The sequence below is a fragment of the Chiroxiphia lanceolata genome, chromosome 1 (genome assembly GCF_009829145.1).
Source record: "Chiroxiphia lanceolata isolate bChiLan1 chromosome 1, bChiLan1.pri, whole genome shotgun sequence".
NCBI lineage: Eukaryota > Metazoa > Chordata > Aves > Passeriformes > Pipridae > Chiroxiphia > Chiroxiphia lanceolata.
In genome coordinates, this window is record NC_045637.1 from 140,374,246 (window position 1) to 140,518,424 (window position 144,179).

The 144,179-nt window shown below is 44.6% G+C and overlaps 1 protein-coding gene and 1 long non-coding RNA gene across 9 annotated transcripts; both read left to right on the forward strand.

The window, feature by feature from the left end:
- Nucleotides 1-92: 92 nt before the first annotated feature.
- Nucleotides 93-17,465, forward strand: LOC116793036. Its single transcript, XR_004359347.1, has 3 exons — nt 93-665; nt 8,783-8,789; nt 17,456-17,465. It is a non-coding gene; the product is annotated as an uncharacterized LOC116793036 (long non-coding RNA).
- Nucleotides 17,466-33,932: 16,467 nt separating this feature from the next.
- JCAD (junctional cadherin 5 associated) lies at nt 33,933-94,516 on the forward strand. Of its 8 annotated transcripts, none has more exons than XM_032688827.1 (5): nt 33,933-34,152; nt 77,989-78,028; nt 78,126-78,350; nt 84,550-88,205; nt 92,221-94,516. In XM_032688827.1, the coding sequence occupies exons 2-5, from the start codon at nt 77,991-77,993 to the stop codon at nt 92,253-92,255; spliced, it is 3,954 nt and encodes a 1,317-aa protein (XP_032544718.1). In that variant the 5' UTR covers nt 33,933-34,152; nt 77,989-77,990; the 3' UTR covers nt 92,256-94,516. The 8 variants fall into 8 exon arrangements, 7 of the variants coding, with proteins under 7 accessions (XP_032544718.1, XP_032544691.1, XP_032544725.1 ...); XM_032688834.1 differs by lacking the exon at nt 33,933-34,152 and adding an exon at nt 65,347-65,427 and having other exon boundaries at nt 77,989-78,350; nt 84,550-84,993; nt 85,072-88,205; XM_032688818.1 differs by lacking the exon at nt 33,933-34,152 and adding an exon at nt 65,362-65,427.
- Nucleotides 94,517-144,179: the final 49,663 nt, after the last annotated feature.

Consider the following 144,179-nt stretch of genomic DNA (forward strand, 5'->3'; position numbering starts at 1 on the left):
CAAAAACAAAACCACAAAACAAACAAACAAACAAAACCAAACAAAAACCAAAACAAAAAACCAAAAAACCAACAAAAAACCCAAACAAAACAAACAAAAAAACCCAAACAAACAAAACAAACAAACAAACAAAAAAAACAGGGAAATTTTGTCTACCTACCCAAAGGTGAGATTTCTCTTCTAGTAGGGCTAAAGCCCTAAATAGTGTTTGTTTAAGTATCTATAGCTTAATAGCTTTCAACAGTAGTCCCTAGCTGAGGATCTTGATTGTTCTTGAATAATTATGGGAGGGCATTTTGATTTCTGCTACTACACTCTTATGTGAAATGCATGCCAACACAGAGCAGAGCACCATGTTCTGACACAGAGGAGCATCTGTATGGAAACAAACTTGAACTTTCAAAGGGCTCCAGTGTTGAATCTCAAATCTTTTCGGCATCTTGGAAAAGTCACTGAAAAAATCCATTACAGAGCAGCTTATGCTGGGAGGAGGAAACGGAGCATGTCTTCTGCTGAAGCATCATGCTGTGATGAATGGCCAGTAGGTCTGGTGAGCCAGTTGTCCATTCCAGTCCTGTCTTTGTGCCTGTAAATGAGCCAGTGTATATCTGAAAGAATGGGAAGTCGTCTGGAAACTTGATCCAACTGATCCAACAAATAGCTCAGTTGTTGCTGTGATAAAAGCATAGATGACTATTTCAAATGCTAAAATAATGGTGATGTTTTTAATTAAACAAATTATTATACCCTTGTTTAACACTGCCATTACTGTTTGTTGCTGAAATAAATGGAAAAAAAGGAGTGTAAAGCATGGGCTACATTCTAATCTTCCCATTTAAATATCTCTAACACTAGAATAAGAAGCAGCATGATAGGATGAAAAATCATCTTTTGTTAAGCCTTTACCACAGACTGTCAAGCTTAAAGATTGTATTTAGATTTGCGTGGTGTAATAATTGCTGTTATATTGGGCTATTTTTATATGCATCTATTTAATGCAGTAATTTAAATAAAGCTACTTTTTAAAAGTTAGACTTGGTCTGATTCCTATAAAAATTAAGGGAAATGGGATCCCTCTTGAGTTGCTCCATTGGCAGTAACGGTGCAGCTGAGAAGATGCTCAAAATCCCCATAACATTGAAAGCTGGATTTCTCTGTTGCTCTTGAAAGTTTTCTTGTTCCTCTTTCAGAGTTCTAAGGCATTTTATGCACATCTACAGGAAAGATTTTTTTGCCATAGCTAATCAGTGGAGGTAGAGTAGGGGAATTTTCCCATAATCAGTAAAAGTAAAAATATTTGGATTCAATTCTGCTGTAGTCTAATTCCATGCAATTCTAGTGCTACCAGAGAATGCCTATGGCTATACCATTTTATCCTCGAGTGAAAACTGTCAACAGCACAGGCTAAGACAAGAGAACATTGGAGACATTAGATTTCCCCGTACCTCTGGGGAGAAACTTGTGCTGCACCTTCATGAGCGACTTCTGGCTTTGCACACTCTTTTAGCTGAGGTTTACACACTCTTTAGCTGAGTTTTTACACACCCTTTAGCTGAGTTTGGTACCCTTTCAGCTGCGGCTGCCGCCGAGGGAGCTGCCCTCCCCGTGTCCCTGCTCCCGCATTGCCCTCTGGTGCGGGCAGACGCGCCTGCACAGCACAGCCCTGCGGTGATCACCCCTGCAAGAAGGGCCATAAAAGTGTCCCGCACACAACCCACGTTACCCTGCTCCTCTGTCTGCTTAATGAACACAGGAAACTACAAACTTGGTTTTCTTCTGCTTTTTTGAGTTCTTGAAGCCCGTCAGCAGTAAATTTTAGACCAGTTGCTAGTAACTTCTGCTCTCTTTATGTTTTAATCAGCAAAAGACTGACGTGGGCTTTATTCCTAAGGCAACCGCCCCCACCGTGGCTGTACCATGCCTCTTGCCTACACAGCATCCCGTGACGCAGAGAACTTCTTGCAGGTTGGGCTCGGCAAGCTGCACTCCTCCAAGGGAAATCCCCCTGCATAAGCCGGTCCTTCTTCTGCAATAGCACCGACCTTGCAGCTTTTGCTTTTCTGGCTGTAGAAGAGAAAGCTCTGTCCTCATCCAGCATGTCTGTGGAGCTGGTAATAATTCTGCTTCAATGCTTGAACAAGCTGCAGCTCTGACTGGGGGATTTTAAAACTACTTGTGCTCTATCGGGAACTTTTAGGGTACGTGCTGTGTCTTACAGTGACCTTCTCAGCATCTCCCCCACTGCTCCTCCCCGGGGCATCCTCTGGGAAGCTGCATTCCCCAGATCATCTGAAGTCCCTGGGGATGGGAGAGCTGGTTGCTCTGCTTTGTGTTGGCAGGGTAAATCACCCCAGTTTTCCAAAAAGGGAGAGAGGAAATCCTGATTGCTGTGATACTCCTGGGTTTTGCTCCAATTCTGAAACCCTGGGCAAAGTGCTCCATTTCTCCCTGGAATTGGAAATTCCAGCCTAGAGTAGTTAATAAATCTATTAACATGGAAAGGGCCCAATGCTTTCCTTTGCCTATCTCCTCTGAAAAGGCCATGAGTGTTTCTGTAATGCTCAACTCTATCAGGGATATAATACACAGCATGTTTTCCCTGTGTATAACACTGGAAGGAGAAGTAGTCCCTTCCTACATGGACTGTGTAAAAAGTGTGCTCATTCTGTTTTCTCCCTTTTAAGGCATTTACACAGCTTGAAGAAATTCACTTGTATTTCACAACGCGTGAGCAAAGGCAGAGCGATGGTCGCTGTCAGCACATGAGTGGCTCCATACTGCTCCAAGCCTGAGAACTGTATGCCTGAGAACTCTATGCCTGAGAGCAGGCATGGTTGATGGACTTGGGTTGCAAAACAGCTTGCTACAAGCACCTGGTTTCCAAAACAGGTTGCAGTGAGTTAACTTTCTCATCATCTACTTCAGTTCAAAATAGGAAAACTTTTCATCCTGGAAAGTGATTGCTTCTTGAATGCACCATGGGAGAGCCCACAAGAGAAGCCCCCTCTGCCTTTCAGAGAAGTGCTTTTTTGATGTGTGAGATTTGGGGCAGTTTGTGAGACTGTGGTGTGTAAATGTGAAGCTTAAACTTTGTAAGTAATTACCCTTACACTGGATAAACACAGGCCTTTTATCCATCACCATCTGAAATACCAGTATGTTACAAGCTGGAGCCCCACTCCCCCCTGGGTGGAGATCCTTGGCATCCTCAGGGGTTGTCCCTACAACAATCTTTCTCTGTGCCATGGCTGCTCTGCCCCATGTGCATGTACAGGTGTCATGTCCTTGCAAGTATTACTGCATCTGTACCCATCTGTATCGGTGGTGTGTGCCTGTGTGAGTGCCCAGGCTAGTGAGTTGGCTGCGGCCACCTCCCCTGGTCACCCAGCCTCTGCTGGCAGTGCCACTGCAAGCCCCCACCACCCCTGCATACCTGTCACTAGTTTTCTGTGAGCCCAGCAGGGAGGTAAGGATACACCAAACAACTGGGTCCAGCCATAGCTTCCTCTGCAGTCAGGCACAGAGCATCCTGCTCTGAGCACTCTGCAGAATGTGCCCCCCTGGAACTCCAGTGCCAGCAGTAGCTCAGGGCAGACACTGCCCTGTGACCTCTTGTGCTTCTCTGTCTTTTTCTTCACGTCTTTTCATCATGATAAAATTGCACAAGTCAGAGTCTGGGCTGTGTGCCATCCCCCCTTCTTCTGTCCTGCTCACACCTACCTCTGAACCTTACTCTCCTCTCTTCCTTGTGCTGGGAAAAGCCCTGTGTAGGCTCTTTATTGAGAAAAATAATTCCTGCTCTCTGTCTACTTCTCCCTTACCCACCAGTTTATTCAGCGCTGGATGGCTGCACCACTTCCACCTTTCTGGTGTTGAGTTCACATCCTGGACAAATGTTGCCACTCTTCTGCACATTCAGCAACTGGGAGAAGGGCAGATCCTGACAGTCAGAAGGCAGCAAAACACTCTCTCCTGTCTTGATTTTGAGTTTATCCCTAACATTAATAGAAAAAATCTTTTATCTGCATGGAGTTTTTAAACATAACCAGTCCTTGATGATGGCAAATAGCGTGTTGGAAAGCTCTCCATCTCATAGTGTGTAGGGACAACTTGGACTTGGCCTTGCAGTAGCCTGCAATGCGCTGAGAGAGAGTTTGGGTGGTCTGGTCCCAGGAGTAGCAACTCAGTGGGTGGGGAGGTGCTGCAGATCATAATTTTGGAACGACTTCAGCGCAGCACAGAAGACTAAACTTCACACTGCTGTTCCTTGTCAAAAAACATTTACTGCTTAGCTGAACCACAGCCGAGCCTCCTCATCACTTCTCCGTGGAGTTACACGTGGCACCACAGCGTGCAGGGTGTCCTGCTGGCAGGGCACAGGCAGTCCACCAGCGGAGGTGCAAGCGGCTGAGGAAGCTGAGCTCATCTCCCCGCCGGGCATGCACTCCAGCCAAGCAAGGGCTGTGCTGATGGGCTCTACTGGAGGGTGTTTAGAAACGTTTCACCACAAGTGCTTGGAAAAGTTTGAAAAGCAAAAAAGGTGTGTGACTCTGCCAGCAAAAACATCTCCTAAAAGGAGAAGATAAATTACTTTTTCTATGTGGTAGGCCTCACTTTCCAGAAAGACAAATGCCACCAATGGTGGTGGGAGGGATAATGGAGGCAGCTTGTATAAGGAGGTGATTTCTTTCAGCATGAAATTATGCATCTGTTCCGTCTGCCACAGACCTTGCGGCATCAGCCCTCCCTCCCTTGGCTCAGCTTCTTTCTCTCACCATGAGGCTGCAAGCTGCTGTGCTAAAAATACATATTTTTAACATGGAATAGCTGCTTCTGCAGGAGCACACATCAAAGACCCCACAGCACTCCTTGCAAGCTCCGAACCAAACTGAATGGCCTTCTCTCCTGAGGCTGGATTGTGAGGCTATTGATTAGAAAGGGCTTTGCTGACGTCCCAGGCGAGCTAGGAAACCTTTCCCAACCTCTTCAGATTTCTCTAGAACTGAATTTGAAAAAGAGTCTTCCCAGAAGGTTTGTTCACACTCTTGTAAGCATTAGCCAGAGTAATGATACCATTTGTTCTGTGACATTTTCCTAAAATTTCTCATTAGTCCAGGATTATTCTTTCAAGACCTATTGCGTACATTTAATATCTGCATTGTTTAATCCCACTGAAAATCCCTATGCACTTTTCTGTTTGGGCTGAGAGCTGATAAAGTCTGATCAGATGCTTCTTACCAACTAAAAACTGTCATTCATTAAAAAAGTCTATCAATCATTGAATGAAAAGATAAAATCGTAACAAATTGAAGATGGTAACATCGGAATCACAGACTGATAAGGCTGGGTATGACTAGTGGGGGCCTCTGAAGATCATCTGGTCAAACCTCCTGCTCAAAGCAGGTCAGCTGGAGCAGGTTGCCCAGGAACTCAGAACTGGATACAGCGCTCCAGGTGTGGCCTCACCAGTGCTAAGGAGAGGGGAAAGACCACCTCCTCTGACCTGCTGGCAAACTTTGAATCGTGCAGCTCATGACACCAGTGGTCTTCTTTGCCAAAGTTACACAGATCTTATTATTTCCTGAAGGAGGAGAAATATTTTCTTTCTTCCAGTCTTCAGAAATCTCTTTTGATTGCCAAGATTGCAGAGTGGCCTCACAATGACATTGGCCAGCCCCTCAGCACTCCTGGGTGCATTCTATGAGAGGTCCCATGGGCCTGCATATATCCAATTTGTTTAAATGTTCCCTAACATGACCACTTCCACTGAAGGTAATTCTCTTTTACTCCAGATCTCCCCCCAGTCTCAGGGTAGTCCATAGCATCCTAGAGCAAGGATACAATTTTCTGTTAATTCTCTGCAGTGCTCACAGCATGTTGGGGTTTTTTTCCCTATTCAGTTCTACAGCATTCTCCAGGAAAAAATTACCTCAACAGCATGTTTTCATGTAATTATAACCTCTATATCTACCTTCCTTCCCTCCCTTTTCCTCCCACTCACCTCCAGCACCTTATTTCTAAATCATCCTCCTCCCTCAGTGCCTACGGAGGTACATAGGCAGTGCAGGATGTCTGTGGGCTCACATTTCCTGCTATGAGGAGCACAAGAGTTGCATGCTTAAGCTCTTGAGGCGCATGCTTGAAAATTTCAGCTTCATTTTGCAGAGGAAGTGAGCTCTGGTGAAGGTTTTCCATTAACCTCATCCCATCCCCAGCACTGACATCATCAAATCCCCAGCAAAGGGTATCGTTGCTGCATCTTCTCAGCGAAAAGGTGAACAGGCTCTGTTTAAACGTACAAATTTAACTTGCTACCCAGGGTGTGCTTTAGAATACTGCAGAATTTTCCTGAAAGATTCATGATGTTAAAATGTGCTAATGGCAGGCAAGAGCAGCTTTTAGCTGTACGTCTGTCAGAGGTGGCATGGGCTGCGGAATTGCTCCCTGTGCTGCTCCCCACTGGCGCTGGAGACCCTCATCTTGGCTGTCCCATGCTTGGGATAGCACGACATGGCATAGGAGCCCAGCTGCCCCACCCGTGTGAGCCCAGCATGAGCTGGTTGTGCTCGTGACAAGCCTTGGACAGGCTCAGAGAAGTGTTCCCGGTGGTTGCTGTCAAGCATGCCGGTCCTCACACTTCCACAGAGCAGGCGTACCCTGAAATGACAGGTTTTTTTCCAAAGTACTCGTCTGTCTTTTATATTCCCCTCAAGCAGAAGAACACTCTGTGCATTAATACACCACTGCAGCCTTTTCAGAAATATTGGCCTGGCCTTTCCTTGTCCCTCTGCAGAGCCCCTCAGCTGGATAGTGGAAAGGATGAGCCGCCCTCTCCATTTCTTTCTATATGTGCCCACATCACCCCAGCAACCTGCCTCGGTCCGAGCCTTCTCCCCATCTTCCTGTCTGGTCTGGATGCCAAAACCCGCTTCTTTGCCCCACGCTGGCACTTTTTTCCTTCTCAGCTCTTTCAGTCAGACTGGATCCTTCTGTAGCTTCAGACATGGTGTGACAGTTGGATTTTGGACACTGCTAGCTGAAAAAATCTTCTATCCAAGAAAACATTACCCATGCTGCAGGACAAAAAAAAAGGAGAAAAAATTTAGCAACTTACACTCCCACCTTGAGAGACCTGTTGACAGTGAGTGTGGAGAACCAGGCTTCATCTCTAGCCTGTTTCTGCACACCCAGATCGTGTTTGCAAACCCAGAGCAGGTTGCATTTGGCATAAACCAGATGTCTAAAGCCAAGTACACAGTCAACACGATGGGTGCACTAAACCCCTAAACAGACATAAGTGAGGTTCTCTGATTCTAAGCCCATGTCCCTGCCAGTTTGGGGTTCTTCTGAAAAGATTTCAATTAAATTCCATGTTCTGGATCATATAGTTTTAACTTGGAGAGAGGGAAAGTCCTACTTATAGTCTTGGTTAGAAAATGAGATGCATCCCATAAAGTGCTTTCTTTTTTTGTTTGTAACAGAAAATTAATTACCCAGTGTCATTCTCTATTAATCTGCCTATGACCAGTGAGTGACTTTTACAGAACCCAGTGAGTTAATCCCACTGCCAAGGCCCACCCTGCTATACACGTGTCCAATGGGGCATGAGAAACTGTTGTGTAGGTCACTGATGGGGCAGAAACCAAACTAACTATGCAAGGGCCTGCTACTGAAGCCCAACCATGATGAGCCAGGCTGCTCTGTGGCACTGCTTCCAGAGGAACAGACTGGATCCACACACAGCCTCTGTTTTGCCCCTGACATGACAAAGGAGAAGCACTGCAGCAATCGCTTGTGCTCTGAGGCTGATCACATCTGACTTTCTGCAACCACACTCATTGGATAGAGATGATTAGTCTAAATTCTGGTGCTCTTTGGCTCTCTGCAGTGCCGGGATGCTGATAAGCAGTGACAGTTGCATGACTGCTGTCCTTTTCCATGGTGGATGCTGGAGATGGAAGGGTAGAGACATGGTGGTATGCGCCGGTTCTTGCAGTCCTGCTCTGGGAGGCTTTTGCCCCTGATCATTCTGACTGTCATATAGGACAAATAAGAATTACAGTGGAAGATGCCTGAACATGCAGAATCTTTGTGTGGATTCACAGACCCATATATCAGTATATTTATCTGTATTTCTCCAAGGAGATGCGACAGATTCGTCATTTGCTTTGGGAGGGTAGGGAAGGTCAGAGTGGACACCTTATGTGGCTGCACCAGGAACCAGGCAATACTGTGTTTTCTCTGTGATGCACTCTCTGTTCAGAACTATGTCACCCTCCAAATGCCACCAAAGCCAAACTGCCCCCTGGTAACTTGCATTTTCCCAGTTCTGCCCTGCCAGATCTTCTATCTATGCAACCCCTTCACTTATCTAATGATACAGCACAAACCATGATCCGTACACTCATAACCATGCATCATTCTTCTGGAGACCAGTGAGAAATAATCACCCCTCAGCAACGCAAAAAAATTATAGCAGCCTGCTGTAGCATTTGTGAAATTGAAGAGTCTGCATGTGTTAGAACAGTTTGTGAAAGATGCTGTGGGCCGTTGGTGTGCCTGTGTGGTTCCTGCTACCGGAGAGCTGCCTGGAGACCAGCACATGCTGCTGCAAGGTGAACAGAGGCACCCAGCAGTGCTGTCAGCGTGGTGGTGTTTGGGCTGAGGTAACACATCACAGGTGATGTCAATGCTGGCAGCAGAAAGGCAGTTCCCCACCTCCTTGGGTTTTGTTTACAGAGCTTTAGTCTCAGTCAGGGGACAACCATGTTGACATGGCCAGTTGGAAGGTGGCTCTGTTGCAGGCTTCAAATAAAAAAAGATGCCATTTTCCTGTCTTCAAAGCCACTGAGCTGTATAGCCACTGTGTTTTCAGGACACTCCCCTCTTTAGAGGAGAGAGCTATTAGCGCAATAGATCGGTGTCATATGGAACACTAAGCAGCAAAAGGTGGGACACCAAAGTGAAGGACATGACATTTTACTTTGAAGTTTCAGTAACTGGTTGCAGAGAAAAAATAGCTTTAATGTAAAGTCCAGCATGTCCAGATTGGAAACTGTGGACAGTGGAAACTGTCCAGTGGAGTTTTAGCTGTTTTACATATTTAAGAACAGATGTGAAGCCGAGGTTCTGTTATTCCTGGGTATTTCTCAGCAATTCTTTGCCATATGTTTTATACCCCAATGCACTTCCCCTCCCACTGCTATAGTCCTGAAGCATTTACATTATAACTTCATTTTGCAGAAGTGGAAAAAGAAAATACATTATTGCCTCTTACACACAAAGTTATTATCCCAAAGGCTTTTCTGGGCTCTCTCTTGGTCTTTGTCATGCACGAGGTGGAAGCTTGGTGCTGAACTTTTTTGTTCCAGCAGAGATTGTGGTCATTCCCACTGTCCACTTCAGTTGTGCCAATGCAACAATTTTTGAGGGCTGTAGCATAAACTATAGCAATGGTATGATTTGGGTTAAGAAGCAGCAAACTAAAGGGGGAAAGCTGCATCTGTTTAATATGTGTTCAAGCAGAGCAAATAGTTTACTTTTCTTACCCATTTTAAGAAGTGAAGTAACTGCTGGTAAGTGAGGCGAGACACTGGACTAGCTGTGGCCAGCAGTTGTGCAGCCCCTGAGCACAGATGTTCCGTTCTGGAGGCCACTGGGACCCCCAGGCACACCTCGGGACAGGGACAGGTTCTGCTGACGTGGTAATGAACTGGTGTCCCAGTACATGCTGGCACCTACAGCTAACAAGGAATGGGTTGGACATCACCAGCTCCAGGAAACCCTCCAGTAACACAATCTTGGGAAATGTGTCACCCCCAGAGTGGCAAAATACAGAGTAAAGACATGAAAATAAATGCCTCTAAGGAATAGGATCATTATGGAGTGTCATGGTTACTTTTTGCTTCTTCCAATGTGCTCCATTCACAGCCTGGGACCCTGGGCTATATCCTGCCCTCAGCTCCTTTCTTGGGTATCACCAAGGGGTTTTGTGTCTGGCCATGCCATCAGCCAGTGCCACAGCAGTGCCTTTATATTGCCTCTTTCTTTCCCCTCATCTAAGCTTCTCTTCAAATGTTGCCAGCTACATGATCCCACTGTCAACGACAAAACCAACAAAAAATGTATTTTCTAGCAGCCAGGAAGCTGGCATATTTCTTGTTACAAAAAAAAAGTGGCCATAGCCTGTTTTGTACAGATGACTTCCTTTAGTTAGTCCAAAAAATGTGACTATTTCAAAGCTGATTTCTGTTTCTAACTGAAGTCCAGAATCTTAATCTCTCTTACTGTTTTCCCTGTCTGAACTGTGCTTGGCTCTGTGCAAAGCGAGGAATTAGGGTTAGAGGTGGAAGTCAGAAGGAAGAAGGATCAATTGTTCCTATTGCAAAAGTAAACAGCAGTAAGTGCTTAATTGTTTCTGTATTTTCTAATCAAGTGGATTTTTCAGACTGCTCCTAAGAACCCTCAGTGTGTGCAAGGAGCACTGACTGAAACCAAATCAATCCACATCCTCCTCCCCCCTTCAGGCGCTTGTTTTCCTTGTCATCAGTCCAGGATAATGATAAGCTCCTCCAGTTCTCCAGGCCTCTGCACAGGAAAGGACAGCCAGGATCACACTTCTCAGTGGATCAAAGTGGTGATATCCAGCCCCAAACTGGGACAAGTCTGGAGAAATGCCCTGGTCCTGGTGCTAGCCATGGGGATGTCTGGATGGAGGTAAAACCTACAGCTTTGCACTACACAGCAGAGTGCACACTGTCTATGGCAGCTGTGCATCATAGTGTGCCATCACCCATTTTGGAACAAGTTCTCATCCTAAATAAAGCCACAGGCTAGGCTCCTGGCTGCCCACACATTTACTTGTCTTTCTGTCACCCTCAGGCTGCCCAGGAGTTTCCCCTCCAGTGGGACTTTTAACTGTTCCCTCCTTGCCCTCCTGGAAATGTGCTATTTAGCCACAGCATGTGTCCTTCAGGAAAAAATCTTCAAGTAACCAAAGGCCAAACTGGGCTTTGCTTCAATCTGATTTTTAGAAGAATGGCTGCCTTCAGCAGGAATGGGTTGCCCACACCTGCCCTTGTTTCACCCCCTCCTGAAGATGCTGAAGGGTGCAGTTCCACACAGAGATATTTGATGCTCTGGGACTGAAATGGGCTGTCCTGTTAATGAATTATATTCCTCTACTTGAAATGGCTTTGTGGATGGTGAAATGGAGAAGGACTGGATGCGTTTCCAGAGACTGGCTATCGTGTGTGTCCTACAGATGATTTTTTCTCCCTTTTGTACTTTTCCCCCAATGTTTCATGTGTTTTGACAAACAAATGTAACCAGGATGCTGAATGATTAACCAGGATTGGAAAGACTTTCTTGTCGTGGTGATTTGGACTGTTAATTTTTGGTCTGCATTTCTCTGAGTCACTGAAGGCTGCAGTGTTCCTGTGTGGGATGCAATGGGCATCATATAAACCCAGGCTGCTACACTGCAGGTTAACTGTTAGCAGAGCAGAGAAGAAGAAAGGAATTTAGCGTGGGCAAGAGGCACACCCTCTATTTTGGCAAGAAGCAGGTCAAATTCCTACTCTGATTTACGCTAGTTTATAGAAAAGGCTGTACTAAGTTCTTCAAGCATGTGGTAGTGTTTAACTGTATAAAACTTGGAATCAGCTTCAAGTACTGCATGTGGGGAGATCAAAGCTATTAAACTATATATTTTGCATAGGGAATATCTATATGAAGAAATAAATTCATCTCAGCAATAACCAACATAGAGAACTCTCTTTGAAAACAAAGGCTGGCACGGTGACATCCCTCTGTTTACTTGTTTTGCAGGAAGATTGATTATTAGAGCTCCCATTTTAACATAAACCCTGCAAAGACTTATGCACTTTGTATGAAGGCACTCGTGCTCCTGAGGCCAAGGCCAAGGCATGCAGCAGATGATGGAGCTGGGCTCTCCAGACACACGGCTTCTGGGCAGCAGCTCTGCCTCCCTGGCTGGGGAAAGAATGGGGGCTGCACCTTCTTCTCACACAGTTACATTGAAAATACTTTCCTCCTGGTGTACTCATGCTGATATAACTGCCTCTGGCCATGTTCTTCCAAAAGGCGAAGAGGGAGAAAAAAACCTTTGCTTGGCTTTTTTTTTCGGCATGTCTAATGACCAGTTGCCTAGTCCCAGACCAAGAGGAACCAAAGATGAACTGCAGTGTCTATACTGGAGAGCCTGAGAAAGGTCTAGGTCCTTCTGTACCTCTCGGCACTGCTGCTGACCTTCTAGCCATTGCCATGAAGAGTCCTTCACCACTGAGGATGGCAGCAATTCCCTCCATCATCCTCTTCTGAGACCTCCTCTCTCCCCCTCCCTGCTTGCTCTTCCTCACCTTGTGCAGTTCAGCTTTCATGTTCTGGTTATTTATCCGAAGCCTGCTCTCCAGGGCTGCCCCACGTGGCTATTTTAGTCATTTCCTCCAGCAAGTTCCTGCAATTGTTGGGCTGGCATTGTGTGAGTCACCCACCAGGCTTCCTCCCACGCTCCCTCCCTGATGGGAAAAGCCTCCTCCTGTTAGTTTTCCTTTGTTAACCAAAGCATCCTGAAGCAAATTCATCTTTAACAGCATGAAGACCATGCTTGGCTATGGCAACCTGATGTTTTGCAGGTGCCTGCATTGTCGACCAGAGCAGAGGACACCATCAGAGCAAAGGACACCACCTGCCTGTTGAGTGGTGCAGGGAGGGGAACCCAGCTGGGCTGACGTGCCCCTTCCTTTTATTCCTGCAGGTCCATGTGGTCACTTGGTCCCTGGGGCTATTGACTGGGAATGAAGCCATATTTCAACCAGAGAGGGACTCGGACCTGTGGTTTTACTCCTGCTCTTTGAGTGCAGCCCTAAGCCTGCCTGAGAATGAGTGCCCAGGACTGGAGTGACCTTCCTTGTGGCCTTTCCTGCATGGAGGACACTTGCACATTGCACCCAGAGTCTGCTAGCCCCAGCACCAGCAAAAAAAACCCGGGCAAGACTGTTTGTTTTAGTAAACAAGAGTCACAACTATGTGGCTCAAAGCCACAAGTCTCTGTAAGCAGAGCCCTTTTGGTGACAGGGATGCTCAGTGCTGACTGTCACCACTCTGTGATGGAGAGCAGGGATGGCAGGAGGCATCCTATCACATCCTAGCCCACCCTGCGTGTGCACAGGGCAGCAAAAGGCTGTGCTGTGCATCTGGGCACCTCGTGGCCCTGGGAAATTGCAGCTCACACCTGGCCAGGAATGGTGACTTGGCTTCCCCACAAATGAGCTGCTAGCATGTGCACACTGGAAGTATCAAAATATATGTAGGGCAGGTATATAAATACATGAAGGAAACACCCCAGCACATTTCTTTACATTGTGTCATGTTTGGTTTTGCCTGTTTGTTTTGCTTTGGGCTTTTTGATGTTGCCATCCAAAACAATAACACATTTTTCACCGCTAAGCACCAAACTGGTATGGGATTAACATTTCTGTTCCCATAAGACTGGCAAATGTTGGCTAGTTTGAGTCTAGCAATTCCTTCCTTTTATTTGATGGAGACATAATGTTTTTCACCCTTGTGCTATGCTGGACAGACTAATCATCAGGGATGCCACTTGCCCACATTCATAGAAGTCTAGCATTATGTTTGTGGGAATGTTACCTTTGGCCACCGGTCCCCAGTGGAGGTGCCCAAGGACACACTCACCCCAGTGTCGTTGTCTTGCAGGGTGTGTGGGTGAGATGCAGCAACACGGAGTCCTTTGGAGTAAGTCTGTATGTGCCCATGGGTGGGTGCTGAACAGACAAGCCTCACAGCAGCCAAACGGCTACCCAGGCAAATGCTCTTCTGAAACTGTCCCTGAAGGATTAGAGACCATGTCTAGGCTTTATACAGCTCCTCCTTTATATAGGAGGAAATCAGGCATTTCTCCCCCATTAGTAGCTGAGGACATTGGCTCAGCTGATGTTATTTCTGCTGCTTGTTAGGTTTGCTCTTCAGTAACCAATGACACATTTCCCACTGGGAAGATATCAGAATCATCACCCAACTCCATTTCTACTGGAGCAACTCTGATGTTTCTTATTAGCACCAGAGGTATGTGTGCAAACTTTCAGAGGGAGCAGATGGTGAAAAAGTCCCCCAAGAGCACTGAGAGAGGAGAAGGTTGGACTGCCACCACCAGAAGCATCTGCCAGCTCTATGTCTGGACAGCATAGCCCTGGACATTTTCAGTCTGAGGTTTTTCTAGCACACAGAGACCTGTCAGAAGGTGGGAAGAAAAGGAAAGGACTGTAGAAGGAAAGCTCTGAAAAAATGGCCCATGAACAAAATCTTGTGACTTCTCTTCATGGCTTCACTCCAGATGCACTGATCCAGTAGTGATGCAGGAGGAAGGTCCAAGCCAGTGTCATCTGGAGGGATGCCATGAGCCATGGGTTGGGCTTGGCCTATCCTTCAGCAACTCACAGAACAGGGCCATGGAGAACAACTGGTTTAAGTCTGAGGAAAGGTGCATGGGTTCTTTTCAGTGCAAGTGCAAGGGGCCAGATTTCCTCTCCTAAACACTGTGTCCTTACCCCGCAAGGAACACAGAGCTACCCTGCACATATGAAAAGGCAGGCGGCACATCCAAATTACTCTGTTCATATCCGGAGACATTACTCTATTCATTCTCTCTCCACCAGACAGCTGCAAGGAAGCTGTTGGCTCTGAGCCAGGTGCAACAGTGCAGCAACGAAGAGGTAATACACCCAGACCTTTCCTTCCTTTGTCATTTCTCAAAGCATCTGGGATCTTATTTCCTAAAAAAACAAACAAAATCTGAAAATTACCCAAAGCTCATCAAAATCAGGAGATTGGGATGGCTGAAAGTGCCACTTCACAGATGTTTTGCTACACCTGTGTGCTATCTCCCTTTTTCATTTGTTTCTCTAAGGCCTGTTGGGATGGTCATTGTTGAAATAGGCTCCTGTGAGGCCCCAGCACCACTGTCCTGAATTTGGTGCCACACAGGTCCAGCTGATTCCTGCTGAACTTCTATCTGCTCTCTTTCAGTAGGGCTACTGGGCTGTCACAGGAGCAAGAGCATTAATGAGTCTGTTTCCTTCTGAATTTAATAGGCTTGGAAACCCTGAAACCCTGGGGTTTGAGGTGAAGGGGTTGGCAAGCTGGAAAATGTTTGTTTTACTCCCAGTTCTGCTTCCTCTGACTATTGAAACAGCAGAGAGAGACAGTGAAGAATTCATTCCCTTTGTATTCCCTATACCCACAGCCTCGTATCCTTGTCTTCCTCAGGGTTATGGAGAACAGGATCCCTGGAAGTCTTTTTTTTCCCCCAAGACAAGCTTCTCCAGTGCAGCCCACTGAGTGGAGTTACCACGCAAGACCAGAATATCCAAGAATCTGAGAAGTCATATCCCAGGCCTACCTCACACAAAGCTCTAGTTTTGGCCTGATCTGCACCTACTATCCAGGTCAGTAGAGCAGGTGTCTTAACTGCTCAGGTGTGGTCACATTAACTGTAAGACCAGATCACCTCACAATGCTGAAAGTGGTTCTCACATAAGTTCCCTTCTACAGACATGAGTGAAAAAATCATAAAGGTAAGTGACTTGATGAGTTCAAACAAATGTTTGAAACAAATTGGTGTCTCCTGAGCTCATTGTCACCAAAGACACTGCAAGACCTCAGCAGCACTGTACCTGCTAGGACCAGGATGCTCAGGGGTGACTTGGACCCCTTACAACTTCTGTGCATTTTGAAATGTGTGAGCCTGTTCTGCTTTAAAGTCAACCCTTTGAGCTTTAAGATTTTCTGGCACTGGAACAGGGATGCCCAACCTGACCTAATTTTACTGATCTTTCTCATCTATAACCTCCACGGTTCATTGGCTACGGGATTGCTGGGTTTCTCATTAGCAGTTAGAAAGTATTTTTATGCTCTTGTTCACTCAGCACAGAACACAAAGCAAAATCTTCCAGGTTATTTTTCTCCGTTGGTCAGGGCTGCAATCCACGGATAAGCAGAATCCTGCTGCAAAATCACTTCTTTTCCCTAAGAAAGATGCGACAAAGAAAACTTGAACCAGACCACAGTATTCACATGTAAAATTCTCCCCGTGTTGATATCTTATTTTTTATGTAGGCTACTCAAACTTAGGACTTCTTTAGTCAGGCAGATTCTCTAAGCACATAGCCCTGAACATTTCATCTCTTGTTGCATTTTTGGGTGGTGGAGCTGCCTCTCACAGGTTGGCAGTGGAGCTCTTACTGACGTTTGTGATAGCACAGGGGCTCCAGGGTGTTTTTCCACCACACCACCCTCACTATCGATTGTGGTAATCCTTTCCAGGCTCCTTGGCACCGGCACAGGTGAGGCTGTGCACTGCAGAGGAAGCAGGCAGCGTGTCCTTCTCCCCAGCCACCCCAGCCAAGCCATTGCCGCCTTTCCAGGCTTACACTGGGGCAGCGTGGGGATCCTGCTATACCTCTGCAAGGGAGTGAACGCCCAGGCAGCAGTGAGATAAGGAATGGGGCTGAGGTTACCACAGACCTCCCTCTCCAAGCAACCAGCAGCCAGCAAGGTAGCGTCCCATCTCTGGGACAGCGCTATTCCCAGCACATCTACATCTGCGTTCTGCTTTCCAGCCTCGTGCTGAACCCTGTTGCTTCTTGTTAGTCAATTTTCGAGTTTCCTTGCTGCCCCTTCTGATGTCCCATGGCTACTCACAGGCAGGGGCTCTGCTGGGGACTCTCAGTCACCGGGTGCCAGTGTGGTTCCAGGCACCATGTCGCAGATCCCACAAGGGGGTGATGAACAGCAACATCTCACCTACGGTCAAGACGCCCTGTGGGGTATTTCCATTCTTCATACACCACAGTGCTTCCCTTTATTTGCTTCCTCTTACTATCTCTTAAGGGGGAAGAAAAGGAAAAAGAAAAGAAGGAGAAAAAGGGAAAGAAAAGGAAGAAGAAAAAGGGAAAGAAAAAGAAAAAGGAAAAAGAAAAAGAGAAAGAAAAGGAAAAAGAAGAAAAAGAAAAAATAAAGAGAAAAAGAGAAAAGAAGAAAAAGAAAAAATAAAGAGAAAAAGAGAAAAAAAAGAGAAAGAAAAGATAAAGAGAAAGAGAAAAAAAAAGGAAAAGAAAAAGAAAAAGAGGAAAAAAAAGAAAACTAAAAAATAGAGATGACTAGTAATTAAGCCTAGGATTTCACAAATACCTTCTCAGAGGCTTTTGGTGAAGATCAAGTATAATATAACATTAAATATTTAGTGTGTCCTCTCAAAAGGGATTTGATCTTTACATATGAAAAAGGGATGAGACTTAAAGATTAAACAGATCTTTTTAATATCCAGCTTCAGTGACTCAAAATAACAATGCAAGCTGCAGTGACTGAAGAATTTGCATGTGAGGGATTAGGCACAGTGATTAGACATTAGGGACAGAGCACAGGTCTAGGGAAGCTGTGCCATATTGAGGGTGTCACTGGGGGAGACACAGAGATACATGGTAGTAGAAACAGTGACAGCCAAAAGGAGAGGAATAGGAAAAAAAGTGACCATATACATGAGGAAGGGTTGTGTAGCATTCAGGTGTGGTGGCCTCATAGTTTCCGAGTTGGCCATTGAGCGAACAACCCATCCTACTACACTACTGTGGGATGTCTCTGTATACAATGAAGCTCAGGAGTCTTCCCAAAGGACACTGAGGAATCCCTCCTGCTAGACACTGGATTGAAACTACCACTTCTGCCCCAGATAGTATATTCAAACAGAAGGCACAATGCCATAGGTATACATATTTATATATACACCTGCACGCGTATTAAAAAAGAGAATTAGTGAAATGTGTTTCTAAAGTAGACAAAAAGTATTTCAAAAGGCAGAATCATAGAATGGTTTGGTTGACCTTTAAAAGTCATCTAGTGCAACCTCCCTGCAGTGAGCAGGGCCAACCTCAACTAGATCAGGTTGCTCAGAGCCCTGTCCAACCTGGTCTTGAATGTTTCCAGGGTAGGGGCATCTACCAGCCCTCTGGCAACCTGTTCCAGTGTTTCACCACCCTCATCATAAAAAATTTCTTCCTTATATCTAGTCTCAATCTACCCTCATTTAGTTTAAAACCACTGACCCTTGTCCTATCACAACAGGCCCTGCTAAAATGTCTGTCACTATCTTTCTTGTAGACCCCCTTCAAGTACTGAAAGGTTACAACAAGATCTCCTCGGAGCCTTCTCTTCTCTAGGCTGAATAAACCCAGCTCTCTTTCCACACAGGAGAGGTGGAAACATCCCTGTGGAAGAAGAAAGGGAAAATCACAATATGCACAAACTGATGAAAATAAGAGTTAAAAGAGAGGGATGCCCCTGCTGCCACAAACCCTTCTCTTTTTGTGCTTTTAAGCAAGTAAACCGTGAGATGAAGACAGCTCATGTTAGAGCCGGTAGTTTGTTTCTCTGAATGTCTTTAGAAGAGCTTAACTAATGTGATGTGGCAGTGGCACGAGGCACAACATAGAGCCCTGCCTTGGTAGAGACCAGCCAAACACAACCAGAGCTGTGGGGAAGCTGCACTTCACTGCTGCCCTGGCTCAAGCCCCTTTTTCACTTCAATCTTTCCTAAACAATGCATTTATAGTGTTTGGCCTGGAAAAACATGCTTGTCTGTGAATCAACTTCTGTGAAGTTGATTTCAGCCTTTTTCCCAAGTACAGCTCTGTGCCATTTTCATGTCTGAATGAGCAGTAACTACCTACATGGGAAAAAGGTGGGGGTGACTCAGTCAAGAAAATAAGCATTCCCCAATCTTTCCACAACATCCCAGTTTCAATTGTGTTGCTTTTTTGTTCTGTGGAGCAAAACCCTGAATGATTTCAGTCATTTCCCTTTCAAAATAATTGCTTTCCTGATACAGCCTTGGACAGCCCAAGCAAAGAAGTATTTTTCTTTCTAGCAGACCTGGTGAAGGAGTGACAGATACCGCGAATGGAGCCCTGGTGAGCTCAGCATTACTAATGCCCATCAGATCCAGTTCTCATCACTGTAGCACAGTAACTTGTAAATCTTAAAATGTACTAAAACTGGTGAAACCTGTCTTCAGTTTGCCATTTAGATTTGCCAAATACAGAATCAGAAGACACTGTTATACACATTGACTCACCAGGTAGCTCAGGCCAGAGGTTCCCTAAATTAGTTTGCCTTTGAACTAGAATATTTCTGTTTAAAAATGCATTGTAGGAAAATTTCTGGGGTTTGAAAATCCACCCCAGCCTATGTTAAACCTTTCCCATGTTTGGTTAATATCATTCCTAAAACGCCTTCCCTTTGATCTAAAAGCCCCAAGCTCTGACATCCAGCTCCAGATTTTGCTGCGCTTTGTGGTCCACATTGATGAGCTCCCTGATCACATTTTTATTCTCTTTAGCATCACTTACAGCAGGATTTTCATTGCCTTCCTTTGGATAACTGCAGTGAGGATGTCTCCAGTAGAACAAGTCACCACAGGCTTTTTATACTCAGTTGAGGGAAACAGGTACTTTGAGGACACATCTTTGTCACCTGTTTTTGACCTCTCCTTTAGCAGAAGGAGAATTGCACCCCTAAAGTGCTTATTTCTCTTCTTTTTCTTCAAAGTGAGTCTGAAGGATAAGTTTAAACATATCTGTGCTTAGTCAGATGAGAACCAACCAAGCAGGTGATGATCCCAGCCCTCAGAACTCATCTCTGACAAACTCCAAAACCACTCTGAGAGCCTCAAACACTGTTTTACAAAGCACAGTTATCACTCCTTCCAGATACGCCCATCATACTTCCTCAATCCTTTAGAGTTTTCCAAACCCTTCCTGCAGTGTTTGCTACTATTATTCATAAAGATTCCACTACATCCCACTAGCCCAGCATTCCAAGCTGGGGAGTAAGCTCCCTTCCCATGACAAGGGTGTGGAATTGCCACCTTTTGGCATTTATTTTTACTGCCTTGCCTGTGTCTGTGGAGAGCTTCAGGGTCCATTTAGCAGCTCCATGTTGCAATGAGGCTGACACCTAAATAAGGCGTGGCATGTCTCCTCTTCCCTTGCAAGACAGCTCTGCTGTGCCACCCCTACCACCTCATCCAAAACACCAGGATGCACTGAAGACATGGAATAAAAAGGGAGACGTTGTTGACTCAAAGCCAGAATGGAGTTTCCTCATCTCTCAGAGGGAATAGTCTCATTAAATGGAAAGCCTTCTTGGTTTGGCTGGGTGAGCCCTGAGGAAAGACTAACTGCTGTGAAAGGCAGTTTCTGCAGGAAAATGCCGTTTTCCTGCTGGCAGGGAGGGTGTACATTTGGCTTCCTCCGTGCCCCATGGCAGAGGCAGGTGGCTCTGGAGCTACAGTGACACCAGCATTGGCTCTGGCCGCTGCTGTTGCCCCCAGGGACAGGCACTGGAGCTGCTGGGCAGTGGTAGTGTCTCCCTCCCTGGTTTCCCCAGACTGCCATATCCCCATACCCTCTGTTCAAGGTCTTCTTTTTGGAGAGCCTTTTTCCTGGACACCCTTCACCTGCACTATTTATATGCACTTTCACCTCATCCAAAAATGCCTGTTCTCTCCTTGACCTTTCTCAAGGACACTGAGGACAAGAAGCAAGCAAGGAGACTGACAGAGACCAAAACAAGAGGGCCCCATTTTCCTTTCCCTCATCAGCTCTTAGAACTATTTGCTGCTTCTGTAAATTCAGAGAAGTCCTTGCTTGCTGTGGGGCTGTGTCTAGATCTCTACTGGGTCCCCAAAGTGCCTGGCATCCCCCTGGCAGCCAACAGGAGGAAGACAAGTTCTCTTCTTTCCCAAGCAGAAGTACTTGCCTACACCTTACCCAGCCTGCAGGCAAACATCAGCCCCTAAATAAGGGGCTGGAATTGCCACCACTGCAAAGCAGTGGAGAAACGTGCAGAGCAGAAGGGAGCACAAAAAAAGACAATAAATGCTCCATAAGTGGATGGTTTGCATATTTGGAATGATCACCAGGAGAGATGGCTGACACACCATCTATCCAGGCAGCTTCAGGCACTTCAGAGCAAACAGCACAGATCCAGCAGAGATAGCTGCCTTCCCATGCTGGAAAGCCAGCCCTGTCCCTGTCAGTCCTATACCCTCCAGCCCTGCCCTGCACGGCATGCACAGCCCTGCTGTCTTGGCTCCCTATCGCTCGTGTTCACGTGGGCAAGGAGAAACTTCAATCTGTTTGCATATTCATACTGCTTCAAAAGTAGTAGTGAATTATACCAATATTAATATAAGACAATATTACTGTCACAGAAATGATTTTTTTTTTCTTCCTGACTTGGTTTTGACAGAGATCCATGTGTTTGAATTGAACTTTTTCCCTTTAGTTTTACTATCAATTCATCCCATACCAGTTTTTCCTCAGCTGTGTCTTAGCTTTTACTTCTACGCAGTTCATCAATAGCAAAGAATTTCCTTAAGAGGTAAACAAACCCTTCATTGTCTGCAATTATTGGTTGCTATTTTTTTTTCCATGTATTATTCATCACTGATCCATATGAAAGTGGGTTATTTTGTTTTTAAAACATGTCTATTGAGGTAAAGCTAAAAGGAAATCAAACAACCTACTGAATAGAAATCTGAGGCAATGAAGGTTCCCAACCATTGATGCTCCTTTCCTTGCTAAGGAAATCTCCACCAGTGCTACAACTGTTGAACACAAGTCTGGGAAAATGCATTACTCCATCATGTCAAAATATGGATCTAGTAGGTTTGAGCATTTGGTCTTCCAGCCATTTCCTTGTGTGTGTAATTAGCATTGATCCTGAAATATAAATCAGTCCTTAAGAAGGACAATACCTGCTAAGTAAATTGCATAGTTATGCACAATTATGTATGTTTTTTTCAAAGATAAATCTTAAGGATTAATTTATGTTTGTATAAAGACTTCATACCTCCTTGAATAACTGGGGAGAATGTTGATAATGGAGCTGTTACTACAAGACAACTCATTTAAAAAAGTCCATTTTTGTTCTGATGCATGGTGCAGAGCATGAACATGCTCATTGCAGGCACTGAGACATTGAGACAAAGCTTTGAGTGAGGATTGTAAAGTGTGGCACAGACAGAAAAGGATGGGTCAAGTGAATTATGAGCAAACTTCAAATATCAATATGGATAATATTCCTTTACAAGAAGTATGTCTGCCTGTTTCTGAGGCAGAGTCCACAGAGGTGAAGGAAATGCTCTTTCTTTTTTCCATTGAACTGCATATATTGAAGGACCATTCAAATCCATCCCAATTGTCAAAGGCATTTTCTTTTCAGATAACCCAAGCTAATATAATGCAGCAGCCTTAGGCTGAATCCAAGCCGAGAGCACAGTCAGGTCAGTTATGTTACTTCAGCTTGTGATTGTCCTCGTAAGTCCTTCATAAAATATATACCACTGTATCTAAGGTGTCATTGTAGGTGACAATGCATGCTGATTTCTGAGAAAGGATTTTCATGCTAAATGGATTATATAGAAATCCTGTCAGCAGGGATAGTGAGAGAGCACATCATTACTATGTTCCTGCAACCAGTGGGTCAGGTAAAGCTCATTAGATATTGGCCCTTCATTAGGGCTTGAGGCTGTTTCCTATACACCAGCTTTTATCTTACTCTGTCCAGAGTGACCCACAGTGGCACATTCCTCAAGAGACCCCCTGCCTGATGTGACCAGCTTGGGGTGATGGCTCCTGGCTCACAGGCAGTGAGCCCTGTGGCCACACAGACAGGGAGAGCAGTATTTCTGCAGCATTGCATACATACAGCACTGATGCCAGGCAGCTTAGGGCAAGACAATCAGTATCTTTGGTTTAAGGCTCTCAATGATCAATGTGCAGGGCCAGGAGTTGGACTCAATGATCCTTGTGGGTCCCTTTCAACTACGCATATTCTGTGGTTCTGTGATTCTGTGATCTAACTAGAATGGAGAGCTGAGGAACAGCTTTAAAAAGCTGGGAGAAAGTGGAGCATTTCTGTATTAGGTATTTGCAGGTCAAAGGCTTTTCCTGAGAAAACCTGCCCATTTAAACAGAAAGCTGAGAGCACACAGGTTTTTCCTACATCTTCCACTGAGAGTGAAGGGCAATCTAGGCATTAGCGCTAAATTGTTTTCAATTTTTGTAATGGCTTTACGTAAGTAGCTTTTTCTACTCCTTGTCAGTACATTTGACAGCTGTTAAATGCCACTCTTGTCAAAACGGGCTCTTGTCCCTTCAGTCCTTATCCTGGTAAAACTCCCAGTTCCCATCTGAAATCATGAATCTTATGCTGCAGGTGAGCTGTTGCACTGGTCTCTGTGGTCCTGTGAAGCATCTGCGGGGTGTCAGGGATAGCCACGGCCAGCCTGCCCAGCCCAGCCAGAAGCACCCTGAGCCCTCTCTGGAAACCCCATCCTGCTCTTGTGCTCCAGAGAGTTTATTGAAAAAAAAAACAAACAAAACCCTAAGCTGTTTCATACTCTTTGTGTGCCTGAAGACAATAACCAAAGTAACTGTCTGCTCTGTTATAACACCCAGGGCCTCCAACTGTGCAGTGCTACAGGCTGTACGAGAAGCAAACCCTCGACAAGAGCAGCTCCAAACTGATAGGTTCAGAAAGACATATTGAAACTATAAAGGGATTAATCCAGTAGCTTTTATTATCTGACATCTTCTGAACATTTCACAAATAAACCTTCGTGCCTGTCTCTTGCATGTCAGGCCCCTCCCAGGGTCTGAAAGGTCCCCAGAACATGCCAGGGGAGACTCTGTAGACGGAAATCAATGTGAGCAACCTGCGGTCAACCCCCCAAACCTTAGGGTTAGACACTAGGTTCATCTACAGCAAGGATGCAAGCATTGCCCTCATTTGAATGTAGCATTTGTGAGGAAAGGAGTGGAGGCAGGTGAGTGCTTACCTGCTGCAGTGTTGGCAGCACATTTCAGCTGACTGAGCATCTGACTACTGGGCTGCCCTCCACTAAACCCACCTTTGACCCCACCAGGCTTTGACACCATTTGGTGTCCATTCAAACAAGGAGATGCACCGGGGGGAGGTAGCTCTTGGTCCCACAGAACTGGCTTTCTGATGTTGAGATCAAGCACCTCCCCTCTCTCATTGGCAAGGGTTAACTATGGTGACAACCAGCTCTACCAATCTTCTCATGCCCAGGCAAGGGGCACAAACAAGCTATGAGCAACCAGGTTTACCACTGTCAGCTGCTGCTTCTGCTCCCTGCCATTGCTGCCATCAGGACTTAGACGCCAGCAGACCTGTGCCTTCTCTGGAGAGCACTAAGGGCACCTGCTGTCCTTCAGCTATTAAATAACAATGCATAAAACTACATTATACTTACGGGAGTGTCTGCCAACATGCAGACATAGTGTCCTCATAGTGGGAAGGAGTCCTGTAAAGCACACAAGAAAGACCCACTCCAGTGTGTCCTGCATTTCTGGGGTTGCTGCAGTCCCTTTGCAGGAGGAGTAGGTGACCCTGCCTCTCTGGGTTCATCTCACTTCCACGGCACCAGGCCTCCTTACAAAACTTTTCACTTCTCCAGGGGGTGAGATTACCAGCCTGGCTGGATGGAGCTATTCTATCTCCAAAAGCCTTATCAACAGCAATTTGGCTAATTTGCCCATTATACCGACAGCAAAATGAAAATGTTGCTTGCTTTCTGCACCATTGTCTCCTGGTGTTCTTTCCCCATTATTTTCTTCTTTTTCCTCACTGTAGTCATTTAAACAATTTCCAGTCTTCTGCTGAGGTGAAGTCATTTTAAGACTTCAAGTGAAGTCGCTTCCTCCTGTTTAAATTAGGAGAAGAAAGAAGAGGGAAAGAAAATCTTTCTTTGCTTTGCTGTCAGCCCTCCAATATGAGCAAGTAAAAACTGTGTTCATTCGAGGTAAGTCCCTTCACCACTCTGGCAGGAGTACTTTGCCTATAAATGTACTGTCACACTGCAAATCTGAGATACGGACTTGCAAGGCAGTCCCATGAATGTAACTGCCAGGCCAAAAATATCTACTGGCTGTTCTTTCACCAAAGTTGTGGTAGTGGTTATAAGTTTTCAAACTCAATATTTTCATTATATTGACATTTTCCAATCCTATGTTGAAATATATTGGTAGTTAGAAATGCTGATATCAGTAAGAGGAATTATACTTTTCAAAACTATTAATGTTATTCTGAAAGATCAAGAAACAAAATATTGAAGGAAACACATTAGTTTATCAATGCAGGACAATAACCATCAAAACAGAAACAGCCACCCCAAAGTACAGCTGCAGCAGCAGATACCAGCCAGGACACACTCCAAAAAGGGCTGGGACCCACAGGAGGGGATGCCCCTGCAGTGCCCAACACCCTTTTGTTCGTCAGCTACAGAAGTGACCAGTGGGACCACTTGTCCTTTTGGCCCTCTTCCTCTGGCTCATCAGCCCAGCCAGGTCTGCTTCTAAATGGGTAAAACTTCTTGGGTCAAATTTCTGGAGCTTTTTTTTTTAATATCACTGCTAATTGACTTCTCTAAGAGATGGGACAGTGAAAAGATTTAAATTGATAATGCTCCAAGTAAGCAAGAGAGAGCAAGGACAGTTTTGGAAGGTGCAGCATCCCAGTGCTCCTCCATAGCTTCAAGTACTACCACAGCATCTAATTAGTGTTGTTTATTAGTGCTGCATTCCCCTAGCTGGGTGTGCTGCATATTGCCTCTGTTATGGCCCTCCTTACTGCCCCAGGAAAAGCTCTGGAAGCAAATGTGCCTTGCAGCATGCCTTGCAGGTCAGCTAATCTTGTGCCTGTGGCTTCAGACAAGGAAATTGCATGCAAAAATGCATCTGTGCAAGGATCTGATTAAGGCTTTTCATCTTCTCTGCAGTGAGATATTTATCGCTGTCTGATGACACCAGCCTTGCTGGAGATGTTGAAGACATAGAAGCTCAGAGTGATGCAGCAAAGTCTCCTTGCTGGCGTAGCCTGAGTGGGAGCTGTGGTGTGAGCCCATCCTGAGCCCATCCTTGCCTGCAGCAGACTCCCCAGCATGGCCAGCAGCTCATAGGGCAGTCTTGCCTTCACACCATGTGGCTGGGAGGCAGGCACTGCTCAACAGAGATACCCAGGAGTGAGCCTGATGAGAAACACCACATGCCACCAGTGCACCATGAGCATCACACTGCTCCAAAGATGAACAGCATATCAATGGCAACATCTGCTTACACCACATCTAGTGCCAGCTCTTTTCTACAGTGACCACTGGCTGAGCATGTAGAATCAAATTCTCCGGGGGGAAAATTAAAGAGCAATTTGGTTTTGTCTGGCTGAAATGGGATAAAAGAGGATCCAGCAGACATGCTCCTGTGTCAGAGACTCCTCTCACAGGTGGGAGGATGGGACTTTGGCTGTGTCTAAGGCTGGACTGACATTCTGGAGACACCTCCATGGGGTAGTTGGGAGAGTATAACCTCGCTGTCTCTCCTGGGTAGCTTGTGCTTCAGCACACTCCTGTGCCATGTCCACCGCCCTCACCAAGTGGACTCCTGCTGCAGTCACTGCAGTGCTCCTGCAGCACACCTTACTCCTTGTGCTTCTCTCCTGGTGCAGCACCTCCCCTCAGCTCAGCCTGTGTGTGCCCCTTCCAGCACAGTTGGTCCTGCAGCGGGGTGCCAGTCTGGCCTGATGCTGACTTGTGAATTACACATTGTGTTAATTGTAGTTCTCAGAAGAAGTGCACATGGCCTGTGGTTCAGAGAGCTTCCTAACAGGCAGATGAAGCACTCACAAGTGAGAGACCACCTCATGTGCAAGAGCACCCTGAGGGGGAAGCTGAAAGACATCACCCAACAGCTCTTTAATTTACCTCCTGGATTTTGATCTCCTTTGCTTCATATTTTTGAGCTTTTCTCCTCAAACAAGAGAGCTGCTAATATTTTCCTTAAATAAACTTTCACATATGGCATTTTCACATAATCAGATTATTCCAGGAGCTGGACTACTAAAGAAAAGCCAGAGCCTGTTACAAGAGGTGTGAACACAGAATCCCCCAAGCATCACAGTGCTGTCACTTGGATAGATGGGAGGCACATTTTTGCAGGGGGGGTGGTTATCCCCCATTTTCAAGATTCACATTTTGATCCAGTTAGCCTCTCGAATATTTCTCAGCCCTTCCCAAATTTTCTCAGAGCCTCAAGGGACTGGTGGTGGGAGAGCAGTGCAGGAGGAGGAGAACACACCACGACAGCACAAGATTGCAGCAGATGGAGAGGAGAAGCTGTAAAAAGAGCAGGGTCACTGAAAGGACAGTGTTCAGATCCTGGCTGTGGCAGGGATTCTCTTTAGTTTGATGCTAAATTCTGTGAACTTGGTTTTTGTCCGTGGTTTTGAGCAGGTATGGATAAGACCACCAGCACCAAACATATCACCTCCATTATTCTGCTGTGAACTTCTGAGGTAGCAAAGTCAGATGAATCAGACATAGGTCAAGGGTTGCTCTTTGAGTCATCAGTCTGATAATGACCCTAGTGTGTCTTAAAGCCAGCATAAATTGCATAAAACCTCTCATGTTTCTGATCCTCTAAGTGTAAAATGGAGCAAACAAAGTATTTCACTCAAAAAGCCTGAAACTCATGTTTGGGTGACATTTTGTAAAGCAATGTTTTGATTAATCTCATATCTGTGGATGCTTAGGAAATGAAAACAAAAAAAAACTCTGGTCTTTGGTTTCCTAAGTTCAAAATGATTTTATCTTCAGACTGATGCAAGCAGCACTACCTTTCCTTTCTTTAAGAGGCATGAAGGGGCAGTAAAAAGTAGATTGGGACTGTGAATGTCTAATTCATGCAATTTTTTCTCTGCCATTTTGCTCAGCAGTTGAGTCTAAATGGGAGGAGAAGGAACAGGTTTGCTTTCAGGCAGCTTCGTTTCCATGGGACTTTGAGTTATCGATCAGTTGACATCAGCACCATAACAGCTGATGTGGACTTGCTGCAGTCATATTCATGGCACCGCCCGGGTTTGCTAATGCACAAGAGTTTTCTGCCTTAATATTCCAACACTGGCTGTGGTTCATTGTTAAGGCTCCTCTTGGATTAATTTACTTGGGAAAGCTATGCCAGCCTCCAGTGCGCAAACAGTGTCAGTGCAGAGCATTGTGAGGACTAGATCCGGTTGGATATTTTCCAGCTGAATATTTTTTTCCATTTGAAGGTGCCAGTTGGTCAAAATGGGAATGTTCTGTGGGAATGTGTCAATTTTGATAGATGGCAACCGCCAGGGGAGTTAAAACCCTTTAGTTCTGTCATGGGCGTTCTTGACACAAAGTTCCTCTGCACCAAAGAGCCCCAGAACTCTACAGCAGCTCACACAGTTGCAGGGCTGAAAACAGAAGCTGGTTTTGCCTAAGGACCCCCTCCCCGTTTTCCTCCAAGCAGCCTTCCCAGGGAAGCCAGGCTTGTGCAGGTAAACCAGGCAGGCATCTCTGTTTCCTCACAGCAGAGCTTTTCTAAGCTTTTTAAATCTCCTGAGTTTTCCCAGAGTGTAAGTTTGTTTTGCTGCTCTGCCTCAAATAAGAATCCCTTATAATAACTACTGTTAACTGTTGTCCTTCCTTTGTGCAGTTTACTTCTTTAAGTTCAACTTCTGTTATTGATGGCGTGTATTTGTCTAAGAGGGGTAGGCAGATGTGTGCCAGAGGTTTGTGCCCTGCCATGAAAGACAGGTCAGGACACCTCACATAACAGAAGCCTGACCACCAGGAATTCCTGGTTGGAACTGAAAAACCAGACAAAGGGCTCCAAGGAAAGACGGTTTCTTTCAACATGCCTATAGGAATAGAAACAGAGGTGTGGGGATAAAATTTCTTAGGAACTTGAGGCTGCCAAGTACAGGCAGGTTTTCAGAAGAGCTGAGCTCCCATTAGCAAGTGAAATAGTGGGCTAATTCATCCAAAGAACTCTGGACAAGGGGAAATGAGCTCTTCTGGGGATCTTGTCTCATACAGTTATTATAACGACCCAGCCTTAGTGCCAAGTGTATGAAAATCCATCACGAGGTGATTTGCCAAAGTGATGCAGGGAGTCTGTGATACATATGGGGATCAAATTCCCATCTCTGACACAAAGTACATTATTCAGGCCTCTTACTTGTTTGGAAAGCACAAGATTTAGCCTTGGCTTAGCTGATTTGCTTTAGACCAAAAAAAAAAAATAGAACTCAAAGCAAATCTTGCAGACTCTTAAGGCCCTTTTACATGTTTCCCCAGGTGAGCTCTGGGGCCAGCTTAGATGGGGCATTGAGCAACCTGGTCTACTGAAAGGTGTCACATAGCAGGGGGGTTGGACTAAGTGATCTTTAAGGTCTCTTCCAGCCCAAACCATTCTATGGTTCTATGATTCTCCATAAGAGGAAATATCCTCAGGGCTGATATGACTGTAACGATGTAGAGACAGCCCCACATCATACTATCCACCTGGACAGTGCAAAGGGCTTTGAGCCTCAGTAAAATTTTAGGTCTTCCATGCACACTTCATAATTTTTGGACAAATTCCTCTGGGGCTCCTAGGTGAGATGAAGGCTTGGAGAATGCCTGTGAGCAGGTTGGTGAAGCATCTTACCTCAGTTCTTTTGATATTATGTCCAGGGATTCTTCATGAGCTGCAGGTGGATATTTGCTCCACTGCAGAGTTGCAGGGGCTTGTAATAGAGCTGCACACCCTTCATTTAGGGGGGAGTTCTTTGGTGGAATTCCTTAGATTAACCTGCTTTTATCTGTAAACTCATTCAGTTTTAGCTTGTCACATCATGTGGTGGTTTATATTCACTGATGGTAGCGACTGATGTAATCTTACAAATGGAACAGAAACAAGCACTGCAATCTAGAGAGAAAATAATTCAGATGCATGAGATTAAATTTGCCCTTTTTTTAGTTTTTTTTGGTTGTTGTTGTTGTTGGTTGGTTGTTTTTTTTTTTAGTTTTTAACAACTATCACAATTTTGTGTCTTATAGACCTTGATATTGGGAGGGGCTGGTTCAGGGCCTCAGTTTCCTGGTGTACTTTGACTAAAGAAAACATTTGAGTTTTTTTACAACAGAAGTAACTACAAGATGTCAAAACTGAAGAGCAGAAGTATGAAAATATGGTCTGCTACCATTTCCAATGGGCTTTTTTTCCCAAAAGCTTGTGTTTTCTAGATCAATCATGAGGTTTTGTGTGAATCCTAATGGAAGATTTTTAATGGTGTGGATTGTAGCATCACTTCAAGAAGCAGCTCCCTAATTCAAAAGAAAGAGAAACTTTTTATTTCTAGTTTTCAGTTCACTTTATTAAAAAAGGGAGAAAACATACAAAATAGAAACTATTCAAGTTTCTTTAACATGTAATTTACCATCTACAGTGTCTATTATGAATTCTTCACCCCATTATCTCAAAATGAGTGGCCAGTGTAGGAGTTCTGGATGCTGCAAAATTGTACTTCATTGTACAATTCATTGCGCTTCACATTTCCCTTGCATTTGTTGCCCAATTCATATGAATGCTGACTGAAGAGCAAAATTGAATCCCTAAATAGTTCTAGCACAGGCTGTATTTTATTCTGCAGGCTTTAATGAGAGGCAGGTGAGCACCACAGTTTACAGACCTCAGCCAGTGTGATTACAGTGCAGAAATATCCAGCATTGCACAGAGGGTGCTGAAAGGGGACGCTCCTCTACAGATCAGGAATAATTTGTTGCTGTTTACACTTGGAAAACAGCCATTTCAGCTAAGAACCATTATGTTAGGGTTGGATGAAGAGGGAAGGAGCTCTTAGGAAACTATGTGAAGCTGACTTTGTTTTGGAGGCAGTGGGCATATCTGTGGTCTGTACTGCAGCAGGACACATAAGGCAGGCAGCAGGTCTGAGCTGCCTCAAAGCACGAGAGAACAATAACAAACTTCATCAAATAGGCAGGTGTTCAACTTCCAAATGCTGGGTGCTGTCTCAGACCCTAACTCTGGCAAAGATTTCAGACCGAATGTTTTTTGTTTTTATTTCCTAAATCATACAAACTTGAGGGAACTGGTGGTAAATTTGGGTCCAATTTTTTGACATGTCTAGGAGGAGAAAGGAAATGAACATTAAACCCATCCCTCTGTTATTACTTTTCTACACATCCCAAAAAACAGGAGCAATGTGGAACCCTGAAATGTCTTGCCTTGACATTTTAGAAACAAAACTCTAAATTTCCTTTATGTTTGTTTTTAAAGTGCTGTTTCTTTGTAAATTGAGTACAATCTAACCTAAGAGATATTCTAGAAAAACCAAACCATGCATTAGGATCAAAAGCTTTCACTTAATGCAAAATTATTTTTGCTTTCCCCACTCCCACTTTTTTGTTTTTAGTTTCTCTGGAAAAATGGACATTTTTCAGGTCAACCTGCAGAGCAACATCTGCTGGCCTCTCTTCCTCCTGCTGTTTCCTATTGAACCAGCTAAGCAAAAATGAAAAATATACCCATCTGCTGCACAGAAACTTCCTTTGTGCATGCAAAGACCCCCATCCAGGTGCAGCAGGGAGCACCACAGAAGCCCTTTCTGGCAGTGTTGGTGCACAGGTCTGGTGCAGATACCAGTATTTGCAAACTGGGAGACCTGGGCTCTTCCAGGTGAGGCTTCCCCCAGAAGGGCTGTAGCAACACCTGTTCCTGCCCTGGGAGCATTTCTCATGCCTGCTTTCCTCATGGGGTCCCATGCAAGGGTGAGGTAGAACCTGTAGCTGGAAAATTCCAGTGGAATTGACATTACGACAATTACAGTAATGCCAAGGAAAGCCCACTTGAGTGGAGCAAGCTGCTTGACTGGGGGAAGGAGAGGCTTTTTGATGAGAAAAGGGTATATTGATGGGATGTTTGGGGACATTTTCCTCCTAGCTCAGGTGCAAATCCCTGCCTGTGGCAGAGATGCTTGGGATCTGTCCTGGTTTCAGCTGGGATAGAGTCAATTTTCCTCCTAGTAACAGTGCTGTGTTTTGGATTTTGTATGAGAATAATGTCGATAACATTGATGTTATAGTTGTTGCTGAGCAGTGTCAAGGACTTTTCAGTTTCTTATGCACAAGAAGCTGGGAGGACCCATAGGTAAGACAGCTGGCCTGAACTGGCCAAAGGGATGTTCCATACCCTAGAATGTTATGCTCCATATATAAATTGTGGAGAGTCAGCTGGGAGGAGCCAGGCTGCTCAGGACCAGGCTAGGCACTGGTCACTGGGTGGTGAGCAATTGTATTGTGCATTTTTCCTATCATCATAATCATCATCGTCACTGCTGTTGTTGTAAACTTTATTTAAATTATTAAACTAGTCTTACCTCAATCCACAGATTTTGCCTTTTTTCAGTTCTCCTCCCCCTCCCACTGGGGAGGCTGGGGAGAGGGAGTGAGCAACTGCTTGGTACTTGCTCATGGGCTGGGGCTAAACCACAGTAGGTTACCTATGGCCTACCCAACAAAAACCCATACACCCAAGTTTAGGTGAGCTAGGCTGAGCCAGGCATTGTGGGGAGCTTAGAGAGCTCAGTCTGAGCGCTGGGAAGCAGGTTAACATCTCTGGAGATGCCCCAGTCAACTTAAGGAACCTGCAGGCTGAACTGGGTGACAGGCTCTGAACCACTGCCGGTTGTTAAAGACACCAGACCTGTACACCAAAGTGAGCTCTCTCAGCCATCCCTGGGTGACCCAACAAGCTGCCTCCCCGTGCTCCTGGCCAGCACCCCAGGAGCAGAACAATGGCTGTGATGCCCCAACCAGCTGTCAGCTCCTGCCGAGGGACAGGAGCTGGCCAAACTGCCACGGGATACTCTGCTGACTTCCTCCTGCCCAGCACGGCCCCCGATCCGCCCCGATCCTCCCCTCCAGGGCGGGAGCTCTGCCCGCGTTTTTCAGAAAGGATGATTACATCTGCAAAGCACTCGGGAGAGCTTTGGGATGAAGAGTGTTATGTAAGTGCAAGATAATGTTATTTATAGATCCAGGTTTTATCCAAAATGGAATTAAACTTGTGTTCCTGAAGCCTCTACTATCAAAGACAAATTGGAATTTGTCCCCTAGCCTCCAGTACTTTGCATTCAATTTTTTTTTCTTAGTTTAGCCCAAAGTTTAAGAATGAGTTTTATTTACAAATCAGATCTCTCAGAAAGTAAAGGGATCTCTTTCCCATCAGCTGTGAGGTGGCTGTGGAAGCCTGGGCTATAGCTGTGCTTTGCAACCACATCAGCTGTGGCACCGAATGTCATAAACGAGGAAAGGAAGGCAGAGTTTGAGTTGGATTAAACAACAAAACCACAAACGAATTTGCTAGGCACAATATTTTGCCTGCATTTAACACTGTCCGTGTCAATCCATGAGCTGCAGGGAGGGTATCCAGCTTACATCACTGTTGGAGGTGGCACTTGTTCAGTGGACTGAAGTCTGTGCTCCCACAGAACTACAGACCCGGTGACCTTTTAAAGTCTTGCATTATTAACTTAGAGAGCTTTATTTGCTCTTTTGAAATATTAGATTCAAATCCTTCATATCTGTACTTTTTACAAGCCATGGAAACCCATATTGTTGGGATGCCTGATGAAATCCAGGCTAACAGGTGTTAGGAATACTGTTTTATGAGGTATAGCACCTTGCATAGGTTAGTTTGTGGAGTTCATCTGCTGCCCCTCAGTTGTCACAGTATCTAGCATGAAATTCCACACATGCCTTTTATTTAGGAAAGAACACAAAAGTATGTTATCTTATTCCTCTGGAATTTTCCACAGTTATTTAGCATGTTAGTTTAAGCATAATTGGTTAGTGGGCTCTTGAAATTTATATCTTAGCAGTACTTATTTACATCAGGCTAAAAGTAGTTCATTTCTGTTGAGGTAAATGTGAAGCATTAGATTGCAAACGTACCTAATCCATCTCTCCTCCCCCATGACTAGAAATCCTGTGGTTAAAATAACACAGCCTCTATTCAGAGCACAAACTTAGAGCTGCTAGCAGGAGCAGGCTTGGGATTTAAACAACTCTCAGCAGATGAGTCTGTTCAAGGGTCTTTTTCGGGTTTGTTTTTCACCCTACTTCTGATCCATGAAAGGAAACCAGGCTCTCTCCTCTGGGCAAGCAAGGTAAAGATTTTCTTCATTCTGTATATGGTTGCATGTGCTTGTAAAGGAGCTTATAAATGTGATTGCAAAAATGCTGTTGCAAATGCAATTGTAAAAATGTTGCTGTTATAAAGCAAGAAGTGTTTGGCAAATGGCTTCACAACCTTTAACTGTTCTTTTGGTCTGGCTATTTCCACATAACACAGAAGTGATGAAATGATAAATCTTGCACAGCGAAGCAAAGAGCAGTGATTTTTCCTCACACATTAGAGAGGCTGAGCATGTAGGCAACATAGGAAATAGCAAATCCAGGTGCTATTGCAATCAAGCCAGACTAAGGAAAAACTGGCATTTTGTTACCTGCCAGGTATAGTCCCTCCTCGGTTTGTCCAGCTGCTCTAATCCCTTTTGGGAGGCTGAGGCTGTGCTGGAGGATGGCACTGAGTCTGTTTACAGAGTGTATGCTAATGCTGCTCCAGCGTGACTCGTACAGTAACAGCAGAACCGTGCTTTCAGAAATGTTTGGATGTGGTGTGCCAGATAATTAACTGCCTTTATTTGCTCTTATTGCTTTCCAAGTCATAGGGGATGTAGAAAAGCATCATCTTTTCCTTGAATCCTTATTTTATTTGAAATCCAGGAAACAAGCGTGATGTCTGTGCTAATGCCTGTGGAACTGTACTCCCAGTGCCAGAGTCTGTTAACTCTCCCAGCCCTGTGCTGTGATTCACAGGGAATCCCAAGTACCAAATCAGTCCTCCTGCACCGTGGTGTTCAAACACAGCAGGTCGAGCTGCTGGGTAATATGGAAACACCATTACTCAGATTTTTTCTTGATTTAAAAAAATGCTGCCCCTCCTTGCCCCAAGGCATGGGGCAGTGTGGGCACAGTGGCAGGGGGAGAACTGAGGCACTGAACAAACACTGCTCCAGGTGCTACCTTTCCAGGGCTAGAGAAAGCCTTGTTTCCCACCCAGAGATGCTCCCTTTCCTCTTCCCCTACTTTCAGGTCCCTTTACCCTTCCTTGAGTGAGACAGGATGGTTTCACATTGTCCTGTCTGCAATCACTCTCCTCCCACCTAGTCCCTGCTGTCCCACAGCCATGTCACCCTGACAGCAGGCACTCCACTCCTCTGCTCAGCCAGAGAAAAGAGGAAGACTCTGCTTAGCGAACCAGGTCCCTCACAGCACAGAGCTGCCACACTGAGGGGAAGCCTTCCGGCTGGCAAAGGTGCCCTCGTCCCTTGAGTCAACAGTGCTGCTTTGTCCTGAAGGGAGAAATGCAGCTTTGTCACTTGGGTGCCCGGCACAGGGAGGGACAAGCAGGGCTGTAAGGAATACACTCTGCTTTTTCCAACACTCATGTAAGAGCACACTGTGGTAGAGAGGCAGCTCGGAGGAGAGAGAATATGTGCAGAACAAAGAAATGCGGTCAGGCAGGAACTATAAAATTCCAACATAGAAAGTGGAGCTGATGTCATTTTAACGTCCCAAGCAGTGCCAAGAATTCTAAGCTCCATATCAAGATTCAGTGCAAAACCCCTACAAACTCACAACTTGTTCTTGTGGAAAAACTAACTTTTATGGAAAATATGCATGGGAACATGCCAGAGGAGTGTGTTGCTTTATTTCTTTTATTAATTTTGAATACATTAGTTCAGAGAGCAATCTCATTTTAGCATCAGCTGCCTCTATCCAAGAAGCTGAAGCTGACATATCCTGCTCGCAAATACTGGAGGCGAGGGAACTGTGGTTTTTCGAAGGATCAGTTGTTAGTTGGGAAGAGCTGCTTGAGTAGGAAGGGGTGTGGGAAGACTCAGTGGGATGACTGAGTTAACAGTTTTTTACTGGTGACATATCTGAATCGTGATCAGATGCACCTGAATGGAACAGCATCATCAGCTATTATAACTCCGAATGCGTCAGCAGTGGGATTGCACGCGGCTCCTGTGATAAAGGTTACTCATATCTGTCCTGCTATAAGACCGCCTTTGCTGCTGCTTATAACTTTGTCAGACTTGAACAGTTTAGACTGAGTTCTTCCAACTTGATTGTCTGCCTTGGGCTAAGTTCTTTTCTGGAAAATTTCAGCCAAAACTGTCCAGCCAATTTTGTCCATTCCAAGAATGAGCACAGGAAAAAAGGAATTGTTGTCCAACTTGAAAAAAATGAAAGGAAGAAAGGGGAGGGGGGAACCTGGTGATTCTTTCCTTGGATAGTTCTTATCCCTCTGCGCTTTGGAGCTAAGATCTGAAATTTGGCAGCTCTGTCTTAGGAATGTGATTTTTTTTTTAACTTTGCAAATCTCCTCCAATTTGGCTTAGTGATAGCCTTTGAAGAGAAAAAATAGCAACTTATTAGGGACGTGCTAGGGCTGAGTAGTCAAAATCCACTGAGATTCCTTCTCACATGAGCAAGCTCAGCCCAGTGCTGACCCCAGTGCTCCTGTGCAAGCAGTCAGTGCTACCAAGTTTCTGCTGATCCTGCTGCTTCCCCACAGATCTGCAGGGATCGGGCTACCTGTGTCCCCTCTCTGCAGCCCGAGAACTATCCCCAGCTCTAGAAGCAGGATGAAGATGGGCTGTCCATGTAATGCTGCTCAGGGCAGAGGTGTTGGTCAATGCAAAGGCAGACAGGGAACAATACACTCTGATTCTTTCCTAGCACAGCCAGTAGGCAGACAGGGACCCTGTGGACACTGAGCTAAGCAAACATCTGGTACTGGGTTGCTAAACCTGAAGGATTGCATGGGACTGGGATGGGGTCACACGGGACTGGGATGGTACTTTACATAGTACAAGTGAGGAGTCAGGGGACTTGGGAGCAGGGCAGGAAGGTGTGTTGTCAAGATGTGAGCCATAGGGACAGAGTCTGGACACTGCCAGAGCTCAACATGAAACCTGAGCTGCTCTATCCATGGTCCCTTTTTCAGACTACGAGTGTTACCTCTCAGAATTGGCTTCAGTCCTGCTCTCCCTGCAGGGTCTTCTGTGCCAGGTCTTGCTGAGGCTTTACCCAGTCTGCAGTCAGTAGCTACATGGTGTGCCCACACATCTGCAAGTGCCATAAGACCCTGCTACCGAATGTCCACTTCCATGATTGGAGCTGATGGAAGCTCTGCCTCGAGCAAGTTCAGTGTGCCTGATGCTGAACACTTTTGCACAGCCCCAGCCCCAGCTATGTCTGTTGGTCACCCCTCGGTCTCAGCTCATGACCTTGAAGCACTGGCCTGTAGGACCCATGAAGCCTGCAAGGGTGGATGTGGGCATGGGTCTTGCTGCAGGGAAGGCCCAGCACTGCGGTGGGGGACAGCTGGGATGAGTGACCAAGGCAGAGCCCTGATAAACTGATGCTTGGTGCAACCAAGATATTTGCTTACATACCTGTCTCTGTTTCCATTTTGTTCAAGTGGCTAAAGAACCACCACACCCTTAATGGAGGTACCAGAGCGTCCAGATACTATAGGGAGATGTGTCATTGTAATTCCCAATCTTGGGAAAATCAGTAATTCTTACTAAGAGGAGGACTTGGGAAGAAAATAAAGCCTAGGACCACACTGAACTCCAAGAAAAAAAAATAATTCTAAATAACATTGCCAGTGAAGACAGTCCATGCTGTACCATGGGATAAAGTTGAGACCTCTGACAAAACACTGTGTGATCATGTAATAAGCGTATCATAACAGATAGCACAAAGGAGATCTAATTCTGGCATCTCTTCCCTCATGGATTTTTCAGTCATAACTGTACTCTTATAGCCTATTTTTATATGCAATGCATATGCAACATCTGGGGACAGATGGTGAAATATCAGTGTTCATTGTGCCTCTTGACGTGATTTCCACATCGGAAGGTAGGGATCTGCAGTCTGCTTGTTTCCGCTGCTGCTGAAGTGTCACAGAAAGGTGATTTCCTTCACTTCTTGTATGACTATAGACTGTGGAGCATCCTGAACAGCCTCTCCTTCCACAGAGACAGGCAGTTAAGTTTCATTATCCTGGAGCCCCACGCACACACCAGGACTCAGCTCTGCAAGACTGTGTAAAAACAAAGACCAGAAGAACAGGAGCTGACAATGCGAGAAGACCAGAGCTGCCTACAGACAGGTACTGGGAGAGGAAGAAGTTCTAAAAAGCTGTGAGACAGCGCTGACCAGCGTGTTAGGCAGTACTTGCTTCACACCAGCAGCCTTGCCTTTGTCAAGGATGTCACAGACAGGAGTTTTAAGCAGGGATTTGCAGGAGAACTGAAACAGAAAATGAAAAGGAGTGGTGGATACTCATGGGCTTGTGCTCCAAGTGTCATGGAAGAAAATGGATACACATAACCTTTGATGCTGGAGGAATGCGGATGGGTGGAGTGGAGACTGACAGTCAAAGGACCAGAGATGCTTATGGGGGATGTCATTGTGGAAGTCATCACAAAACTAATAAATCCAGGAGGATGTTGCTGTTACAACTTTGATGAGATGAATGAAGCAAACAGGTCTGTGCATAAAGTTTCTCACACAGATCTGAAAGAGCTACATCCTCCTCATCTGCACCCTGGATGGTCCTACTTCACACAGGGGATCTGCCATATCTTCAGATGCATCCACAAAATACACATCACCTGGGTTGCATGACCTTTACAGAATCCTTCAATTTCAGGGACACTTTGGAAAATGTGATTTTTTTAGTGCTCTGTTGTTTTTCAACTCAAATGCAGAAGGGGATTGAATATGCAATCATATCAGGGAAGAAAAACTCACTTCTGATAAGGCAAAGGCCTTACCTTTTTCACAAAAGAAAAAAGGCTAGCACAGGGTGAGGAGGATGAACATTTCAGCCTTTTACACTGCTGAAAACTATTTGGGAAACCCTTATCCAAACATAATTCAGGTTTGCCACACTGAGACAAGTCTTGTGAATTGCCCTAAGTCCCTTTTAATCAATTCATTTATAACACTGTTGTGAATCCCATCATCCAAGTCTATGTAGGAGACTTATGACATACAGAGATTCCTAAGAACCTCAAGCTCACTGAGGGTTTTTAGCTGCTTGTGGCCTTTGAGTATGCTTTCACTTTATTTAGATGTCTTGCCCCTCAGCAGTGAATTTCTTTTGTTTTCTCTTCTGCTACTACCAGATGGCTGTTCATGCCCTTGGCATTGTCTACCTGAAGGGCAAGAAGCACCTCCTTGTATCCCACCTCTGACAGTGCATGGCGCTAAGCTTTGGCTGTACCAAACTCATGGCACAAGGTGACTCCAAGTCTGTAGCCCCCACAACAAACTCATCTGAGTTGCCATCCGCGAGCCTCAACCAAACCAAGCAGGATTTTAAAGTGAACCTCTGTTGTAACGAGCAGCCCTCTAGCACCAAGGCTGTGACTGTATGTCCATCAAAGACTGTCCAACACATGTGATGGGTCATGCGTGACCAGCCACACCCACCTTTTTCCCCTTCTCCTTAGGCACACAGTCCTGCTGCTGCCTGTTGGGTTGCAGCAACCTGTGGAGCTAAACCTGCACTTCCATCCCCAGACATCTCATCAGACAAAATGCAGAATGGCTTACTTACACAGCACATCCAGTGCTGGGACTGCCAGGGTTTGCATCCCTGCTGCACCTGGGCACTAGGCAGAAATGGTGTTGTCAAGAACGTGTCTCAGAGAAAGAGAATCAAAGGAAATTGTATTCTCTTCCTCTGACACCTTCACTTGTAATGGATTGTTTTGGCCTCTTGCATATGTGTAATCAAACGCTGCTGCTTTTCACATGCTACAGCTCACTGTGTTTAAACTGAGAGGAATCTCCCTTAAATATTTATTTAAACAATAACATCCCTTGAGCTCTTTAGAAATTGCTCTGCAAGATTGACCCCAAATGCTTTTCTAAAAATTTATTTGTGCTGCTTTTCCGCCTGCTCACAGTGCTGTGGGCCAGCACCTCCTTCTGTCAGGGCTACAGATCAGAAAGCCATTGCCTGCTCCACAGGACTTAGGAACCCAGCCCTCAAATCATGCCAGCAGCTCCCAGAGTTGTAGGGCAGAGCTTCAGCAGTCATATTGTTTCTGTCCCATGAATTCAACAACCCTTTAATGTTCAGGAATAGGCTTCTTTCAGACACAGATACTCCTTCTTCAGGTGCTCTGAGAGCCATCTCTTCCTACTGGTACCCACACACAACAGCTGAGGCTGGAAACACAGTGATGCCAACCCTCTGTGGCTTGCAAGAGCTGGGGAAGTGAGGGAAAGCTGAGGCTGCTGATACCTTTCAATATCATTTAAATTATAACTTCATAGCCTGCAGTTCTGGGAATTTTCTGAGCAAAAGACCCTAAAGACACATAAAACACACAACACGCTCTATCCTATTCAATTGGAGTCTGCAAATCTAAGAAGGACTCACCACCCAAAATAAATATATTTTTATATTGTACATAAAAGAGGGGATTCAAACTCTTCACTAAGCAGACCATTTTTTTTGTATTTAGTTTTAGCTAAAGGTGGACTTTCTCCAAAGTGTTGGTTGTATTAATGCTATCTGTTAGAAAGTTTGCCCTAGATTATCAATGTTTAAGAGCAAATGGTGGAGAGCTACGGTCCTTCTTCTGCATTTCTAATTCCACATTCTTCCAGCATCTTGATTAATCAGTTATTGGCAAAATCTTCATAGCCAACATGGGTTTGGGTAGAAACTGGATTACTCACTAGCAAAAGTAAGTGTAAAGAAGATAATTCATTATGCTGCTACTTAGCTATAATAGGCTCATCTCCTCATTCTAGGCTCTGTGTGGGTTTAGTCACAGGAGCTAAACTGGGGAGAAGTACCAAAGCTTCTCTGAATCATTTTTATTCTTGCCCCCATTTTTTATTATTAATTACATCAAGGCATATCTCCAAGGAGACCAAGGGCAATGCCATCAGTCCCTTAGGTCCCCCCTAAATCTGCACTTGCTTTGCTAAGTGCATCACTCTTCAGCTGGTCCCTTGTGAGGAAGAGGCAAGCTGCATTTTGCTTCACATCTTTCTTGTTCTGAGTGCAGATTTCAAAAGACTAAATGAAAAGATACAGCCTTTTGAGAGTGAATGGTACTGGTGAAACTGGGAGATAATCAGCCTTTTCTGGTGGCTGAAGGTGATTGCAGAAACCGTTTTGAACATCAGGAGGACATTGAGTATTACTTTCCTCCCACAGTGAATGCAATATGTGGAATGTTTGCCTGAGACACAATTTTCCTTTTTCCAGTCTGAACTGGAAAGACCTCCTTGTACTTTTCTCTCCATTAGACAAGGCCACCATCAGCAACATGGATGAAGTATCACAGTTCAATAATTTCAAATCAATACTTCATTACTTTGCTCTGTTCAGAGGAAGCACATTTTTCTCTGCATGGGTATATAAAGCCTTTATCCAGCTCGCATCCAACCAACCATCTTGTGTCAGTGTTAGGGTCAATTCCCTCCTTTTAATTTCCTCCCATTCTTTATTCGCAGCATCTGGAGTGAATGTATCTGAAAGAGGATTTCCAGAATAAAGTGAGGGGTTTTTTTTAATTTCTTGTCTGTACCAGTCAATCTGAACAGCTACTTAGTAGCAAGAAAGGGGTCTTTCGTCCTCTCCTTCCAAACTTCTGCCATGCATAGCCACTGGTCCTGGCATTTCCGTTTCATGGGAACTTCTGGAAGTCATACCTTTGTTCACAATCAGGTCAGAAAGTCAGATTGCAGAAAATTTGAGGGAACTACATAGTCCTGCAACTGCTGTTTCAGACATGTCCAGTTCACTTAATTCCAGAAGCAAAACATTTTGATGGTTCAGAACTGAAACAACTTGTTTACAACTTGGTCTGAATGAAAAACTCTGACTTCCTCTCAGTTGACACTAGTCTATACCCTCTCTTTTCTGCTTTGGCATCTCATGCAGGCTTATGCTTGTCTACAGCTATTTTTCATCAGCTGAGATGCAGGCACCTATAAGCCATGGCAATCATACTCCTGTGTCGTTCCACTGGAGATGGGAATACTTCTTTCGCCATGGATTAGGCTTCTCCCATGATCATACACAACTGTAATGGAAAGTGTTCACCCAGAAGAGGGACTTCGGTGGTGCGACTCAAAGCACTGCAGCAGAAGTCCCATCTCCTTATGGAAGCCCCTGGAGACCTGCAGTAAGGCACTGAAAAATGCAAGACTGAGGAAACCACTCGTGTACCATGACCTGAAGCTGTGCCAGAAGAAGCAAGCCCACTCCTTTCACTGTACTGTTGTAAGGACTTGGAGCTGCCTCCTCGACATGGTGATACTCACTTCCCAACCTCCATCCTCCTAGATTTGGAGAGGGAGCTTGAAGTGTGATGCTCCACATTTGTGCTGGCTGTCCTACCCACAAAACCAGCTGTTTCCTTCTGCCCAGTAGGTGCTGGAGAGTTGTGGACAGCCTGGGCATGGGTCAAAAGCAGAATCAGGAACTGTGACCACTGTACCAGGCACCTCTGCAGGGGTCTCAGATGTTTGCATGGCCAAGGTCTGCTCAAAGAAGCATTGCTTTAATTCAGCCATGTTTATGTGGCTTTGTGAGCACTGAAACAGCACTGTTGTTATTTATTAGGTAGAATACTGCCCAGTCCTGGGCCTGAACTCTCCAAACCAAAGCCTAGTATATACAATCAGTCTTGCCTCTCTCCAAACAGCATTCAGCATCAATCACAGCACTGTAAATTGTTTACACAAAACTGGAGACATCATAACTTATGAAATAGCTCTCTTGTCAGTCAGATAAGTAAATATTTCGAAAGACTGTGAACATCATGGTAAGCTCAAACTGCCCAGACCAGCTCCAAACGGATCCAAGTTAACAGGCGACCAGATTTGCCTTGCCTTTGATGTCCCTGCTCCAAATCAGGTTGAGAAGGGATCTGAAAACAAGCCTCCCTAAGGGAGGTTAATGCAGTTTTAAAGATGCTCAACCTTCTGTAGAGATAACAGGAGGAAGAAAACAATGGAAAGTGTTTGCAAACGAACTGCCTGCTTGAAGCTGTAAATGTGAACTTGAGGGAGTCAGACCCTCCCCCTCCTTCTCCATGTCCTTCTCTCTTAACCCAAACAAAGTGAATGCCAGCAAGTTTCTTCTTCAGAAATGGTCCAGCATTCATTCCGTGGGCCATAGCTAGAGGCTGCTGGGGTGGGTCCCAGTCTGTTGGTGAAATGGATCCTGGCAGCACCTTCACACAACATCTTGTTTCAGGCAGCCATCCCACAGGCTTTGGGCATGAGAAAGGGAATAGTGTTTGCATTGACTCCCATACTTCCATTACCTGCCTGTGGTAAGTCTCCATGCTTTTGAAAATAGACCATTGCACAGCTAACTGCTTCGGAAACATTTGGAAATATGTTGTTTTATGAGATATTTGTTTCCAATCATTTCCAACAATTATTTAGGATCTTTCTCTTTTCAAGTTCACTGAGTTGTACCAGTTCATCTCCTTTTCAAAGGGATCGTGTTACAGGCAGGAATGCAGAGTTGAAAGGACCTGAGTCTTTGCAATAGGAATTTGTTTTGGAAGCAAGCGAGTTGGAAGGAGAGGAAACGGGCAGCCCACCAAGGGCTTCAGCAGGATTATCCTACCCTTTCAGCAAGCCACAAGCAGGGCAACTCATGAACTGAGGCTGAGCCTGCTTCCAGTTGGGGGTAGGAACAGACAGACTGCTCTTACCAGCAGTTTAGTACAGCAGAGGATCTAGTCATGTTGTTTGATACCTCATCTGAAAAATCCCTCAGGCACAGACCTCAGTAGTGCGAATCATAGAATCATAGAATCATAGAATATCCTGAGTTGGAAGGGCCCCCCAAAGATCATTGAGTCCAACTGTGGCAGCCATTACAAGTATTGGAAACATTCACATAGGTGAAGGTAGTTGTAGGCTACTGCTGTTGAGCTGCTGAGGTGCTGAGGAGGGCACTCCTCTGCACAGAGCCCCACTGAAGGCCAGGCACAAAATTCACCATCAGCTGAAGACTCACAGACTTGAAGTTAACGTGGTGCTGAGTCATTGGCTCAACTGCATGCTTGGCGTTTATTCCCTTGGTACCTGACTGGCACCTCCTGTCCTGCATTTTCTTTAATAAGATTTTAGTTCTTAGTCTTTCAAGCTACTTCAACACCTCCTGTTGCTGGTGTATCTGGGTAGTTGTCTTAAAATATATGTTTCCTTGCAGTGTTTGTATCACTTATTTAATGTCAGAGGCATGTGTGAGGTTGTCCATGTTTGCAAAAAGACAGGGTTTTCATCCCAGGACTAAATGAAATGCTGCCAAGACAGCACAGTACAGACATAAATAAAACATAGGTTGTAGAGACCAACTGTCAGTGGTTCTCAGCTCCTTAAATATCTGTTCCTGTTTGTGCACAACCATATTTACTGGCATGCCTCAACGTATTCAGTATAAACTGACGACTGATTGAGAAAACAAGTTTAAAATCCCCCCAAAACCAAAAAAGAGTAATTTTTTACTGTGGTAGCACAAGTGTGTAGATGCAGAGGGGAGATGGGAAAAGGCTGTAGAAGTAACACTGACCTGGTGGCACAGAGGCCAGTGCAATATGTTCATGTCCCATAGGTACAGAGAGGGTTCATACGTTGGAGTAAATGTTTCCCAATTCCTAGATACACATGATAGAAAAGGACTGTATGCAGAAGGAAACATTCTGGGAATCTGCCAGAAAGAAAGGTGCTATTCTTCAAAAAAGAGCTGGAAAAACTCCAGCTCTGGGTCCATATCCAGCTCTAGCCTCCAGCCACAAATACTAACCTGCACTAATGCAGATACCGCATCACCATAAGTGCCACAGCTCTTATGGGATACATACCTGAACGGCATCGCTTACGTGGCTGTCACTGAACAGGGTGTCCCAGTATGCTGGGAGTACCTGTGGGCATTCCAGGAGGAATAGCCTCCCACCACCTGGAGCCTCAAAGCCTCAGGACTCCCGTGCTGTGCAGGACCCCACAGCTCACACAGCCCATCACAGTTGTGTCCCTTCCCCCATACTGGGACAAGGAGTGAACCATCTTTTCCATCAATCACTGGATACATACTCTGCTGTCTTCTTTCTGAGTAGGTGATGTGTTGGTAACTCTGAGGGAGGGTTGGGGAAAGGAGTCAGAAGGTTTCTGTTTTCAAACTGTAGCTAGGCTAAGTCAAGACTGACACCTTTCCTGGGGGCTGTTTAGAAACCAGGGTGATTAGGCTTTAGGCTTTGTTATAAGATGAAGGTACTATGGGGCTGTCTCTGTGCTACTGTTCCTATTGACCAGCACCTACAACAGGAAGTTTGCAGTGAGGGTAGATTTGCCCTTAACTAAGTGCATTTCTTTTCCCATCTTCATTGCAACGTGTCACTGTTTTTTCAAGCATTAGTGATTTTTCTCCCCCCTCTTAACATTGTCTCTGATTTCTGTGTCATGAGGGGGAGTATTGTCAGATCACATTCTCATGATGGGAGAGGCAGAAAATCCGTTCTGTATATCATGTGACCTTGGCTTCCAACACCACAAAGGATTTCTTCAAGCCCTGCTCATTATCTCGTTTTATACTTTAAAAGAAAAATGAAAATGCTGGTGACAAATGGCCTCGTTTATCACATTTAATTGACTGACTGTTCTTTTAAGCCTCTGAAACACACATTTTGGGCCAAAGCACTGGAAAAAGAACATGCCATTTACACTGGTCTCCTGCCAGGTCACATTAAAAAATGTTCAGGAGTTTTTTTCCAGACCAGTACATGGAGCGGGAGTGAGTGGGTGCACTCTCACCCCAGAATCCTTTCCTCCTGGTTTCCACCAACTCTGGCAGTGTCAGCCCTTTCCAAAACAAGCAGCAGAAGTGGGGTTGCAGTGAAACTGTTATGGGAAGGGTAAAGCCATTTCAAAGTCGTATGTGAAAGGTATCAGTACTTCCCACTTAAGGGAGTGCCTAGAATGGACCCTGGCGGTCTCCCTTCATCCCAGAACTAACAACAGAACTAACTAACATCTTCAGTGACAGCTCAGGCAAGGGGAAAATGAAACAATGAGCTTGTTTCAACTATGGTAGGTCTTATGCTGGCTGTAGGTTGCAGGAATGACAAAATGGAGATAAGGACTGAAAATCCCAAAGATGCAGTTTGGGAGGGATGAATTCACACCTCTCCCCCGTGTCTCTGAGCCAGGCTGGGGCTGACTGCCCTGGGCTGCTGGTCAGCTCCAAGGGCCTGCAGATTGTGATGGGTCATGGGCTACCTGAGTACCTATAACATCATACTGTTGCAAACAAAAAAACCCAAACACCATTTTGGAGTACATAAATAGAAATGCAGTATGTAAAACATCTCCCTTCCCGCAGTTCAGCTCCTCTTTCTAGTGTGACACTGCACCTAAAGATTTTTTTATGGGTGGAGATGTTATTCCTCAAGAAAGGTTTATACAGGTATGAGTGGGAAGGTAGGCTAAAGAAAATGGGTTTCATTAAAAGAGAGATGTCTGAAGGGAGAAAAAATTGCTTTCAAGCACATAAGCTCACAAGCTGAGCAACAAGAAAATGAATAAACTGTTCTCTGTCTCTGCCGTAGATATCAGCCACATGCTAAATTTTCAGTAAGAGTCTGTACTGAGCCTGGCTGGGAGGGAGTTTAGAAAAATTTAAGACAGATTTAAGAAATGTTCCTAATAGTAAGTGTAGCAAAACACTGACATACTTTGTCTCAGGAGACTGTGGAGGTTCTGTTATTAAGGATTTTTAAGAACAGGTTATCCAGACATCTGTAAGGACTGACCTAGGCATGTGGTGGAAGGATGGACTGGAGCCAGCCAGAGTCCCTGGGGTCTGTTTGCATGACATTTTCATCATAGTAACGTGAACACAAGACTCTTCTTATAAAGTACTAAAAGCACCACCCTGGTTTCTAAACAGCCCCCAGGAAAGGTGTCAGTCTCGCCTTAGCCTAGCTACAGTTTGAAGATGGAAACCTTCTGACTCCTTTCCCCAACCCACCCTCAGACAAACCTGTTCAAAAGGGCCAATGAACCTGCAATTCACAGAAATCTCTCCCTTCCTGTTCTTTGCTGGCCTGGGATCCCTGAGCTGGAAAGTACAGTAACAGGACCTTTGTCCCAAGATGCACCTGTGTCCCATGCCCTGGGAGAGTCATTCCCACATTCCTTCTCCTTCCCATGGCAACACACACAGGGCACCCCAAAGCCCAGTGCCACCCTCCAAGGCTGCTCACCCTCGAGGAGACCTGTTTCCTCTGCAGCCCCAGCCACCCCACACTGACCACCAGGGGACTCGGCTTTGCATCCAAAGTAAAAGATTGACACAAATCCTGCTGTCTCCATTAGCCACTCATCTAATCCCCATGATGTCAGCTGGGTTTCTGTGGCAGGATTTAGCCCTGCCTCTGGCCAATGGTGGCAGTAGGAGGCTGCAGGTGTGAGACTGCAGTAGGAGCCTGCTCTGGTATTTTAGACACCCAACAAAATTCACTGCCAAGTTTTGTTCACCTAGGTGGGAAAATGCAACAGAAGGGTGTTTCCTGAAGAATGCAGAAGAATCCCACCATGCAGTTCCTCTTCAACTACACAGCACATACATATATATGTGTATGCCTTTGATTATACCTATGTGTATAAATATATATATATATTGCGATTATACTGTTGATATGTTTTCTACAAGCACAGTTTCTGTAGCTAAGACATGTTACACATGTGGCAAGGGGAGGAAAGGAAGAGAAGGAAGGAGAGGAAACTGCTGCTGCACACAGCGGCTCTCCTCTAACCCCCATTTTTTACGCTGATGGAATGCACCCTGCGACTGTTTCTACTATTTAAGGAAAAAGGTTCCTATACAAAATCCTGTGGTTTTGAAGTGATCCTTTTATAGGCATAAAGAGATTTTTCCACATCCCTCTATTTGATTTCTTTTTTTTACTCAGACCTGGCTACTCCAATAGATATTTGCAGAATATCATGCACTGGAATCAGACACTTCATTCCTATTCTTGGTACTAGAGATCAAATATCCCACCAATTTACCACATAAAGCCATGGGGATGCAAACTGAAGTCAGTTTAGCTGTAGGGCAGTGCAACAGAGTTGAATTTGGTCCAACACCCATCCCAAGGGATTTTGAGCTGGCAGTGACCCATCACAGAACCGAACATGTTCTATGTCCTGCAGAGGATTTACTTACTCCTGGGCTTATCAGTGGTGGTGAATATTAATGGAATTTGTAATCTTATTGATTTGGAATAACTATATGTTAACCTTGAGTTAATAATGCAGGGTTTTAGGGGGCTTATCCTAAACAGAAGTTGGATGCAATGCACAGCCTGCACCTGGAACAGGACCTGAACACTCATCTCTCCTGTCCCAGAAGTGGGAGATGTAGCATTCACATCTGTTCAGGCCCAGAAAGCAGTGGGCACATCCAGCATCCTGGACAGTGGGTTGCTGGCAGCGATGTGGGACGGGGTGGTGATGTCTGGGGTGTGGTTGTGGGCTCTCCTGCAGGAAGACTTGTGCAGGCAGCACACATCACGTGCAGGGTCTTGGGTGGGAAACATACAGCACAAGGGCAGATGCTGAGCTTCTTGGTCCAGCTAAAATATTGGGATATGACAAAGCAAAGCAAAGCAAATCTTAGGGATTTTGAAGCAAGTCCATAGACACCTGAGAGTTCCCTGTCTCCCTCTTCAGGCAACAGCATCCTTGAGGGTATCTGGGCACAAGTGCTAAGCTGGGGATCTAAAAGCAGTGTTACACAGCTCAGTGCTTTGTAAGGACCAACAAAATCTTCAGTTTATTCTTCCAGACTATACAGTCATATACTGTGCTGGAGATAGCTTTCTGCACATAACTACAAGCCAAGGGATTTACAGAGCTCCAGTAGCCACCCAGTGCCAGATGTCTATTATCTCATCACACACACATGCTGCACAACGATGCTGGTGCTAATACTTTCCTTCACCACTGCAGGGACATGCCTGGTACCACCAGTTTGTGCTGACATAAATAACAACCTGTCCAAGCATCTCCTCTACAAGCGCTGGGGGAAGGGGGAAGAACGTATGTTCCAGATGGAAATGCAACCAGGGGTTGTGCCTTTGGTGGCTTTGAGTTATGTAATTTTATCTCAAGGCAACCTGAGAGGGAGTGATTCCTCCACAAACTGCATTGTATTTGGCTGCTTACACTTACTTTTTTATGACTGTAGTGGGACTGGTAATAGGGACGATGAAAAAACTACTGCAAAGCAGCTGAGACCCCAGTACATTGTAAAAAATTAACCTGTTCCCCCTTGACAGATGAGGTATGTTCACTTATTCCTGCTTGAAAGTTATGTAAATCTCTGACTTCAGAGGAATAAATTTTGATTTACTCCCACACTGAATGAGTGGGCAATGCTGAAGCTGAATTTTGGATCAGTGGTACAGATCTCAACTCTACAGGTTTTCAGGATTTTCAATTTGAAATCATCTTTTAACTGTATGTGCGGCCACCACAGAAAATTATGTGATCCACTTCTGATTCCAACTCATCTAGGAGGAATGAGTAATCCCAGGCTGAAGATATACTGACAGAATGGGGATGAAAAACTAAATGGTGCCTGCTCATAGAGGGACAAACTTGTTGCACCCTCCCAAATTGTGGGTGGTCTATTGTGCATTGCACTAGTCAATGAGAACATTATACTCATACACGCAAACGTAATTTGAAAAACCATTATATAAACAAACAAAGATTGTATTGTAACCTCATCATTTGCACACACTGAGCCTTGGCCCTCCCTTCCTCTTGAGTACATAGTAGCCTCTTCAAAATCCTGAAATTTGATTTTAAAAAAAGAATGCAGTGGGCGTTAACTTAGCGTAGAAGTACACAAGACCATTGATGACTCTGTTTTCATCTACACAGAGCATAAGGCAACCAGATGATTTATTTTTATTGGCACTGCCAGCAGATAAGTTTCCACTATAATGAAGGAGAGAAGTGTGGGTTGGCCCAGTCTGTCAGTCAGAGCGTGCCCAGCAGAAAACCCAATTCAGTAATTACATTCTCCTTAAGGACATGCTGTGGAGGAAGGCTAGGATCCCTGCTTCTCCCATGGCACTCAGAAATAACCAGAAGTGCTCCAAGTCAACAAAGGACTCGGGTTATTGTTGATTTTTGCAAATGCTGCGGCATGTCATGGGACATCACAGATATGCTACAATTGAATAAAAAATGTTCAAATTAAAATAACAACTAAACTCTGAGACTGAATAATAGAAATTCTCTATAAATGTGCCACCAACCCCTTCCCAGACTTCAGCAGAGTGAAGGAAAGAGCAAGGTGGTGCATCTTCTCTTGGAGAGCTACAGCCTGCAGAGGCTCACCAGCTCCCAGGGAAGCCCACTGGCTTCTCCCCCTCTCCCAGGCAGACATAGCTCCCTGCGCCCCCTCCCCCAGTGGCTATCAAACCTGTTTGCAAATATCACAATCTGCCCCACCCTTCCCCTCAACCACCTCACTGCATCACTTCACCTCCTGCCTGCTTCAGCAAGGGTTTCTGGTGCACAGAGCTCACAGCAACAAATTTCCCTTTGACTATACCTCTCCTGGCTTCTACATAACTAACACTTTGGGTTCACCTGGACTCTGGAAGTAAGAGGACAAACTTTTGATGGATATTCCCACTCTTGCCAAGTTATGGCTAACTTATCCAGATCCTACCCTTTCTTTGAAGGAGACCTTGACTATCATGCAAATTACATTTTTACCCTGTTCATCTGAGATCTCAAGTGGGAAAGGAGTTTTTTTTTTATTGAAGACTGCTAAAGAATTCTATCAAGTAAAAAGACCATGAATACAAATGAATGATCAGGAAAGAATATTAAATGATATTAACAGCCCTGCAGAATTCCTCCATAGCTTTAAATTTCTGTGCTGTGAGTCTGTGTGCCTCCACAGTAGTTGAGTAGTACTCACACTTCCGGGACAATAGCGGCATACTTTGAATTCACTTCTGCTTGGAAACAAGGCAACTCTTCTGCAGCTTCAAGGCCAACAACAAAGACATCTCAAAGAAGAGCAAATCACAGTTCCATATACACATGTACATGCTTTCGGCAAGTCTGAAAGCATCTGCAGTGGGGAGCAGAGCTACTCAGACTTTTGAGACTTAAAAATGTTCTTCCCAAAACTAAAATTTTGTCACTGTTTTTTTAAAGTCGATTGTTGCAGGAAAATGTTGCTTTTGAACAAGTGTTCTGCAGTGTATTTAAAAAAGTTGTAATTTAAGTCTGCAATCTTTGAAAAACAAAATACCTTAAGAAATTTGAATGTCTCTTGTCCAGCTCTGGTACCAGGTACATAATAATTCAAAAGATATCAAATGGTGTTCTTTGCATTTGGGGGTTTTTCATCTCGTTTGTCCATCTCTTTTGTACCCCCAAAGGCTGGGTACCTCCTGCCTTTCCTGCATGCCTTACTGAATCATTTCACCTTAGTGGCCCCAGGACCTCAACACCAACATCACTCTAGAGCAGCCTGCATTTTGGAGAGGGGTGAACATCCCCCCATGCCTGCTATGCAGGGGGGGAGCTGCACCCTGGACCACACACGGGCCTTTATGGGACACCCCAAGTCAGACTCCCAGATGAGTGCTGTGTCCAGGGATGCTCCTGTGCTCCTTCTCCTTCCTGTTTCTCAGCCAGAGCTTTGCAAAGGTCTGTTTCCTCTACCCAGCAGCTGGGCACGCTCAGTGCTTTCTGCTGCTGGCATTGCAGATCAGGCTTCAGAGGGCAATGTGCTTTCCTTGATGAAATCTCTTTGGAAACAGTAAATATCTGAGGGCTCCCTCAGCCATAAAATCAAATTTGGTTTACCTGAATGTCAGGTCATCTGGGATAGAGTTAATAAACAGATGCACGGGGACAAACAGTGATGGAATGGCTTGTGGGAGCCTGTGAGGTCCTGGCAGGGTCTGGCCCTTTGAGCTGCCTCAGCACTGCCTTGTGTGCCCCACTGCCCTCCCAGAAGCCAGGACTCACCTGGGCAAAGGGCAGATGGTGCTGGGGACAGACCCAACTCATCACATGTCCCAAACCCATCGGGATTTCATGGCCTTGAAACACCTCCCCCATCAGGACTGGGTGACAGTGGCCATCAGAGCCACATGCTGCCCAGTGCAGATGGACAGACAGAAGAACCTCACAAGCCTCCTCTTGTTGGGAAGTGCAGCTAAAACATCTAACTGGTTACTTGACCTGTCAGTCAGTGGGCCAGGCCCCACTGCTGCTGGGCTTCCAGTTCTGGGGACAGCAAAATGGACTGACTTGTGATGCTGCGCTCATCCTACCTGCATCCTTAATCACATAACCAAAGTCCTTGGTTTTTTTCACCCTCTGAAAATATCTGTAGAGGTGGAACAAAGTGGATTATGCAAGGAAACCTTCCTATATAGTAGTTCTGAATATGCTGAACTGCTTGAGAAGAGATTCCTGCTCTGTTTGCCCCCCCCCCCCCCCCACCAGTGAATCCAACACATCATCTTTCTCTTGGCACATCCTGCCCAGTTTGGAGTCTGAGCACCCCATTCTGAACTCAGAGTTTATTTCCAACATGGGAGAAGGTGGTAAAACCCTCTATGAGCTGTGGGTTTGGTCTAGGACTGCTTGCACAGGCAGGGCTTGCCCACACTGTCAGGAAGGTGTGCAGTAAAATACCTTGCTTTGGAAGAGGGGTCAGGGACAAAGACGAAAAATGAAGAAAACTGCTGAAAATGTGACTTCTGGTTGCCATGGCTGTAATCCTCCTCATAGCATCACAACACTGCGGCTGAAAGAGAAAGAGAAGTCAGGGGCTCTGCCATGGGGATTTCATGGTCTTCAGAGAACACCTGGGGTAATGGCAGGTGTTGCAAGGGACTCCTCTGGGCAGGCACAGGTTACAACAATGCTCCTTTCCACGAATGTTTTGGGGCCCTGGCATGCCTAGGTTTGGACTCCTGCTGCTGCCAAGGCATGAGAGCCCCCAAAGCAGGGACCCCACCACTGTGTCCTCCACCCCTCTCCTTTTAAGCATCACACCACAAAATGGATGCAGTGGGGAGGGACCTCTGGAGGTCCTCTTGGGATTCAGGTCACCAGCCCTTACCCTGTTTGCCCATCTCCTTCTAGTCAAAAATGATATTATCCCTTCAGCTGCCAAAGGCAGAAAAAAAATATGACTCAGATCTGATTTTGTATCACTGCAGTCAGATTTTCTGTGCTGTGCAGGGGAAACAATGAAAGGTGAAATCCCTGTAGGGAAGCATTTGCAAAATTCTGCGGGAAATTGGTATTACGGATAATTGTTTCCTGCTGAAGGGATCTAACAGAACTTTGCAGAAAAGCTGCCCTTTCCAGCAATATCCACTGCAGCATAGCCAGGCACAAGCATAAATATCTGTCTCTATCATAAATATGTTCTGCTGCACATTTTCCTCCTGCATCTGAAATTTAGTATTGGTTAATTCCGCTGGGATTTCCTTTAAAAGAGACACCTTTGTGTAAATGATAAACCTGTTAAATTGCAAATGAGGTGAGATGGTGGGTGCTTTGCCCTCTGGAGCACCAAGGCTTTGATTCTTAATGGTATCTGTTGAGACTTACCTGTTGAAAATGTGCACGGAAAATTATTGACTATCAGAACAAAATCTCCCCTCCTAAGCAGGTTCATGATGCCAGAAGGCACTTTTTTTTCACAGTATTTGGCTGAGCATAAAAAAAGATACTTACGAGCAGCTTCTTTTTTGTATCTTGTTCCTACTATTCTGAGAGTATGTCCTTTATTTCTCCCTGTTGATGGTACCCCTTAAAATAAGGCAATATTAGTAGAATATGACCATTAATGTGACTCTAGCTTTTACCATTGTATACAGTGATGGATATGGTTGTACATAGTCCCAAAAAAATCCTTTTATTTTCTCTAAGCCAAGACACCATTGTTGGGCTACTCTGAACTGCAATAGTGTTCACAGCGGATGGGAGAGTAGGTCCTCAGACAAACTCTCCTCTTCACTCTTCCATTGACCTTATCAAAGCAGACTGATGGCACTTGCTGGATCAGATACTGCTGTCCATTGAATGAAGCCCTCTTGCTCAGCTGTCTCTGACAGCTCTAAGTTTGAAGCAGCAGAAACTTTGACCAGACAAAAGAAAGCTTCTGCTTATAATTATCTTATAATAAGAACAAAACCAAGAGCACTGTGACTGTTTTATTAATAATGTGCTTTGCTGCTCCCAACCTTTGCAAAATCTGTGATTCTGGCTCTCCAAGAATATTACTACTTGGACCTATTTCATATGGATCATGAAGGATAAAGACATTCCTGAAAACTCACTTGCCAGCTCTGCTGCTCTGCCAGCAGCAATAATTTGAGAAGGAATCATGATCCCTTTGAGACATGGATCACAGCCTGGCTGGAGGATGGGACCCAGCCAGACACACGTGCATAGACAGATCTACAGGAGATTCACTTTCTGTTCCACAGTAGTCCTCATCTTCCCTCTTCTGCTACTCTGCAGTTTTCCTGCTGAGGACACGTGTAGGTAGAAAAGACATCAAACCTCATCTTTGAAATCATTTCAGAAACATGCCTCCACATCGGGCTCTGCTCCTGATTGTGGGAAGAGGCGCCAACAGCAGAAGGCTGGAGCAGGAAGTGGTTCAGATCTCATGTTTTCCTTACATGTCTCAGTAATAGCTTTATGAAGAACTGGAGCATTTTTGCAGAACTGAAGAGTGCTGATGGCATCTGGCTTAACATGATAAACCGTGCTTGTCATCCTAAATTTTCTGACTATCAACTCAGCTCATCTGTTAGGTGGGTATAGTGGCTCCCTGACATCAACAGGAGTGAATGTGTTACATCGATCAAGCCTTTTACAGTCCAGCTTGGAATTAGGTAAACTGCAGTAACTGAAGGGCTTAATGAGGAAAACAGCTTGTGCATGTAGAGCCCTACCTGAGACATGTATTTGAAAACTGCAAGTGTCTGTCACACAGAGCCCTAACTGCTTTATCAGATGAGAGGAGAGACCTGGCAAAGCTTAATGGTCTCATGGCAAGACACGTGAAGGTGGTTGAAAAGATGTCTGTCAGAGCACCCAAACATGGTCAGGCTGCAGGAAGGGGTGCTGCCATGCCAAATAACCAGTTCCCGGCACGTGTGCCTCAGCTTTTCATCCACCCAATGCGCTTCCTTGGAAGTAATTGCTTTTTCAGGAGCAGGGTGAATAAGCTGCAGTAGAAGAGCAACTATGCTCTCTCTCTCATTCCCTGTAAGTCACTGGAGTTTGATCACTAGATTTCTGTAACTAAAAATAGTTACAGAAGTTACATTTTTGAGCTCTATCTTGAGGAAAGAGGCACATGGACAGATATGGTCTGCAATACAGTAGAAGTTACTGGAGGAATTTTATACCTTGTTAGGAACACCTTTAAGTTTTTCTTGCAAAGATTTATTGACAGGTGGGAGTATGAGTGGATTTAAGCATGGCATGTCATGACCCATCCAGCTTCCACACATGCAGGAGATGCCAGACCTGAATTCAGCATTCCTTGTCAGGCCATCAGTAGCAAGGGCAGTGGAAGAGAGATCATCCATCTGTTGTGAAGGATATGTTAATCACTTCTATTCTGGACCCCTGCTAGGGAGCAGAAGGAGAGTGCTACATGAGGGAAAACGTACTCAAGCCAGGCTAGTGGCAGCTTCTTCCCTCATCAGCATGAAGTCACCTTTGTGCCGTGCTCTTCGTGACTCTCTAGCTGTGAGGAGTCAGTCAGCACCACCCTCCTCCATGGTGGCTATACCAAGGGGGAGGACCAGCATCGGCCACAGTCTGAGCAAGAGCAGCTGTGGTTGCTGAATGCAGAGCTCAGGGCACAGCCACAGAGCATCTGAGTGATCCCAAACACAGCTACCTCATCTCCAGGGCTGGACGGCCGAGACACAGGAGGCAGGCTCTGGTGGCCAAGCTCAGTCAAGATGGCAGCACCCAGAGTAAACCCATTGCAGAAGCCCAGTTTTTTAAGGAGATACAGGGAAGGGGCGTACAAAAGGGGGAACCTAAGTCCTTAGGCAGCTGTGAATCGCTGTCTTGGATTTAGGCACCTAAGTGCTTTTTTGGACCTCATCCCAAATACTTCATTGAGTGAGTGTTGCATTAACAACAATCCAGTCAGAGGATAAGCAGCAACAGAAATGCTCCAAGCTGCTCTTTTAATGCATCCTAGAATGTGAACGAATGATTACTGCAGAAACAGCTGTACTGGGTTATGGTGTCATTGCCCCAAGCTGTTTCCTTCATCACTTGTACAAGGAAACACCCTTCAGCAGAACTTTCCTCACTGGCTTCACTGCAAAACCATCAGCCTAGTGAAGTCCAGAAATCTATCCAGGCTAGTACCACTGACTTGGTGTTCTTGGTGTTGAAATGGGTGTGCAGCTCCCACTATCCATGCATCTGACCCTGTTAAAGAGGAAGGTGGCTCTTGACAGGTAGAGGAGGACAGCCTCTTAAAGTAGTATTATTATTTTTGTAGGGATTGTTTGTCTCTATTATTGAATATGGCAACTTATAAGGACCTGAGCCATGCAATGAGCTTTGCAACTCGCTCTTCATCTTCCCTTCTGAGATGTGTCAATTACCTACATGGTTAGTGGTGCTGCTCATGACCACTAGGTTTATGTTAAATAGAAGGAGAACAGAGGCTCTTCTAGAAATGAAGGGAATAAAAAGATATGGCTGTGTGTGCCATTTTTCACTTTAGGCAAGTACTGACTTTGGAGGATACATGTTCAGGTGAACGCTGCCTGCAGGGCACAACAAAAGGCAGAGCTGAAGTAAGAAGGCTCAGTTCTATTTTAACTTTCTCCTTGGAGTGGATGCAGCTTGACTTCTCTGATGTAGTCTGCCTGGCTGTAAGTTGCACATACAGAGGAGGGTTTAATCTTCTTTCAAACAGCCATTAATCGAAGGCTGGCTGGCTGCTTTTCTCCCAGAGCACTCCAAAAGAGCTTGTACAAAGGACCTCCTTCTAGGTTCAGGTCTTTGTCAGATGAAGAGAAATCTTGTGAGGTTTCATTCCATCTACACAGAGGGGTGTGGGACCTCCAGAATATCGACTTGCCTGTGGGAGTGACTGGGTTTGGGCACACTGGCAATGCGATTAAAGAGTGTGTGTGGTGTAAATGTCCCACAGCACCCTGGTCTTTTAAACAGCCTGTCTCCTAAGGGGAGCCTGCATGATGCTTCTGTATCACAGTGCTGCAATATGCCCAAACATCAAGGGTGAAGCTTGAGCCAGGGGAAGAAAGGATGTGATAAATTAAGGCTTCAATGGTGCCTGTTTCTGATCTGAAGTAAAGAAAATATAGTGAGGTACAGGTGTAAATTCCACTGATAAGTCTAGAAGCCCTCTAGTGAATTGGGGGCTGTATAAATTGTGCAGAAAGTGATCACAAAACTAAACCACTTAGTAAAACACACATGGATGCCTTTTGATTAATCTGAATGAGGCTCCGATTATAAAAAATCTTCTATTATTTTGGTGCTTGGTTCCATTTTCTCTCTGATCCTGGACAGAAGTAGAGAAATGGAAGAATTCAGCTTGACAAGGAAAGCTTTTTGGTATGAGAGTTTGAACTTCTCTGCCTTCCAAGCAAGATTTCTTTGTAATATCAGTATCAACTTCTACAAGATAATTAATAGATGTCAATGACTTTCAAATCCAAATACAGTCCCTACAGACCTGCAAACCTTTAAGCTGCAGGCTGAGATTCTTGTGTTGGTGCTGCAGGCCTTTACACCGTTGCTGTAACTTAAAAAGTTATTGAGCAAAACTGTGTTTCTGTAATGCTGTTCCGGTAAGTTCTTGGTAAAAGTACTTTCCAAAAAAAGTGTCTCCTATCTCTCCAAAAAGCAATCCCAGTGGAGAGCAGGTAAGAAATAGGGATGACATCAGCACCTGCAGAAGTGCATACCCTGCTGTAAAAGAATAAGAGAGCAAATGAGAGTTAAATTCAAGACTAAAATATGCATGCACAAGGCAAGTTTATTGCTGTGGGGCTAAAACATATCCCCACTCACTCCTGCAAACCTGTCCACCAGTGAGTGGAAAGGAAGGAAAGCAGCTTGGCAAGGTGACTCTGTATGACAGGGATGCTCTGCACAGCTGTATTTTTCGTTTTTTGGTTTCCTGCATGAAGCAGAGGTGGGTCTGTACCACCCCCACAGATAACAGCACACTCCCTGTGTGATTTCATAGCATAGTCAGGCATTTGGAGAAGATTTTTCTATGAGGAATGGATTTGAGTCATAATCCTTTGACCCCGTGGCCCATTCGAGACGGCCGTGACATGTCACTGCTCCCTGATAACAATTCTCCTGCTCCCTGCTCCCTGCCCCTGCCTGCTCCCGTGGCAGTGAGCTGCTTTGGGGTGGGTGCACGTCCCTGGCCTCCCTCCAGAGCTCTGGGATCTGTGCAATCTCCAGTGTCAAGATGTGTTTGGATACGGAAAGCCACGACACTCTGTTATATATCAGATAGATAACAGGGGCATCCCCTCGCCTGAGGAGACAGATGCCTGGTGCTGGGTGTTGAGCAGTCAAGGGCCTGTCCATCTGTGGGCTTTCTGCCTGCTCTTTAACCCTGGATGACAGTCACATCTTCAAGGGGCTGTTCTTTGGAAGATAAACATAGCTTTTCTGGTTCAAAAATTACAAGTCATTCTCCCATTTTTTTTTCTGTAACTGAGAAAGACTGTAATTTCAGCTTTTCGGGTGAGGCTCTTTGTGGGAACGCACTGACATGAAGGGGTCTTGCAAACTCTTGTTGAACTTTTTGAGTGCTCCCATTACAAACAAGCCTTTCTTCACTCTCTGCCCTTGCTACTGTGCTCAACTTCTCTTATGAAAAAACCCAAACAACCTACTATAGATAGCTTTCTCCCCTTGATCTCACAAAAGCAGCTTATATAGATCCACAGGAGGGAGGCAGTATGTCAGAAAGGACAGTGCCCCCTTTTGAAAGCTAAGATTTTAAAATTTATGTTACCATACCTAAATGCTGAAATTGGTGAGTTAAATAGTTATTAATTCAGTCCTTATGAAACTAATATGGAACTATGACACAAAGTATTAATAAAAAGAGCCTTTTAATTGTGCATTAAAACACTATTTCAGGGATGTCCTCCCTTCCCCACTGTGAACCTGTGCTCCCCAGGGAAGGGCTTGCTGCAGAGACTCCATCATGAGTGGTACCCAAAGCCATTCTGCTCAAAGCACAGCAAGTGCTGGGGGAAGGACAGTCACTCAAAGGCATTTATCTCTTGCCTTCTGAAGGCAAGCAGGAGGACTACCATGCCAATAGCTGGTCCACAGGCTAGAGCCACAGATCCAACTGCCCCTCCTGTTGCATGCCTTTGTCTGGCTGCACACAGGTCCCTCAGCACTCTATAGGGCAGTGACTTTGGCTGAGGGAAGGAGGTAACACGCTCTTCTGCCATCAGTATATATTTTTGTTTGTTCCTAATAAACCTCAGGGCTTCAGTTACATCTTGCAGCAGTGATTTTCACAGCCCAGATGTATCAGTGTAAATAAGTAAGGATCCTTTTATCTGTACTGTATTTGCCATCTTCCAGCTAATTGTTTATGAATATATATGTTCAGGAAAGGCAGAGGACATTCCCAAATGACCTCTACAGTTTCTACATTACTTCACACACTTATCACCCTGCCACTTGTGCTTCTCCTCCCTCAGGTTCTCTGCTATTTCAGACTCTATTCTCCCAGATAAAGACCTGCTCAGCACCCATTATGCATTTGCAAGTTAAATTATATTACTATGTTTACAGCTGTTTAGAAAATGAACTTGCTTTTTTTTCCCCCCAAAGTAAATTTGAAATTAGTTTCATGAAAAAAAAACCCAAAAAAATTTTAGCTAATGCCTATGGGTAACCTGAGTTTTCTCTCGGTCTTCACTGTAACTCAAACAGGTCAACATCTGAACCTGACACAGTAAATCTGGAGTCACAGCGGGATGGTGCTGAGCTGTAGCTAGACAAGTGATGGGAGGACAGGATGGATCCCACTGCTTGGGTCTTGACTAGACCTACACTAGACATCAAACATGACCCAATGGGCTGCTGAGTGTTGGCCTGGAGCTGCTGAGCACTCACAAGTAATGGTGAAGTGGGCATTTCCCCAAAGATTATCAACACCTTGTGGTAACATATGAGACCTGATCAAACACTGATTTTCTTTTAGCTTATTTGAAGTCTGTTTTCCACCAGCACTAGTCCATGCAGTGATGCTAATGGCATCCACAGCTTTTGCTAATTTCTTAGAGAAATCAAGCTAAAACCTTGCCTGTGCTTTCCCAGCTGCACACCTCTTAGCCATGACCTCACTTCCCAGTGTCTGTGAGACTTCGCTCCTTAGCGAGTGAAGGTCACATCACTCGCAGGAGCAACGATGTGGCAGTCACAGCCCAGCCTCCATAGGCAGCTTTGTGGAAATGGATGGAGCTACTGTAACATCTGCATTGTACCATTTGTGTATCCTTGTACGTAATGCATCAAACCTATATTACTTCATTAAGCAAAGGTAGGGATTAGCCTTCTCTATAGTAAGCATTCAAATTTTAAACTAAGAAAAATAGGATAGATCCAACATCAATATGCTTTGCTGCTGCGTAGCATCCCCCTACCTTTGGGGATGACTCTCTCACTTCCCCTCGACACCTTGCTGGGAGGCCAGCTGGAGCTTCTAACCCTTCTCAAGAACTTTTCAGCTGAACGACTGTACAAATATTTTGTTCAGGAAACTCTCCTGAAAAACAAGGCTTAACTGTTCTGTTTCTCAGCTGGGTGACAGGGGTAATTACTGTGATAACTTCCCATCTCTCTTGGGTGTTATGATGAGAAACTCATTAGTTATTTGCTGAGTACCCTGAGCCAAGTCCTTGAATGAAAGAGCTGTAAGGATTATTTTAACAATATTTAGCACTTCAAAAGTTTTGGAAGCACTACCTAATTTTCCCAAATGTAAACCAGCTTAATCTGCAAGGTAATTTGTGTGCCACACCTCTTAGTCTTTTCAGCAGTCTTCACAATGCACAGGAACTCACACGGTATGGGTGTATGCTTCCTCTGTGCTAACTATTCTTTTATTTTTTAGCTTTTTCTCCCCATTTTTCCCTCCCTCCATCACACTTTCATATGTCATACTTTAGGACTCTAAGGTGTATCTAACAGACACAATAGCTGAGTCCTCATATTTAAAGGAAAATATTCTCCATCAGTGCACTCCTTCTCCTCCCCAGCAGCATGTGGCCCAACACCTCGCACAGACACTGACTGCTGTGAATTAAATCATCTTTGCAGAATGGTCACCGCTCGACATCGTAAACTATTTCCCTCTATTCAATACACACCCACCCCATCTGCTTCTTTGGGATGCTTAGGAAGCAATAAAGCAGTTTGAGAAAAGAATCCTCAAATACCAAGTCAAAATACAGTGAAAGAAGCACCAAAGAACTGGCAAATGAAAACATCCCCTCTCCATGGCAATGCTTAGTGTTTCCCTTGATGCAGCAATAAAATATCTGAAGCTTCTCTGTTCCAAGCTAAAAAGAGGTGCCAATTATATAAACAGGTGATTACTGTCAGAATGGGCAATGTGAATGTTTTCTTGCAAAAAGGTAATAGCTGTTTTGTTTATGACTAACATCTGTTCTAAGTAAGTTTAATATATCATGGTTGTAACATGCCATATAGGATGGACAAGGGGAAAAAATAAGCAGGGGTTTAATAGCACATCTGTGGCTAGTTAGTTATGGTAAACTTCAGGTATGTGGTGATTTCAGCATATGTTCCTAAATATTTTCCCAGCAACTGGATCTAAGACAAAACCTGTTACAGTCTTTTGGGGAATAATTAATGCACCTAGTCACTTTAAACCACACCAAATTATGAAGAAATCTGCTTGATTTCATTGTAAAAAGCACTGATGAATGATCACCTCTAGAAATGAGACTCCAAGCATGCAAAAAGTTTGGTAGAAATGGCAGGAAAGCTCTGGCCCTGAGCAGCAACACTAATAATGGGACATAAAACATAAACAGAGGACTCCCAATCAGGGAGGTTTTGAGGCCAAAGAGAATTATAAAGACATAAAGCAGCAATAACTTGCACTGAGCAGAGCAGGACTTCCCATTCACTTGTCACAGTGATGACACGTTGCAATGCTGTTGCTGAAGAGCTGGCTGGCATGCAGCATGTCTCTGTGTTTTTCCTTTTCCCTTCCCTGTGCATTAATTCATCTGTATTTCCCCCCCCTCCAACCTGTCTTGCTCGTGTTTGTGTGTTTCTGTTTTCCATGATTTCTGTCCCTAATGGCCACTTGCAGGCGCTGGTCTTCATGTCCCAAGGAGCTGAGTCCTGGCGTTCCCTGCTTGCCTGGGCATGTGGACCTGCTCTACCATGTCCCACAGGATGCTGATCTGGACCTGACCACTGTGACACAGGGGAAGCCTCTACTGCTTGCTGGGTTCATGCAGCCCCGCTGTGCTCCTGTCCAGATACCCACCTTAGCTGCACAAAGACATTGTTGGCTTTTGATCTGCGGTTTCTTTGCACTTCTCTTCTGTTACCCCATGATGACACTCTGCTCCATCACACTGATTTTCACCCATGTCAAGGGTCCTACATGGCAGGACAGTGCCTTTAGTGCTCTTTTCTCTTACACAAACTCCATTTGTATGCTTCTCATGCAGCCACATTTAGTTCTTTCAGCCTTTTTGAGGCTGAAACTCTAAACTCAAGAATGTCTGACTGTGGTCCCCTTCTCTGGAAAGAGCCAGGAGAGAGATATTTCTAGGTGGCCTCAGGACTGTAGGCTTTGCAGGGGAGCAATGCTCCATCAGTTGTGCACATTGACTCAAAAAGCAGAATTGCATTCCTGCCTGCTCTGCTTTCCTGCATCTTTACCCTTCTGGCAGTCACAGTCTGCATTGCAGTACAACCTGAGTCCACAACCCCACTGACCCAAGCGCTGAGCAAAGGCAGAGTGAAGCAACATCTGCCCAAAGAGTTTGCTCTCTAACAGGCAGAGGGCAAGATGCAGCAGAAGCAAAGGGAGTCCCTGAAAGCTCTGCTGACACTGAGGAGCACAGCCCTCAGACTTCCCAAAACACAGACTAACAGCTCCATGTGTTACACCAGCCCTCTGGGCAATCCCGCTTGGACATGAATTGGGGCTGGCAGCCATCATTGGTCGTTAATTGTGATCCAGCCCAAGACATCTCTCATATTGCCTCAAAAATCATGTTTGCTTTCTGGTGCCCAGCTGTGGAGCTATGTTCAGCTCAGATTTTCAGGTTTTCCTCTGTAACAGGAGAGCTAGAAGCATGGGCATTGTTTTCTTCTTTTAGGAGCTTTTGCTCTGTTTTTCAGCTTAAGGCCCTTTGACTTCGCTCGGGGGAAATCTTCACTGACTGCAGGACTCCAGACTAATCTGCAGAAGTGCCTCCTTCCAAGGGCTGCATCTCCCTTTGCAGGCCACAAAGTGTTCTCAGAAGAGATGTAACAAAAATTAGCCCCAGGTGCAGAGAGGCAGACCCAAGGTGTGTTGTCCTCTGTGCTTTTATCATGTTCTCCACAGGCTGTGACCTCCTGAAGATTTAAAGATGTCTCTTCCCTTCACCTTGACATTATCAGTAAATGACCCAATTTCTTTCACTAAAGTGGTAGGTCCAGCCTGTCCCCCCCACCTCTTTTCATCCCCTAAAGCCAGCATAGCAGCTTTCCCAACAGAGAGCCATGAGCTCCAGGAGCAAGGACCTGCTCTGTGTGATGCATCATGAGTATGCAAACTGGGAGCAAAAGATTTTGGCTCAGGAAGAAGGGATGTAAACAGGACTGTCTCCTACAACCAAGGAGAGCAAACAACACAGAGCTGCAGCCATGCAGATGAGAAAATCATCCTGGAAATTTTTTCATACAACACAGTGGAGACAGGTATTCAAAAAACTCAGAAATCCCAATTTGCCTGTTGGAGCCAAGATATTTAAATAATAAACCGTAACTTGTGTCAGCATGGCTTCCTTGATGGAAACCCTTGCTATCGTCACGCCCACATGTAGCTGATCTGTGACCTAAACTTTCTGCTGATTGACTGTGTCAGCTACTAGGCTTTACCATGGGAAAATGTGGGTGTTTTCCAGCCAGCAAAGCCACAAAGAACTCCACATGTACCCTTCAGGGACAGGGTGTAAGGGGTCTTGCTGAAGGTCCTCCTGCTGCTGGTGACATTGTCCTTGGTGGCAACATCATGTGTCAGCAGCTGCAGGCTCAGATCCTCACTGCTGGAAGACAAAAGGAGATGTCCGTAGAAAAGCAGGTCAATGACAATTACTCCCAGAGCCCTGCAAAACCAGGGCACCAGGAAACCTGTATGCAGTTCTAGGCTCTCCCACAGACTTCTCCTATGACCTTGGACTCATCGTGTAACTTTACTGCCCTTGTTTTCTCACTATTAACTAGAACACATATTGAATAGGACTCAATTTATGAACATGCGTAAAGCGCTTTGATAGCCTGGGGTAAAAGTCAATTAAGACATGGTGAGCAGCTGATAGGCCCAAGCAATTACTGAAGTAAATGATTCACAAACACACTCTTTTTGAGAATGTCATTAAACCAAAACAGATCTGCATATTATTCACCTGTTTCTAGAGGCTGAATAAATTATGGGGAGGGGAGAGGTGGGGAAGCAAGCAAGAAGCAATGCTTCAAAAATGCTTGAAAACCATGTTGAGGACAAGCCCTTTGGGCGCACCTCTGGGTGCCGGCAGGAACACCAAGTTTTGGAGGGGTCTCTTCTTGTCCCTCTCCATCCTTGATGGATCCCTTCTGCAGATTTTCCTTGTGCTGAGAAAGCTGATGCCGCTCATCTCAGATGAGCCGTGGGCTGAGCTCAGCTGCGGACAGAGAAGGGGCAGGAGGTGCCCGTCCAACTTTCAGGAGAAGACAACCCGCCCCGCACAGCCCCCTCCGTGGCTCTGCCCGCGGAGCCGCCCGGGCGGGCGGGGGCGCGGGGGGCGGGCGGTGCGTCCAGCCCGTCCCGCCCGGTCCCGCCCGGTCCCGCCCCGCCGCGGGCTCGGCGCCTCCCGGCTGCCGTGGCCGCTCAGCGCGGCGGTCCCCGCCGCCACCCCAGGGTCTGAGGGCGGCCGCCCGGAGAGGTGAGTCCGAGCAGGTCGGGGAGGGGGCGGTGGGTGGCTGGAGGAGGCGGGGAGGGGGAGGACGGCGGCGCTCGGAGGTGTCCCGGGGCGGGCGGCGATGCGCGGCAGCGGGGGGCACATCCCTCGGGTTCCCATCGCTTTGCACCTGCTCGTTCTTCTCTTTTCCCCGCGACCCCCGTCTCTCTGCCGACATCCCCCCGGGAGCTCGCCCTGAGCAGAGGTTCCAGGGAAGTTAGTCGGTGCCGCTCGCTGGAGCCGCTCCCTTCCATTTACCGCTGTGGTCCCCTGCGCCCGGGACCGGGGCACCGGCTGCGGCTTGGGGCCGGCTCCCACCGACCCGCCAGGATGTGGGATCAGGGTCTGAAACAAGTGCCTCCCCTCCTGGTGTTTATCCGTACTCCGGTATTTACACAGCAGTCAAAGGGATCTTCGGGGGTTTTCCCTTTTTGGTGGTTGTTTTAAAGCATGTTCTTTTGCAAAGGAGACAAAAACCCAGCTGTTCTGTCAGAAGGAGATCTGCGCTGTTATGTCATTTCATAATTGCCTCAGAATTGCAAATTATGGCCTTAGTCTGCCACTGGATCTGTGCCAAAGGACTCTTGCATCTATTAAGGATGGTGGTGTTTGTTTTGTTTCTTTCCCTTTCTTTTTTATTTGGTCTAGAATTGAGAATAATGGCTTTTTAATGGCATGGACCTTACATGTTAAGTTACTTCAGCCTATGTCTTTAAGTGAACATACGATGTATCTGTTCTAAGTAGTCAGTCTGATCCACACAGTCAAGCCATTAAATATTGGCTAGTGACAATGAGAATTGTGTCCTGCTGAAAAGTATTCAAATGTACTTCTTTGCGTGAGCTGAAGCAGTTTCTCATTGTTTCTTCAGAAGTTCCGATTCTGCCGAGAAATGCTGTTGCTGTTTGTGGGTAACAGACACGTGGAAAATAGCTACCTTTTAGCTTCAAACTAAGGAATATCAGATTAATGACAGAGAAGGGCTCTGCAGTTCAGAGATGCAGCCACTGCAAGAGCCTTAATTTGTGCCAGCACTTGGTTTGTAATCACAGAGGCTAGATCTGCTGTACCCTACTATCCTCTTGCAGTTCTACCACTCACTCTGGTACCACTTGGAGGAAAAAAAGTGTGGTCCTGCTAGCTATTCCTTTTTCCAAGGATGCTGAAGGCAGCAGGAGTCTGGAGGAAGTTGAAGCAAACTGCTGCTGTGGGGTAGAGAAGCTAGGCATGGTTGTGCCACTCAAGGCAGGAGTCTCCTAAGCTGTGCCGTTGGAGCGTATTAGAATATCAACTAAAATACCTATTTAGTCTCTCATTTTGAAGGCTAGGCCCTTCTGCATCCTCTTCCTATGATAATGCTCAGTATTTCTTCATGCTGCAGCATACATTTGCTAGCTCTTGGAAAAGATTGATCTTTCAGGGTCTGCCAGCCTGTGTGTATCGAGTGGCATATTACAGTGCTATATTGTTCTTTAGATGGATAATTTCACTGGCCTCTTATGACCTAAAATGCACACAGAAAATAAACAAGGGCATATTGTTCAGTGGGAAGGATGCAGAAAGTTCTTCTGCCTTAGCCGTTAGTTAGGGAAACATTACTTTTAAGTGTTTCTCCTGATTGTCAGAGAAATGACATGGCACATGTGAGCTTGTTTTTTGCCAAGCAAATTCTGTTTGGAAGTTGAGGCATTTCTGAACTTCTTGGTCACCTTGGAACTAGTTACGAGTGCATAGCAAAGTCCTGCCCAAATCTTCCCTTCTAATTAATTTGGCCAGAGGCCATCTTAATTAACCTTGAGGGAGTTCAGGGGTGGGAGAGCTTGGTATGAAACAATTGTTCTCTTGTAATTTGCTGTTCACAATGTGTTGACCAAGCCACGGGCTGCATCTTTAAAATCCTCTGGGTCTCTTGCTGAAGCCATTACATCAGTTTATTTGTTTTTCAACAGATGTTGTTTTCTACTTCTTGAGTGGAAAGGGTTATCTCACTTTCTACAACCTTGCTATTGTGCTTTGTTTCAAGAGCCAGTGGATTTGGTCTTGCTGGGGAAACTTACTCACCGGTTCCAGCTATGAAGGAAGGAGTTGGTCAGCCTTTCAGCAGACGTGATGAGATTGTTAAGGTCTCTGTGTGAACTGATGGCATCTTTTCGCATCTGCCTAGAAATAACCCTCAGTTCTGGTATTGGCAGTGCCTGCAGGGAACAAAAAGCAGCAGCAGCCTCTTTGCCTAAGAGTATTACAGTTAGGATATTAATAGAACTTGTCAGCCATAACTTAGACCATCTCAAATGGTGGGGCAAGGGAAGGCGTTCTGAAATCTCAGCTAGTCGAGAAAAAGACAAAAGTTAAAGGCTGGGTTCTGCTTTTTGGAAGTGCTGAGGGCACCCTACAAGTCACCAAGAACGTGATGAAGGGGGAAGAATGAATAGCCCGTTTCTGAAATTTCAGGGTGGTCTGTCTTCCCCGATTGTGATGATGGCTGCTCACCTTGTTGGTTCAGGGAACTTATCTGTGCTCAGCAGCTGGGTCACCTTTCACCAGCCTGGGCTTACCTTATTGGTGGGGCAGCCCTGCCCAGCACACACAGTGCCTCAGCAGCACAGCGCCGCTTGTGTGTAGGCTTCTCAGATATCTGTCTTATTTTTTTTTCATGTTAATGCATAAAAATGCTATTTTGGCATTTATTTTCTGGTAGAGCAAGGGGTTGGGGAGAAATCCTGCAGAGACTACTAGTCAGGACACACAGATCCAAGAAAGAAAGATCAAAGGCGTCTTAATACAGGAAGAAGCAGAGGGTCAAACCAGAAGAGAGGGCATTTGATTATACGTACAAGGGTAATATAGAAGGGATAACACACAGGAGAGGATGGTAGTGTCCGAAAATGAGTAAACAAATAGATGTGTAAGACTATGCTGAGAATTTATTTACTCCAGCAGACACAATCCTTATCTCTTTGAAAGAGGAGAAGACCACAGCAACCTTGGAACGCCTCTGCTCCCAGCCACATTTGTGAGCGGGAGAAAGTGTTTGTTTACGGATCACTCCTCCATGAGTCCTGGCCTGACGGGCCGGCCTGTCCTGCTGTGATTAGTAGGATGCTAATGCGTGTAATCCTTTTGATCACGGAGCCCAGGCTCTATAAGTCATGTCACTGTCACCTCAAGGAAGTTCAGCTGTGTGATAGATCCCTTATTAAAAAATTGTGCTTTGAAAGATTTAATACAGTTATTATTGAGATCCTTTTTTTTCCCCTTTTCTTTTTGGCTTGTACAGATGGAGAGCTTTTCTATTAAAAAAATACAAACAATAATACTTATCCGTGTAGTCCTAGCGTGGGAGTAGCTTATTAGCACTCTGCCCATAGGTGTTTTAGGTGGGATGATTAGACCATAATATCCTAATTTTAAGATATGAGTGACAAATGTAATTCACTGTGCTTTGTCCGACCAGACCGGATTTCTCCATACATAACTGTAAACAGCATGGAAATGTTCATCTGAGTCTTAAAAAATATCCACTTCTGCAGTTCCTTTCAGGGATGGAAAGAGTTGACTAGTTACGCTTTGTTTAATAAATGTACTATTTTCTTCTCCTGTTGTGACAAACAAAAGCTGTCATTTGAGGAAATACACCATATGCTGCCAATTGGTGTAAGGACTGGTTATATCTGGAGCACAGAGTAGCAGTGAGTACTCTTTTACAATTGCTCCTTCTCTGAAAAAAATCTGGACCAATTTCAGTGGAGTAATGTGCTGTTCTGTCATCAGTGGAAGCAAGCTGTTGACATTTTGAAAACCAGCTAATACAAACAGTGGTATCTGTGCATTCTTGGATGTATCCTCTCTCCCTGTTATGCCTTTGGATGCTTATGAGCCCCAGCAAATCAGTGTTCAGTTGGGGATGGATTGGTCTGTAAAATATTTAAAAATCAAACTTATTTCGGATACCAACTCCCATCCATGCACAGTCAGACATGTTTTTCAGCATTGTGTGAACCAAATACTCAAACACCCACATTAATTTAAAAAAAATAATCTAGCTCTCTACCATTTTTTCTTTGCAAATCTGAGAAAGCAAACTGTGCAATCTCCTAACAAATGGGGCTGGCAGCACCTGGAGAGCACTTGCTAAGGTCTCCCCCTGGAGATGCTCTGCACTCTCTCTCATGCTGTGGTGGTGGGTTTGCAGATGTATGTACATGGGTGAGATACAAGACAGGAATAACTACCTTCTGAGAGTTAAAGAAACTCTTAAGACTTGCTCCTCTCATCCTCCCTGCTTCCTAATTTTATTGGAGACACATCATATCATTAATTTATTCTCTGGCATGGTTCCTCGGTGATTTCTTTTTGCTCAAAGAATGCAAAGAGGATGTGAGCCCGTAATTTTCACTGTCTGTGAATCTTTGTGTTAGAGAAAAAATGTGAACTCTCCTGCCCACAGGTAATGAGGGTTAAACTCAAAAATTCACAGATTTCTTTTTATATTCTTTGAGATGAATGGGAGAGACTGGCCTGGGAAGACATGCAGAGCCAGCATAAAGTTGGCTTATCTTCCAGAAGTGACTTTGGCACATCTTCCTCCCATGTAGAAATGATTATGCATTTAGCAGTAGCTGCTTTGAAGCCTTTAGTACAGTGTACTTTGACTGTAATGGGAACTTTCTTGAAGCTTTGCTTGGTGCATACCTGTGATCTGATATGAGTCCTTTGGTCAGGACCCTGTTCTGGTGCCTCCACTCAGCTCATCTGCTGCTTCTTCTCTGCTCAGAAACCTTCCTGAGCAGTGGTGTGTTGCTTGTGTCTCAGGCTTCCTATCCCTCCCATCCCTGGAGGAGAGGAAAGTTTCTGTTCCTACCCCTGTGCCAGGCCTGCTTCCCCTTGGCACGCCCCTCACTCTTCCCTGCAATGCAGAGGATGTTGGGAAAGGGGATGCAAGGACAGTTTTAGTGTGTGTGTGTGGGGGGAAGCCACATTGTAATTCAGGTGATGTGGCTCTTTATAAGACTGGGAAACTTGTACATAAGAGTTCTGATTTTCATGGTAATGTGCGGGGCATGCCAACAAAACAGTAACTTTTTGGGGGGAGAGAAAGGAGGAATATCAAAAAGTTTAGTTTCCATCCCACTCCCTTGGTTCTGAGGTTAGGATCTGCTTCATCTGCACCATTTCTGATAGATCTTTGTTGAGGCTGTTCTTGAAAACCTGTATTGATGGAGATTCACAGACTCCCAGCATAAACAGTGGATAACTATCTTTATGGCTAGACAGTTCCTCCTAATATCTAACCTAAATCTCCCTTGCTGCCTGCTAAGCCAGTCCCTTTGATTTTCCACATCTGCAGTGAGAAGGACAAGATTATCACTGCCTTTTAGCAGCCTGACATATTTAAAACTTATCATCTCTCATTCTCTCACCCTCATTCCTCTTCCCTCTTCTTTCAACTAAACAAGCCCACTTCTTGTACTCTCTTCTCTAAGGGTCACATTTGGCTAAGCTTTTTATCATTCCTGTGAGTAAGTGGCAGTGAGCAGCATCTTGCTTGAGGTAGGGCCCAAACTGGATATAGGGCTGAGAGGAGTAAAGAGCCTGACATGTGATGCTCCTCTTGATATGTCTTCAAGCATATTCAGCTGTGTGTACCAAGCCCTGCACTGCTCTTACCATAAAATTGTGAGATTGTTAAGGTTGGAAAAGATCTGTAAGATCATTAGGTCAAATGATGTCTTCTGTCTTTGTAGCTCTAGCCCCAGAGCCCCAGCTGTACCGCTCCGTTTCGTACTTTTGCATTGCATCCTTGTTCTTCAGCATGGTTTTTTACACCTGCCTCTATTGAATCTCAGTCATTCATTTCAGACTGGGTCTCTAATTTATGAAGATTTTATTCTAATTGCAATCCCTGAAAATGCTCACAGCACTCCCTACATATTTGTAATTGTAATCTTCCTTCTAATTTACAAGTCATTAATGGAAATACCAAATAGAGCAAGACCCCAGGCACAGCCCTTATGTGTCTTTTCAGGTTGACATTGAATTTACTAACTATTCCTTGAGTACAGATTTGAAGCATTTGTATACCTGCCCAGAGTAAATTATACCTCAATTGTATTCACCTGGTTTGCATATAAGACTATCACATGCACCCATCAAAAGCTTTCCTCATTCCAATGTGTGACTTCTACTGTTTTTTCTTCCGTAGTTACTCTGCTCCCAGCTCTGTCAAAGAAGAAAATTAAATAGATTAGACTTAATTTGTTCTTGACAAGTCTGTATTTTCTGTTTTCTCATGACTTTATCATGTGTGTGGGGGGTTGCAGTTGCAGTGCAAGGTGGGAAGCAGGGAGAGGGAAATTTCCTGGATTGCACACCTGCTCCCTCCTGCTCCAGGATAAATCAACACGTGTTATAAGCATTTACAAGTGGATTGAATAATAATTTGTCTGATTTGGTATCAAAGCAAGGCTGTTTGGTCTATGATACCCCAGATCTGTCTCCTTCCCCCTTTTGTTTGAAGTTAGATAATATGTTTGCCCTTCACCCATCCTTTGAGAATTTCTAGAAGGGTTTTTTTTCACTGATGGCTTGGAGACAGCCCTGGCTAATTCCCTACTCCTTCCTTACTCCTAGCCTATGCTTAATTAAGCCCCGCTGAATCGAGTACATCCAACTTGCATTAATATTCTCTAATCTCTTTCTCCTCTGTTCTAGAGAATCTTTGTGTTAAATATCTAACATTTAATCATAGTGAACATCATTGTTGAAGGCTCTTCAAGCACATGAATTTTATCTTTCCTGATGGAGCGTGTGTCTGCAAGTCAGTGGATGTGGTGGTGGTTGTTTCTGCAGCAGAGGGCAGGGGCATGGCACAGCAGCACATCAGCCTGCCATTTATGGTCCTATCTGACTTTATTGTCCCAAAAAGATGAAATTAGCAAGGTAAAAGCCTCGTTTAATGTGTTTTTGATAAACTGTCTTATCTGCATACATGCAAAACCAGAGTGAGAAAACAGGAGCAATTAAAATGGCCAAAGCCTTAGATATTCTCCTGGGATGTAGCTCAGGGTTATATTTAGATGGAGCAAGTATCACCATCTAGTATTAAAACTTCAGCTACAAGAACCTGTTTTCCATTGCTGTAGTCTGTCAGGCTTTTATCACTTGATCTGAGACTTTCAGGTTATGTGTCTCTCTCAGGATAAGTTTATTTTAATATTGTCAGCTAAACCAATGCAACCATTTCCAAGAAAAACTAGGGGGGAGGAGAGAAGGAATGTTGTTTTGCCCACATTAAAAAGGGGAAAGAAGATAAATCCTCCAGCTTTTTGATTGAGAGCTGCTGTGCCATCATGTTCAGGAGTAGCATCTGTGGTGACAAGGCTCGGAGACATCTGCGCATGTCCTCGGCAGACTCATCTCTGTTTCCGGCTACTCCATTTTCCAAAGACTTTTCCCTCTCATACATCAGCACCCCCCCAGCCTCTGGTGCTAAGCAGCCCCCTCTTGACCCAGCCCTGTGCAGGGATGGTGCTCATGCCTTAAACTGGTGCAAGGGATGTGCCAACAGAGCATGTGCTGCTGGAGGGGGATCGTCCCTGCAAAGATGGCTCTTGCTTCTTGCAAGAACAGGTGAGATGGGATCTCAAATCTGGGAGCAGAGAGCTGGCACAGAGGTAATTCTACTGGAAATGTAGACAGGACAGAAGGTGTTCATCAGGAGGGGAAGGAAGAATGTGGGGTGATGGAAGCAAACAGAGGACTGGCCAGGAGAAGCTGTAAGGGGTGCAGGAGGGTGGGATGGGCTGGCTAGCACAGTGGTGGGCTGTGTGGGAAATGTGGCTGAACTGGTGGAACCAGAAGACAGGAAGGATTGCTGGAGGGGTAGCAAGAAGGACAGATGGGCAATGGGAAGGGGGAAATGAAAGCACTAGGGTGCATGGTGGTAAGTTAACAGAGGTGGGGGGGGATATTGGGCTGCCTGGACAAAAGTGTTGTTGTATTAGATGGGCAGAGGAATGGAAGAAGGCACAGTAGACAAATTACTGCAACCAGTTTTTTTGCTTATCCCATGTTTTCGTTGTGTGGACAGCTGATTTGCCACACTTGGGTTGATGTGCAGAGCTACTAGGTTCTTGCAGCAGTTGCTTTGAATGTACCTAGTTCACTTTTAAAGCTAAGTCTTTCTTTTAAAATCAGGTTGTAGGCACTTCAGAGAGGGTGCCCAGAATGGAGGGAATTGTTTTCACTTTAGTCTGTCTGTATAAATACTTCTGTCTGGCACATGTCTGATATGAAATGGGAATAATGTCACCCAGACGTGAGTGAAGATAAGCTGGTTTAATATGTGACCCATCTAGATAATATGCTTTGTAATTTAGATGCCTGTTAGTAACTCTGTCTTCAGAACAGTGTTTGGATAACTGCTGTAGATAAAACCTGGTAAGACTAGCATCACCTAGTCTGCACATCAACCGGGACAGGAGTCCTGCAGAATCAGTAGCCTCAAGTCATGTAATTACAGACTGCAGCAAATTGTGTGTCCATGTGGGGTGCCTTGATTTTGGCAATTCTTGATGCTGTAGGCATAATTCTGCAATATGAATCATGTTCCTTCTATGTTTTCTATTAAAAAAAATCAAGTAGCAGAGGGCTGAAGAGATGTTACAGAGGGCAGCCAGGGCCAAATTCTCTGTCACTTCTGGTCTCCCAGACCAATATGTGGCTGCTGTGCCAGTCTGCTCTCTGGAACTTGGGCTAAAGAAAGGAGCCTGCCAATGGGCTGTTTGGAACACCATGAAGGGAGGGTTCAACAGCATACAAGCCATTTCAGAGCATGGAAGTAAGAACTGCTCCTGCTACTGCTGCAGGTGTTAGCATTCATCATTGCTAGCACTGGTCATCATACAGATGGCAGTGGTACCCTCCCAAAATAATAAGACTTGGGAACCCCTGCCACTGAAAAGAACTACAGACTAATGCAGATCATCAGTAGAAATCCGTGTGTTTTCCCCACTGAGAATGAGCTCCAAAAGCAGCTCAGAGGAAACTCTAGCACCAGATTTCTTCAGGGTGTTTTTCAAGAGTGCTTTGGGCTTTTCTCGGTGCCAGCGATGAGATCCTCACTCTTGGACGGAGCACCCCGAGACAAGGTGCTCTGATGATGTTTCCATCTGGTGGTCCCATTGTGTCCCGCTCGCTGAGGCTGCAGCTCCCCATTGTGTCTGCCTGCACAGGGGCTGATGCTGATTTCCGCCATTCACGCTTGTTTCTTTGCATCTGAGAGTGCTGCTGGGAAGTTTCCAGAGAAAAGCTTGGCCCCTGTTTCTAATGTAATGCAGAGTTGTACTGGCTGCCGGGGACAAGTCGGAAACGCTGGCAAGATAGCAGGCATCCTCAGGAAGCAAACCCTATCAGAAGGCACTGATGTCATTGGCAAACAAAACAAATGAGCGCTGGAAAAACAAACTGTTTTCCAGCCTTGTTGATCTTCCCTCAAATTAGAAGCTCTGCACAGCCTTTACTCTGTGGCCCAGTCTGACAGATTATTTACATGAGGCTGCTGCAGCAATGGTTTTGTTACTCCTGCCAATCCAATTCCTCTGATTTTATTTTTTAGATTTATTTATCTAAGGGAGGGTGGGGTGAGTGTCCCAGTGCTGAAGCCAGATTTGGAAAGCTGGCCAGCATCCTTGCAGATGCTGGTGCTGACACGGTTGATGTCCTGCAAGCTTTGATCAGGCGTGACCTCCAGCTTCCCTGCCCCTGGCCAGGTCCTATGCAGGGGATGCCACCTCCCCACAACTTCTGCACAGCCCTTCAAGGCACATGTCCTGCCAGTGTCCCAGCTAGCAGCCACCTGCCACCACTGCTACTGGTTCTTTGGAGCTTGTGCCATGAGCATGGAGCATTTTTACATATGGTGAGTCTGGGTAGAGCTCGTCTGGAGGTTGGTGCTGAGGGCACCATGGCAGGCAGAGCAGTGTGGGCTTCACCCTCTTGGTTGTTGTGATGGGCACAGTGATAGCATCCTGCTTCCAGATGGGTCTCCCCACCACCCATAGCACTGTGGGGTTTTCCCTTCCACATGTGATAAGTTTGTGGAGCAGGAGGAGACAGTCACACCAGTTCCTCATGGTGCATTTCCACTCGTTGCTTCTCACTGCTGGTGCCAGAAGGAGGATCAGAGTAAACCCCACAGGCTGGAGGTTTCTCACCCACTCATCTTTGTCTCTCTGATGCCACCATGGCTGCAGCGGCAGCAGAGAGGGGGTTAAGCTCTGCTCCAAGACTGCCTGATAATAGCAGGAAAAGCACATTTCTTCTTTGCACCTGTGAGCGCTTCGATGGGCTTTCTGCTGTTTATGGTAGTCACATTGGATCTTTCTCTCCTTAGAAGCTGAACAGCTCTAGCAGCCAGCTGTTCCCTTTGCTCTGCTTGTACCTGGCTCCTTGCACAGTCCGGGCAGGGGGTGGATGGAAAATCAGCTTTTTAGGTCAGCATTCAAAAATAACCCACAAAGCTTTCCCTTCCTTCCATGAGGGAAGGGTCCCACTCCTCCCTGCTTTCTGTCTGCTTGTACTTACTGCTGGCTCGCCTACTCAGAGCTCTTACTGGGAATTTGGATTCCTGTTCTAGCAAGGGCTACTCCTAAAATATCTTCAGTACAGAGCTTTATTTCTCTGTTTTTAAAGGGTGTGTAGTGTTACATGTGTGAAAAGGGAAGAGATTCATTAAGCTCTAGAGACAAACCGGTTTAAGTGCTCAGCAGGCTCTCAGGCTGAAAAGCCACTTCTGCAGCATTCCAGGCTACCAGTTAAGTTGTGGCTCTGCATAAAAATTGTGCCTGTTTTTCCACACAGTGGCCACGGCACTCGCCCAAGGAGAGCCCACAGTGGGCAGCGCAGGGCAGATGTGGCTGGAGGGTCCCTGCATGCCCAGGAGCTGCACACCAGGCTGCCCCAGAGCAGCTGGCCAGACCAGCTCTGTAGCCTGCAGAGCATGCAGGAGACAAGGCAGAACAGAAAATGGGTGAGGTGCTGGATAGGCAAAAAGTGACCATAGTATATAGGGGGCTGCAGTACAGAAACTGGTTTATATAGTAAGCCAACCCATCCACTTCTGTGTATATGTAACCTGGGAGATTTGGTACTAATAAACACACAGCATCTATCTCAGTAGTTGCTCCATTTCAAGGAAATAATTGTCAACAGCAGTGAACAGACTCCGCCCTTTTTACATGCCCAAGGAGCGCATTAGAGACCAGCGTATAAAATATACTTGCAGGTCATGATCTTTGCAGGGACAATCTCCTTTTGAGCAGCTGCCAGTGCTGGACTCATGATTCTCAGGTGGACTTGCTACTGCTAAGGACATACAATACTCACTAGGCATGTTAAATGAACTCCTCATGCAAGGAAAATCATCTTGTGTTTTATATTTTACATTTTACATAAAGAATTTATTTCTGTGCATTTTACCTCTTTATTCACCTTTTTTAGATTTCTTTTTTCTGGTGACACAGTTCAAACAGGGAGGAATGTATCAGAATGGGTCCATTGTTTTGCATAACCTACCGTACAGAACGTTACCTTCCACTCGTTTTAAAACTCTGGAAGACTGGGTGTTCTGTAATTGCCATAATAAGCTGTGAGAGTGGTATAGACAATAGAGATTGTTTCTGGCCAACTAGTTCAGTTTAGTGGATCTTTGCTCTAGTCAGTGCAGAATTGAGGGCTGTCACTGGGCAAGAAAAATCTTGACCATCCTGTATCTTGGAAATCATTGAGACACAATAGAGGTGGCCATTGCAGGTTGTTTCCAGTCGTGTTACTCAGTGGAAATGTGCTGTAAAAATAGCATATTTATAATCTTAGGTTTTGTGTTATTCTAGCTGAGGACTGCAAATTTCCAATGGGCCAAGGCAGGGAGAATAGAAAGCAAGCTGTAAAAAAGACTGTTTAGCTGGGGTGTTGCACGATATTACCTGGGTTTCTCATGTGGTTGCATAATTCAGTTTTGTTCTTATGTATATTTTGTCCTTGTTCACATGAACTTTTTTTTTAATTGCAATAGGCAGACCTGTAGGGAGAGGCATATTGTCCTGTAATTCGCTCCCTCCTCCTTCAGCAACTTAAAACACAATATAGACCACACCTCTCCATGACTGGAGAAAAATAGTTTTCTAAGGAGATGTCTGCTCAAGTTGTGGGTTTACCTCCAGTGCAAAGATTTTTTTTGAGATCACATTAGTGAAATCTGAAAGCTGCAATCACCAGTGAATTCTTGAGTGAAAGGGACTGAGTCAGCAGCAGCAGTGGCAGCACAGCATCTGCTGCTTGGCTGAGTGCAAGGAGGTGTATTGTCTAGGGAAAGCCATCACATGATTCATCAGCATCTGCATGCACTTTGCTTCATCTATTTTATTAAGAGGGTGGAAAACCGAGTCCAGGGGATGAGATTTTTAGCTTCAGTAGCCTAGCAGCTGATCAAAGATATCTTTCCTTGTTTAAAGCAGTCTTCTGCTTATTTTTGGTTTTGTTTTCTAGTGATGGGTCCAGCTGGAAAGAGCTTTCTGATGGCACAGCTGTGAGTGAAACCAGCACAACATGTTCAGTGTGGAGGACCTCCTGATTTCTCATGGATACAAATTGTCAAAAAATCCCCCTGTTTCATATGAGAACAGGTATGATGGATACCGGCATGAAGTCACGGGGAACAGATCTGCTCAGAGGTCAACACTGAACGGGTTTGAGGCAGAATCCAGAGCTGGGGCCTACAGGAAGAAACCTCTGGTGAAAACCAACTCGAGCAGCACTGAAAGCAGCCATGGGAGCCAAGGGAGGCAAACAGGTCCTGGTTACCACCATGACCTTCAGGGTTTGTCCACTTTTCATACTTCAGAAGGGGGGTAAGTTTCAGCATCATGCCATGGCTTTGCTTTCTCTTTCTTTTGGTCCTGGCAGGTAACTAACCACAAATCTAACCCTTAACACCATCTTCCTGTGATCCTTTCCTGCTCCCATCCTAGTGACCATTTCCATGCACTGGATGTCCACACGAAGCAGTGGCACGTCCATTCACCTTCTACTAGAGAAAGGCCTTTGGGAATACTGGGATAATTAGAAGTGGCTGCATGTGGGAAAATTTGATTTAATTATGTGGTCTGTATCAGAAGGGCCTTTCTGATAGGCTTAGGGAAGCTCAGTCCTAGGAAAAAATAGGGGGGAAAGTTCTTCCTTTTCTTCAGTTTTAAAAAACTGAACTCAGCTTCTTCTGCCACATGCACACTCTAGTTTTTGTTGCAGATTCAGCCACGTGCAGCATGGTGGGTGCAACACACCCGCTTTTGATGGGTGTTCCTATATGCACTGAGGACTTTCTTGTTTTCCTCAGGCCACTCTCATGGAGTAAGCATGAGAAGGTGCCTGTGCACTTCTTTTTAAAACGTCCCCAAGCCAGTGGAAGCTCTTGTCGTCACACCATAAAATGAGCTTGTACAATCGTGGTTGCTCGACACCGAGTACGTGCACACCGGGGCTGGGGCCGGCTGGGCAGGAAGAGCTGTGTGTACACACCACTGCTCAGCCATTGTTCTGCAGCTATTTGAGTGCTGCAGATGAACAAAGGAAAGGGGCTCGAGCAGGACTGGAAGCCAGCCCAAGTATGACGATGGTTTACAAGGAAAAGCCCCTTCCTCCTGCCGAGTGGGCTTGAAACTGAAAGCAGGGCAAAACACTGTCACCTTGGGAGCTTGTCCTCTTATAAAGTCCTTCAGTAACGTAGCAAAGCCATGTGTCCCCTCACTGCTGGGCTTGTCTGCTCTTTCCCTTCATATCTCTTCCCCTTGCAAGCCCGTTCGCCTGGAGCTAGTTGCCAGCTAGGATAATGGGCAGGAAGAGATGTGAGCCCTGTAAAGCAGTTGTAGGGCAGCAAGTCCCAGTCAAGGTGAAGGTTTGCAGGTGGAACCATCCATTCTAAAGAAGGAAGGACAGACACAGGTTTAAAGGTAATAAGGAGGATCCTTCCTGGTGTGTTTTGGATGAAGTAAACTGGATGGCAAAAAAAGTGAGAGAGGATACTGAAAAAGAATCAAAGAGAAGAAAATTTTAAAGCAGGGTGAGAGAGGTGGTCTCTTTCTAATATCTCAAAATGCAAGGAGTGGAACCTGTCAGTCTACAGGATAGTTAAATGTTATATCCTGGTTTTTTAAAGTGGCTTTTCCACATAAAATAGGGAACATAGCCCTGGAAATGGCTTTGTCATGCTTTCATAAAAATAGAAATATTTTCTTGATACTTTTGTTACAGCAAAGTCTGCTTCCCAGTGAGCCTACTGGGAACTCTTGCAAGGCACTAGCATCTGGGAAAACCTTCATATCAGCCATCCCTTCCTTGCCATGCTTGAGTGTGTGGAGTGCCTCCAGTGCGGAGCGTGGCACAGCCACGGCCCTGCTGGTCCAGGAAGGGAGGAGCAAGCTCCCTGGGCCGGATCCGGGGAACCTGCAGCTGCAGCACTGTGGCACCTATGTGTCAGCTCCTGAGCTTCAGGGTGATAATCCCTCTCCAGACCCACTCCCCTGCCCTGGGGAAGCACCTGAGGCACAGGGCTGCCATGTGAGTGTGAGCTGCTTTAAAACTGACGAGAAGATATTTGTGATGGCCCAGTTTGGAGTGTTTGGGCCTGTGGCAGTTGGGCCATAGTGAACTCCACCAGACATTTTGATATTGCTGCCTGGTTTCTGGACTGTTGTGGGAAATAACCTTCTGGTTCTCAGGCTGGCAAAGAACTGCACATTGTAGAGACCTGGGGACCATTTGGGCCCAAAGAGGGGATGACCATCCAGCAAGGTACTCTTTGGGCATTACAGGCTGGTACTGCTTTTCCAACCAGGACAGTAGCAGGAGAGGGCCTGAAGAGGTGGTGTGTGTTTGTCCCAACTACACTTCACAGACAGTGACCAGCTCCACAGCAACTCGGAGCATGGCTCAGGCTCCTGGGCCAGGGAATTAGCTACACCACACTGTTGTTTACACCACTGGGGTAGAAGAGCTAATCACCTCCTGTACACCACAGAAGTGAGTGATGTTGCCGGCCTCGTGGCTGCCTTTGCAGGCAGGTTTGCAGGGCTTGGGGTGTTTTGTGATGGCAGGGCATGATGGTGTTGTCTCTGCTTATTAAGGTTGTTCTGCTAATTAAACCTTGCTGAGGAGGAGAGAGGCTTCATAGCAACTGCATGTGGACACCACACCACCCGCTGCTCCTGCTTCACATGATGGGGGAGTGATGCCCTGGTGGAGTCGGGGAGTGGGGTTTTGCTCTATCCTGTTGTTCTTCAGGCAAAGCATGAGGGAGCAGATGGTGGGAGGGCTGTCCTGGCTGTCCTTGCTTAACTGAGCATTCAGAGTCTGCACAGTAAAGGTTTGGAAGAGGAGACAAGTCAAAGAATATGGGAAAGCTGACCCTTTCTGGGTAGAGATGAGAGGGTTCACAGGAGGACTCCCTGCTGATTCTCTTCTGTGTGGAGAGAAGAGGCACTTTGCTTAGCTGTTTGTATGGGAGGAGTTATGTTGGTAGGTAGCAAATTTAGAGATAAATAGATAACGTTGTTACTGAGAATATTTTCTGGAAAAATTAGAAAAGCGTACTGGTGTTCCGCAATGCTGAGTCTCAGAAGAGTGTATGTCGGGAGAGGATCCCAAAATAGAACAGAAGCTACCAGTGTCCAGAAAAGCCCTCTGAAAATTTTTCCACCTTGCTGCCTTTCTAAGAGTGCCTCTTTGTTGGGCCCCAAAATCTGTGCCGGTGCCTGCAGCTCAGGCAGGGTGAACTAGTGAGTGCCCAACACCTACTGCTTGCATGGTGTCAGCGAGCAACAGGGACAGACACTCTACAGATACCCCTGCAGTGGCCTCATTCTGCAGGGTTTGGACTTCAATGCCTATGCCACACTCCTTCACTTTTGGCCCCATTATCTGCATCACATGAGGTCCTTCTGGTCCAGTGTCACCTTAGGGAACTGGGCAGCTTCAACCCACTGCTCTGAGCATGACAGCTCAGTGAAATGCAGTCATGCAGCCAGTGGAGGGTGGACTGATGGCCTCATTTCTTGTAAAGGACTAAAATTCATAGAAAGCTAGAAATAGTTAGAGGGTTTTACACAGTTTTAATTAGATTAATTTTATGTAGAATCAGTTCAAAGCACTTTGACAGCAAATGTGCTATCCATTAGAAGCAGGCCGGTTAGGAAAGAGTTCATAATGTTAAAATCCACCTCCTTGGTCCCATGGGACCACTCAGTTCTTGACACTTAAATCTCCACAGTTGGTCCCATGGGACTGCTCCATCCTTGGCACCTCTCCCAGCTGTGAGGTATCTGCAAGCTGCTGTGTCCGGGTGTGCGTCAGTACCAGCACATCATGGAGAGACTGAATTGGGTAGTGGCACAGTCAGAGATGAGCTGCTGCTAAGAGGGACTGTGTGGTCTTTTCACTGAATGTATATCATGGTCACAAAGACTGCACTGTGACCGGTACTTGCTGTCCAGAGATGTGGCATTGCTGAGGCTGTAGTGAAGCGTATTGAACTTGGAGTGGCTCTTGGAAGCTTCCTCTTCCACCTCTTCATTGACTGCAAGACTCGGAAGTGTTACATGTCCTGGAAGGAGGCACTCTCTGCTGCATTTGTGGCCACGAGCTGTGGTCATGCTGTGTTGCCCCACTTCCTCCTGCCTACCTGCCACCCCTGCATGCAGGTGTGAAGGAGCTGCTCTCCCAATGCTGGGAGTAGAGGAGACTTCAAGATAGAGCTAAACTGGAGGGTCCTTGGAGCATCCCCTTCCCACTGTGCAGTGCAGTCTCATCTTTTCCAGAGGTTTATGGGGTCCCTTATACTGTCTGTGTAACCATTTCTAGTGCCTTAGCCAGGAGCTAGAGAGGCTGATACTGTCTGTCCTTTGAATAGATCTTAGAAAAGATCTGGTTTAAAATGCTCTAAATACCGTCCTTTAAATGTCTTTTCTACATTCCTGTTTCAATGATGACATAGTACAGGTTACACAGTGGTTTGTATCATGTTCTGAAGTTCATTACTGGAGCCTAGTTATTAACCTTTAAAAATATATAAATTAAATCTTTTAAACAACTTTTAATAAATGGAGAAACAACCTTCCTATTGAAAAAATTTGGGTTTACTTTGTTTCTTTTTTTAAAGTGGTGAATTAAGCTTTGCAACAACATCTCTGGAAATTTAAAAATCAAGATTTTTAGATGCTTTTCTAGGAGATGATACCACTGAAGCAGGAATCATTTCAAAGAAGTCTGATGGCCTGCGCTGAGCAAGATGTCAAACTAAATAATTGTAATGGTCTCTTCTGATCTTGGAATCTATGACTGTGTACTTCCTGCAATTTCTATAGACCCTTTTATGATGATCGATGAAATCAAACAGAAACAGCAACCTGTCCCTTCCCTCCTCACTATTGCTAGACCCTCTTTCTCACCCCATTTTGTAAACACAGATACAAATGGTGCCACAGCAGTATGGGGGTGAGATGAAAAGGTAGAAGACAGCATTTGTCCAGCTGTATGTTTCCACGTGGAAATGTTCATTATTACTGCAATCAGCTTTCTGATATAGGAGGTGTCCTGTTATATCTCACTGATTAATGAAGACGTCTGTTGCTTCCTGGGGTTCAGCAATTGAACTGTATTTCGTGCTTCAGCAGCAGAACATTTTGTTCAGATGTTCAGTCTTAATCCAGTTGAATTAATATGAACAAGATGCTCCTTATCCCAGTTTGGTTTTAAAACTTTTAGACTCACAGGATGAAGTTAATATACATTAAAAAAAATTGCTTTGGATCTGGATGGCTTAATTTGCCTTGTGAATTTTGACTTGTATTATGTCTTCACAAACTCCTACTTAAATAGATCATTGTTTTTAGTAAAAAAGAGCCAGATGACACTGTTTATATACCTTGAGGTGAAGAGAAAAGAAAGAAATTCTTGAGTTCTAAGTACATACTTGTCCTATTTCTGTCAATTTTGATTTTTCTTTCCAGTCTTATGCTGGTGGCAGCCACATAGTGCAAAGGCAGTTATATTGTTGGACACCTCAGGTACAAGAATAGCAGAATGCAATTCAGGTAGAAAATTAATTATTTATATAGAAGGGTACCAATTTTGTTCTGCAGTAATGTATAAAACAGTTTACACTCTGTTCAGAACACACAAAGAACCCATTCTGTTCATGTAAATCTGTATTCTGAATTTCTAATATGCAATAAAATGTCCAATGTCTTCCATATTTCAGTAATAGATTGTTGGAGGTAACCCCTCTTTTATTTAAAAAAAATATACTTCTTTTGATGTATTTTACATTTTAAATATTGGTTCCCTCTTATTCAGAACTGTATTGATACATCACCATTGTTGTGACATGTGATTTAATCCAAAGTACTTTGAAGAATTTTATTCCCTTAGAAAGATGAACAAGAATCAATTCTGGAAATGACATGTTTAATTTCAGCACTTATGTTAGGATGCAAATCATGTTGCTGACAGAACGTATCTTAAATCTTACAAAATAGCTGTCTACCTGTTCTCCCTGCCTGTGGTGTCTGGAATCCTATTAAACTTGCATACCACAGCAGTCTGTGGTATGATTTTGATTTAGCAGGGTGCAGAAGTAAGTTCAAGACAGTAACTTCTGGTTTTAGAATGGAATCAGAGAATCAGAGAGTGGCCTGGGTTGGAAGGAAGCTTCAAGATCATCTAGTTCCAAGCCCCCTGCCGTGGGCAGGGACAGTTTTCTAGTGTCCATTAAGGAGGACTGTGCATGTTTGCACAGCGGGTAACTGTGTGCATTTGTCTTTCTTTCTAACAGCTTTGCATAGCTAACAACATATCAAAAGAGCTTCTGTCCCTTCCTTTACTCATGTTAATGACTGACTTTTAAATCCTCTCATTAAAATCATAGTCATCTGGTTGCAAATAGATTGCACAAACCCCATTGGCATAACTTATCATTTGACCTCCTAGTGACCTTATCCATACGAGAAAGAAAGGGCACCTGTGCACGCTGCCTCTGATGCTGTGGTTTTTTTTCAGGGTTTGTGACAGGACTCATTTAGCACGGTCTTCCCAGCCCAAGACTGATAAAGATCTCGCCTACTGGAGAAGACGAGGACAGGACTTCAGTGTGCTACTAGGCTATTCCCAGAAAGCCAGTGTGGAAATGAAGAGCCTGGCTGCAGCCCTGGGGGCACCCCGGCACCCCAAGGAGAATCAGCTGAAGGTGGGGACAGGCGCAGGGTATGTCAGGCGAAGCGGCTTGCAGGAGAGCTGTGAAGCGCCCAGTGACTGCAAATGGCAGAATCTGGGAATGGAAAGCTGGAACCAGCCAAAAAAGGTAGGGAGGCAAATGTCCGAGGGTGACAGGGAGAAGCTGCTCCAAGAGCTGTATTCACTGACCCTGGGAGACAACGTACTCAGCACCCACAGCAAGGGGAAATCACAGTCATTGCCAAGGGTCCTTTCACCTGAGAGCATGAGGTGTGTGGAAATACCCTCCCTGACCAACAGTAACAACTCGCTCAGTGTAACTAAAACTCCCTCCTATTCCCCAAACAGACTGAGTGTGGAACCAGCCAAGCACCATGGAACAGGAGGCCATTTCCTTCCCCTGGTGAAACCCAAGTATGGGAGACCTCTCAAGCCTCCATCCTACGAACTGCAGCGGCAGACTAGGGCACCTGCAGAAACCGTGGGTTTCCAGGACCACTACCAGAAAGGTGAACCCACCTCCTACTTAGCCAAAGTTAATGAGCCAAGGAAAGATGTTTGCATTCCAGACTCTGGTTTGGAGCCCCCAGTGTACGTACCTCCTCCTTCTTACAAATCCCCACCTCACCAAACCGTGACCCCACGTTCCCCCAGTGAAGTGCCTAACGCCGACACGTGCGCCAGCAGCGATCCACAGGGTGCTGCAGAGCGGGTCGTCCCCTGCCAACGACCAGCCATGAATACTTTTGAAGTGGTGGGTGACCCTTGCAAAGACAACCATTTTCCTCATGGGAAGCAAAGCCATGCAAGGCGCCCTGCTGACCACCTGCGTTCTGTCCAGTACATTCCCTTTGATGATCCTCGGATACGACATATTAAAATTGCACCACTGGAAGGTCTGCAGGACAATGCTAAATACACTGAAAATGCATGTAGTCCCAGTTCTGGTGCTTTGCAAGAGAGAAATATTGAAGTACAGTACAACAGTGCCTTTGTGGATGCATCAAACTTGTCCAGTTCTGCAAAGGGAGAAAGACCTTCCTACAGCTCCACCCATAGCAACAGATGGTTGGCACCGTCCATCCGAGATCAGGAAAATTGTGCCTTGCCGGACCAAAGAGACAATTGTAGTGCAACTAATCACAGCCCCCGTAACGAAGCCAGCACAGAGTATGCGAAAGGCAAACTTTCTGTAAGAAATTCACATATGGACAGCACCTGTGAGACTGTTACAAAAGTGAAAAAGTTTGAACCTGGAACTGGGATGCAGAGCAAAAAGAGTTCAAAGAAAAAAATGAATGAAACTATATTTTGTTTGGTCTCTATCCCAATTAAATCAGAATCCCATCTGCCAGATACAGATAGGAACAACAACATAACCCAGAGCCCTGATAAGAATGGGTTTGATAACAATGGGGCTTTGCAAGAACAAAGTCTCTTAAGTATGTCTTCAACGGACTTGGAGTTACAAGCACTTACAGGAAGCATGACCAATAAAAATGAGTTACAAAAACAAGAGCTGTGGAGACCAGAAGAGTTCAAACAAATGAATGACCTCAGGTTTATTCAGCCTACAAAACACAGAGAGCTCAAATATTCTGGCTCCTGGCCAGGCGATCAGTACAAAGACCAGCAGACACAGACCAGTTTCAGTGAAGAACCTGAAAGCCCACAATTTTTACATGGTACAAAGCCTGGGCAGCTTGATAGTAGCAAACTGCTGTCTCCAAAACACCTGGAATGTACAGCATCCACGATAGGGGCAAAACAGACAGGGTCACCTTCTGAAGAGAGAGGCTGCAGGCAGAGCAGTTATGGTATGAAGGGTCAGATGTACCTCAGCCAGTCTAGCAACAGTGCATTTTCCAGGACTGCCACCTCAGGCCTTCAGACTCCCTCCCCAAAAGCCCACCACAGCCAGCCTGTGCCTGCCCAGGAGAGGGAAAATGGCCTTCTTTCCAAGGGAGATGTAATTAAGGGAGAACCAAGTGCTCCCTGCAACAGTAAAGAGCTTTTTGGGCAGTTCCTGTTGAAACCTGTAAGTCGTCGTCCATGGGATGCAATAAGTGAGCTAGAAAGTTTTAACAAGGAGCTGCAAGGGCAGGAGGAGAGCACAAGCAGTGAAGAAGACTTGGAAAGTGCTGCAGCCTCTCTGCAAGCAGGTGCCCTTATGCAGAGGAGGACATCCAGAAATGAGAAATCAAACCAGGAGCCAAAACATGGTGGGAAATCAGAACTGGTTATGCCAGAGGTGCCTGTATTTAGGTCAGGAAGAGTTAAAAGTAAGTCTGAAAGTTGGAGTATGGGGACAGAGCATGGTGTTGAGCCAAGCTATGTTGGCTCTAAAGGCTCCTTGCATCCAGGAGGGAGCAGTGAAGGAGTCAGGCCAGCAGATGGAAGTCTGATAACAGAAATGGGGACAGGGGAAACCAAGAGCAGCATGAGCAAGCAGCCAGTTCATGTGGGCCCTGTCAAGAGAGCTTTGTCCAGTAGCTCAAGCAGTTCATGTCACAGTAATCCTTTCAATAACCCTCTCTTGCAGGAGATGAGTGAAGACCAAAATTATCTAGACTTTGTTAAACTGAGCAAAGGTGCAATTCCCACAAATGATACAGTATTAGAGAGAGGCTCGGTAGCACGTTTGTCACTAACGAAGAGGAACCAAGGGTGCTCTGAGCCAGATTTGAGGTCAGTGGGACTTGATGTGGCCCCAGAACCTGGTGCTAACAACTCTGATCACTCTTCAAATGCAAATGCAGTGGAAATCCCTGTGAATGAGTCATTGCAGGCAAGAGCTGCAAGAATTTTAGGTATAGATATAGCGGTGGAGTCTCTCCTTCCAGATGACCATGTTGGGCCCCACCCAGGCACTAGCCCTGCAAATGGGGCTCAGGACTTTGAGTCATCATCAGTGGAGAGCACAGTAAGTGACAAAGAAGGAAAAAAGGAGGATTCTTATGAAGGCAGACGAAAGTGTGGCTGGACAGAGAGTGCTCTCTTTGTCAGAGCTGGAGGACGATCTTTACACCCTGATGAATGCCAGACCACTCACCAGGAAGCCAGCGCTAAAACACGGGTAACTGAGCAAGTTCTTGAAAAACCTGTGAGTCCCAGCCAAGGTGAGGACCAAAACTTGGTTTGCAAGTCACCTGTGTATCAGCATTCAGAAAAGAGAGTGAGAAGCACCTCGAAGGTGATAGAGACACTTCAAGGCAAGCTCACCTCTCCTCCGAGCCGGACTGCCATGGATCGCTTAGTGCGGATGAAAGAAGTTGACTCTGTGTCCCGGATGAGACGTCTGAGCATTAAGAGCGCAGACTCGGGAGAGGAGGTCGATGAGGAGAAGCTGTCAAAGGTACAAGAGGAGAGAGGAAGCAAACTGGCAAGCTCAGGGGCTGTTTCCAAGCGTGTTATCTCTCTCAGTGAAAATGGATGTTTAGGTGGAATGGACAAGAAGAAGATCAGCAGAGATTTTTCTTTAGGTAAGACCCTATTGTAGGAGATCCAGATGGGTACTCTTTCCTTATGTAACGGGCATGATCGGTTTGCTTATGCCCACGTATACTGCTCAAATAGTAACAGGCTGTAGGTGGTACTACCCTCATCTGGGAGCCACCCACTTTGCTCTCCTTGTGGAAAAGATGAGTGTTCTCTGATCCCATTTTAGGAATAGTTACTGTAAAACTCACTTGTGATACTGAAACTCATTCACAGAGACTGGAGTGCTCTCTATGGTCTCATCTCTGTCTAATTGTTTCAGGGAATGGTCAGGCTAAAACAGTGGAGTTCCAAGACAGTCACTCTGGTGCCAGTGCTTGGGAACACGTGGTGATTTAATCATAGCTTCTCCTTGAATGCCAATTTTTTCCCTCCCTAATACCTAAATAGACACATACTATATCATAGTTCATAAGAAACTAAAAATAAAAATCTGATGTACTTCTATGAAGCCTCTGGGAAACGGCTGCATTCAGAGGCCTGGAAAATTCTCTCTCTCTCATGAATATTTTCCAGATCAGATGTTGAGAATAACTGTTAACCCCAGGTCAAACGGTAACTTGACTTTTTCAGTTAACACCTTTTTTTCCCCATTTTTTTGTGTTCCTCATCTCTCAAAAGCATATAAACTTGTGTAGTCCATATGCATCCTAAAAGTAACACAGGCTGTTCTCTTGAAACTGTTTTCATACAGCATTGTGTTGAACGACTGAAAATCAGTTGTTGCCATAGCTCACTGTAAAGGGATAAATCTCCCAGGCCACCTGCCTAGTCCATTAAATTAATTGGAGTGAGCAAATGTACGGTGTGAAAGTTGTTAAATGAGTATTAATCTCCTCCTCCTTTTTCCATCCTCTCTGTAACAGCTAACACTTTACCTTGAAATCTGCACAAGTTATTCATTAAACCTCATCAATATAAATCTGTTCACAGTTTTCCAGTATGGAGGGACTGGAATTAAATGGAGTATACTTTAAACTGGATTTAGGCATTTCCATCTGAAGAGAATTGCTTGTATGAGTTCGAAGTATTGACTCCTGCAGTCTTGCAGCCTTTCCCTTCATGTCTTTTTCTGTATCCCACATCTTTGTCTCTCTCTGCTCTGAACTGTGTTTCTCTAGACGGGATTTTCCAAACAGGCTAATTCAGCTTTCTTGTACCCATCAGGTCTAGTATGCACCACATGCATTTCATATGCTTTCCTCCCTTGGGGTTTCTGCTGGAGTGAAGAAAATATCTGTTGTGGTGACATGACTTCAGGGATGTATCAAAACAGATTGTGTGCATTTTATTGGAGAGTTATTCTGCAGTAAATTAGGTCTAAATTTATCCCTCTTGCTGACAATGCTAGGCTTGTGTTCTGCAGAGTGTTCCCATTGCAGCAGTTCCCTCACAGCCATAACAGCCCTCGCCATATCTGGATGGCAGGGATTTCCTTTCCTGCTGTACACATTCAGTACCACAGGGTAACACACACTCATGTGGGGTGGGCAGGCAGCTCCTCCACTGACCTCCTCCCATTCAAAGAGACCCTAATTTGTCAATGGCCACAAAATCTTCACCTTACTTTAACAGCGCAGGGCTGAAGATTTGTGTTTATAGAAAGGCCTGATGTTGTGTCTTCCTCTGTTAAATCCCACTGCAGCTTCCAGACTAACCCATTGGTATAAATGTAAGCCCAAATGAGAATTAATCCTGGAAAATCATTGTATTCATTGGTTTTAAAGCACAAATATTCCATTCTAAAAGGCCATTCTATTTGAAACGAGGTAGGGTTAGTCTTATAATTGCAGACTGGGCCTGTCGCAGAGGCTGGAGCCCTTAGCAGAAACAGGCTTTCACATGTATAATGTAGCTTGGCAGAGGAACAGTCATCTCAGAGTAAGAGCTCTGCCAAAGCTCAGTGCAAGAAGCTCATCTTACTATGCAAATACTGCCATTAGAAGAACATCTCCAAGTGTTCCCAAATGCATTGGATGTCTTTTCTCCTTTGCTGTTTGAAGACATGGGGCTGCTAATCTGGCTTTGTTTCTGTAGAGCGCATTTCAAATGAGCTTAACCAAATGTTGAATAAACATTTCTGTTTCAGTACTAGAACTCCAGTGTCTCTACCCCTCAGAAGGGTGACATAGCCTGGCAGTCTGACACTTTTGTGTCCTTGTTTAGGTGCTGAAAGCATGAGTAAGCATAAGTAAGGGAATAAACTGAGCCATCCAGAGGCTCCATGTCTTGTAGCTTGATTTTATCCCTCCCTCCATACCCCTACCCCTGTCCCGCCACTCCCTGAAACAGTGAGCACCTGCAATTTTGTGGGGAATTCTCATAATGTGAATGTGTCTGGCCTTAGGAAAATCAAGTTTCTGAAATGTAAATTCGTTTTTATTCTTAGGTCAGCCTGTCACAGAATAGTTCAGAATTTTTGTATGTTCTAGCAGTTTAGATGGCAAAATATTTACAGTAGAAAAAATGTTACTGCTTTAGAGGCATCTTCCCACACCATCTGTGCATTAAGCTTAGAAAGATGCAGCATTATCCTGGAGTGCCCTGGCCCTCAAAAACTTTTTTCGTGTTGATTTTTTTTGCATTCATATGGTGTCTGTTTGGAAATACCAAAAGAAGCTTAGCAGTGATAAAAAATTCTGAAATGATTGCTGTTGCTGGCGCAGACACCTTTCTTGGCCAGCCTATCAATGAGGAGGGTGGGCAAGAGCAGTGATAAAGGATTCTGCACCAGGAATCCACCCAATGGGGCCAAATCCAGAAGTCCTTTCTTAGTCAGTCCCCCCCTTGACATGAGTCTGGATACTGCAGATGGACACTTGCACACGGAAGCAAAAATTTCCCTTGGGGATTTTTATGCTTGTTTGAATGAAGACATTCACTCACATCAACATGAAAGTCCTGAGGATGAACGTTTTACTCCAAAGTGTGATATTTATGTGTGGAACTGTTTTCATGCTCAGCTGTTTAAATGTGAGTGCTGTGGGAGTACAGCCCACGGGAGGGACGTTTAAGGTTAGCACAGATACTTGGGTTGCGTAAGAGCAGCAAGTAGCACACGGCAGCACAGGCTGCAGTGCCGGTTTGTCCAGGCCCCTCTGCGCCTACAGGCTCCTCTGTAGGTAGCTGTGGTTCCTCCAAGCCATGACTGTGCATCCCAAGGGTAAGTCAGGCACCTGCCTGATGGCACTGGGGAGGCAGACCACACAAGGCAAAGCCTTTTCATTGCAATCCTATCCCAGAGTCACAAGGGTGAAGGATGAGGCTCATGTCTGCTCACTTTGTGGCCAACACTAGGATAAATCCAATAAAAAAATCTGATAGAAGAGTGTCCCTTGGGGATTTGGGAAAAGGAAAGGCAATGTGTGGTATGTCCCGTGAACTGACAGGAGGTAGGCTGAAAATGAAGAACAGTGTTAGTAAGCCAGTCCAGTGCTTTAGTGAATAAGGTTCAAAACGTGAGCTGCGGTTTTGCAGACTGAAGCGAGACAGCCCTAGTGATGCAACACAGCTGTGCTTTCCTGTTTTCTGTTGAATTAATCTGAAACCAAGGATTTGCAATCAAATGAAAAGACCCTGATGACTGCATGGCATAAGCACTCCTTCAGCTAGCCTTAAACACCCTGCTAGGATCTTTAAAGCATTTACTGCTCCTTCATGTTCAGTGCAAGGGGGAGCAAATCTTATGTTTTTTTCTCCCCGTCAAAGCATCTGAGAACTAGAAGTAATAACTCAGCATTCAGTGTGCTTGTTCCTACCTACCCAAGGCCTCCCAAATTCTATCTCCATGCATTTGATCAAACTTGTTCCCAAATTACACTGGTATAAATACAGAATTTGGGTCAGGAATGTGATATGTATCTTTAAGGTGGTAAGTCCATTATCAGCTTCTTTTTTTTTTTAATAAAAGGTAGGGAAAACATGTCTCATTTTGACAGCTAGTAATACTGAATAGATTTCACAATACATTATTAATAGTGCTTTCTTGTTTTGTTCCAGATACCTATGACCCCACCAAAGTTGAAAAGGTGTGACATTAACGAAGAGGAGAATAGACAGATTTCTGCTCTACTAAGAATGTTTCACTGATTTTTTTTTTCTGGGTGCTTTTTGTTTGGTTTTTGTTCTTTAATGTTTGGAAATTGTCTCCATTTGTGATGTTCATGGTGTACTGACAATGCCTTTACCACTGCCACTAGGAATTAGCTATTCATATCTGAAAATGTTGCGGAGACCGCAGAAAAATCTGACTTCGACATTGGAACCATCTGGCTTTGTAGCATTTAAGACAATACCTACCATTGGCAAAGAGTTTTCATCTGAACTGTATTTCAGTCTTCAGCAGGGATGGTGAAATTTATAAAGTGAGGCGTTACATTAGTGTAAATGTAAACGTGAGATTAGTGAAATGATTTTTAAAAGAATGTGAATCTATAAGCTAAACTTCTAAGTATCTACATTCTAAACTTTGTTTAACTCAATGGAGTTTTGGCCATAAGTAGAAAGTGCTGCTGCACTATGTAGGGGAAGGAATGTGAAAGAGTAGCAAGGACTGATTTTGAAATTATTTCAGACTTCTAGAGTTTGAATTTACTTGGATTAAATACTTGCCACCTAGAGAGAAGAAAAACAAAAACCCAAAATCTTCTAAAAGATGGAAGACTTTTGTAGTACAGTGTACAGAACATGTAATTATAGTAGCTGGCAACTAGTGTTTCAAATCAATGCAAAGTATACCACTGGCTGTTTTGCACTCAGTATTACCTATTTTTGTTTTGCTGTTTAGAAATTCTTTATATGAAAGAACAGTAGCTGGTTTAAAATAGCCCATTTTAACAAAGTAACTATATTTCTTGTTACAGAATACTATCTATTTTTCTACGATGTAAACAATTGCTAACAAGTGGCAAGTATAAAGAAGTATTATTATTATTATAATTATATTTTAAGAAGATTTATTCCTCTGAGTGAAGGTGCCCCAAGCAGATTTCACTTGTATATCTTAATGCACACACCATATTGCCACTTACTCAGTAGTGCTACCTTATTTTGTTCTAAAAAAGCCATCTATCTATGTATGTATGTCCTACAGGGTTAATTTCTATTTTTTCCCCACTCAATCCTTGTATCCTTCTTGGAGCCACTTTCTGAAACACAGCTGAGAACTGTCTAGGCTGGTGTCGCTGACATTCCATTCCTGGGACATTCATTACCAAAAAGTGAGTTTGGATCTTTGTCCCAGTGTCACTGAATGGCTCAGATAAAATACCTGCTTTCTTTCTTATACTTTGTTCCCTTTTGCAGATTATGAGTTTGGATATGGCCAGTGTACAAAAATAAGCAAAACTGGGTTTAATTCTTCCCTGAGGTCAACAGTGTTGCTGGGGAGAAGTTCAGGTGTCTTCTTGATGGCATTTAAATACATGGCTTTAAATATATTTTATCTGCACACACAAATGCATGAATGACAGAATTTATAATAAAGCCTGTGTGCATTCTGCCCTTTGATCCTGAATTAGCCTGCTTAGTATCTGTGTCTTAAAAGCCTTTATGTCCATTCCTGTATGGTTTTTTTTGTAAGTACATATGTACTAACATTATTCTGATGACTTGTTCATGTACTTCACCAGTCTATTCTACTGGCATTTTCTGGTTTCTAGCATAATTTTATTTTTTAAAGTCTTCTAATTTCATGAAATATTTTTTCCTAAGTCTGTAATTTGGAAAGAACGATGGGGAAAAACACTCATCCTGTGTTTTGGCAGCAAGAATTTCTTGTCTGTAACACATGATTCTGTTACATATGGACTATTTAAAGCTTGCTTGAAAGAAAAATGTGGTGTATAATTTATTTTATTAACTCCTGTGCATGATGTGCAGCAATACTTGTTGACAAACTGTTCCTACCACTCTTACTATATCCACCTTTCTTCATCACCATCTAGGACATCTAGGGGCTTGTAAATAGCTACAAAGCATGTTTTGCCCCCTCCCTCCTCCTACCAGCCAATACCCCTGACCTGAATCCTGCCCAGTTCTGAAAGAACTCCGACACTTGTCATCCCACTTACCAGTAAAGCTGAGATGCCTAGCAATTAATTGAAAGTTTTAATTTATCTTTGATTTCTGGAGAACTGTAAATGGTCCCATATAACCAGTCCTGCTACCTTGGAACAAAAGTTTTCTGTGCATTTTATTTCCTTCTGATGGGAGTGGGTTAATTGATTCTGCAATATGTCTGTTTCATCAGTCATGTCAAGTAATTACTTTTTCAGTGCACATAAAGACACAATTTTTTTTTTTTAAAAAAGGAGGCAATATTGCAGGGAAGGTTTTATTGGCCAAGAATAAGAAATTAAAACGTAAAAAGTGGGTAAGCTTTGTTTTGTAGTAGTATGTGACTAACCAGTAGATGAAAGAGTAGAGTTAGTGCTGCTTTAAAAATGGTGTATTCCTCTAACAACACTGGTAGTTTCATTTGGTACTATGATACAGACAGCTGAGAAATACATGGGGTACAGTTTTCTGAACAATTGTGCCTCAGTGTTTCTACGGTGCCTATGCCATGGGTAAATATCAGCTATTGGAATGGGCTGGATGGTACCGTAGCTGAACCACCTTTCCAGAAACCCTTTGCCAGTTTGCAAACAGCAGTGAACAGAAAGCCCCTTTTACACCACATGTGGTTAAAAAACAGTAAATGGTGACTTCCAGTGCCTGTCTCAATGGGTGCATAAAACTGTCTTGGCAACAGCTGTCACTGGAAATGGCAAGAGCAGGAGCTCAGGGCTGGGTGGGCGCGGAGCTGGAGGATGCGGCAGGCCAGGCTGCTTCCAGTGCCTCCTGCAGTGCAACAGTGAAAAGTGAGGAACTTTGTTCTCAGGAGGAAGAGCAGAGCTAGATCCTCAGAAATTATGCTTTTACAGGCTGCTGTGTACCCAGCTCGTGCTGCTGCCGTGCTGCTGCAGCTGTGGAAGCTGGGCTCGGGGAAGATACTGGTTTCACGAGCATTTCCAGAAACTCGTGCAGGAAAAAACCCACAAACCTGCCTGGCTTATACATTTTTAAAAATGTTTAATGGAGAGACTCCTCAGGAGCTGGATAGCTAAAGAGGACCTGCTGTCTCCTTCCCTTAGCCGTGTTGAAATCCGGAAGGGACAGTCAGCCTGAGGGGTTGGTGGCAGGGAGATAAGCAACGAACACAAAGTTCCAGGCTCCTATCTTCAATCTGAGGAAGAGGACTCACCGGTGAACTCCGGGGCTGCTGAACGGCCCGAGCCCCGCGGGCAGTGCAGGATGGATCGGAGCGGGAGCGGGAGCGGGGGGCGGGCGGGCTCTGCCCGGGGCGGTGCATCTGGGGCGGGGAGCGCGCTCCCTCCTGCGGTTCCCGAGCGCCAGCGGGAGGTTGGTTTTCCTGAGGAATCGCTCTTTGCGGGCCCCATTCCAGCCTCCTTGCTGGAGGCGTCTGGAACGAGACAAAATGTGGTCTGAGCAGAACTCTTCAGTGTTTCAAATCCCACCGCCACCACAGCTAAAGGAGGCGGAGGAGGGAAATGCCTCTGAATGACTCGAGACCTCCGGTGGTGGAAATGCCCAATGATACCACGCACCTGACCAAGCGTCACTCACCAGTTATTAACTCAAGAAACCTTCCCCGGGCATAAGAAGGGCTGATATATTTCATAACACAGGTTTATCTTTCTTACAAACAACAGTATCATGTATCAAAACCATCAAGTTTCCTTGACTCAACTCCTGATGTTGGGAGTTAGATCTGTGTGCTGAAACATCCAGTGACTCTGGAAAAACAGGAAGGACAGCATATGCTTAAAGTGGTAAAGCCATAGAATGAATCTATCACCCTTAGAAAATGACCAGTCCCATCAAGCTTATTTACAGATATATATTGGAATTTAGTAAAATATTTCTGTTTAATATAATAAATCTATATAAATACCTAGAGTCAACATTCTGCTGCCTTTGCCACATGCACAGCCAGCTGAGTGTTAGTTTTATAGTGCTCAACCTTCTTTTTGGTTTAGAATGTTGATCTCTTCATTGTCCCTTTTCAAAGGAAAAAAAACCAGTGAAGCGATTGGAAGAAAAGTAGAAATGTAATGTTCTGGCATTCTCAATGGCAAAAGTTCTTGTAATTGCTAAGTGGGCCCTTTTGTCCAGATTCAAAATCTGATAGAGGCAAGTATATGTGAGAAATGAATCTTTTCTTGGCAGGAGCCTTCAGTTCAAAGAAGATAGACAAAACAGTGCTAAAAGGAATGGAAAGGACTGACAGCTTGTCAGACTTTTGAATGTTTTCTGTGAAGCTGTCCTTTTGGAAGACATTGGTATTTTCTTGGTTGAGGATCAAACAATCCCTCAATTTCCCTCCACTGGCAATAAGCCACAGTACTTGCAACCCTAATTTACTGAACTGAGATTTAATTACAAGTGGAGTCTACGAAATTTAAACTTCTATTCTTCTGGATAATCCAAATAAAGGATTGAGCTGAAGATCTCATGAGATGATGACTATATCATTGAATTCATTAGGAAAGTTGTGAAATTGTGATTTCTTATTCAAACTTGCATGAAAATGTTCACTCCCCCTCCCCCTAAATGAACCCTGTTTACCATCAACTCTATTTTTAAAGAAAAAAATGTTTCAAACAAAGAAAAAGCCTGATATCAATAGTAAAGCCCAAAACCACAATGCTACCTCCCACCCATGCTGAAAAATATGTTTGTAATATGACTTGCAGAGCTGCACAGCAGGGAGAGGGTGAAGGGAACTTAAGTCAGAATTGACCGACACATGGCTGAGATTAGAAATAAAAATGAAATTTCCCAGCCAAGGGAAACCACAATAATATAGAGATTATAAAATGAAGGAAGAACTTTCTACACTTAACAGCCACAATCTCAGCCTTCTTTAGAGCTCTGGACCAGCAGAGAAAATAATCAGAACCATTCTGAAAGCCATTCCTGACCTAGAAGGAAAACAAGGAGATATATATGCTAGACAATGTATCAGTATCCATGTGTCTGTCCCTATACAGTGCAGATAATTCTTTACAATGACTTTTAAGATACTGTGGCCTATCTCCAAAACTAATACTATGTCACTACCTTGGTTTTCTTCTCTAACTAGCCCACAGACAGATTTAGCAGGATAAAAATAGAGGAAATAGGGGTAAGCTATTACAATGCTATTTATATGATATCAGAAGATGAATGTGTTTTAAGAATTGTCCTTGTATTTTTTTCTGGACAATGCAAATGCTGTTTCTGGGCTTACGTGTTAACCAGAGGGGTGCTGTTATTCAAGAGGAGACATTCTCCAAATAAAGATTTTGCATGGGTACACTCCTCTGTGATGTTGATGTTGTTATCATGGGGCAAAATGGAGCATGTGCTCCGATGTTTGCATTGCCTTCAAGAAAGACAAATGTATTGGTGAACTGTTAAAAGGCTGCAGTATTCTCCAGGGGACTGCTGCTTCCAAACCTGGAGTCATGACTGGCCTGTTACAGCATCAGGTACATCAGGTACAGAAATCATGTTTACTTTAAAGAATTGTTTTTCACATCCGCACTTTCTCAGATCAGCACAGACTGTAGGTCACTCGTGTCCAAGTTGTGTTCTGTTTGTTTGCTGCTTACAGGGCATGTTCTGCCTCTGTGCGAGAGTCAATTCCTTCTTTACTGCCTGGCAACCAGCCATCTGCACTGGGCAAACCTACAGTGTTAGAGCATTTTCCACTTCATGTAAGTGTTTTCCCCTCCCTTTGCAAAAGTTGATATGGCACTGGGATAGTTTACTTTGGCTGTGTTGCAGTAAAGAATGGCACGCTCTGTATCTCTGCTGATAGGACTTCAAGAGAACTAAGTTATCAAGTTAATATAAAAAATGTCTTTTATTTTTTTTCAGGCAGAAGTGTAGGCTGCTCATGGCTAGAATGTGCAGCTCTGTCTTTTGTCACAAGAAGGTTAGACCTTACTGTCATGTTCACATGTACTGCTGTGTACAAGCAATGGATTCATCCTGATTCCTGTTACCAACAAACCTGTGGAACAAAAGACCCAACAGATCTGGGGAGGCTGAAGATGGAAATCATTGTGGCAGTTTTACTCTCATTTTCCTTTCATCATCCAGCCAACCCGATCTCACTATAAACTCTCCTTCTCCACCTGCTTGAAGTATAAAAATCTCTAGTCCAGCATAATGTCATCTTTCACTCAATTTGAGTCTAGAAACTAATTTTCCTACCCCCTTTTTTTTCCCCTGCTGGGAGGAGAGGGCAGGTGTTCAGTTCTTTTCAATTGCTGATGGATGGGTTGTTTTTTTCTTTCTACTCTTCACCTTAGTTTTGACACCTGCATCAATTCAAGCATATTGTTCATTACTTTTTCCAGAAGTAGTCATGTACACAACAGAGTGGGCCCATTTGCTCTCAGCTACAGAAGTCCGTAGGGTCCAAACTGTCCTATTGCTCTGAGACCTGACATTTCAAAGTGAGAGGCTGGCATTATGTTGGGGAACCCACACACAGCCCTGCCATGAAGGCATAAGGGCAGAGGCCTTCCTGCACTTGCTCACACCCACCCACACCCACCCTCTCTGCAGAGGGGGGCAGCTGTATCGAGGCTGATTCTGCCCTGCACCAGCGGGGACCCATCTCTCGCTTTTGCTTTTGGATATTACCTGGCCAGCATTTTCATGGTATGCTTCAGGTGGGCAGATGTTCTGCTTCCTGCCACCAGACAGGGACAGGGACAGGGACATAGTCTGTGCTCCCTCCAGACAAATCTGTAGGTGCTGAGGCCCACCCTGGCCTGCAAAGCAAGTCAGTGGGAAAGTGTAGTGGTGGCTAAGGATAAGCAAATGCTGCTCAGATGTCACTCAGAAGGATTCTTGCCAAGTCAACCCAAAACACTCCCAGCTGCAGGGCTTCACTTCACCACCTCTCCAGAACTAGCTGAAGAACCACCAACTCACCCTTTGCCAGACTAGCACAGATGCCTGACCCTTGGCTAATCACATAAGACCTTTAGCTCTTATCTTATTCTACACACACCTCATCTTCTTTCTCTCTCCCACTGACCTCTCACAGCCCCTTTGTTTGACCTTTCTGGGTAACAATGGTATGTTACCAGGTTCAATTAAGGCTGTATTATCTTTCTGTGTGTTCTGCTTAGAATCTTTCCTTTCTTGGGAGGAAAGAAAAATAGCCCCCTGGGGAATCCCTTTGCACCATTTATGCACTGAGGTGCCAAGGACAGCCCGCAGAAGTGTGATACCTCAGGAGATGATGCAGAAAGGAAGGAAGCCAACTCCCCCCTTTAACCCCTTAAAAGAAGATCACTTAGTGTAATAATAATTGAGATTATGGCAAATGTTTGGTAAAAAAAAAAAAAGAAAAAAAAAAACGAAAAAAAAAAACTAAAATCTCTGAGGTGCTATAGTGCTGCTCTGTAAGTGTACTTACAGGATAGCTGTAGCTTGCTTTGCCATTGATTTAACACCAGTCCTTGGAAAGGCTGGGTGGACAGATGTTTCCATAACCAGGGAAACATCTTCAGCTTCTCCTCTTACCCCCTTCCTACTCCATTTAGTCTGCAAAGTATTTAGACTTCCATTTCATGTACCGCCCCAGGTACAGCCTTTAGCCTGGGTTTCACCGTAGTAGCAACAACAGCCAGTAACCTGAAACCCACTGAGCAAAGAGCGTGGTGACCTAGCCAGCTCATGTCATTTGAAGTGGCAGGGTTATGACATTTTGTGGGCAGGAAAGCTTGTCATTTGTCCCAGTTTCTCATTATTATTGTAGCATAATGTTTGGAGTATAAAGGAAGTCCTCTGCTCTCCCAGTGGTAGGTCACACTATAAATACCCCAGATGGCACAGGACAAGGAGGGCTGTAAAACTCAGGATGTGGGTCACAGGATGGCTGTCTGCTTGCTGTCTGGGAGAACACGATAATAAACTCTTGCAAAGAGCTCTGATAACACCACATGAAAGGAGTACAAACACTGTGGAAGAGATCTTCGGCTGCTGTAAAATGTCACTGCTTTCTTCATTTCATGATATGCTGCTTTTCTTATTTCCTTCCCTTCTCATCCTCCTCTTGAATGCCTGAGGTTGAAAAGTATCCACAAAACATTTTTTTCCTTCTGCATTGCTTTTCAGCACCTTCTCACTCTTAGCACAGACGCACCTCCATGTTCCTGCAACATCCTCCTTTACCCTGCAGAGCTGTCATACAATTCCATCACTTCAGCCAAAGGTCCCCTTAAGGATATCAGCACCATGCCAAAAATTCAGGGCCCTTTTCCCGTGTCACAGTGTCATTCTTGCCCCCAAGAGTCACAGTCACTGCAGGGAAGTGAGTCAGGACAGTCAAACAGAGGCCACCGAGTTCCTGGGACAGATTTTAAACAGAAGCATTCCTTATGTAAAAGTCATCCTTTATTCCCCCAGAGAAGTGAAAAACAAAATTCATGGATGGTCTCAACTCTTGCAATAAGGCAATGTTCATTGAGAACATTGTGCCTTTTATTACATTTTTATTATCAAAATATTATGGGCTATGGTATTGGTGTTTTAATAATTCTGGGATAATGTTTTTGATAAAATTTAAAAAGAGTATTTGGGAGGAGTAGGAATAATGAAACAATTGTGGATTGATTTCAAACTTTCTGAAACGGTCTTCGAAAACCCCATTTCCCCACCGCCCCAAAAGTTATTTTTCATGGTTTTGATCTGAGTACCTGAATTTTCCCCCCACCCTCAACCTTTCAAACCCCCAAAGCCTGGTGTGCACACAGCTCTATGGAGTGGAGTGTCTATTGCAGCTCAAGTTCAGTGGTTGGAAACTGTTAGGGACTGCATTTATATCTGTACAGTTTTTCTGACGGCTTAGAAATTACACTGTTTTAGCAGTGAGTGAAGCGATACAGTTTTGTAATATAGGCCCACATTTCACCCAGACAGGGTTGAAAGGTGTAACTCATGGCTCCTACGGCAAAACAGATTTATTTCTATTTTATTCTCCTTCCCCCTGAGATAGGAACTGCCCTATGCTGCTGAATCAGCAGGATGTGCCCTGTGACACTGACTTTAGGTGGCTGAAGAGCTGTTAATGGGTCTGAAAACCATACCCTACCCCCAGCCTCCCTCCACTCAGTGTGCGGGAGAGGCAGGGAGCCGAGCAAGCAGCATGGGAGAGGGAAGCGGAGACCCCTGATACACACAGCTGTTATCTGTGATAAGCTGCATCCTGTGCCATGCTCCACCTCATTGCAGCAGGGAAGGCGTTTGAACTCCAAGACCCTTTCTTAGTTCAATCCCTATCTGACAAACACACAGCAGGCAGCTGGAAGAAAAAAGCAAAGTTCAACCCATCCCCAGTGACTCAGTATCTAAGATTTCTGACCAATTTCCTAAAACTTTGCCCTGAGGATTTTTTTAGGCAGTGTCGGTACATTGGAACTGTACAAATAACTGAAGGAGTTCATAATAGCTGTGGAGTGGTGAAGCAAAGACATCGAGCTGAGAAGGGAAACAAAAAACTCAATTATGTGAAGGCAGGGCAAGAAAAAAACCCAAGCTGCTTGTTTGAAATGGCTGCAGCTGACCTCTGATCTCCTGTCAGGCACAAACCTCACCGGAGTGTGGCTGGTGGCTTGTGTGTGCCCTTCGCAGGCCGTTCCTAACCCCTGTCGCTCTGACAGCCGGGATGGACTGTGCTATACAGTAGAAACCCCTGGGACGGCAGCGGCAGACCTCCTTCTCCGCGCCCTCCTCGAGGACTCTTCATCCTGCAGGACGAAGACGTTATCAGAGACAAAAGCCATGAGCTATGAAATCAGTCTGCCTTAACGTCGTGTCATCTTACTCATGGGGCTGCCCCGACCCCTCCTCAGCCGTGCCCCGACCCTGAGCCACAACCCGCCAGGTTTCCCGCACCCGGCGGGCTCCCTTCGGTGCCGGCGCTGCGTCCGGGCGGCCACAGGTCGCTCCTCTGTGGGAGCGCTGCCCCCGGGCCTCACATCGCGGCTCGTTGCTTGTTTGCTTGTTTTCCGCGGAAGAAACGTCCGTCAGTGAAAAGTTATTTCGCTTTTGTTGTTTTTACTGCTGTTCTCGTGTGAGGGGCCCGGCGCGGCCGCTGCAGCAGCGCCACCTGCGGGCAGGGACGGGGCCGGGCCGCGGGCCGGGCTCGGGGCGATGTGCCGGCCGCACACCGCTTAGCGAAGATTAAAGGGGCAAACAGGCTGCGGTCACCATGGCTGGGCTTCGGGAATGAAGATTTGGGAAGGGCTCTACCCACGTTTGTTACAAGCACGCTGGTGGCTAAAAAGGCCAATACGAGACAGGCATGTCCGGTTGCAAAAGGCGCAGCAGAAAGACTCCTCAGGTGATATATTCTGCAAGGCACGAATCTTTCTGCATTGCCTTTTCTCCTCGAGAGTGATCCTGTGTGCTTTCTCGAAAGCATCAGCACTGTTATAGATAGTGTGTCTCCAGACCTCCCAACTGGAGGCCACAGTAGACCAGTTATGTTGATCAATATGGCCAAGGCTGAGATGTTGTTTCAGGGAGTCCTTATATCTTCTCTTCGGGGCTCCTCTCTTGCGGCAGCCAGTGGCAAGTTCACCATAAAACAAGATCTTAGGGAGGCGGTGGTCCTTCATCCTGGAGACGTGCCCTGCCCAACGCAGCTGTGTTCTCAGTAATATGGCCTCAATACTTGTGACTGCTGCTCGTTCAAGAACAGATGTATTGGTCACATAATCTGACCAGTGGATGTTTAGGATTGTACGGAGGCAGCGTTGATGGAAGCATTCTAGGAGACGCAGGTGGTGGTGGTAGATGACCCATGATTCAGATCCATATAAGAGAGTAGACAGCACAATGGCTCTGTAAACACTGATCTTTGTACTTTTCTTCAAGTGTTTATTTCACCAAACTCTTTTATGAAGCTTTCCGAAGGCACTATATGCCTTTGCTAACCTGTTGTCTATCTCTCCGTCGATCTTACCATCTGAGGAGATGAGGCTACCTAGGTAATTAGACTGCTGAACTGATTTGAGCTCTGATTCTCCAGTGGTGATATGGGGATGATGGAAGACTTCCTGAGGTGCCGGTTGATAGAGACCAGGCTGCGGTAGGGCAATAGGATTTAGCAGGAACATTCAGAGATAGGATGGAGTGCGAGGCAGATAGGATAGGTGGGAGCTGGTGGGCTCTAAGTTCTGTTATACTGGAGCCTGGGCGAGGAGCAGAAACAGCTGGTGAGAGCTGAGGGTAGGGAGCCTATCAAAAATACTTGCCTGTAGCCAAATATGAGTTAAGCATTTTGTCTAACTCCATATTTATAGTAAATAAAGAGAAAGAGACTTGTCTGCATGTCAATTCACTTTATTCAGAGATATGTACATGTTTAAGACTGTGATGCTTTCAGTTGGTCAAATGGATGCCACACAAAGGTTCTTATTCAAGAATGCTGAAAATTCAATATTGAGTTTGGAAATAAGGAAATTATTTTGACTTTTTTTCTTTTTTAAAAAGGGTGCTATTTAAACAGGCGAACGATATTAGGTGTGTTGGCACGTGGGTGCTATGACATGCTGTTAGGAGCATAATTTGGCAGGCCTGGAAAGAGACAAAAAATTCAGAAAACCTTTCACTAGAGCTCACACTTCCTTGGATTTATCTTTGAGGCATATGTTAATACATGTCTGTCCTAAAACCACTTCCACTGTGACTCTCCTTAGGATAGGCCTACCTAGGATCATGTATCTGATTTCGTCAGGTACATCAGGTCTGCAGAGGTACCCATTACACCACCTGGCCTAGTGTTGCTCTTCTAGGTGGGTAATCCATCTACTACCATCAACCAGTTTGTCCCTCCGGCATCCCTGAGACACATGGGCTCTGCTTCAGCAGCTTTCCCAAAGGCAGGGTGACCCAAAACTACGCTGTAAGAGCATCTCCATGGATTAGGAAGTGATCACAAAACACATATGAAATTACTCAGCAGTGTCACCACATTCACCAGTTACCACTGACCTTTGAAAACATCTGTCTACTTCACTGACGCGTGCTCTTGGTTCTGAACATAACACCTCTAGTCTCACTTCAGCCAAAACATCATCATCAACATTTGACTCTTCAGTAAACCCCTTCAGAGCATCCTACTTTCCTCCCATTCCCATCCCTTCCTGACTTTGGTGTCATGCCTCATTGTTCTCATTCACACCTTGCACTCTGGCCAAAACCCTTTGTTTTTAATTACCTCTCCTTTTTAAACTGGGATGCCAGTAATCAGTTTACACCAACTAGTAGCCTATACAGACACATTTTCTCCTGGTCTTACTGAATACTCATTTCTTTATGCAAAATAGGATACTTTTAGAAGGAAAGATGGAGAAATACCTCAAAAATCTAGAAAAAGAAAGAATAAAAGCCAATGCGTGGCAGCCACACTCTCTGCTCTGCCTGGTACATACCCAAATTATGAGGTTTAGTTTAGATACTTCAGGCTACTGGGCTCTTCTGGCAAGGGAGAATCTTGTCTTTCTAATGAAGATTTCAAAAGACGTGGTGTTTATTCCAGTGATGATCTCCTGGAAGCAGAGCAATAAGATATTGTTTTCAAAATTGTATTAACCACAGTTTCTTCCCACTTACCAAACCCTGGCAGCCAGAGCTCCATAGATCTTTTCATACCAATCATCTTATATCCCAGTTCCAAACATATAACTCATAATCCCATTTGACTTTGATACAGCAACTGAATTGTTCCATCCCAGTCCTGTGGTTTCAGACCCAGCATAGGCAAATCTGACATTTCACACTTGTATGGAAAATAGCTTGAGGGTTAAAAAAGTCTATGGAGGTTGGCTTTGTTTTCCCTTGTTGATTGGGTCACGATGGCTAAAGAAAAGCTGGGAAGGGATTAGACATGTTAGTTTGGTGCTTGAGGAGGAAAGCTGTGTCTTGGCATTTCTTTCCTGGGGACCTGGGTCCCAGTATGACTGGGAACACCCACTGAATGGAACAATTGTTCAGCTGCTCATCCCTCATCCCTCACTTAGACTTTTCTCAAAGTTTGAAAGATATGTTGCCAAATTATCCCCATTTTTTTTCTGAAATCCATCTTAAACTCAAGTCTACCTTCAATTTTCTCCAACTTCTGAACTCAGTGAACCTTTGTTGTGGGAACATTTATATTGAAACATGTCATAAGATGAACTGGGTGAAAGAAAGATGAATGTTTAGAGACTGCAGTAGCATGGAGGTAATTTGTCACCCTTGATTCTGATATAAACAGGTTTGGTGAACACAGCACTGAGTTTTGTGTACTTTCCATCTTATAAAGTGGTGAAGCATTTTAAGATCTGAAGGTAGAAAAATATTGTTCTAGCACTACATATTCATGACTGTGTTCTCCAATTGTTTCTCAACTGTTTTTCTTAAAATGTTTGTTTCTCCAGCTATCTACACATCTTCTCTTTTCTGGGAGACGAGTAGATGCCTTGGTCCACCTTCTCCTCTGAAGTGCCATCACACTACCTGCTCTGCATCAGCCTTGGCTTGTTACACAGTCCTTGGAATTGCCAGCCCTTTGCAGGTCACACAGCACAGTGTAACATTTTTTTACCTCCACTGATCCTTTACCTATTCTGATCCTTTACTGTTACAGACTAGAGAGATGAAAGCCAAGCACTTCAGATCTGCTGGGGTGGGAAGAAACATGTGGCAATTGCACTGCTTTTGTTTCCCCTTCTCCTCATACCTTCTAATGCTGCCTGTGATAAAGCAGGATATTCCTATGAAAGATATTGAAGAGGGAGAAAATCCACAGTCATGACAGTAGGACCAAAAAAGTGAGAAATAAACAGAAAATATTAAAAGTCCTGCAAATACAAGCTCCTCAAGTTTCAAATGGGTAATAGATCAGTCTCTCCTCTGCAGGTCTCCAGAAGCATTTATGTGATTTTTTACTGCTGAGAAAAGTCAGAGCACAACCTGCCCTGGAGGGAAATGCCTGCCAGCCATCACCTCCAAACAAACAGTTCTCAAACTGAGTCTTATTTTGCAAGAAAAAGACAAACGCAACATTCAGCCTGATAGAAATCTGCATGTGATAGATGGAAAGCGCCAAGCAGCCAGAAGGGGGTGAACACCTCTCCAGGGACAACTACTGCTTCCTCAGGCACGTCCTCCTGCTCTTGCTGTGGCAAAGGCCAGGTCTGAATCTGGCAGCTGAGAATCTCACCTTCTGACCAGTTCCCAGCACCTGCAGGATGCTTCCTGCAGAGCCAGGCCAGCTGCTTTCCTGGGTCTCTAAAGGGCACGGATTTCTCTTACGCTTTTTTTCTGCACAGATTTATTTGCATAAAATGACTGTTCTTTAAACTCAAGTTCCTTCTTCTTTTAAGATCAAAAGCGTAGTGCCCTTCACTGCAGCTGTGTCTGTCTTTTAATGTGTAAGTTAGTTTCAAACATCTACACAATCCAGCTTTAGTGGGCTTTTCTTTCCTTCAGTGCAAAAGGCTTTAGGGAAAACACATATCACTGAAAACTAAATCCAAAAGAATAGAAGTGAGCATAAAGCCAAGAACCTGAAATAGAATTTGGGATGATAGATATTCAACCATAACTATCTAACACTAGGTATCTAAATTAGAACATTTTTTGAGTTATTGTTCTGGTTCCCACACTTTAGCCCTCAGAAAAACAGGTAAAAAGAGGCAATGCTCACACAGACTGTCAAAGTAATGCTTTTCCTTTTTCTTCCAAACAGACCTTTTTGCAAATGAAGAGTAATATTTCTGAAGACACCACCTGTAGGAAGACAGAAGGTGATTTTTGTAAATACTTGTTGTTACCTTGATTTAATAAGTGATCAGTTATAGTCCACGAATTAGTCCTACAGCTTGCTAGTGTAGAACAGAAAGGTAGCAACTCAATCTGAAGACACTTGGCTATTCACATCAACCAAGAGACACTATCACTTTTTGGCTGTGGATTTAGTTCAGCACAACTCTTGGTGTCAGTCTAATCTCAGTGAATACCTACAGCAAGTTGTAGAGGATTCTTTGTGGTCCCTCTAGTTCTTTATAAAGCACTAGTCCTTAGCTTATTAGCTTTGAACCTTATGTGGAGAAACTCTTTTACATCTTACATCAAGTGCTCTTTTGGAGAGATCTAGGAAGTCTACTCATTATTTGGGTTGAACAGTTTTCCCTCTTTTAAAACTGCAATCTTGCTTGTTTTTGATTTGGCCAAACTTTTAAAAATGTTTCAACAGGAGATTTTCCATGACAGACAACCAGCTTAAGCTACTTTCAAGATCCAAGTTGAGGATGAAAATGCTTTTTCTCATGGCCTGACTTTCTTGAGCACCCTTTGGGGGGATGTGGGGGTGGGATGAGTGACAGTTCATCCACTCTCTGGAAAGAGCTCATGATGTGACTAAAGAACTGATTATAGTGCAGAGCATGAAGCAAAAGAACAGCCTTTGAAAGACCAGAGCAGTTTTCAAGGTACATTTGGACTGTGATTTTAGAACCTCCTGAGTCCATCCATCCTGTCTGAGCACAAACAGAAGGGAAGTGCATATTGCAGCAAGGAAAGGATGGGGATAGGAAGGATAGTGCTGCCCCAGAAAGATGGACTGTCCTTGTCCCTCTGTCCCCAGGTGATGCAGGGCACTTCATTCAAGCAACCTTTGAAGGGGTGGGTGGTACCACTGAAAGCCAGTGGTAGCTGTGCTTCGAGCAGATGAGGTGCCATGCTTAAAAATCCCGAAAAATCAGGAGAGACACACTTCAACGGAACAATCAATTTTCTGATGAGCTCTGGCTATCATAATTAATATTGGTGAGTACAGAGGGTCTTCATTAATGGAAATGCTAATTGCACAGACTATCTTGAAAATAATAGTTTTCTGTGGAGAACAGACATAAAAATGATGAGTGCCACAGAAGTGTAACATGACTGTGTCATTCAAAGTGCTAAAACAGAGCATAAAGACCTTATTTCTGGTATCCTCTAGCTTTTGAATCCTCATCTTGGCAACTTTTGGATTGCTCATCTAATAGAATTTTTATGTGCCATAATATGACTCTGACAGGCTGGAATGCCAATGATTAGGCAGGTTTCTTAATCTCTTTATAACTTTACAGTTCCAATACAGAAAAAGCTCAGCCCTGAAACTGGGTTGTGAAATTTGATTGAGCTAAAACTATAGTTTTCAGTCATCATCTGTGGATCCCTGGAATGACTGCTCTGGAATTTCTCCAGGTTAACTGCTTGTTGTCAGCCAGCCTGCATTTGAGATTCAAGATCTTCCCCTCCACTACATGGCTTTTGGTTTGAAAATGAAAAAAATGGATTTGAAGCATCAAGTTCTTCCTGGTGTCCTATTGCTGATGAATTGCCAGTGGGGTTTGACCAGATATACCTGAGTGTTGCAATGGAATTAGAACCAAATACACTTCTTGCAAAAAAAGATTGTATTTGGATGGTTTTCCTTTTTCTTTTTTTTTTTTCCTGTTGTGAATTGGCCACAAGCAGGTTATGACTATTTACAACATTTTTGCTTAAGCAAAATTACTCAGTGGATGACTCTCTGGTCAAAAACAATTTGAGACCAGCCTATATCTAACATACACTATTTGGACACTGAGTTGAATGAATTCATGACTCATAAGGATGGGTTTGCACTTTGTTCCCCCATTGGGCAAGTAAAACTTAGCTTCATGTTTTGTCCAAGATCACTCCCATTGCCCAAGTCCAAAATTTCCCTTTTCTGGGAACATTTCCAAATGTTGCTTAAAGATCTACTGCTTGGCACTAACAATAGATGCTGTCAAATTCAATGTGTACTTGGACACCTGCAGAGCCTCTGGAAACCAGCTCCTGATTGCTGGACAAGTATGAACAAAAATTAAAGACAGGAAATGCTTCACTTCACACTTCCTTTTTTTTAAAAAACCAATAAACTTTTTTGGCCTATATGATATCCCTAAGTGAATCACTTGTAAAGATGTGAATGAATGCTTCCAGAAAATGGTTTGTATGCACAAGATCTGGCCAGGAAAATTGCTTGTTTGTGTACAGGACAACCTCTGGAAGAGCTGCATGTCACTTGTAGGTCACTGCAGCATATCAGTACTGCAAGAGCAAAATACTTATAACATAGTATCATAATCAAAACATACAGCAACTTCCCTGGATCAGTTCCATAGGTCTCCTAACTCCTGGCTGTCGTGGATTTTGAGCAGCTCCAAAAGATCTGATATTAGGCTTTACATTATTCATTGACTTTGTTAATTACATTATAGCCTTTTATGAATTTTGAGAGACAAATCTCATAAAAATTAGAAGCTTCCATTTTTTTTTCTAAAAAATCATTTAGCTGCTCTTTTAATAACAGAAATCTAAAGGGTTTGGTAAAGGAACAGGATGTTTTACTCAATTGTTTTGTGCTCTAGACATAAAGACTAATAGGCATAAACTGTTTTAAATGGAGGGGGAAAGGTGAAGGGGGCTAGAAGAGTTTTGGTCTGTCGTAAGGATTTCTCCATCTGGATCCAGTTGTGTTGCTTCTGCCAGTACAGACAGCACTGTACATAGTCATACTGTTTGTATTCTGCCTCATGGGCAACTGGGACTTGAATGTTGCAATTAGGCTAAATCAGGACCTGTAGAGGGGCTTCATCTTGACGGGCCACTAAGCACCCTGGCTCCCTTTGTACTTAATGAAAAGAGGGGCTCAACTGGGGAGCATGGCATCCATTTTGGGATGAGACATGACATGCCCAAGACTCCACTGGTCACACTGATGAGATCTCTGTTTGCTAAGAATTATTTTTTATGCCATAACCAGATGTCTAACATGTCTCTTGCACTATAGCTGCAGCTCCCCCTGCTAACCACGCTGGGCTCTACTGGCAAGCCTGGCTGGAAAGTCACAAGTGTAGATGACATCTACAGTGTCTCAGCTGAGCAGTTCTCCAAGGCAGAAGAGGCTACACTCAGGGGGCAGTGAGCAGGGACTGCTGTTCCTTGCCACCTCCGGGACAGTAGCAGGAGCAGAGTGGTGTACAGAGCACCACAACAACCCCAGCGTGGTCTCGTCTTGCTGACACATCTCCTGGGACATCCACAGATAGGAGGAGATTGAATTCCTTCTCCCTGAGACCTGTGTCTCGTTTCCATACTAAACTGTTCTCACTCCAAGAATTTGCTCACATGCATTTCTCCCCATAATTCATTTTTTTCTTTCCTCTGTAAATCACATGCATAATGCACTATAGAGCCCCATTTATGAAAACAAGATCTGACAAAACCCTCCTAACACCAGTAAATCTTCTTTTAATGAATTGGGCCTGTAGCTTCAATTATGTAGCTGGGATGTGATGGCTGCTGAGCAAGGCATGCCAACAACAACACTGAGACAGATCACTGTCATAAGGGTGTTAGGAGAGTCTTGGGAAAGGCTTGGACGCTCCCCCTTCCCTTCAAGCACTTTCACATCTGCACTGCATTATAGCCCCTTCCAGATGACTTCGCTAGGATCTCTAGTGTTCTTGGGAGTATTTACATTATCAGAAAATAAACCACTAATTTATTTGTTCAATCTTCCACACAAATATGCCCATAGCCCAGTGTGAAACAGCTCACATTTATCTGCTTTGCTTTGTTTTCAAATGGACCTACCCTGGATTTTCAGTTTTACAGTGTATATAAAGAATTAAAATCTTTAATTAGATTGTAAACCCTTTGGATCATATTCTTACCCTGTTTCAGTAAAACTCACTACATACCATCAGACAATACTCTCCTTCACCATTATTAGGAATAAAGCACTTCCAGTTTTCTGTAGGAACTGGATAGTCCGTTTACAGGGAGGGGCAGATCTAGTGGCCCCCACACAGATAGCTGATGTGGGAAGGCTGAAGGTGCTACTTCTGTCCTCTCCCCTGGGAAAGTACGTTTGGGCCATCGGTACAACAGGACATTGCCGAGCCCAGTGTCCTCTTCTTTAGCAGTGAGAAATTGCCAGTGGATACTGTGATAGGTGATGATCTTATCCTTCTGGCCTTGGGAACAGAGAAGGGGGCAAAGCACAAAGCAAATGCTCACCCTCAATCCCTCCTACCCTCCTCTGTGATCAGTGTGATGATAAAGGCACTGAGGTGGAGGAATCAGACTGCCTCAGATTTTGTTCTGTGCAAGACCTCAGATTTCCACCTTTAATGTAAGAGATCAGGATGATTTTCACACATTCTTGTCATATTGACATCAATAAGAAGCTTTTCTTTCTACCTGCTTCTTCTGTCGGCCTCACAGAGTAGCTCTCTTGAGTCATCTCAGTGCTGTAGTAAAACTCAATATTGCAGAGGACCTCTTTAATGCCATTTTATTTTTTGACAGCCTGCACTTGTCCTGTTTTCCATCTTCCTGCAGCTGTCTGGGTCATGTTGATTTAGTGATGGAAGATCCCTTGATGGAGAAACAGGAGAAAGGAATATTAAAACAATAAATTTCACTTACTGGAATGCTTGGCCCAGAGACACCTGTTCCTGTAGATTTTCATCACTTGAAGGGGATGCGGGTCTAGTAGATCTAATGCAGCACATAGGCACTCTTGTGGACTGCAAGGTGGACTGCAAGGTGGGATGATGTCTGGATTGATGACAAAACTAGACACCAAGTTTGCTAAAGAGAGATTGCTGAGCACTGAGGAAAACTATTAAAGGTCTTATGTGTTCTACTATCTCCTTTCCCCAAGTTACATGGTTTACTCCTCCTGGTGAAGAAGAAAAAGATATTGAAAGTATTAACATTTTGAACACAACTAGTTAAAACTGGGCTTCTGTACAATGTTATTGATCCAGCTTTGTTATTGTTTTTGTTTTTGTGAAAGTGCCTGGCTTGGACAGGAGTTTCAGTTTGGGGGAAAATCCAAGAAATTTGGGGAATATGTACCTTCAGATTTTGAGGTTTTCTTCTTAAATCAAAAAGAATTTTTTACTTTGAAGGATCATATTCAAAAATACAGAATTTCAAATTGTTGAAAATACATATTTCCATGCATTCCCTCACTTTCGAAATATTCTGCTGAAAACAGGTACATTCTGCAGAAAATGTCCTTTAGGCTTAGCCCTACTCCAATCCCGAATTAAAGCACAGCCCTGCACAGCATTGCTTGGCAGGGGAGGGGTGGCTGTGCTTGGCTGTGCATGCAGCTTCTTGCTGGCTGCCTTCTCTGTGCGCTCCCAACTGCTGCAAGAAAGCCAGCAGCTGCCACCTATGTGTGTACCTAAGTGCAGCAGAGCAGCTGCAGATGTTTCAGCCTCTGAAGGGCCACAGAGGTTTGGGGTATGGCAGAGAAGAGACGTGGGTGCACCTTCGGCATGGCCTTGTGGTTACAGCCACACATCATCTATGGTGTCTGGGAATTTGGGGATGAGTATTTCCCCTGATAGCTCAGCTCCTGAAAACCAGCTGGGGGCACATCAGTAAGGTCAGGTATTGCTCATGAGTCAAAAATGAGTCACTCTTTTTCTAGATATCAAACTGTAATGTTCTGGTCTGGAAAATCATTTTGCTGGTATAGACTAACCAATAAAGGCCCTGGGCTTGGGTCAGCTGCATGACTCAGGAGGAGATTTCGGGGAAGGGTGTGACTGAGAAAGCAAATGAAAAGACCCTAGAACTGCAGCCAGTTTTAGTCAGAGGAACTGCTTTGTTATTGTATTACAGTTGCATGGTGTTTTTAACTATAAACTCTGTTTCAGACCCAGGCTGAAACAGGTGCTGTAGGGATTTGAATGGCAAAACAAGTTACGAATCCCACATGAAGCAGTGTTTGAAAGTCCTTTGAAAGCATTGTTTGAGCAGCAGCAGGGCTCTTTTCAAGCCCTGCTCTGGTCGCAACTCTTATTTCTCAAGTTACAGCTAAATAAACAAGTGACCGTGGGGATGTGCATGTACATCACATCATGTTTTTCACAGCAAGATCCCATTCACAGCCTGTGGTAAGTGAAAAGTTCCCTAACCGCTAAGAGGAATTTTCTCCAAGGCAAGAGGTTACCTCTGAGAAGCTGCCACTAGCAGCTACGCTGACACTGTAAATCCACACCTCCACTTCATTCGGAGCAATCTGTGTTGCTGTACCCTGTGTTACTAATGCCCTTGCTAGAGCTGCAGTTTCATGGCTGCAAGAAGCAGCTGTGCAGGAGGTACTTGCAAAGTACCTGCGTTGGAAATGGATACAGCTACCTGAGCAGTCAACAGGGAAAGAGGGAAGAAGTCCAGAGTGTCACTTTACAAGCCTATGTGTTACAGTGTTATCTGCCTGCTCCATCCATTGCTCAGAAAATTCTGGCTAGTGGGAGGTTTTCTAAATGAGTCCTAATCTTAACTCTCACAATTAAAAGGAGATGGGCTGAATTTGCTGTCTCCTCTCTTGGACACAATGCAGTTATTGGCCATGTCAACAGCATGTGGAAGTAGTGGAGGCCTGTTGTAGTCACTTGCAGCCTCACAGGAAAACAACTCTTGCACTTCTGAGGAGCTACTATGGACACCACATGGACTGGCCTGGTGGAAGTCCATCTCACTCTGTGGAGAGGCCACAGACGCAGTGTAGACTTCATTTTATGGGCTTCTTTCATAGACTTCATTTTATCTGTTACTCTCCTTTATATGAACAAATGGGAGTGAATGGAACAAGGATTATATTTGAAGTCTACCCATATTCCCCCTCCAGCTAGGATTTCTAGTCCTTTAATTCCATAAATTAGTGATGAGGTTAAATACTGCCGGAGAAATATGGGCTAAGGTTGGAGCTCCAGACAGCCAATACCTAGGTAATAATTAAGTATGTATTATTCATGAACATTTTATTAATGTTCACATTAAGTCATTATAATTCTTTCAGTACCAGTGTCCCTGCTCACACGAATAGTGTTTAATATTAGCTGGTTTTCAGCCATTTCCAGCCAAATAAAATCAGTCTTAGTTCATTCTGTCTTGCTTAGATCAACAAACATGAAGTATAATGAACTCACACTGCTCTGTGACTTATCTTGCCAAGATGGGAAAGGGAACATACCACAGCAAAACATTCCCTAGTGCTTTGTTTTGATGGAACACGGTCCAACTTGGGAAAAGACTGTGACAGTGCCATAGGATGTTGCACCCTCCCAACTCCTCTGTCTGCCAGCACAAGACAGCCACTGTTCCTGCCCTCCCTGACATCAGCTGCTTTGGGTGGGAAATATGGCAATGCAGTGGGTCCTACGGTTAAACTGCTTTCCAGAAAGGCTCAAGGAGAGATATTCCCCAGTAGCAGCCTCTCTCCTGTCGCGTGGCCCATGTCCAAGGCACTAGATTGGACACCGTGAGAGCAGCCCTGGTGCTGGGCTGGCAGCAAAGGAGGTCCAGGCTCTGCAGCAAGGAATAGGAAACCAGCCTATCCCTTGAGTGAGTCCAACTCATAATGATGGAGACAGGAAATTTTGGGTATACCCAAACCAATCTCTATTAAAAGTTTGAAAGCAGAGCACTGGGAATGTTTTTGAACCACAAAAGCAATGCCAAGAAAAAACCATAAGATAATGTCAGGTTCTTCTGATTAAATATAAATTTTTCCCAGTATTACTTGAAAATTAGAAGCAGACAAAATTGTCCATCATGTCCATAACTTGGCTGCAGAAATACGGCATCAGCATATGCTGAAAAGTAAAAGCTAGCATGATTAGTAGACTTAATTCTAGCATCAGCCTTGTCTGCATGGGATTTGTGTGCATAGAAAATAAGGTATTTGAAGCAATGACCAGTGTTTCTGTGTAAAGCAGGTGGAATAGGTCTGAGAGTTAGACTAAAAAGTTGATATTGAAAAATTGGCAATGACCTTTGAAAATGTTGGTCCATCTGAAGAGTTGCCAGGGTTTTGTGCTTCTATTGATCCAAAATGGGATGATGTCCACAAGTTTAATGTCATGGAGCTGGTAAGGCTGACTTGGATCTGGCATCCAGGTATGTCCATCCAAAAACTAGGTTTGCAAAGCACATTGCAGCTCCTGGAGTTCATAAAAGCTGTGAACTACAGAACTGGTAGTCAGCACTCTGTGTGATGTAGTTTGCATGATAATGCACTGAACATTGGCCCTCCAGGCCTCCCGGGCCTTTGTTTTTTGCAGTTGGTGTTTCCCAGGTGCAAATACCTCTTTCCTCATTTTTGGGGGGAAAAAAAAAAAGACAACTTGATTAAAGAGTGTTAAAGACTTGATACCTGCTAGTCCGATTAGCCCCACAGAACTGCAGTGGTTCTCATTTTACAGGGAAAATGGAGAAGAAAGTGCATCCTGCTGCGTTTTGGCAATTCTTTGACAGGGAAACTCTATAAAGAAAACACTATCAGCAAAGGTCCTATGAAAAACAAACTTCAACATCACTTGATACAAATAGTCCTGTTAAATCACGTTAAATGTTTTCTATGCATCCATGAAGGGTATGACAGCTGGTGTCTCCATATCACTGCAGCCTGGGTTAAGTTACAAATTATACACATACCGTCCTCTGCTAGCCTCCTTCTCATTAATCCAGCTTGGCCCTTCCAAATCAATTTGGCTATAGCATTTTCTGGCCTGATCTTTAGTATTTTAACACAAACAGGGTGAGTTGCAGTTCATCTGTCCCAGGATTCTTGTTTCCTTGGTGGGATCAGAGGAAATTCATGCTCCCTTTCCTGGGAAAGGTAGCAATTTCTTTGTGGTAAGTGAAAGCTTGCCACTCTGCTGAAATAGCTGACCCTCATCCAGGAACACGTTGTGCTGTGCAGCTCCCAGCCGTGCCTTGTCTGACCTCCAGAAGTCACCCCATACCACATCTCAGTCATGAGAATTGTGACAGCCAGAGCAAACCCACAGAAGATCAGAGATCAGCAGACTCTTTCCTATCCAGGGCATCCATATCATTTTAGTGTCACCACATTAAAATAATTCCAGAAATTTTTATGTTAAAAATCTTGTTTGCAGATGAAGGAGAAACTCACCTTATACAATTGGAAACCTCAACAGTAATTGAAGAGTCACTGCTAGTCTAGATCTAATTTTTACAGAAAAAGAAAGAATAACAGTGCAATTAAAATTGTTTCACACACACCTGATTTCTACCCCTTTTCCTGGTGTCAGGCTACTCTTTCATGCCCTGAGGTGGATGGTCTCAGTCTGGTGGGGCTGGACTTGTTGCAGTGAGTCAAGGACACCTGGAGTGCTTTGCCAGGAAGGTGGTGATGTTCAGGTTTCTCCAGCTCCACTTTTATTGAACTTCACTGAACTTCACTTGAATTTTATTGAAAGAAGACATGTTTATAGCTGTGGGATCGCCTGTGCCACATTTCTCACTATCCCATGCCTGTGCTCCTCTGTGCCTCATTCTGTCTCCACTTCTCCATGGATGTTGCAGCAGACCTGTCCACCCCTACACTGCATTGTTGTATTTATCACAAATACCTCATTCTGCATAGAATAACTACAGTTTCCATAAAACTATGGAAATAAAAACAAAAATAAAAGAAACTAACTTTGCACATGCATTCACTTAGAGAACTTGCTGCCACATTTTAATGAAGCAAAACAAAGTAAAACAAAACCACAAGCAGGTCATGAAGAGTTCAGTCATAGCAGAGCCTGAAAGACTCAGTCTTGAATATTTTGAAATCCAATGTAAAGCTTTTGGCCTGACAAAGGCAGTGCTGCAGGGCTACCTCATCCCACGATGCTCTGCTCAGCTTCACAGGCAATAGTTTCCCCAGTGCCCCACCTGAAAAGCAGACCTCGGGCTTTGGAGCATGCAGGGATGGATGACAGTGACACACAAAGGCAACAGCACATTTCAAGCATTAGACCAGTCTGCACTTGCTTCTTTTGATTAGCTGTTTGAAAGCTGCTAGTGGAGAAGTGCTGTTGTGAGTGATGGAACAGGTATCTCTTGCTTTTCGTCTCTTGAGCTCCTGGCTTGTCTTAGCAGAGGCAAAGGCTGGGTTTAAACAGCCCAGCTGCATCCCAGCAGGCCTAGGAAAGGTGTACCTCCTTAGAATTACCCTGCTTGCTTCCAGAAGGCAGCAAAGCACTTCACATTTGGCATAGGCAGCTTGCCAAAATTCCTTTATTTTCCCTTTTAGACACATCGTTTCCCAGATAAATAATGCCTGAGAATATCTGGCATCACTGCTGTATATTCTGTCCTTTAAAGAGATATGAGTGGCCACGTCTGCATCAGTCTGGCTTTCACTGAGTTAGAGCCACAAGGCACTGGGCTCTTTTATCCGAAGCTGTCAGTAAATTTCTGGCCCTGACAGTCCTGCTGTAATAAGACACTTAGTGCCACCGAGCGAGGAAAATGCCACTTCTGTTTGCAAAATGGACACACTTCCCTGGGTAATAAATGAAGCGAGTTGCTGTCCGTGTGGGCTGGCAGTTATCTTCTGCTCCTTGCTTCTTGATTTACTGTGAGTGGGAGCAGCTTGGCACATCAATATTGCAAACCAAATACCAATCAGACAGGTGATCTTTTGAGTTCGCATCTGGGAAGGAAACAACTTTCAAACTGAGGTTCAGCTCTTCTTTGGTTCAAATCATGGCACTCAACTAATCAAAGAGTTTGATCAGCAGGTTTTATGCAGCTCCAGTCTGCAAAGTCTGTTCTGGGCTTTTTCCTCTCCGTCTTCCTTTCCCTGCCTCTTTCAACAGTCAAATTTTATATCAAAGACTGATTGAAGCTTTTAGACTAGTATTACACTGTTCACTGGTTAAGTGGAAGCTGCTTAAAATCATGCATAATTGCATTGTCTTTGTGTATCTGTTTTCCTTGGCAGCTCTCCTGGCATGTGGAATCAGTGGGTCTCTTAGAACCATCAGGGCCAGGCACAGTTTAGCCAATGAAAATGCTAATTAGGATGGAAAAATATATTGTATGCATTCCACATGTTTAGCTCTAAAAAAATATGAAAAATCCATAGACTTAACACTCTAAAAATGTCAGATACTTCTCTCAGATCATGTCTTGGGAGTTCTACAAGCCCCAACAGAGAAAGATTACATTGTTAATGCCTTCCCTCCCCCCCCCCCAATAATTAAATCCACATGTACACACAATACAACATGAGCCCTGTCTTGACTTTGAACTTCAGGGCCGTGACAGTAGTTTGCATTGAACTTCAGGGTGTGTTTTAAAATAACACAAAAATATGTCAAGTAAATATTGAAGCTACCAAAGGCAGCCCCTGGGCTAGGAGAGGCAAGTACCCACCCCTGTGCAAACCTCCTGTGCTGCCTTGTGTCACGTCCTGTACAGCAGCAGAGCCTCCAGTTGCACAGCCAGATGCTCCATCTCCTATAGAATCCCTGTCTCACCCAGGGTACAACAGGCTAATTAACCAATAGCTAATCAAGAGATGGATTTCATCCTGTTCCTCAAACAGCAACCCAGCACCTTGGGTACCATAGCCCGCTCAGCCTAGGGCAGGGTCAACCCTCAGACCCCACAGCTGGAGCTCAGCAGCCAGCTGCCATCCCCCAGGGGAGCTGGGGAGGATGTGGCCGTCCTCCACCTTTTCCAGGCATCCCCATCCACCCCAACAGATCTGATTCCTTCCTCTGTGTCATCCTCCCCTCCTTCCTGCAGGCAGACTCCATGGATTTCTCTCTGTCGTTCACTTCCCACTAAAGGCAGGATGTTGTGTCCTATCCCTTGCCACTCTGCTGGCAAAGGGAATTTGTGTCTCTGTGAGGGAGCCTGTGCCTGGCACAGAGGGACCATGGGGCTGCCTGCAGCTGCTCAGTGCCTGTAGCAGCAGCACAGCCACTGTGGTGGCACACATCTGGGCGAGCGCCATGCAGTAGTGAAGGGCAGTGGGGCAAGGCCAGTGCTGGGGCACCTTGGGAACCAGGCAGCTCCTGTCTCTTACAAGCATGTGAGAAGAGAAAGTTCACTGTGGCAAGAGTGACCCTTAACTCGGGGAACCATCCTGGGAGGGCATATGTCTGCAATGGCAATGCTGAACCACTGCTGCAGCACTGGGGTACCTAGAGGAGGCTCATCGGAGAGTCTACAAAGAAGGTCGTTAATGTTTACAGTGTGCTGAGCAGTGTATACTTTATTTTAGCCTTACTCTTTGAAATGGATGAATTATTGTATACTGCACTCTCAGTGTCACAGGGCCCCTTCTAATTCCAGTACTTTGCTACAGACCATTTCTGAAAGATAAAGGAGGCGAGACCACATTTGCAGCCACTGGAGGAAGGGCCCACTTAGCCCCTTCCTTTACTGGCCACTCCACATGTTCCTGGCACTGGGTCCCCTAAGCCTCTCATGTGCCCAGGAGCCTGGTTCACTGCTTCGGCACTAGTCAGGAGTGAAGAGGCACAAGGGAATGGTTCCCCCACATGCTTGGCATGTGTCAGGACTCGCCTTCCCTTCCCAAGGCCCTGGGGCTGCTGTAGAGACACGGAGCTTATGCTTTAGTGCAAGAGGAGGGGATCCCTTGGAGGAGTAGAGCATTAAAACATATATAGCTGCAGAAAATGAAAATGGTGTTAAGAAAACAAGTCCAAAGGTTTTAACTGTTAAAGTGGAAAAATAACATTTCATAAACATAATCTTCCTAATACTGCATAATGTACGTCTCTGTATCACACAGCACAATAATTTCCTGTTCAGCTTCACTTTCTGAGCAAAACCAGAGAACAACATCGGCAAGCTGTAACAGCAGAGCTGGGGCTCTTCCTCAGCCACCAGAGAGCCTGCTTTTTCCTGCCTTACTCTCAGCATAAGCCAGTTCAGCCACCGGGTGATCCTCTTGAATCGCTTTTTAACAGAGTCAAAAAGACTTCTATGGCAACAGCCTTGTTTGTGTGTGAGTAAGGAAGGGGATTTCTAGGGAAGTAGTGAAGGGGGAGGGAAGAGAAGACATTTGGCCAAGAGCTGCTTACACAAGTAAAAACCAGATTTCCTCTATATCTTACTTCAGAATAAGTTTTTGGAGAACAAGAGCTCTAGAAGCATGTAATTACCATTTGCTTTCTCTACTTCTTTTTTTTTTTTTTTTTCCTTTATGGTATTGCTGTTTCTTGCTCTGGTAGAAGCAAGCTTCATTTGCAGACTCGTGCATCTACCTGCTGCTGTGTTTGGAGAGAAGACCCAGCTCCTGCTCGGGGTCTGTCCTCCCTCCCCGGACTCTTTCCTCCCTCTGCTGCCCCCACAAAGAGCCGACTTTTACACGTCCTACAGCATGTCCCGACTTCCGAGGTGTGAGAACGTTTGTTGATGGTGCTCGGCTGAATCCAGATTGTTTTTCCATTTTGGCGGAGCTATATTTAGGCTGTCCAGTAACTATGTCCCGGACTTTCTAAAATAAATCAATGCACAAGGCCCTGGTTCAGCGGCCGCCTGTGCCAGCACGGAGCCCTGCCTGCCCCCAGCTTGCCTGCAGCCTCTACAGGCTTTGAACAGCCGCTGTCAGAGATCCGGTTGCAAGTTCGGGGTTTAACAAGTCTCTTCTCCTGCCCCACTCTGCCCTTGTGTCCCGCCTGCCGCTTGCTGACCTGCACTCAGGTTAATATAGCTCTGGTATGAATTCAGCTGAATTACAGATTTACACCTATCCAGAGAGGCCAGAGTTCCTGGGGTATTTTCCTATTTTAATCATCACTTGATACACATTTAGATTTGTAAAAAAAAAAAACACCTGACCTTCTTTGACCTCTGTAGGAAAGATGTCAAACAAAATAATCTCTTCTATTGCAAGTTTGGTCTTAAATCTGTATTTCTGTCCCAGGGATCCAGTTATAAACTGAACCAAGGGTTCAGTTTACAGTCCGAACAATTACTGACTGTAATTTTTGTCAGTTATTCTGCAAAACTTGGAGAGCCAGTCACAAGAAATTTTCTCCTTACTCACTGAAGATGGTTTTTTTTTCTTTACTGTTGACTGGACATTGTGGAGCTAGTTAGAGGGTAACTCTACAGGAATTAGGCGTGAAAGCTGAAATATGATTTCCCTGGCGGCTCATGCCTTTTACCCACCAGTAGTTGGGTTTGTAGCCACATACTGTTGCTGCAATAGAGAATTCTAAAAGTTTGTTTTAAGTCTCTATCCTGTGGAGGCTTTCCAGTGTGCCTGTAAGGCTCATCAACATATTGATTTTATGGACTAGCCAGTGATGCTCTCTGCTCACAGATATCAGCCATGGGCTAAGGCTTAGTAGCATCATTCAGAGGTTTTTGCAGAACTGAGTTCCCACTGGGCTGGCAAGGCTGTGTGCCTGCAGTCAGTCTGGCCCCACAGAGTGGAGGATTTCCAACACGAAACTGAGTTTCATACCTAAAATATCAGCCTTGAAGACAGCCACATTGTCCTTTATTTAGAACTCATTTGAGACCATGTTAGTAATTAATTGGTTGTTCAGTTTTTGTGGTTAGGATAGGATTCTAACCCAGCTTTCAGTGAGACAGCATTGGAATTGAAACATGCAAAACATCTTCAAACCCCCCTGGGTCTGGCCCAGCACTGCATTTCTTCTCATGCTGAAGTGTAATTGCATTCTCTGTTTACCAGACCTTTTGTAGTTGAAGTATACATGGGTCACATTTATAAGTAAAAGGTATCATTGCTGGGGTCATGTAGATTTTGAACTGCACACAGCTATTAGCCAAGGTGGAAACTTGCCAGAATCAGGCAATATGAACTTCCAAAGTTCAAAGGAATGGTCAAAACCTAGCAAATTCCAAATTTTCTCATAAATAAAAAATCTCCAGTATATCAGCTATCAGGAATTCAGTGCCTAATCTGTCTCATCATTGAGTGGACTGATAGGGACACTGCAGTTGGAAAGATGCCATTCTGGGAAGCTATCACGTCTAATCTGTAAATTAATTCTTGAAGATTTTCAACATTTTTGCCTAACCAGCTTTTTCATTGTTGTTTTCTTTTTAAGAAATCTTGTGACTTCTGCTCCAGTGATCTGGCCAGACCCAAGAGTGAGGGGATGAGAACTTCAAATCAAATCAGATGTGAGAGCTAAATAAATTGGGGGTCTTTTGGCAAGGCTTCTCAGAAACAGAGAAGCAGATGTAAAAAGAGGAACAGAAGAAACAGCAATGCCTCAGCTGCTCCTAATGAGAGTCCCAGCAGGGAGCTGGTTAACCCTGCTCAGGGACTTGCAGGCTCCTGGATAACCAGCAAAGAACCAAAAAAAGGCAGTGTCAGCACACACAAGAGTTAAAATGGCTTTTTCCAACCTTGTGAGCTGCCACCACACGCTGCCAGTATTGTGCTCTGGCACGTATTGCACAGCCCAGCAAGGTTTCTGCCTGTCTTGTGAGCTCTTGTGCAGCAACCATGAAATGATCAGTTCAGCCATTTTTGGCAAAACTTGACTAGAGAACATGCCTGAAAAAATTGCATGCACTGTCACTGTCACCAGTGTGGCCTGTGTGGCGTGAAAAACGAGGTATATAAATGATTCAAGTAGAGTTGTTTGCCAGTGGTGCCACGTTTGGGGTCCGTCATGCTGCACCTATGGTGCCAGCACACTCTACTGAAAGGAAAAAAAAATAGAAAATATGTCATAAGACCCTCCCCAGTAGAAAGGTTTCTGCTGCCCTCTGAACACTGGCTGGAAAAGTTCCCATGCACTCCAAGTGCCTGTGGTTATATTAGTCATGCGGCGATGAGAAAATGGTCTGCTCTGGGGGCTCGGCTGGTGCTGGCTGGGGGAGTGGGACAGAGCTTCTCCCAGCTGCTCCACCTTTTCCTTCCAGACCAACAATGAAAGGGGGAGAAACCACTGACAAACATGCATGGCAGCTCAGGTCTGAGAAGTCAGGGAGACTGATCCATTGCTGAAGCTGAGGAGGGCAGGAGAGGAAGACAGGCACTGGGTATTTTCAAATACTGAGAAGCAGTATTTTAGCAACAGTTTTGAAATGCAAACAAGAGAGGTTTATTGCATAATGTTTCCTGGATTTGAGGTAATCTTTGTTACAAAAACAAGTTGTCACCTGTAGATTTTTTTTTATTCGTGATTAACCAAACTCCATATTGCCCACCTCTGAAATACTCCTGTTTTGTGACTTCTCTCATTGCTAGAAAACTAAAAAGAGAACCCTTGACTGGCATGAAAACTCTTTTCTTGCCTTTTTTGGTAGAGTGTCCTACTATAATAGTTCTGTTGAAACAGAAAGGGTACTTTCTAATTGCTAAGCAAAAAAAAACAAAACAAAAAGCATAAAATATTCAACAGGGTAACACATGTTTTAAAGACTGTATTTCTGAGCATCGTGTCCTGTTCTGATATTAGAGGTAATGCCCTGCAGCTACTGTGGTGGTGAGGTTTGAAATGCTGATATCCAGCAAGCAGGTAACAAACTAAATAATTATGTAAAAGAAATATGTAAAAACTAACCAAAATTGATCCTTATTTCTGCTGAAAACCAGGCTTCTGAGTAAGCATATTCTGCTGTGGTGACTTGCAGGTGTTGTGGCTCACATGCCTGTTCCACTGTCAGGGTGTAGCTCCCATGCCAGGCTAAGTCTCACAGGGTGCCCCAGGGATTGGTACCTGCTAAGCCCAAGGGGCTCAGCAGGCTGGGGGAAACTCCAAGGAACAGGAGCATGGGGTTCAATCTAGTGGTACTTAAGGAGTGGCAAAACTTTAAAGATTCTGGTTTCTTATGGTTTCTAGGAGTCAACTTGTTCCATATAAAGCCAACTCTGTGAAAACTGAGTGGCGTTAAAAGTGCATTTTCCCAGAGGAGTTAGACTGCCTGGAAAAGTGTTGGCCACCTGCAGGAACAAAACCAACATGCTTCTGCACTGATCCTGGTGACGTACCTGCATAGCTGAATGTGCCCCATAGTTAGAAAAGTTTCCATGCCTCTGTGTTCTTGACGAGAGAGGAAGGGCTGAGTATGGACATAGTGGACCACAGTGGAATGCAAGGCAGGTCACAAGCTGTAACAACAAGGAGCAGACGGCCAGTGGTAGGTGTTTAGTGTATCTGTATCATGGTTTTACAATGTGAATTTAAACTGTCTATATAAGGAGCAGCTGAGGTACTTATAATCCATTAAGTTTGACAAGGAACATTACTGGATATAATATTCTCTCCTAGTGGTCTTGCTGGGGTTAGAACTAGCGTTGTAACAGCTATTCCTGTTTGTCTTGTTATCCTTGCTAACTATTTATCTCCTCTCTTTTTGTTTTTATCCCTGCATTTCTTTTAGTTAGTACTTGCAGCATCCTGTGGTATTGGGGAGGAAATCTGGACATGAAGCTGCACAGCAGGGAGAAACGTCACTCTAGCAGTAGCAAGCAGCAAGAAAAGATACACAACATTTAACTTATTTCTTGCTCCCTTGCCCTCTATCTCCTGCTGGAGTACAAAAACTGGAGAGGGACCATGCTAGATACCAAGGGATTTAGCTAGCAGGAAACAAAATGTGTTTGTACTAATTGCTCAGTGCTCAAATATGTTAAAAATATCTATATAACAATAACATTCTACTTCATAGCTTACATATGACTTGATATTTCCAAAGACACGGTTAAACAATAATTCTTACTGAAGTCTCTGAGAGTGAGGACAGCTTGTATGCACACTAGAGTGGACAGGTTGAATGCAAACAAACATTACATTTTCTGGCAGAAGTCCCAAATTGAGATCTGAAGCTCAGGGAATTGATGAAGTAATGCATCCTAGCAGAGAGTTTGGGAATTATTATCTTCAAGGAAGGCTACATTTGCTTCGGCTTGTGTACTGCAGCCAGGGGGAGCATCTACAAATGCGAAGCCAAAAAACCACCAGCACAAAAAATTTGCAAGATATCTGCAAATCTCTCATATCAGCATGTTTTATGAGTGTCCAGAGATGCTCTAAATCTTTTCTTGTCAAAGTGGCATCTCGTTCTTGTTAAAAACAGCAAGAAAATAAATTAGAAGTAAACCAAACTGTACAAAAATTAAATGCATGATGCCAGCTGTACTGCAGCATCACAGATGATATACGTTTGAATCTCTGCATAGCTGTGATGTGTGTCTGAGCAGCTGGACTGGCACTGACCTTCTGTGCAGAAAAAAAATAACAACACTGAGGAAGGCAAAGAAAAAAAAAAAAAAGAAAACCCATTCCAGATAATGAGACCGCAGAGCAACTTGTTATTTGGAAAATGGTTTCTCACTGAGCCGTCACGTCTGCAATGGGTTGAGCTAATCCCCAGTCCTAAGCACCAGCAGGATTGATCTTGGCTGAACTTTGTGACTCTCGTCTGTCACGCTTAGTGAGGGAGGAGCCAACATTCCCTAAAATACCCCTTCCCTGCCATGGCTGGGCAGTTGCCCTCCATCACTGGTGTGAGCAGCACTCCTGCTGTTTGTATGCCAAGCTGCTGGTGATGGGGTGAGAGGAAAGTGCTGGAGACTGTACAGCAACTGTACACATCAGAGGACTCTGGTGCTGAAAAGTGACTCAGCCAAATAGTTCAGCTCTGGTTGGCCTTAAAAATAAGAATCGGGGAAAAGCGTAAGAGTCCATTGAACCTCCAAGGCTTGTGAGCACAGACAGCAGCCTGACGAGCCAGCTTGGTCAGATCAGTGGAATGCAGCATGAGGGCTTGTGTGTCTCTGTAGCTTGCGTGTGCAAAGGGACCGACCCAAACAAAATCAAGTGGTTATAGCCAGCTAAGAGCACAGTACTTAGAAATTAGGCTGGTTTAACTAACACAGACATAACAAGACTTGCTTTTCTTGAAACATATATTTGAGACCTTGAGCAACACCTCTGAGAAACTATAGAATGATAAGGATAAACCTAGGTCTTGAAATAATCATGTTCTCTTGTGTGCACCTTTGAAACACTTAACACCCTTACATACTTTACTGTAAAGTTTGTGGAACTTTATGGCCTTTGTTATTAAAGTGGCTGAAGTAGTTTTTATTAGGGAGAGGTGGAATCTTTTCTCTGCATCACTTCTCACTGAACCTGCATCAATTCCATTTAATTTTATGTTATTCCTCTCGAAAATTATTCAAGCCCACTCAGATGAGAGCGAAAAGGTCAGAACCATAAATTTTTGACCTTGCTGGGTGAAAGGAGACATTACACTCAAATCCCTGTTACTAATGGTCACTATACTTCATGGCAATGCAGGCAGCACTAAAGGGCACCAGCAATGACATCTTTCATCACTTGTGCTAAAATGCTCTTCACTTACTGCCTCTTGCATGGGGTGCCAATGAAATGAGATGTAAATGGATCTGTTGACAAACAGGTTAAATGTCAACACCCATGATGATACATTGTTAGTAAGGGCACAAGATACTACAGAATTGTTTAAAAGGGGCAAGTGCTGAAAGGTGAGTAAAGTTGTCATCACAGTTATTTACTGTGTAAGTACCTTGGTTTGACTAGTTGGCTCTGGTTCAGTGCAGCCCTCATCCTAATCTCCCTTTTCTTTCTGACAGCCTCGCTCTAGACTTTTGTTGCTGATCGCCCACATCCTTTTGCTTCTGTTAGTGTTGCAATGAAGCAGGAGGAGTTAGAGGACACACACGGAGGCACCAAGACCTCTTGGGACCAGTGACTAGGGACTAAAATGCTTTTTGCTTGGTGCAGGCCTGGGGATGGTGAGAGCTCCTAATAGGAGATGTCAGATATTGTGCAACTCCAGGCAGCTATTAGATGTAACACTCCTTCTGTGTGCTCTGACTTGTTTGCTTTAGAGGGAGACTTTTTAATCACACTGGTATTTATAATTTATATTGTTTTGCAATGTTTTTATTGCTATTCTGAGTGTCTGTCCAGGGCTTTTGCTAGGCACAACTTATTCAATACCTTTATTCTCGCTTGCTTTTCTACTGTAATAAGCATCTCAAGACCCTAAGAGTTGCTACTAAGAGAAGCAAACTGAAAATCCCCCTTTCTCTGAAGTTGAAATACACAGATTTTTTCATTGAGAAGAAACTGGAATGAGCGACTGCTGCTTGTTTCCTCTGTGCCTCAGGCAAAGGAGCAAAGATCCCACAGAAAATGTTAGAAACATACACAGACAAGATGGTATTTGTGATTGACTTAGTGTCTTCCAGGCAAAACAGTTTATAAGCAGAATAGAAATTAGACAAATGATTCATTCTTTCTGTAAAGCTGTATTACTATCTTATGTTTTATATACTGTCATGCCCTTATGTCCCATTAAGGTCTGCTGTCTTAGGTGATGTGTAAACATGTTGAAATATATAACAGGCAAGATTAGACTTATTCCAGTCAGTTTTTGATGAATAAATGTTTTGATGGCACATTTTAATGATGTGAATGGAGAAACTACCCCATGAAAGGATGTTAATATGAAATAGCCAAAGGGAAAAGCAACTTCTAACAAGATATGAGCAGCTCCGAAATCACAAGGTTTCCCGTCTTAAGCTGATGGATTTGTCACTTCCTCCCTTGGCTCTTTCACAAATGTAGATGCCAAGTGAAATAAAAATAATAACATCAGGTGAAAATCTTCATAGATTATTACAAGAATCAAAAATCTCCATGCAGAGCATTAGCAAAGTATCTCCAGGAAAATTTAATGTCAGCATAAAATGTAAGTATAGAAAATATATATAAAATACTCTTAGTAGAAAAAGAAAGTATGTTAAATAATAAAAGGAAAGCACGACATGTAAGGTCAGCAGGAACTTCTATGGAAACAGGGCTGGGTTATGGCTCGATCAGAGATCATCTCAGATGTTTCTTGTAACTAATCCTGAAATAACTTCTTCTTCAGATAGAACAACGCAACTTTGAAACGGGAAACCAGGGGAAACATGGTAATTCCTGACACTGAAGAAATAATGATACACATACTTGATAGTTTCTATACTTTGAAATAAATTTTATTTGGTGCAGTAATTAGTGGCAATGCTCTATTTAAGAGATTTTCAATTATGAAGATTAAATGTTGGTTTGCAAACTAGTAATGACCACTTAAATTCTAGACTTAAACAATAGAAAGGATCTAAACTTTGAGGCCAGAGAGCAGAATGTCACCTCACTCCTGGGGAAACCTTTCCTTACAACATCTTTTCCCTAATGTCAGCTTCCTTAATGTTCCTTCTTCAGGAGGTGCTGGACTGTGAGTGTGATCCACAACAATGTTCCTTAGTCCCTCCTAGAAGAAATAATTTTCATGGAAATATCCCAGACATGCTGGTGACAAGTCATTTTGCTACATGGCAGATAACAGTACACTACCTGGATTGCTCTCCAAGGTCTCTGAATCTCAGTTTGGATGTGTCCTCCAAATCCTCCTGGCTTTCTGCTTTCTTTTGCTTTTTCCTTATGTAATTCTTAGGGCTTCTCTGTTTTGTTCTCTAACAAGGCAGCTCCATCCGGCTGCTTATAGTGCTTATTCCTTTCATGGTTTCCTTGTGTGTCCCTCAAAGTGTGCCAGGTAGGAGCATGCATGTACTGGGCAGCTCTCTTGCTGTTTGCAATAGTAAGAAAGGGAGTATTATATAGCCCTTTTATATTAAATGTCTTGAAGGGTTACAAAACTTCTCCTGCTATGGTGCTAAAATGCTCTCAGTCTACCTCAGCCCATACATCCCTGCGTGCCCCTCCACACAAATGTCTTCTTCTTATATTAAAGGAAGTACCTGGAACGTGGTCATTTATGGAACGATGCTTGAATGCTTTTGCTTTAGTATTTCATCAGTTTTGCTTCTACCTACTCCTGTTTCTCTTTTCTCCATGGTATTTTCCATTGTTTCCTTTCTCTGCCTATTCATCTCTCCTGTGCCTTCTGGTCAGGTCCTGGCTCTTGACAGTCTGTACAAACTGACTCCCTGGATGGACCTTCTCTGCTGAAGTCCGTGATCTCTCTCATCTTTCCTGACTTCTGCCACTTCTTGGACCTCTCAGCAGTCACAAGAATCTTCTTCCAGTTCCAGCTATTCATAGCTGCAAACTTAAGAGTTGTCTCTCAAACCCAGTAAGAGCAGCAAATATTTATAGTGCATTAATATCTTAACTGGTACTTAGGTATTACTGATGTTGTACAAACTCAAAGGGAAATGATCTTTCTCCTGACAGCAAAAACTGCTGAAGGTGGGTTCAGTGGAGTGCCTTGGGGCAGGTTCAGCAGAGTACTTCAGGGCAGTGTGCATCAAAGGGTGTCTGTGCTGTGCTGCAGAACACCATCTTTTCAACTGTGAACTTAAGAAACTTTTGTGTACCATAAATTTACAGTCTGTATTCTGCTCTCCCGTCACTGTGATGCCATACAAATCCCAGCCAAAAAACTCATACTGCATACTAAACACGGCTAAAGAACATCACACATTACATAAACTTACATAAACTATTAAGGTTACCAAAAATTTAACTCCTCAGAACAACAATATCTAGCAGCCTTCAGATTGTAGTGTGAACTTCCCCAGGAAATACCTCATCACCTTCTGCCCTCAGTATAAACTCTGTTTCTTTGATGTTACCTTCTCTTAAATATACAATAACATGTGTGTGTTGTTAGAAAATTCAAATCATTGTATATACTGGAAGAGAAAGTAAAAGAGAATAAGCATGTGAGAAGCTAATCCCAGTGGGAAGCTCAGGATGGAGCTCAGATGTGGTGATGAAGTGTATAAGTTTCAGTGTGGGAAGGACAGAGTAGCCAAGTGGCTTGCCAGGATGAAGAAGTTGCTTTTTATTGATGTGGAAAGGGACCCCACAAGGTCTGACTCCAGGCTTTTGGCTTTACTGGTTTTTGCAATGAAGAAAAGATACCCCATATCTTTCTACCATAACAGGCACTGTTCAAAAAATAAGACAGTAATAACAAACACAATGGCATGTACCACAGCCTAACCCTAAGGTGAGGGTAGAGATAACATTATTCCTGCAGTACTTTTTTGTGGTCTTCAGTTCTGGTCAGTGCAAAGCTCCTTAATGGTGACAGTGGTGACTCCAGGGCTTGATAAGCTTATCTTTATCGGTGGAGTCAGAGCATGTTATTAGCAAATGTGTATGGATTCTGCTATAATGCATGTTTGTATAGCCTTTTCTGACAGTTAAAGATGTGCTAAGTTTCCTTGACAGAAAACAGACGTTTTAATAAAATGGCTGCCATTTAACTAGAAACTCCGGGGCAAAGCTCTATGGGAAACTGTTCCCATGACCTTCAGGGGGTAGGAAATGTTTGCCGTTTAATAGGGCTCCATACTGTAAAAAAAATTCCTTACTCGGCAGTATTCAGGCTTTTTTAACACAGCCCTAATGATGCAAGTCCTGAGGAACTGCATATGCTGTTTGTAGAAACATATTGCAAATTACACTCATCTTTAATTTCAGAAAAAGAAACTTTGAACCACTATTTCAGAACAACGAATTTGGGACAGAGTAAGACTGAAGCAGGATCTTCTGTAATGCATCTAATTTCATTACATTACACATTTTAAACCTGAAATGACAATTGCTTATTGATTTACTTACCCATTTATGCAGATGACTGTTAGTTTTATATGTCTGGTAATTCCTACTTATACTTTGCATGGGCTTTGTTTTGGATCATATCTAAGTTCACATGTAATGTATTTATTTTAATATAAAGCATGTTTTACAGAAGTAGCAAAACCTATAACCCATCTGTCTTTATTCAGTGTATTCTGTTCATACTTAAGGGTCATCAGCTTGAATTAGGTCCTTATTCAACATTGACGGATTGCTTATAGGCTGCACATGTCACTGAGAAATTGAAGAAAAAATTTATTTATGAGCTGCCCTACCTGGGAGTGCTCCCCAGTGGCAACATGAGAGGTGACCAATGGGAACTAAAGTTGCAAAGGAAGTTACACCACCTGTCTTAAAAGCAAGAGACAGGTGAGAGATAGGAAAGGGATGAAAAGAGGAATTCATAAAAAGCTGATTCATCATTAATCTGCTTGTATTCAACCACAGACAACAATAGCTTGTTTTGTGATCAGGTTCTGCCCTTCCAAAGCTGCATTCCACTTTCGGAGGGAGACTATACTATATGCCATGAACTCAGGGTTATTGGCTTCATTTCACCAGAGCTTGTGTTGAAACTCCACGTTGTGGTTGGCACAGAAACGAAATGAGTCTTTGAGGCAGGCAAAATATGAGAGAAGCTCTGCAGAGTCCACCTAGACTGGTTGCTCTGCTGGTTGGCAGAGATGGATGAAAGGGGTGCCCACCCCAAACCTGCTGGATGTGAAGTCTGTGCAGCTGCCTTAGGCAACATTATCTCTGAGCCAGCCAAGGGTCCCTGCTCACCCCTTCTGCAGTGGTACTGCCTCTCTGCATCTCTCAGTCCCACAGCCTTGATTATCTACATGTTATATGGTCTGTGGGTTTGTGCTGCTTGTGTTATACCCAGCCTTCACAGACAAAAAGTGAGATGGGTTAAAAATAACAGCGAGTTTCTGTGTTTCTTTTGCATACAAATAAAAATAATTTTGAGGTAAAAGTACAAAATCATCCCTTCCCCTTGGCTTCTCTGGCAGGGTCTTTTGCAAGCAGTATGCATTACCCTGGCATTTGTGGCAACCACCTTCAGTTTCCTGCAGAAGCAGCAGCCTTTCTCACATCTCCATGAGTAGCATGGCAGGTCGGGCCCTGAGCACAGATCCCACTCTGGGGTGCTGAAAGGCTTCTGCACTCATGAAGAGAGAGCCTATTGCTTCACAGAGGCACCTTCACAACTGTTCTCCTGGCAGAGCACAAATCCACACTTGAATCCTAAAGTCCTAGCTCAATCCATCACTTACGTCAATGTATAGTAACACTTGAATATGCACATAAGTGCCCAAATGGGTAAGAGAATCCAAGAGGGCTGAAGTTTTGCTTTAGGCTTCTAGCAGCTGCAGAAAGAAATTCCTCTAGAAAAAGAAAGCCTGTACACTTTTTGATGAGCCTGCTTTTCAAAGGAAAAGGAGCTGGTGTGGTTGCACTCCACCCATCAGACTCCCCTCCCCTCCTCCAACCAGCACCTTTCCAGCTTGTGTGCCAACTCAGCCAGGTTGGAGCAGGACGAGGGTCCCAAAGAGACCTGTCACATAAGACCCAGGTCAGTGCCTGCTCTGGGGAAAAAGTCCTCAGTGTGTGTTCAGATTGTTGGCAGATCAGCTCATGAGTATCCATGCAGGTGGACACCAGATACTTACACCAGAGAGCATCTATTTAATTTAGGGGTCAAGAAAAGGGAAGGGGGAGTTGGCTAGACTTCACACAGTGACACCAGGCTGCTCTAATGCTGATTAAGTTGGATTTTCCATGTTAGAGTTCAGCAGGGAGAAAATCACAGCATTTTAACATATTTTATTTGCAGAGCAAATAAAAACCAAATCAGAAGTCTCATTTTTCACCATATTTTTCACACCTGAAATGAGAATCACTGGGGCTTGAGGCTTTGCCAGTTATAACATGATAATTTTGCAGACATTTGTTTTTGGAGGAGGAAGCCAGATAGGAAAATGGCATGCATGGGAGAAAATTTCTGGCTGGGTATATAAAGAGTAAATACTCCCATCATGCACTTGATGACAGGTTTTCTTGAAAAGAATCTCTGTGTGCAGAGAGTTGTCTTGTCACTGTGTGCATCATGGGGACATGGTGCCAAAGTGAAAGGAGGATATATATGAGGTACAGTCCACTTGTTGAGGTTTGTTTCCTTCCCAGGTAAGTCTTTGTGAAATTCACTCAGGAAGAACTTCGGAAATGTTGAAAAAAAAAAGGTTGGATTGAACCCTGAGGTTCAATCTGAGACTGCACAAAACTCTTTTTTCCAAAGAGCAGAACCCTGATGCTAGTGCTGATTTGCTTGCCCAAGAGTTGGCCACAGCCTTGGGAGAACATGCATTCCCATGGGTCCTCTCAGAGCCTACGAGGAAGGTAGTGAGGCAAGAGCAGGAGCAACAAAACTAGATTTTTCAAAATCCAGGTTAATCTACAGAGACAGAGGTAAGAAAAAAATAGCAGAGCAGCTTCCAACTCACATATGAACTTTATATCATGTGGAGCCCATCATATAGTGACATTTCTTTTATTCTAACTCTGATTTCCATCCAGAAGACTTGTGTTTTGATAATCTCCTCTACTGTTTCCCCAAATCCCCTTCCCTCTGTAATCAGACCATCAGTCACTACAAAGGATCAAAATTGCCACATTTAAATACTATTCTCCTTGTGAGAAACTACCATCTGATCAAAGATTAACAGCGTGAAATATGTTCCTTGTTTTTGCAGCAAACCTGCATGTCCCTTTTTGTCGATCCAAGTTCATGGAGGTTTATTTTCAAAGCAAATCTCTTGTTTTCCTTTCACCAGAGAGCTGTTATAAAGCCAGCTATTGTTATCGTAGAGTATAACTTCATTTTTTTTAGTCTAACTACTAGAAGCAAATGGTTTTCATCAGGTAAAAAGTCAGTGTATACATGTGTTATATAGACAGGTCTTGGACACAACAAGCAGTTAATGTTTTTTAATTAAATAGAGTAAGAGGGGACACTCAAGGAGTGACCCAGGGATTACTTGTAGAGGAAGTTTCTCTTGTGACTAATAGTGACTACAAATAAGATGGGGTATTGCAATAAAATTCTACTGCTGACAAAAATATTAACAGAAAATGATGACAGAGCTTTCATCTGGGACTAGGAGACCATCTGGAATATATTAAGACTGTAAAATTTCCCTTTAAGTGTGGGTTGCTAAAGTTAAAACCAGCCACCCAGAAACTATGGCACTCAGAGTAACTCAATATTTTTTTTCATTAAAAATTACTTAAGGAGATTTCCATCTTCCCTTGGTTGACATTGTGATGTTCTGCTTGTCCGGACTTTGAGTCCTGAAAATACGTATGCGATGAGAAGGAATGGAGAAAAAAATGGTCTCAAATATGTCCTGCCTATGTTCATCTGGGAAAACAACCCCAGTTCCAGGCGTCCTTCTGCAATCAGTCAGATGCTCTTTGCAACCACTCTGTGTAGATACCAACTGCTTATTAAAACCATATGTGAAGTTGACAAATTATGTATCTAGCAATGCAATATAAGCACCAGATATCGACAGAGATAAACAGGATCGAAGTGGGATGTGCTGGGAGATCATTACGGAAGACAGGAAAGTTTGTTTTAAACAAAAGGGCAGTGTGCTAAAAGAAAAACAGCATTGTAGCTAGGGTCCTGTTTCCCATCCTCCTTTCTCCCTGTTGTCAGTTGTCATGACACCTCTCGCCGCAATCTTATCTTAATTTAGGCTGTGAGTTCCTGGAGACAGAAAATATCCTGTAACTTGCGTATATTGCATGCAGCCCAAGAAGCGCTCCTGTCTCTCCTGGATCCTCAAATGGTGTTTGGGAGGCAGATGCAGCATAAGCTGGGGAGCTCGATATCTCTGCAGCTGAAGTCAGAGCATGTACAGTGCACAGGAGGCAGTGGTCTTGTGAGGGTATGCAACACCCTGCTCCTGTAAAGCTGCACCAGCAGGTCTTGAACCACCAGGAATTAGGAATAACTAACTAGCCCTTGTGTACAGACACACATTTTCGGAGCAAAACCCAGGAGATTACACTGGACTTGGCTACACTGGAAGCTCCCAAAAGGCAAGTCAAGATCAGTAGAACAAACTAGGAGAAAAGGGCTGGCAGTGAACTCCTGCTCTCAGCACACTGGACCAAAACCTGCAAAGCTCCTCAGAGTAGGATTCATCTCACCTGCCCAGAGGTCCCAAATCATGAAGACACAGTGTAAATGATCCTACTTTTCCCATTTTTCTTTACTTGCTCTAGTGACAATAGAAATAGGAAGAACTAGCTGCTCAGCTGTTTCCTTCCAGGAGCTTGTGTTGAGTGAGACGAAGACCCTCCGCTGTGTTCAGAAATCAGCCCTGCCAAAGAGATTTCCTGCCCTACATATTCCATCCTGAGGAGCTTCCTGACTGTTTCTGGAGGAGGCTTGGTGAGGGGAATGCAGCAGACCTCAGCACATGAAGCACAGGAGGCATTGGCACAGCAGTGGTAGATTGTGGTCCCTCTTGGAGCCAAGCACCCCATGGCGAAAGTCATTAACAAATACAGAACAGAAAGTTGGTCTAGAATAAAAGTCAACTCACTGGGTGGCCATGGTAAGGATCTTATGCCTCAGTTGAATATTTATGTTTCTATTTCTGCTCACACATCCTTTCCTCAGAACAGGGGAAGGGTTTTACATTTCTTTCCTGTAAACCTTCCCTCCAAATCCTAATGCTGAGGTAACAACCCATATTCACAGATCAAAGAACTGTGTTCAAAAGAAGAGAAAAAACTTCTTTCTCCTTCTCTTCCCATCTCCCTCCCATTCCCTCTTTCTTCTGAACATGTATTTTTGTGGCTGAAATGTTCAAAAGTAGCTATAGAAATAAGATCAGGTTTTTCAGAAATTGGCAGGGAGCATCTGTCCATCAAGGTCCTTACAGACAGACAGCACACAGGATCTGAACTCTGATGAGCCACTAGCTACTTTTTTGGCATTTAAGAGGGAGTTTTAAAATGGCACCCTGCAATGTTAAGGAGGACGAAAACCCATACATCAGGAAAATCTGAACCTCGATCTACCCCTCGTTTCATCCTAGCAAGAAGTTGGTGAACATTATGAAAAAAAAACCCAAAGAAAAATCAAATCACAGCGAGAAAGTCTGATCCTGAAAATGTTCCACAAGGAGGAAGACCCAGATATACCCTGCCTTGAGCACCAGTCCTTACCACCTAGCCCCATTTCTGGGCATGGCAGTAACGGTGTGGCATGTATGTGCATAGCAGACAAAGTAGGGGAGCTGGAATAATCCACTAATGTCCTCAAATTTTCCCTCCTATCAGTAAGTCGTTGCTGCTAAAGGCAATGAAGGAAACCTGCCAAATGTAACAGCTAAAACCAACACCCTGAAAAACATAATATTTAGGAAAAGGTGTGTATTGGAGCCAGCTTGTGCCAGCTGCCAAGTCTGCAACCACAAGAGGCCTGGGGCATGGGGTGGCCTCCAGGAAAGTGCCTGTTGGTGGCCAGTGACAGGATAACTCCCCTGCTCCTGTGCAGGTGTGAGACTGTGACCCCTACAGCTGATGGATGGTCCCACTGATGGCAGGGAGGTTCAGCTTCCCCTTCCTTCAAACCAGTTGCTCTTTGCAAATGGAATTGGAGACAAATACTGATGACAGTCCCAGGGAGGGATGCATGGTCTTGGCGAGCAGTGGCTTGGATAAGGGCTGAGGCCATGACTGCAGCAGCAGCTCACAGAGCCTTAGCAGGAGCTCAATAGGGGCTTAAGAAAATCTTGTACCTACCAGAGTTGCCTGGATGTCCATTGGAGAGGAACAGGGAAGGAGGTTTTCAACACAGCTCTGGTAGGATCAGCGCAGAAGTCTGCACTCTTCTCTACACTTCTAGAGGGATACTGGGAGGGATCCACAGCGCAGCACAGGGATGGGGGAAATCTCGTAAGTCTTGAGAAGAGAGGATGTGAAATGGCCAGTGAATTCCCTGCTTTCCCTATTTGCATATCTGGGGTCTAATTTGGGCCTACACTGAAGCTCTTTTTCCCAATGAGGGAAATCCCACGAGGATGATATTGCCTGGTTTCCCAGCAGGGAGATTTTGACTGAGGAATTGTGTGTGTATGTTAGCAAGGTGAGCCCTTCTCTTTACTGGTGGCAGTTAGTAGCTCTGTTTTCTGAGGATTTGTGTGCTTTTGTCTGGTTCATGGCTATGGGCTCAAGCGACAAGTAATTAGGCAAAAATTTACTGGTTAAATGCCTAATCTGCAGGTAGTTTGATCTTCTGCCTTAAACTCAGTGAAATCCATGGCTTTGTGTCTGCATGATGTCCTCATCAGCTGCCTCTCCCAGCCAGTCTTGGTGTCATTGTCATTAGAGTCTCCTGAGAAGACTAGGACTTGAGACCAGGATGTGCAAAACCATGAGTGGTTTGGGATGACTAGTGGTGATGCCTTTCAATAGCTGTGAACTTTGAAGCATGCTGAGCACCTTTTCTCTAGAGTCAGACCTGTTCATCCGAAGCAGATGCATATCCAAGGGTCTGAGTTACTGGCCCCACATTTCACGTGAGCTCTGCAAAGCTTCTGCTCCACCAGACAGACCCTGTTGGGGCACAGCAGCAGCTTCTGCTGGAACTGCTACTACAGCAGCAACAGCATTCACTGTACCTCATAAAAAAGTGTACCTGCCCATTTTTGATGGCCATCTCAGTCGGAAGAGTTATAAAACAACTTTTACAAATTCCACAAGTCCTTCCTAAAAGGTCTCCTGAATTTCTTAGTATTTGAAGGCCTTTTCTCCTCACTGGGCTCCTGGGAGCCACTGCAATTGTTCCTGTCCTGCTTCTCCTTGCAACTTTGTCCACATGCTCTCACTCGCCTGCTATTGCCTGCGCTCATTTTTATCTCCACTTCAGGCATGAGCTGCGGCTCATTGTAACAATATTTCCTCATAAGGCTGTGCTAAAAAGTGAGGAGCTTGTATTTGTTGGTGCTGGGTGGTGGCATGTGAGGCTGCACAAAGGAAAACAAATGTTTGAGATGTTTTCGAAGGTGCTGTCATGAGACAAAACAGGGCCCTCAGCCCTGACATTGTGAAGTTTACTTGTGCTTGGATGTACCAGAGCCTGCTCAGGCTCTTTAAAAGCCCTCCCCTGGGAAGTTTCCATCACTTCCCTTCCCTTCCTCCTCGCCTGCCAGCTCTGTTTGCCACCGGGGCTGTGCTCTTTGTACAGATGATGGGGAGATTCACTCCCACCTTGGAGTCTGACCAGCCATTGCCACCTTGCAAAAGCAACTTCTTCAGCCCTGTTTGTTGCAGGAGCGACACAGTTAGGAACACCTCATGCAGACACAGCCAGGCTACATTTGTCCCCCTCCAGGAAAGAGTTCCACTCAAACCCCACAGCTTTAAACATTCCAGAGACTTTGTCCTGGCTCCAAGGAATTAAAGAATCCATGCAAATGAGCGGACAAATATCCACTGAGTTCAGGGGCAGCTGTAAAGAGGAAGCACTAAGTCCCATCTCTCTCAAGGGTCAGAGGGAGCAGAGGTAGAGAAAGGGGCAGTGCACCAAATTGAGCTTGCTTTCTCCTTATCCAGCCTGATTTGGAAGCAGAGTTTAAAAGCTGTTTGCTTAGGAGGTTTGTTATAGCTATGAAAGCTAATGCTGGAGTTACACTGAGCAACAGGGCAGAGGGTAAAACAATATTTTATTCGTAAGTTAAAACACTTTCACAAGGGTAAAATAAGTAGCCTGCTCTGTCAGCAAGTTGTGTGTGCAGGGTGTGCTGGTGGGATTGTCCTGCGGGTACCCATGCCAGGGTTTCCCTATGCCAGCCTCGGGGTGGGCACGCTGCACATTTGGGGCATCAAGTCACCCAGGGCACTGCACCCCTCAAGCTCCCTGTCCACCGGAGACCCAGGTGATTGCTCTGGGGTGAGGAGAGGAGATTATTTTACAAACCAGCAAATCCCAGGGAAAACAGCTCTGTTAAAGCCCTCAGAATATAAGACCTTCTTTCCCCACATATGAAGTTTGCAGCTGTGAAGCTGTGATTCCTGGAAACTGGTGCCTTCTCCTACAGTAATTGTATGAACTGGGTAATGAAGCACTATCCTAGTATTTAGCAAAAGACTTCTTTTGAACTTGCAAATGTTTGCTACTTCTCTGACCAGCTGTGTTCTTTTTTGAAATAAGTGAAAACTCTCTCAGACTTTTAGGTTTTGGTATTTCTTAGTTCTTCCTCTTTTTTTCCCCTTCTAAAACTTCAGTAATAGTTTGTCCTGGAAATAAGACATCCAGAGGAAACACATTTGAGGAAGATCTGTATTCTGACTATGAGCAAGCAAAGTCCCAGGAGGTGAAGGGACTTGCCCCAAGCCCCATAGGAAGCTTGACCCACACTGTAGAATCAAAGGACCTTTTAAACCCTAAACCTTCGTCTTAGTTGCAATTTTCTTGTAAATATTTGGGACTTGGATTTCAAAGTTCAAGCTGGGTTAATCACAAAGAATGCAGCTCTTCCTGCTCTCCGTGCAGGGCCGTAAGGTAACAGTCTCCAGTGCCCTCCCGGACACCCCATGCATCTGCAGGGGTTTCAAGTAACATCTGGTCTTTAAACTCAGTATCACACGTACAGATTAATGATTACCTGCCTGCTGTCCTGGCTTCCAATCAGTTCCACTTTATTGACTTAGCCCAGGTCTGACAATGGTTTATTAATCTTGCCTTTGTGTATACATAGCAGCCTTATTGTGATTCTATAGTTCCCCCTGTTTTGTTAGCCAAGGTTAGTATTGTAATGCACTAAGGACTTTATTAACTGGGGCTGCTTGTCTGCAGACTGGAACCCAGGTGAGATCATTATGAGAGCTGGATCAAACTCCACCATTGTGTGAATTATCTCATAGAGGGAGGTTTGATAACAAGACGCTGTTGCATCCCGAGAAGAACATGGAGATAAGCCTGGGAGACCGTCAGGACCTGTAAAGTGGCCATCCTGTGGTGTACAGCACCTGTACTGCTGCCCAGCTCTGGCACCCCGTCACAGTGCCTGCAGCTTCAGCACCAGGGTCCTGCCCGCACTCTGTACCCTGTGGCCTGCACAGAGCCATGCCTGCCCAGCAGACCAGCCCAGGGTGCCCTGCCCCGCTGCCTGCCCCATCCTGCCCACATCCCTGCAGAAAGGTGGGAACATGGGCAGTAAGGCCAGGTTTGCAGGGCAGGGTTTTACCTGTGCGGCAGAGATACCAGCTGAGGGCAAATGTGTTTGGGAAAGCTGCTCTGGTCTATTCCCCATGGTTTGTTCCTGGAAACAGATAATTCAAAACATTTGTCCAGAGGATGGTTCATGGGATAACCACAAGCATTTTTATCATGGGGCAAATATTTGAGGTGCATCCAGATCAGCTAGTACCAATGTTGTTGTTTCAATCAGCTTTCATAGGAGTCCCTTGGGGGTGGATGCACTGGGAAGTGAGGGGAGGAGGGCTGGGGCACGAGGTGCACCATGGGCTGATGGCTCATTTGCTCTTTCCAGATGCAAGGCCCACTGCAAACATGGATCTGAGAGCTGGAGGCTGTGACGCAGAACCTCCAAAGGTTTATTTTTAGAGAGGCAACCTGCATATGAGGAGAAAAAACAGCATATTATAAAAAGTAGAGGGAATCAAATAACAGCTGTAAAAACGAAAATTTCCAACAACACAACAAACAGAAAATTACATTTCCCCTCATTGTGTGGAAGGGGCTGAGCTTTCAGCCAGCTGTGAAGGAAATAGAGAGTTTACATTATCTGCAGTGTCAGTGAGGACTGACATACAAATTTCCTGTCTGTCTCCCTCTACAAATTAGCAAAACTCACATACAAAAAAATATATTGTCATTTCACTTCATTTTTCTGTTTCTGTGGGGAGAAGATGCACTCCAAGCAGTGTGGTCACAAACACTGTAGCTGCGAAGGTGCCATGGGAAACACAGGAGCATACAAGAGATCAAAAGAAAAAGACAGAAATGGTTGTAATGCTAAAGCAATGCAGCTCTGCCCCTCATGTCTGGGCCCAGAGCAGCAGCTTGCAGGCACGTGTCGATGTCTGTTGTCTCACAGACCAGCATTGCCATTTACTCAGAAGCCCAAAGTTTATACAGTATGTGCCTTGCCATGCAGAAAATTACCTCCCCCAATGTTTGCTTTAAGTTTCCAAGCATTGACATGTAAACTCAGATTATTAGAAGAAAAATGCCATATTCTGTCTTGGTTCTTGCTTATCCAGTCTGTGTAAGCAGAAATCACAGCCCATATGTGTCAGAGGGTTTTCCATGTTTCCCTGCACTGCAGCACAGGGTATTTCAACCAGCTGTGGGCAGAAATGAACCCCACAAGGCTCTTGGCCCTGGATGGCTGCTGGCATTCCTGCTGCTTTCCCAGCTGCTTCCAGCATCCTGTGACTGATGTTGCTGGGCAGGGAAAAAGCAAACATGCAGAGTCAGCAAGTTGCAAGTCAGGTGTATGTATAATGAAGCAGTTGACAGTCATTAGCAAACTGCTCAGCACGGCCCTGAATCATTCTGAGGGATGGTTAGGGGTGCAAGAATACTCCAGGCAAATGGCCCTGACACCATATTCTCTCTCAGTGGATCCCACCACAAATAAAACTAGTATTACCTGCTTGTCTTCCTGTCCAAAATTACAACTTTTACATTCCTAATTTAAGGGCAGCTCCTACTTGCCTATCCCCTGTGTTTGAGGTATACTGGTTGCTGGATCTCTGGTCTTAGTGTCTTGGAATAAATAGCAGAGCAGTCAGCTGCCCTGTTCCAGGATACATGGAGTCATCAGGGAGCATTTCAGGTAACAGAGGGAGGAATCTTTCAAGATTTTTCACTTGAGAGAAGGAAAGGAGCGTGGAGGAACCTCTGAATGAAAAGAGGTGGATTTCACCTGAAGTACTGTATTGTAAAAATTGACCCAATTCAACTGCTCTTACTTTTGTAACCAAACAAATTCTCTAATTCTACCATTGTGCGTTTGTGCATCTATTGCCCCTGTGCAATGGGCTTTTACATGCTCCTCCTGGGGTGCCCCCAGGGCTCATGGAGGTCGAGAGTGACGGCCAAGAGTAGAGGGGCCAGGGGGCCAGGCTGAGGCACATGCCCTAAGAGGGGTAAGAAAGAGAGTGCACTAGCTAAAAAACAGTCACTAGAAAAAAGACAGGGGAATGGCTACAAGGTTTGTTGGCTCTGGGGTCTCCCAGGCTGATTAACTTCTGGTGTGGAGTGGGCTCATGTGTTTACCTTCTCAGGAGATGAAAAACAGAGTGAGATTTTGCAGCACTCGGATTCCCTGAATTTTTTTAAGATTTTGATTAATCGTGAGGCAATTTGGCAGCCTCCTCAGATACTCCATCACCCCTATTTAATCAGTCACCATTTAAGAACTTACTCTGTCTGGTCTCAACTGGCATAGCTTGACGGCACAGGGGGACGGGTGGGCCTCAAGGTGCTGGTGAGGTAGGCAGCTGGCTCTGCTCAGGGTCTGTGCCAATATCCCCTTGGTTTCTGCTAGGGGAGAGCTCATGACAAATGTCCTTACATGGATGTAGAACATAGAATAACCTTGATTTGTACTCTGTGAAGTTGCAGTTGGCTTGTAGGGCTCAGGGATATAAAAAGAGCCAGACTTCATGGACCTGGAGGCCATTACCATTAAAGATGGAAAATTATGCCATCAGTATTACAACTGTGAGGTTGTGGAATTGTTGCCTGATGGGTTATAAAAGTGGGTTTTCACTGTCCCCTTCAGCTCTCTGAGTGTCTCTGCTGAGCCAGGTGAATGGACGGTGGGGAATCCCTGAGCTGTCTCCACTAGGAACTTAGTTCATACCAGGATGGGACTTTTGAAGAAAAGTCTTCATGTGTCATGCTTTGACTGTGATCAGAGAAAAGTTCAGGAGGAAATTAACTGGATAACCTTTCAAACAAGTGGGAATGCACTCCAGCCATACACTCAACAGCACATGGGACCGCATCCAGCCAGTGCAAAGCAAGACCCCCTTGAAAAGCTTAGTGTGTAGTCATGGCCCTGCACACATACTTCCCACTATACATTTTTGCTTACTGGGCAATGATACACAGCCACTGCTGAATTAGTCCTTGGTAGATACCTTTTTCCTGTCCCCTCTGCATGGTGGAGGGTTTGTTTAGTGCAAGAAGGTGCTGGTTGGTTCATCTGTTAGCAGAACAGCTTTTCTTCTGTTTTAATGAAATGGCAAGGCTGCTTCATAAAAGTGCACATGATTTGCAGAGCAATCTTTTTTCCTATACAGAATGGAAGTTGTGCTTCGTTTTCGCTTCTAAATATTTCCTTGTCTAAACCAGGAAAATTTAGCATTCTTCCTTCCAAAAAGTGAATCCCAGGAATATGCCTAAAGATGTCAATTTACAGACCTTGAGCAACAGCATAGACCACTGATTAGCTGAACAAAGTAAAACCAAGCATGTCTGGCAGACCAGGATGAGCAAAAATTGCCACAAGAATAGAGACAAGAGCTTCTACAGGAAAGAAATTTATTTTGTCATTTATTTATGTCTTACAGTGTAGCAGCATTAAAAAATGTACAGTTCCCTGCCACTTCCAAGTCTATTCAGATTTACTGCATTTGGGAATATCAGGTTTCCATCATCACTGTGTACCCATTCATTGATTTCCTTCTGCGATGATGATTGTGGCTGGTACATGCACAGTTATCAGAAGTGTCATCTGTCTCTTCTTCAGCAAGTGAAGCAGATTTTCCTACCAATCTTCTTTGTGCACCATCTGCCATGGGGTATAGTCTTCTAATTGCCTGTTTTTGTATTCCCAGCAAGAAGCTGATGAGTAGGTTCCTTTCTGATGTCTTGAAGACTCTGGCTGACTGGTGTTGTACTTAGATGTTAAACATAGAGTCAAAAGTATATAGTGAATTGCAACATCTTAAGTCCTGAGCATTTCCATGATAGACATGGCTGAGAACAAACAAAGCTTGTTTGAGAATTGTTCAGCAAGTTGTGTGTGCAAGAGAGTCATCTGCTGTCTTACTTCTCTGTTTCTCTGTCAGGTATTAGGTAGTCATATCTACACACGAACAGTCATCAGATTTAAGGTGTTCTAGAATCATTTTTTCTACAGCGATAAAACAATTTGTCCCTCATTCATTGTTATAGCTGAATGACATGAGAATAGTAATGATGCAGTTGATGAACGAGCAGCTGAGACAGTTGCAAATTTCATGCTAAATGACATTTAGTAAGTCGGAAAAAAGGCTTGTTCAGATAACCATTCAGCTAACTGCCATGCAGATAGCTTG

Excerpts from the sequence above, each read along its gene's own strand:
- JCAD (XM_032688800.1), top strand. The coding sequence starts at position 78,049 with ATGTTCAGTGTGGAGGACCTCCTGATTTCTCATGGATACAAATTGTCA. Across the intron at positions 78,351-84,549 it reads TTTCATACTTCAGAAGGGGG|GGTTTGTGACAGGACTCATT; the intron begins GTAAGTTTCAGC and ends GTTTTTTTTCAG. Across the intron at positions 88,206-92,220 it reads CAGCAGAGATTTTTCTTTAG|ATACCTATGACCCCACCAAA; the intron begins GTAAGACCCTAT and ends GTTTTGTTCCAG.